The sequence below is a fragment of the Telopea speciosissima genome, chromosome 11 (genome assembly GCF_018873765.1).
Source record: "Telopea speciosissima isolate NSW1024214 ecotype Mountain lineage chromosome 11, Tspe_v1, whole genome shotgun sequence".
Classification (NCBI taxonomy): Eukaryota; Viridiplantae; Streptophyta; class Magnoliopsida; order Proteales; family Proteaceae; genus Telopea; species Telopea speciosissima.
In genome coordinates, this window is record NC_057926.1 from 48,222,636 (window position 1) to 48,327,524 (window position 104,889).

Below are 104,889 nucleotides of genomic sequence, written 5' to 3' on the forward strand. Positions count from 1 at the left end.
GTTGTTTTTGGAACTTAGGGGGAGCGTGGTGCCAACACTCAGGTATAGAGGGGGCAAAATGACCGTCGCACCCTCATGAAAGCAGAAATGCTGCCCATGTTGGAAAAAAAAATCTCACACTGTCTAGTGACTCAGAAATTATAAGTTACACATTGCATCAAGCAAAAAATAAAAAATTCTAGCCGTAGGATCATTTGACCATCATCAGCGAATTCTGAACGTTGTACACCTTTCCACACCCTGGAGCGCCAAGCAGTCTATCAGGAACAAACTGGATATACTGACTCGTTAATCAAAAAACCAAACTCTCTTTCAATATCCACCGCGTCAAAGACGATTCCCTCGACTCGCTCCTCACTCGGTCTCCGCTTCAACCCTCGCTTCTAGAACCAAAAGATCGAACAGAAGCCCCAGGGAAGAAGATCCCTTCAACACAAGTGAACTCCATTGTACGACTTTATGTTCTCCCTTCTCTCTTTCTATGAAACAACTTCTATAATTTTTTTTTTTTTTCGTTTGGATACAATAAATTGTATAAATATTGATCCAAGGCAAGGCCATCATCAATGTAAAGCCTACATGGCCGGTCTACTATTGTAATCAAATTCACTCACTCCTTAATGGTCTATACTCCATGGATCATTATTGTTTCCTGTTCCCTCCCTAGTACAGTGGTCCAGTTCCTCTTATAGGGGGTGGGAAATGATGACCTAACCCCCTGCCCGAACACACTGCCCAAGGGAGGTTAAAACATCATTTCTGCCTCTCTATGAGAGGATTTGGGCCACTGTAGCGGGCAGGGAACAAGACAGAAAAAAAATTTCATACTCCATAACCCTTGGCAATTGGGCGTTGGGTTCCTCTGTAGCGCGACAAGGAGTGTAGCGCACCATCCGACGGCCCACAGTGCTTGGACACACAGCCCAACACCCCGTCTGTGTGTTGGGCTGCATGCCCAAGCACTGTGGGCCGTCGGATGATGCGCTACACTCCCTGTCGCGTTGCAGAGGACCCAAATCCTGGCAATTGATTCTTTTCTTGTGGAGATGGTAGAACTTCGTTGACCAACCAAAGAGGGTTTTCAAGTTTCTACCATTGCCAATGAGCTCATGAAACTCATGATTAGGGTTTCCACACGGTCGGGTTGGATTAGGCTTTTTAAAACCCTACTTAGGATTGGGCTATGCCGCTAGATTGGTGATTGATTAAAAATCGTTAACTCAAATAAAGGATTAATCAATAAGATTTTCCCATATAGGATGCATCTTGTCGTTAGAACATCTTCAATAATTCTTAAAAAAAAAAAAAAAAAAAAAAAACTAAAACCATTAGAACATCTACCTCTATCTCTCTGTTTTTTTTTTTAAAATAATTTTTTGGGTGGCTAATCCATTGGAATATATATTGGACCATTCATTCAAGCATCACTAGTGAAAGACACATTTTACCTTCAATTTATATTTTCTTAATCAAAGGCAGCTTACACGATAAGACATCCAATTCAATGAGACCTTCCTATCACTTATAGAATTTGGCTACTTTTTTCCTTCGTCTTATGAAACAAATTTTATAATTTTTTTTTTCAATAAAAAATTCTATGATTACAATTCTAATTTATTGCCAAAACAAAAAATTATGACGTGTTGGCGTTACTAATGCTCTAATTAAGTAATTAATAAGAGGAAAGACTTGACATATAAGGTCTAGCTAGGTAGCGTTTGGTGGAACGTTACCATTGTTTCCAAGCACTATCTTTTAATTTAAATATGAGATCAAAGATGTACGTTCTTTGCCTGGGAGCCCACCGGGGCGCAAGCTGCACCCAGACACATGGGACAATTATTTCAGCCATTTAGGGGATGGGGCTGGTCAATCCGCCCCCCTCCATTTGTACGGGGCATCTTGCGCCCACATTTCCCCTTTAAATAGGATACTTTTCTCTCAAAACCATCAACATTGAGAGTAGCTAGCTACCTTACAGCAATTCAAAATTGTATGCATCGTTTCTGCATTTGCGTCCCAAAATTTGATTCTGATGGCACTTCTTCAGCTTATTCTGGTTTTCAATATTCTCCTCTTATTTGGGAGCTCATTGAGGATGATCGTAGAAGCAGGGAACAACAAGACAGATCAATTTGCTTTGTTGGAGTTCAAGAAACAAATTGATGTTGATCCGTATGGAGCACTAAGTTCTTGGAACGATTCCATCCATTTTTGCAACTGGGTTGGGATCACTTGTGGCAGCCATTTTCATCAACAACAAAGGGTTATCACCTTGGATTTACAAGGGAAGGGCTTGGGAGATTACATATCTCCTTCCATTGGGAATCTCACTTTTCTTCATTACCTCCACATTGGAAACAATAGCTTCCATGGCAAAATCCCCCAAGCGATCGGTAATCTGATTCGACTAAGAGAAATTCACTTCACCAACAACACTCTCGAATGAGAACTTCCTACCAGCTTGGCCAACTGCACTTGTCTAAGCCTAATCTCCATCTCCAATAACAATCTTGTCGGGAAGATTCCGGTTGAACTATTTACGTCTTTGTCAAAGCTGAAGATATTTTCTATTAATAATAATGGTTTAACAGGAGAAATACCAGCTTCTTTTGGGAACATTTCCTCCGTTGAAATTATCTCTTTGAGTGGAAATGGACTGCGAGGGAGCATTCTAGAATCCTTTGGTCAGCTAACAAACTTATACTTTCTAGCACTTACTAGAAACAAGCTATCTGGTATGTTCCCTGTCTCACTATATAATCTCTCATCTCTTGAATTTATTTATCTCCTAAAAAACCAACTGGTTGGGAGCTGTTACGTGCCTTTATTTTAATAATTAGAATATTTTTAATAATTAAGATTTTAGTTATTAGTAGTTATTTATGTATAATTAATGGGAGGGAGTTAAAAGATAATGGGGGTTGTATTGTACATGGGTGGTTTTGTGGAGGAGTTGTAGGATTTATAACTACTTGTTTTTAAGCCTATTTAATAGGAGCAAGTGAAGTGAATGGATATGAATTGAATCCCTAAAAATTCTCTATTGAGAAAGAGGCATGACTTCCTCCGTAAAGTCAAGAGGATCGGCTTCCTTCTAATTAAGCCAAACTCATCCCCTATTTTTTCTCTCTCCTTCTTTCTCTCCCTATTTTTTCTCTTCTCTTTTCTTATTTTATTTTAGATTATCCGTGCACTTATCATTTGGTCTCAGAGCCAGGTTGATCCTACGGCTATGGGTATGAAGATTGAGATCATTGAGGTCATGCGTTCATCCATTCGGAACATGATGACGATCTCCAACGAGATGGTTAAAGTTTATCAACGCGTTCAACAAAGTTTGGCGGAGTTGAGGAAGGAGAAAGTGAAGAAGAAGAACAAGAAAATGAAGAAAGAGAAAGTGAAGAAGAAGAAGAAGATGATGATGACGAAGGAGAAAGTGAAGAAGAAGAAGATGATGATGAAGAAGGAAAAAGTGAAGAAGAAGAAGAGTCTCAAGCAATGCAATTCATTATCCGTTTCATCGGTGATAACATTCCCTTCAATGAGATCGACGAACCATGAGATAACCAATCATTATTCATTCATTGGGATTTTTCCTATTACGATATGGGATCTTGGCGGATGCTTCCTCAATTTTATTGTCCTTCAGGACAAGGACGATTCAAAGAGGGATGGAATGTTACGTGCCTTTATTTTAATAATTAGAATATTTTTAATAATTAAGATTTTAGTTATTAGTAGTTATTTATGTATAATTAATGGGAGGGAGTTAAAAGATAATGGGGGGTTGTATTGTACGTGGGTGATTTTGTGGAGGAGTTGTAGGATTTATAACTACTTGTTTTTAAGCCTATTTAATAGGAGCAATTGAAGTGAATGGATATGAATTGAATCCCTAAAAATTCTCTATTGAGAAAGAGGCATGACTTCCTCTGTAAAGTCAAGAGGATCGGCTTCCTCCTAATTAAGCCAAACTCATCCCCTATTTTTTCTCTTTCTCTTTCTTTCTCTCCCTATTTTTTCTCTTCTATTTTCTTATTTTATTTTAGATTATCCGTGCACTTATCATTGCCTTCCACGAGACATAGGCCTCACGCTTCCAAATCTCAAAACACTAGCAATTGGAACGAACCTTTTCTCAGGGAGCATTCCGAGTTCCATCTCCAATATTTCAACACTCATAATACTTGATCTCGTTCAAAACAGTTTTGTTGGACCCATCCCTAACAACTTAGGAAATCTTCAAAATCTTCAATTCTTCAGTGTTAGTGGAAATCAATGTGGAACAGGGGAAGCTGACGATTTAAATTTTGTAAATTATTTGGTCAATTGTACACATCTAGAGGTTTTGGACCTACGACGTAATGGTTTTGTGGGTCATATTCCCAACTTTATAGCCAATCTCTCAACACGACTCTCAATGCTTATTTTGCAAGAGAATCATATATCTGGAAGCATTCCTGCTGGGATTGAGAATCTTGTCAACTTAACCGAATTGGACATGAGTCAGAACTTTCTCGAAGGTAATATTCCATTTGGTATAGGGAAACTTCCGAAGATTCAAAGATTATATTTGGGTGGAAATAGACTTTCAGGAAAAATACCTTCCTCTATAGGCAATCTCACTCTTTTGTTTGAACTCCATATCGAATCCAATAGCTTGAATGCAAGCATTCCTTCCAGCATTGGAAATTGTCAACGATTACAACTTCTAGACCTTGATAATAATCGCCTCCAAGGCCTAATACCTAAACAACTCTTTCTTATTTCCTCATCAATATCTCTCAACTTATCTTATAATTCTTTGGTCGGTTTCCTACCAATAGAAATCAGTAATTTGAAGAGTCTTTCTACTATAGATTTCTCCGAAAACAGATTGTTAGGAGAAATACCCTCCTCCATTGGTGGCTGTAATAGTTTGGAACATCTTTATCTGGGGGGTAATTTCTTTGAAGGAACAATTCCTCAATCATTGACTCTTTTGAAGGGGCTTCAAGATTTGGATCTCTCACAAAACAATCTGTTCGGGCAAATCCCGAATGATCTACAAAATCTTTTAGCATTGCGGAGTTTGAATTTATCCTTCAGTAATCTTGAGGGGGAGGTACCAACAAAAGGGATCTTTGCAAATGCAAGTGCAATTTTGGTGAATGGAAATGATAAGCTTTGTGGGGGAATTGAGGAGTTACATTTGCCTACATGCACAAACCATGGATTTACGAAACGAGGAAAGTCTAATGTTTTTAGAATAGTTTTGTTGATAATTGTAGACACCACATTTTGACACCTTGGAAGTGTGTCTAGGCAATGATGGTCAAGGACGTAACTCGTGTGGTGACTGAATGACAAGAATTACCAAATTACCCCTATCCCACTTTTTGTAACCAAACTGTCCCAAATAGAGCCTAAACCCCTAACATAGCTGTATTTAACCATTTTAAGTTCACATTTGAAGTTTCACCCAAATCCAACACCTTTCATGAAAATGACCGTTTTGCCCCTGGCACGGTTCTCGATATCTGGATCACCCGATTTAGTCCGAAATACTTTGGATGACCTCATTTGGTCATATTAAGTTTTCACGTAAAGTTTTGGCCAAATCGGGCAACTTTTGTGAAAATAACCGTTTTGCCCCTGGTATGGTTCTTGGTACCTGAGCCACCCGATGTGATCTGAAATCATTTGGCTAACTTTATTTGGTCATATTGTGCTTACACGTAAAGATTCATGTAATTTTGGTATCATTTGGACCTTGATCGGTGTGACACACCATTTATGTACTTTCCTCGATATCCATGCCATTTTTAGGCAAAATCCGACCATATCTGTCACACGGATGAAAAGTACGGGTTGAGACCTTCGCGGCAATATGTGGCGCGTCAAAATCGGCCACACGGATTGGAAGATGTCAATATTTGAATGTGGGCCTTTAAAATGGAATCTTTAAGAAAGAGGGAAAAATAAAATAAAAAGTTGACCGACACGAGTCAGACCGGATTGACCCGACCGGATCAACCCGGCCTGACCCGACCCACCTGAACTGTCGGCAGGGGACAAAGCCCCACCATTTAGGCTGAGCCACACAAGGCCCATCACCCATGCCCACCTGCCCAGTAGGCCTAGGCACACGCAAGCCCAGGCTGCGCAGCAAGCCTGGCCACACGCAAGCCAGCCCATCACTCCTTATCCTAGCCATTAATGCACTAGGGGTCTTTCAGACCTTTCCTCGAACACTTTTTTCCTATAAATAGGAGGTGTTTTAGAGAGGTTAGGGACGGAGGAAAATTAGTGAAAAATTACCTTCACGTAGTCCTTGATCCCCTATTTCCATCCATGGTTTTCTTATCCATAGCTTATGCTCCATTACTGATATAAAATTCCGTAAATACCCCTTTTTCACCACTCTTGCCATTCGGAGCAACCACACTTGGAGCGGATTTTGGAGGTTTCCGGGGATACTTACGGTCAAAAAAAGGTTACTCAAGCTGAGCCCAGGTACTTCCACGCTTCAAGGGTATTTTTCCATATTTTTTAATTATTTCTAAGTATTTGTTTTGATTTTCTTTACAACAAAGGTTGTTTTTCAGTTATAAAAATGTTAAAAATAATTCAAGAATGAAAAAAATATGAAATTTTCAGGGATGATGCTTGTTACTATGTTTGACATTCATTAATTTTCTCAAGCTCCAAATAATTTGTTTTGTGACATTTTTGCCCCTATAAAGGATTTTGGATTATGTAAAATCTGAACATGTGTGTGGGTATTTGGACAAAAGTGTTATGACCATGTTAAAGATCATATTTTGATTAGTGGTAATGGGCTCTGGTTTGATCCAATTCGGATCTGTGATGGGGATTTTGTATTTTTCTTTGTTTTTCCTTCTTTTTTAGCATTTCAGAAAATATTAAAAATAATATAAATGCATAAAAATTCACAAAAAAATTATGGAATGCATATTTCATCATGCTTGATTTTATGGAATCATTATCTATTGACATGCATGTTTGATAGTTTTTATACATTTCCCACCTCATTTAGGGGTATAAATGTCATTTTTCTAATTATAATGAAAAATTCTGGAAAAATAGGAAAAAATATTTTTTATGCATGACATGCTGTTTTAGAATGGCTTAGGATGTTTTCATATGCATATGTGACCATCATGCTTGATAGATATGCATACAAAGTCATTTGTGCCCTCTAGGGACATTTTGGTAATTTACCAAACGTGGGCCTAGGCTATCATTCTGGAGATATCATTTGATGTGTTCAGTCATTTTAGGATGTTTAACATCACTTTCGATGCCTACAATGATTCTAAGTGTCTTTTGACACTTTTGCCATTTTGCCCTTAGGGGCATTTTGGTCATTTTGTGACCAAACCTTGCTTAGGACCCCGGAAAGGCTCTTGTTACTTTTGTCGCATGTTTTAACATTTAATAAACATGTTTTAAGCATAAGTCAGCATTTTCATAAATTATCATGCATTTTCTACATGTTTGCCATAACAGGGGCATTTTGGTAATTTTTACCACCCCACATTTCCTTGCCATTTCATGTGCTCTTGATGATCCAAATGCATGATGTTAATGTTATTTAATCATGTTTTGCTTATTTACAGCATTTAAATATGATTTCATGCCTTTGTACATATTTTGGCCCTTTAGTGGCATTTTCGTAATTTTGGCTATTTTGGCCTATAAGCTGTTTTGCTTATCAATAAAATTGTCCTTCTCCATGATATAATTAGACTTGGTTTTCTTTTTTACAGTCAACCATGTTTTAGACCATAGAGTTAGGCTTTCTAATTTAGGTAAAATCCATTAATTAGCTTAACTAGGATGCATAATGTACATAACCATCTAGCCTAGTGATAGTAATCAGGATTAAAACATTAATCTTAATTAGCCTAACTACGTTCATAAATTTCAATTAAGATAATCAAAAATCTTCAAAAAAAAATTAGTTTAATTAGGTACATAATATGTGTAAAACAACAGTACACAACAGAGTTTGGTCTAGGAAGACCGGCCGTCGGCCGGACGGTTGCTGGGTGCCTGACACCTTCCCAGCCCGTAACTTGACACTTACCCAGAGATCTGGGGCAGACCATCCATTGAGTCATTGGAGTTAAATTAGTGCCCCTTCTGCGAAGGAGGGGCACCATTCATGGGTCCTAGACCCTAAATCTAGGTGGCGACTCCTATTTTCCATTTTCTTTCTTTCCCCCCGGGTGCACGCCAGCGACCCTCCGTCCACTGCACCTACAATAATTGGTGTGGTTCTTGGTGTTCTTTTGATATCTTTCTTTCTTACTTGTTTTTGGTTAAGAAGATCAAAAAGTAAACCTCCATCCACACCATTAATTGGCGACCAGTTCTTAAAGGTTTCTTACAAAGAGCTCTTCCAAGCAACTGGAGGATTTTCTTCGGCTAATTTCATAAGTTCCGGAAGTTTTGGCTCTGTATACAAATGGATTATTGATCCAGATGAAACCATTGTCGCAGTCAAGGTACTCAATCTTCAAAATCCAAGAGTTTACAAGAGCTTTATGGCTGAATGCAAAGCATTAAGAAACATTCGGCATCGAAATCTTGTCAAGATTATAAGTTCCTGTTCAAGTCTTGATTCAAAAGGCAAAGATTTCAAAGCCCTTGTTTATGAGTTCATGCCTAATGGGAGTCTATATGATTGGTTGCATTTGTCGGTGGAGGCACATAATCATTCAAGGAATTTAAGCCTTCTTCAAAAATTAAACATCGCAATTGATGTGGCTTCTGCATTGGATTACCTTCATTATCACTGCTATGCGACAATTGTTCATTGTGACTTGAAGCCAAGTAATATTCTACTTGATAGTAATATGACTGCACATGTTAGTGATTTTGGTTTGGCAAGGCTACTTTTAGAACTTGACAACAATTCATCCCAGGCTCAAACTAGTACCATTGGGATAAAAGGATCTACTGGCAATGCTTCTCCAGGTAACACAAACTATACAATTTTATTTTGAGTTAGCAATCAATATTTTGATGTTGTAGATTTAATTGTCCTTTACTAAGTTGTTGTTGTTGTCTATTCTAATAAGAATCCTTTGTAGGGTGTTAAGCATGACCCAAAAGTGTTTATTAATTCATGAATGGCTTATACTATGAACGCATTGGACCCTAGTATCTAATTGGACAAAATTTAGTTGATTCTTTTTGACATAATCAAAAGAATCATGGTTCCCAAGTTGATGAAATGACCATCATATTATTCGTCTCTTTGAATAATGTGTTCAACATTTCAAATTCTAGATTGTAATTTCTTGTATTATATGAAAACATATGCAAATCTCTTATTGTTATACTAACAAGTAGAAGTTTCTAAATTTCAGAATATGGCATGGGTGGAAGGGCAACCATACAAGGGGACGTGTTTAGCTATGGGATCCTTTTACTAGAGATGTTGACGGGAAAAAGGCCAACAGATCAGATGTTTACTAATGACTTAAATCCCCATAACTTTGCAAAGGCAGCTTTACCTGTGCACGTCATGCAAATTTTAGATCCAACACTCCTACCTAAGGAAGAACAAAATGAAGAAATTGAAGATGATGCTATTAACAGAACTGAAGGCCCTAATCGTAGGATGGATAAATTGCAAGATTGCATAACGTCAATAATTGAAATTGCTCTCCAGTGCTCTATGGAATCGCCAAGAGAACGTATGAGCATGAATGATATATGTTGTGAGGGGACTACATTTAATTAGACAAAAATTTTCTTGCAGCAAAAATCGATCAATAAAGGGCAACTACGCCTGATTAGAAGGTGATTATGAATTTATTATCTTTGTGTTTATTTTTTTATCTCGCCAGTTTAATGCTCATGAAAAACTAGGGAAAAGAAAGTTCTAGATCACACAACAACGGTAGACTGATCTAGAGTTATTCACAACATTATGTTAAAAATGATATCGATACCGATACTGATACCAATATGGATCGGCCATGTGGGGCCAAATCGGATGGTTTTGCCCTAAATTTTGATTTATTATTTTCTAGATAGATTTACCCCTAATTAGAACGTCATGCAAATTTCAAAATGGAGTCATGGCCCTGAAATTTGGCCGGAGACTCCTCAAGGAGAGGCACTCTCTTTGGATTCAAAGGATGTAAGAAAAACAAATAAAGACTTTCTAAATTCAATTATCTAAGGCCCAATTTCCTTCTAATGCTTCTAAGTCACACCGTAAAGGATCTGCTTCGATTGAAGACATGGTCTTATCTCTTATCTGGAACTCCACATTCCCCTTAACATTCAGATATTTTGATAGGAATCTGTTAGAAATGTTGTTATCTTGTATCTTGTCAGCCGCTCAAGCATTTGATGATTAGGGCTTACTATGGTCCTGGCATTGGCTCAACTCTTGCAATAAATGTTTATGACATTTTGATTGAATATTTGAATGTGATGGGTTAAATTTGTGTGCTCTCTCTTTCTTTTCTTTCAAAACTGAGATGATCGATACTTTGTTGCTCATACATCATTAACTCTCTAAAGTCGAAAAATCTATGATATAAAGAATGCTTAGTTATGTTGCAATTGGTTGTTATTAAAATAGGTTTTCATCGTAAGTGTTTTATAAGCTAGGGATAACTTTTTTTTTTTTAGAAAAATAGGTTTTCATCGTAAGTGTATTATAAGCAACGGGTCTGATAATGTCAGCCCTTGGGAGCCCCTCAAGCATGCTAATTTAAGCTGATCTTCAATGAGGTTTTTTAATCATTATTACAAACTAAGGCTATGTTTGGTATACATTTTCAAAATATATTCTGGGTTTAGAACAAATTTTGAAATGAGAAAAATACTGTTTTTCTCACTTCAAAATGTGTTTTAGACCCATGATCTATTCCGAGAATACATACCAAGCACAACCTAAGGCATCTTAAGCTGGATCACAAGAATTCACTCGAGTTGTTTTGTAGCCGTGCAGTATGTGGAATTTAATGTGGAAGTTCAAGATCAGCTGTAAGAATGGAAATTAAGGCTCTTCAATAAGGATTGCGACAAACCAAAAGCATGAAAGGTGATTGAGCAGCTGTTGGAGTATGATGCAAAGGAAAATGCCTCTACTTTAACCTTGTCATGTAAATGTGTCAAAGATCCTTTTATCATCTTTTCATTTTCTATCTATGAAAATCTACTTATGCCTCCTTGAAAAATTCATAATGCCTAGATCTGGTTCGGCAAACAACCTCCATGCCATCTTTGAAAGCAATGCATTGCTCTACATGGCTAGATCTCTAAAACCGATGCCACCATGATCCTTCCATTGGTATAATTTCCGCCATTACAGCCAATGACTTTTCCCATCTCCTTCCTTCCCTTCCCAAAAGAATCGAACCGCTTCACCCCTAATTTTATCATGAATTGATTAAGGGAGTTTAAAGTAAGAAGCTACAAAATTTGAAAGCGGAAGAGCAATTGATTTCAATAGAACGTCTCTTTGAGCCTGTCCATGTAGCTTCTTACTCGCTTGATCACTGAAGGTGTGGACGAGGTCTGTTTTGGATAACCCAAAAGCAATTGGCATGCCCAGACACTAGGCAACTCCCCACCCCCCCCCATGAAAGGTGAATATGCCCGCCAAGTTGATCATGCTCTTGCTTGTGCTCCAATTGACCCCCACACTCCCCCACCGAGAACTCTTGCCCAAAATTTTATGTCATATCTTCTCTCTATGACTTATCTATTTATATGGCAGTTTGTACATTTCCGAAATATCCTTGTAGAAGTTGAAGTTGGGATTGTTAGTGTTAGAATACATCCTCTTGAATCACCAAAACAAAAGGTAGAAGGTTGTAGAGTCGAGTCATATTGGATATTTTCCTTAAGGTTTTTAAACGCCCCAATTTCTATAATCCGGGTTGACCATGCACTTATATATACCTCCAAGATAAAACAACTCTCTAATCACATTGAGTGCACACCGAAATGTGATTACATAGGGAAATCCAAAGGTTATACCCACTAACTCATTGACACAGACGCATACTAAGATAGAGAGAATAACAAGTTTTAGATTTCTTCAAACAGTGTTAGATTAAATGAGCAAGACCTCCCTTTTATATAGAAGAGGAAGCTCGAGACACCACTAAGAGGTATCTTCAAAAGATATGCCCCAAATCATGTCTTTACCCACAAAACTTGTTTGTTAGCCATTCAGACAAATCTTCCAATAGATATATCCATTGTTTATTTAGGTGTTTATTAGGAAAGGACTCAATCCTCTAACACATCCTTTATTAAATAAAATAATATTTTTGAATCTTTAATTTTAAAATCATTTAAAATTCCAACACGAATTTACTAGTATAGTTTTTTAATAAAGTGGGTGAGCTAAAAGATTTAGGGAAGTATCTTGAAGCTTTGTTCTCTTAGAAGGGTGGGGAGTAATTCCATCTTCGAGGTTAGGTGGATTACCAAGTCTTGTAAGGAAGACTCAATTGGTGATATTTTTATGATTCTATCCTGTGCTACTATTGGTCATGTATGAAAAGAAAGAAATTTCCGTATGTTCAAGAATAAGGCCAAGACCAATCCGGACAAATATTGAAGACCGATGTAGGGTGGTTATCCCTAAAGTCTAATTAAAGAGCTCTTAAAAACTTGTTTCTAGTTGAATAGATTCAAGCATCACAAGTGAAAGACACCTTTTACCTTCCATTTGTATTTTCTCAATCAAACGGAGCCTTCAAGATAAGATATCCAAATCAATGAGACATTCGTATCATTGTTCAATGCCACCGTCCCTCCAATCTCTCTTGTTGAAACAAAATTTTATAATAGGGAGAAAGTTCTCTGTCCGGGAGTGTGGCTTACACCAGCACTCCCATGAGTCTAGCTATCTCTCTCGTCCCCATATGAAAAGACATCTCTGCCCTTTATTTTGGGGAGGAGAGAGATAGACTCATGGGAGTGCTGGCGTAGGCCACACTCCCAGACAGAAAACTGTTTCCCTTTATAATATTTGTTTTTTCAATATGACGTATTGGATATTTGGAACATGCAAAACTCACAAATATTCTCATGGAGTACTGTACTTGTCGTAAATACTGGTCTCTAATTAAGTAATAATTTAAGTGGAAAGACTTTAACTTCTAAGGTCTAGCAATAGTTACCGTTTTTCTCTCAAATAAATTTAACAGATCAGTAGCTAATTCCACAGCAACTCAAAATTGCATTTGCTTCCCAAAATTTGATTCTGATCATAATGGGACTTCTTAAGCTTATTCTAGTTTTCAATATTCTCCTCTTTGCTAGGATGAGCTCATTGTGGCTAGTAGAATCAGTCATTGCAAGTGGAACTAGAAGGATGATGGTAGTAGGGAACAACGAGACAGATCGACTTGCTTTGTTGGACTTCAAGAAACAAATTGATCTTGATCCTTATGGAGCATTAAGTTCTTGGAACGATTACATCCATTTCTGCAAATGGGTTGGGATCACATGTGGATATCGTCATCGACAACGGGTTATCAGCTTGGATTTACAAGGGAATGGCTTGGGAGGTAACATTTCTCCTTCCATTGGGAATCTCACTTTTCTTCATTTCCTTAACATTGGAAACAATAGCTTCCGTGGCAAAATCCCCCAAGAAATTAGTAATCTGATTCGACTACAATCCATTAGTTTTGAAAATAACACTATCGGAGGAGAACTTCCTACCAGCTTGGCCAACTGCACTCGTCTAAGAGAAATTCACTTCTCCTATAACAATCTTGTGGGGAAGATTCCGGTTGAACTATTTAGGTCTTTATCGAAGTTGGAGATCATTTCTATCCATCATAATGGCTTAACAGGAGAAATACCAGCTTCTTTTGGGAACATTTCCTCCGTCCAAGCTATCTCTTTGGGTTGGAATGGATTGCAGGGGAGCATTCCAGAATCTTTTGGTCAGCTAACAAACTTATACTTTCTAGGACTTGGTTCAAACAAACTATCTGGTATGTTCCCTGTCTCACTATATAATCTCTCCTCTCTTCAATTTATTTCTCTTTATCATAATCAAGTCCATGGGCGCCTTCCACAAGACATAGGCCTCACTCTTCCAAATCTCCAAAAAGTAGGATTTGCAATGAACCTCTTCTCAGGGAGCATTCCGAGTTCCATCTCCAATATTTCAACACTCGAAGTAATTGATTTCGGTGAAAACAGTTTTGTTGGGCCCGTCCCTAACAACTTTGGAAATCTTCAAAACCTTCAAATGTTCAATATTGTTGGAAATAAATGTGGAATAGGGGAAGCTGATGATTTAGATTTTGTAAATTCTTTGGTCAATTGTACACATCTAGAGATTTTGGCCCTAAAACGAAATGGTTTTACGGGTCCCATTCCCAACTTCAAAGCCAATCTCTCCACACAACTCTCAATGCTTTATTTAGGAGAGAATCAAATATCTGGAACCATTCCTGCTGGGATTGAGAATCTCGTCAACTTAACCGAATTGTCCATGGAGGCGAACTTTCTCCAAGGTAATATTCCGTTTGTTATAGGGGAACTTCCAAAGCTTCAAAGATTATTCATGGGTGGAAATGGACTTTTAGGACAGATACCTTCCTCTATAGGCAATCTCACTCTTTTGTATGAACTCCATTTAGAATATAACAGCTTGAATGGAACCATTCCTTCCAGTATAGGAAATTGTCAACAGTTACAGTACCTAACCCTTTCAAATAATAGCCTCCAAGGCCCAGTACCTAAACAACTCTTCCTTATTTCCTCTTTTTCAATCTCTCTCGACTTATCTTACAATTCTTTGTTGGGTCCCCTTCCAATAGAAATCGGTAACTTGAAGAGTCTTTCTAAATTAGATATCTCCAATAACAAATTGTCGGGAGAAATTCCATCCTCCATTGGTGACTGTATGAGTTTGGAATATCTTTATATGGGGGATAATTTGTTTGAAGGAACCATTCCTCAATCTTTCAGTCTTTTGAAGGGTCTCCAAGATTTAGATCTCTCACACAACAACTTATCAGGGCAAATTCCAAAAGATCTACAAAATCTATTAGCATTGCAAAGTTTGAATTTATCCTTCAATAATCTTGACGGGGAGGTACCAACAAAAGGAATCTTTGGAAATGCAAGTGCAATTTTCATGAATGGAAATGATAAGTTGTGTGGGGGAATTGTTGAGTTACATCTACTTGCATGCACAAATGATGGATCTATGAAACGAGAGAAGTCCAATGCTTTTAGAATAGTTTTGGTGATAATCAGTGTGGTCCTTGGTTTTCTTTTCATATCTTCCTTTCTTATACTTTGTTGGATAAGAAGATCAAAAAGTAAACCTCCATCCACACCATTAATCGGTGAAAGCTTCTTAAAGGTTTCTTACAAAGAGCTCTTCCAAGCAACTGGAGGATTTTCTTCAGCTAATTTCATAGGTTCCGGAAGTTTTGGTTCTGTATACAAAGGGATTATCGACCAAGATGAAACCATTGTCGCAGTCAAGGTATTCAATCTTCAAAACCCAAGAGTTTACAAGAGTTTTATGGCTGAATGCGAAGCATTAAGAAACATCCGACATCGAAATCTTGTCAAGATTTTAACTTCATGTTCAAGTATTGATTCAAAAGGCAAAGATTTCAAAGCCCTTGTTTATGAGTTCATGCCTAATGGGAGTCTATATGATTGGTTGCATCTATCAGTGGAGGCACATAATCATTCAAGGAATTTAAGCCTTCTTCAAAGATTAAACATCGCAATTGATGTGGCTTCTGCATTGGATTACCTTCATTACCACTGCTATGCGACAATTGTTCATTGTGACTTGAAGCCAAGCAATATTCTACTTGACAGTGATATGACTGCACATGTCAGTGATTTTGGTTTGGCGAGGCTACTTTTAGAACCTGATAACAATTCATCCCAGGCTCAAACTAGTACCATTGGGATAAAAGGATCTATTGGCTATGCTGCTCCAGGTAACACACAAACTATACAATTTTATTTGAGTTAGCAATCAATATTTTGATGTTGTAGATTTAATTGTCCTTTACTAAGTTGTTGTTGTCTATTCTAATAAAAATCCTTTGTAAGGTGTTAAACATGACCCAAATGTGTTTATTAATTCTTGAATGGATTATGCTATGAACGCATTGGACCCTAGTATCTAATTAGACCAAATTTAGATTGATTTTGTTTTTAATATAATCAAAAGAATCATGGTTCCCAAGATGAAGAAATGACCATCATATTTTTTCCTCTTTTGAATAATGTGTTCTGCATTTCCATATTCCAGACTGTAATTTCTTGTATTATATGAAAACATATGCAAATTTCTTATATAATACTAACAAGGAGAAGTTTCTAAATTTCAGAATATGGCATGGGTGGAAGGGCAACCATACAAGGGGACGTGTTTAGCTATGGAATTCTTTTATTAGAGATGTTCACAGGAAAAAGGCCAACAGATCAGATGTTTACTGATGGCTTAAATCTCCATAACTTTGCCAAGGCAGCTTTACCTATACATGTCATGCAAATTTTAGATCCAACACTCCTACCCAAGGAAGAACAAAGTGAAGAAATTCAAGATGATGCTATCAGCAGAACTGAAGGTCCTAGTCATAGGATGGAAAAATTGCAAGATTGCATAACAGCAATAATTGAAATTGCACTCCAGTGCTCCATGGAATCGCCAAGAGAGCGTATGAGCATGAATGATGTTGTGAGGGGACTACATTCAATCAGAGAAAATTTTTCTTGAAGCAAGAATCTATCAATTAGGAGCAACTACGTCTGATTAGAAGGTAATTATGAATTTAGTATCTTAATTTATGTTTATTTTGTTGTCTTGTTAGCTTAATGCTCATGCAAAACCGTGGAGAAAGTTCTAGATCATACAACAAAGGTAGAATGATCTAGAGGTATTCACAACATGGTTTTAAAAAATGGTATCAATACCAATACTGATACTAATATGGATTGGCCATATGGGGCCAAATCGGATGGTTTTGCCCTCAATTTTGATTTATCATTTTGTAGACAGTTTTACCCCCATTTAAAACATCATGCAAATTTCAAAATGGAGATGCACTCTCTTTGGATTCAAAGGGTGTAAAAAAAAAAAGACTTCCTAATTTGAATCCTCTAAGGCTAAATTTCCTTCTAATACCTCTAAATCACATTGTAAAGGATCTGCTTTGAGTGAAGGCATGGTCTTATCTCTTATATGGAACTCCACATTCCTCTTAACATTTAGATATTTTGATAGGAATCTGTTAGAAATGTTGTTATATTGTATCTTGGCTGCCCTTATTTGATGATTAGGGCTTACTATGGCCATGGCATTGGCGCAACTCTTGCAAGAAATGTTTATAACATGTTGATTTAATATTTGAATGTGATGGGTTATAGTTGTGTGCTCTCATTCTTTCTTTGATTTCAAAACTGAGATGATACTTTGATACTCATACATCATTAACTCTCTAAAGTCGAAAAAACTGTGATTTAAAGCATGCTAGTTATGTTGCAATTGGTTGTTATTATATATGGAGAGTTAGGGATAGCATTTTTTTTTTTTAGAAAAATAGGTTTTTCATCCTAAGTGTATTATAAGCAATTGGCCTGATAATGTCAGCCCTTGGGAGCCCCTCAGGCATGCTAGTTTAAGCTGAACTTTGATGAGGCATTTTAATAATTTTTACAAACTAAGGCTATGTTTGGAATGCATTTTCAGAATACATTCTGGGTTTAGAACAAATTCTGAAGCAAGAAAAATATTGTTTTTCTTGCTTCAAAATGTATTTTAGACCCATGATCTATTCTGAGAATACATACCAAGCACAACCTAAAGCATTGTAAGCTGGATCACAAGAATTCACTGGAGTTGTTTTGTAGCTGTGCAGTATGTGGAAGTTCAAGATCAGCTGTAAGAATGGAAATTAGGGCTCTTCAATAAGGATTGCAACAAACCAAAAGTATGAAAGTTGTTTGAGCAGCTGGTGGAGTCTGATACAAAGGAGACATTGACCAATTTGTTTGATGGAAGAAGACAGTTATACAGATTAGCAATGCCTCTACTTTAACCTTGTCATGTAGATGTATCAAAGATCTTTTTATCATCTTTTCATTTACTATATATGAAAATCTACTTAATCATGCCTCCTTGAAAAATTCATAATGTGATTGAGGAGTTGAGACCATTCATTTGTTAATGTTCACATAATTGCTGCTTACAGGAATCATCCTTCACCTTAAGCATCCCAACAAACCATGGGCTTGATGGGTTGCAATAGCCCTGTTTGAATTAAAATAAAATCACAAGCGTACGGGTCAATCGTAGCTACGGGTCGAACACGAGGAGATATACGCCATTCTATTTAACTAACTTAAAAGTAATGCAAAATGAACCAAATTAATTTAAGCATCAAATTAAACTAACGGATCCTAACTCACAAGCATCTAACCTATCAACTAACGCAAATTGGAAGGAATAAAAGAAACCTATCAAACTAATGCAAATTGGAAGCAATAAAAATGCAATCACACATCCACATCCTCGTAAACAAAATAACCACATAAAAAAAAAGAAAAGAAATAGAGGGAGAAGAATAAGAAGAAAGAGAGAATGAGATAGATGAGAGGGAGAATGAGATTGAGAGTTTAGAGAATGCGAACCTAGATGTGCTTGAACCGGATTTAACTTACTTGCAATAATTAATTGAAGGAGCTTGATTACTTTGACAAACCTTGCATAGCCTCCTCTTCCAAATCCCAAGTCTTGTCATCAACTTAGGAACTTAGACTAGAAAGCTTGAAACTAAACTAGAATTATTACAACCATATTGAAGACATAAAAGTAAAGCATGAATCAAAAGCATTACAACCATGGAATTGAAAGCATAAAATCAAACTAGAATTTAGCAAGCCAAAAACTAGAAGAGAAGAAGAAATTTCACTAATGAATTGAACTAAAAATTACACTAAAAACTGAATTAAAATTGAACTAGAAACTAACTAAAAACTGAACTGAAAAACTAACTTTTTACAAGCCAAAGGGCAAGAGGTATTTATAAGGGGAAGGAGAGAAGAGAGAAGAGGGAAGTGTAGGAGAAATATTCCCTAAGAAAAGAGAAAATTCTCTTCTCCTTCCTCTTTTACAATGTCTTGAATCCTAAGAAAAAAGAAAAAAATAAAAACTAAGAGAGATAAAAATCCTAGCTACATAAACCTTCTATTTATTAAAAAGTAACTTTCTAATTCTAACTTGTGCTTCATTTTCTTTGTAAGTGTCTTCTCCAAGCAATGAGATCAAGGCATCTTTGACTTTTCAACTTTCCATAGATGAGAGAATATCTTTCAAAAGAAATCTATCCCAAGTAGAACTCCAAAAGTGCCATTGAAAAGTTGGAGGAGAGAGAGAGTGATGACAAGGATTTCACTCATAATTAATGAAATGTCAAATCTGTCCTTCAAAAAATTGGAGCATGGGGTGCTTATATAGGCCTCACCATTGTGTTCCTTGCGAAAAATCACTTAAAATAGACCCAAATTTCGTCCAATTTGGAGTTCGGGAGCCCAAGATATCTCAAGTTGAAGTTGGGCTGTCCAGAGCCCTCCAAATGGAATCTTTCGGGTACAGGAAATATAACTTCTGGTTATTGCGTTAAGGCCCCTGGAATCCGAACTTTCGCTTTACTTTGTCTCTGGCCAACTGTCAATACTTATAAATAAACCCTTGTAGACCATTTTCGCGCTTCGTTACGGAAACGGCCGTAACTTCTTCGTTTTAACTCGGAATCAAGTACCGTTTGAACCGTTGCGAAGCTGACTCGATGGGCTACGCATCCAAGCCATTAACACCTCTAAACAGCTTAAAAACATTTCCTTAGCATCATCTCCTCCATTTCACAAGAATTCACCTAAACCCTGAAAAGCACAAGAAAGCACCGAATAACTCTGTCCAATGTGGTAAAATATATGCTTTATGCCCTAAGATTTCACACATAAATGTGCTCATCAAGTCCCCTCCTCTGGTCTCCCTACTTTATTACTTACCCATATACTGAAAGCAACTCCAATCACAAATCCATTTTGCAACTGTAGAAGGGACCTCATATGGAACTTCTAAACCACATAACATGTGCAAACGGGCAGTGGAGGATGACATGGTCAATAGATTATGAGGGGGCACCACATCTCAAACAATGGGAATCTTTGGGAACTCTACTCTGATGAAGCCATTCTCCTAGAGTAAGACCTACTGAGCACACCTTCTATAGGAAAGATTTAATCTTCGGAATAGTGTGGCATAGGGTTGCAACAGGGTCAGGTTGGGCCGGGCTAAATAGAACCCTAGCCTAATCCTAAGTCCCTATGGTTGGGCCCAAGCCCGACCTGACCCTGACTCAGGGCCAAAAAAATCCAACCCTAACCCGCCCTCAGGGTTGGGCCGGGCTGACCCTGATTGGCCCTGGTCATGGGGAGGGTGAAGGAAATGCCTGGGCTGGAATGGGCCAGGGAGAAAATTATAAAATTTAAGTAAAATAACATTGTACTAAAATGTATTTTATCACTTATTGTCTTCATATATAACATATTATATAGCAAAATGTAGGTGATGTTTATAGTTTATAATATATATATATATATATATCTTATATCAACATATATTTTATAGTATAACTTAAAAGGGTTGGGCCGGGCCGGGCCAGGCTTAGCCCGAGGCCTCAACCCTAGCCCAACCCGACCCTGACTCAGGGCCAGAAATTTTCACCCTTGACCCGCCCTCAGGACCAAATATCTCAGCCCAGGCCCTGTTCGGGCTCAGGGCTGGCCAGGGAGTGTTCTGGCCGATAGGGCCAAACTTGCACCCCTATCTTGTGGCATATCCAAATATCCCACAACCCTGAGGTTGAAGTTAGATCGACAACGAAATGGGAAAAAGTACTCCATGAGGGGGGGGGGGGAGCATGATGTTTGTGCCTAGACAAGGGGCAAAATGATCGCCCCAACCCCATGAAAAGCAGAAATGCTGTCCATATTATAAATGAAAGCATTGATCCTCTATTGGCGCCTGCCCGTCCTGCCTGTGTGAGAAGCACACAGGCAGGGGCGCAATGACTGCCCTACCCACTGCCTAAGCACCCTCTCCAGGATGAGGTAGGGCGGTCATTGAACCCGTCTATGACTCAAGGACGATGCATCTATGCAAGTGGGCAAGTTGGAATACCTTTTCAAGGGGAAGTAATTGGATCATTTCAAGATTTTTTCTTTTCTCAACTCTTACGTAAGGCATGTAGCCATGTAGACACACAATGCATCATTCGAATAAAATGAAGTAATTAATTTTATTGGTTAAAAAAATATTCTCTTTTTTATATTGATTTCTCCACCCGTTTTAAGACGTTAGTCTCAACATATGAAGTGATTATCTTTTCTTGCCCCTCCCGAGTAGTCATCCATAGAAAATAGGGTCAATGAAAGCACCAATATTACAAAACTTAGGAGAATGTAACCCAAAAGTCAGCTTGAGAGGAAAGAGAGCCCAAAGTCTTATAAGTCCACATCAAGTCACCAAAGCAACCGATATGAGACTGAAGAGTGTAATAGCAAGTCTGATGCGCTCAGATCTCTATTGGTTCAGTCAAAATATATACAGAAAATAGATTTGCGGAATACTTTTTCTTCATATTGATCTATATCGGTGGATTGATACGGATCAAGGGTTAAAAAAAAAAAAAAAATCAAAATTTTTTTTCTAAGGAAAAACAGGAGTTGGACAGCGCTTATTGATTTTAGTCTAAATATTTGACGTAATTTTTACGGATCTTCTGTGAACCACCAATTTCGGAGGATATTTTTGCATACAAAAATCAATCCTTTTCATATATGAATCCAAATTGACTAGACCTGCAGGGGACACTACATGCCATGGCAACAAAGGGACCCTTATTACCTAACCACCACGAATTTTTTTTTTTTTAATCAAGACACCCACCACGTGGTTTTTCATTAACCCGTTACATTTTTGAAAAAAAAATCCTTTGTAATGCATCGATCTTACAGAGCACTGCACTTCAGGTTTGAGAGTTCAACACATGAAAGGGTTGCTACATTCAACCGTGTTGAGCTCGAGAATAAAAAAAAAAGAAATGGGTCAATCGAATTCGGCACTGATGGATGTCATATCTTCTATGTGTTGAGCTTTCAAGCCTGAACTGTAATGCATTGCAAGATTAGTGCACTGTTGAGGCTTTTAATCCTATATCTTCCCACTTTCATTTATAAATCCCAACTCATAAGGAGGCCGTTATTTCTTTTCTCTCATTTATTATTTAATATCACTTTTATTTTTTTATTTTTTTTATTTAATATTGGATAAAAAAATATTGGACCACAACAACTCTAAAACTTTCTGTTCTTTCTTTCTCTTTTTTTTTTTTTTCCTATGAAAAAACAAATTCTAAAATATTTTTTTAATAAAACAAATTCTATAATTTCAACTTTAATTTATCACCAAACAAGAAAAAAAAAACAAAAATTCTATTGACCAACCAAAGAGGGTTTCAACTATCAAGTCTCCTATAATGCCAAATGAGGTCATCATTAACTATAATTTCCATGAAGCCCGTCTCTCATGGATAAGGAAAGACCCTGACCTCTAAGGTCTATCTTTTGCCGGTATATTACTGTCATTGCTTAGCACTATCCATTAACAGAGTATGTAGCTAGCTACCTTTGCCGCAACTCAAAATTTGATTCTCATAATGGCACTTCTTCAGCTTATTCTAGTTTTCATTAATATTCTCCTCTTTGTTGGGTTGAGCTCATTGAGCCTGCTGGAATCAGTCACTGCCAGTGGAAGGATGATGATCCTAGGACAGAACGAGACAGATCGACTTGCTTTGTTGGAGTTCAAGAAACAGATTTATGATCCATACGGAGCATTGAGTTCTTGGAACGATTCCATCCATTTCTGCAACTGGGTTGGGATCACTTGTGGCCATCGTCATCAACAACGGGTTATCAGCTTGAATTTACAAGGGAAGGGCTTGGGAGGTAACATATCTCCTTCCATAGGAAATCTCACTTTTCTTCATTTCCTCGACATTGGAAACAATAGCTTCCATGGAAAAATCCCCCAAGAGATCGGTAATCTGATTCGATTACAGTTCGTCGCTTTTCGAAACAACACTCTCGAAGGAGAAATTCCTACCAGCTTGACCAACTGCACTCGTCTAAGAGTTATCCACTTCTCCCAAAACAATCTTGTCGGAAAGATTTCAGGTGAACTATTTGCGTCTTTGTCAAAGCTGGAGATCATTTATATTTATCGGAACGACTTAAGAGGAGAAATACCAGCTTCTTTTGGGAATATTTCCTCCATCCGAGAAATCTCTTTGGGTGAAAATGAACTTCAGGGGAGCATTCCAAAATCCTTTGGCCAGCTAACAAACTTATTCTTTCTATCACTTTCTCAAAACAACCTATCTGGTATGTTTCCCGTCTCACTATATAATCTCTCATCTCTTCAAGTTATTTCTCTCCTACAAAATCAATTGTATGGGAACTTTCCACGAGACATAGGTGTCACTCTTCCAAATCTCCAATATCTAGAAATTGGACTGAACCTTTTTTCAGGGAGCATTCCGGATTCCATTTCCAATATTTCAATACTCAAAGTACTTGATCTCGGTGAAAACAATTTTGTTGGATCCGTCCCTAAAAGCTTAGGAAATCTTCAAAACCTTCAATGGTTCAGTATTACTGGAAATCAATGTGGAACAGGGGAAGCTGATGATTTAGAATTTGTAAATTCTTTGGTCAATTGTACGCAGCTAGAGCATTTGAACCTACAAACTAATGGTTTTAAGGGTCCCATTCCCAACTTTAAAGCCAATCTCTCAACACAACTTTCAATTCTTTATTTAGGAGGGAATCAAATATTTGGTACCATTCCTACTGGGATTGAGAATCTTGTCAACTTGACTGATGTTGACATGGAGGAAAATTTTCTCACAGGTAATATTCCATCTGCTATAGGGAAACTTTCAAACCTTCAAAGATTATACTTGAGTGTAAATAGACTTTCGGGACAAATACCTTCCTCTATAGGGAATCTCACTTTTTTGTTTGAACGTCATTTAGCGTCCAACAACTTGAATGCAAACATTCCTTCCAGCATTGGAAATTGTCAACGGTTATCAGACCTAAGCCTTTATAATAATAGCCTCCATGGTCCAATACCTATACAACTCTTTCTTATTTCTTCCTTATCAATATCTCTCAACTTATCTTATAATTCTTTGGTGGGTCCCATACCAATAGAAGTTGGTAACTTGAGGAGTCTTTCTACAATAGATATCTCCAAAAACAGATTGTCTGGAGAAATCCCCTCATCCATTGGTGATTGTGAAAGTTTGGAACGTCTTTATATGGCGGGTAATTTCTTTGAAGGAACTATTCCTATATCTTTGACTCTTTTGAAAGGGCTTCAAGATTTAGATCTCTCAAACAATAACTTATCAGGGCAAATCCCGAAAGATCTACAAAATCTTTTAGCATTGCAGAGTTTGAATTTATCCTTCAATAACCTTGAGGGGAAGGTACCAACAAAAGGAATTTTTGAAAATGCAAGTGCAATTTTCGTGAATGGAAATGATAAACTTTGTGGGGGAATTGCGGAATTACATCTACCGGCATGCACAAAACGAGAAAAGTCCAATGCTTTTAAAATAGTTTTGGTGATAATCAGTGTGATTCTTGGTTTTCTTTTGATATCTTCATTTCTTACTCTCTATTGGATAAGAAGATCAAAAAGCAAACCTCCATCCACATCCTTAATAAGTGATCGGTTCTTAAATCTTTCTTACAAAGAGCTCTTCCAAGCAACTGGAGGATTTTCTTCAGCTAATTTCATAGGTTCTGGTAGTTTTGGCTCTGTATACAAAGGGATTATCGACAAAGATGAAACAATTGTCGCAGTCAAGGTACTCAACCTTCAAAATCCAAGAGCTTACAAGAGCTTTATAGCTGAATGCGAAGCATTAAGAAATATTCGACATCGAAATCTTGTCAAGATTTTAACTTCTTGTTCAAGTCTTGATTCAACAGGAAAAGATTTCAAAGCCCTTGTCTATGAGTTCATGCCCAATGGGAGTCTAGATGATTGGTTGCATCTGCCGATGGAGGCAAATAATCATTCAAGGAGTTTAAGCCGTCTTCAAAGATTAAACATTGCAATTGATGTGGCTTCTGCATTGGATTACCTTCATTACCACTGTTATGCAACAATTGTTCACTGTGACTTGAAGCCAAGCAATATTCTACTTGACAGTGATATGACTGCACATGTTAATGATTTCGGGTTGGCAAGGCTACTTTTAGAAACTTACGACAATTCATCCCAGGCTCAAACTAGTACCATTGGGATAAAAGGATCTATTGGCTATGCTGCTCCAGGTAACAAATAAACTATACAATTTTATTTCGAATTATCAGTCTGTATATTAAATTTTGATTCTGTAGATCTAAATTCCCTTTAATAAGTTGTTCATGGCTATTCTAATCAGAATCCATTATAAGGTTAAACATGACCCAAATGATGATTTAGGAAAAAAGGTCTAAATCTAAAGATCATGTTTATCATTTTCAGTTCAATTGGATATTCAAATCTTTTTGGATATTTGTTTGAGTATATTAATATATTTTTCTATCTTAATTTGAGTGGATCATTATTCATATTCATTTCAATTAGGAATTGGCTATATTGTGAACATATTGGACCCTGATATCTAATTGGATCAAATCTAGATTGGATCCTTTTTAAAATAATGAAAAGAATCAAGGTTCCAAGTTTGAAGAAATTACCATGTAACCTTCTACTTTTGAATAGTATGTTTACAATTTTCATATTTCAGACTTTTATTTCTTGCATTGTACATAAAAAAAAATGCAAATCTCTTATTGTTATACTAACAACGAGAAGTTTCTAAATTTCAGAATATTGCATGGGTGGAAGTGCAACTATGCAAGGGGATGTGTTTAGCTATGGGATCCTTTTATTAGAGATGTTCACCGGAAAAAGGCCAACAGATCAGATGTTTATTGATGACTTAAATCTCCATAACTTTGCAAAGGCAGCATTATCTATACATGTGATGCAAATTTTAGATCCAACACTCCTCCTCAAAGAAGAACAAAATGAAGAAACTATAGAGGATGCTATCAATAGAATTAAAGGTCCTAGTCATAGGATAGATAAATTGCAGGATTGCGTAATGTCACTAATTGAAATTGCAGTTCAGTGTTCCATGGAATCACCAAGAGAACGCATGAACATGAACGATGTTGTGAGGGGGCTACATTTAATCAAAAGGAATTTTTCTTGAAGCAAGAATCTATCAAGACAGGAGCAACTACTCCTAATTAGAAGGTGATTATGAATTTATTATCTTTAAATTTATTGTGTTGTCTTGGCTACTTAGTGCTCATGAAAAATAGCGGAAAACAAAGTTCTAGATCATGCATTAGAGATAGACTGAACAAATAATTATATTCCAAGCTCTTTTTTTTTTTTGGGGGGGGGGGGGGAGGGGGTCCTCTTAAAAAGGAAAAAAATTCAAAATGGGCATACAATCTTGAAATTAGGTTGGAGACTCCTTACAAAGGGGCAATCTCTCTGGATTCAAAGGGTCTTACAAAAAAAACAATTTCCAATTTGAATCCTCTTAGGCTAACTTCTTTTCTATTAATTCCTCTTTTTGGTCATTGTAAAGCATCTGCTTCGAGTGAAGGTTAGTTCTCTCTTATCTGGAGCTCCATATTCTTCCTAAGATTTAGATATTTTGATACAAATCTGTTAAAAATATTGTTATTATGTATCTTGGCAACCTTTCAAGCATTTGTTCATAATGGCTAGCTGTTATCTTGACATCTACAACTCTTGCAAGAAACGCCTATAGCATGTTTGTTCAATATTTGAATGTTAATGGAATAAAATTGTATGCTCTTACTCTTTTTTTTTTTTTTCTTCTTTCAAAACAGAGATGATTTCTTGTTTCTCATATATCGTCAACTCTTTAAAGTTGGAAAAACTGTGATTTGAAGCATGCTTAGTTATTCTGTAATTGATTGCTTTTTTCTCCCAATTGATTGTTATTAAATATAGAGAGCTAGGAATAATGCTTGTTTTTACGAAAACGGTTTTCATCTTAAGAATATTATAAGCAACAGGCCTAATATTGTCAGCCCTTCGGAGCCTCTCAAACTGGATGATTTAAGCTGAGCTTCGATGGGGGCTTTTCAAACATTTGGACAAACTAAGGTTGTGTTTAGTAGGTATTCTCAGAATGGATCCTAGGTTTTATAACACATTTTAAAGTGAAAAAAAAATACTATTTTCTCACTTTAGAATGCGATTTAGACCCAAATCTATTGTGAAAATGCATATCAAACACAGCTACGACATCTAGGTTGGATCACAAGAATTCACTTGGGTTGTTTTGTGGTTGTGCAGTTTGTGGATTTTAGGTTCAAGATCAGCTGTAAGGATGTAAATTAGGGTTCTTCAATAAGGATCCTAGCAGGCCAAAAGCATGAAAATCGATGACCAACAGGTGGAAACAATGACCAATTTGTGTGATGGAAGACATTTATATTGATCGGCCATGCCTCTACTTTAATCTCGTCACTTAGATGTTAAAGAGCCTTTGATCATATTTTCATTTTTTTTTTCCGTATATGTATTTACTTTTGGTAAATTTTTTATATGTATTTACCCGATTTTGCTTTCCTCCATTGGCAATAGAATTTGTGATTCGGTTTAGGGGTGTCAATTGTGATGGGTACAACTGACTTTTTGATTGCCGGATTAAAAAATTATATAATACCACTTGCAAGTTTTACTGTGTTCCAAAAAATATCTTAATTAGGGAAAAACAAAGTTTTTCTCCAACCATAAATGACGGTTCACCCACTATCCTAGGATTCACAAACCCTTCATTCACCACTTTGTAGACTATCTTTTAATATGATTTTTCTTGAGACTTTAAAAGCAAGAAACAATAGGATGCTTGACCCACCAAATTGAATTAGGAAGAAAACCATGGCCAATATGATAATAGGAGTGGAGCACTAAGTCCCACAAAGATAGTCTCGTTTGAAATTGTTGAACCCCTTAGATTAGAAAAGACCCATAAAGTTAAACCTTTATTGGTCAATGAATGAGGTGGAGAAAGGCACTTGAGTAGCGTGACTAACAGAGTCAAATAGAACAATTTTCTCTTCCTATGTTCCCACTACTGCTTCTTTACAACTATAACTTATAAGATCGTTGAGTCCCCAATTGGAAGTTTGGAGCAAAAAAAATTTTCAAGGAGCTACGCGAGCATTCCCATGAGTCTATCTCTCTCATCCGTATGTGAAAAGACACCTCTGCCCCTTTATTTTTAAGAGAAGAGAGATAGACACATAGGAGTGCTGGCGTAGGCCACACTCCCGTACAGAAAACTGCTTCTCATTATATATATAGTGTTGGGAGTTAGTTTTTTATTCAGGAGTGTGGCCTACGCTAGCACTCCCATGTGTCTATCTTTCTCATCCTGATCATCAAAGCAAGAGGACATAGATGTCTTTTCATATAAAGAGGAGAGAGACACTCATGGAACTTGATGGCATATTTCCTATTGAGGTACAATTGAAGTCTTTTTTATGTGAATTGTAATGCTTGATGGACCCATAAGTGTGTCCAATGGTCTAATGGGCCACATTTAGGGATATAAAAATTGATCATACATATCAGAATTGATAGAGGCTGATCCCGATCCCATTCAATCCAACTCCAGTCGATTCTATACGAAAACATGGGTTAAGATGTTTTAAGCCGATTATCACGAATTCTAGATTGATTTGAATTCCAATCGTGGACTTTTTTTTTTTTTTTTTGGGAGATAGGAGGGGTATCCGACGACTTTAGGCCGACTAAATCCCCCCTGGACTCGTACATGACCCCCGCGCTACGCATGAACCGGGAGCTTCTGGACCCTAGTGAGCCTCAAGCGGGTGGCCTCAAGAAATTATGCAACGGCGAAGGTTTGATCACGAGACCTCGCTTCTTGAGGCGGAGTCTCATGTCCCCTCCAAGCCAGCTGCGCTAACCCCTTGGGGTTCCAATCGCGGACTTTTATAAGAGCGAAAGGAAAAACCAAACACATTTTGCTTCCAAAAGAAAAGAGAAGATGAAACCATTCAACAACCTTGAAAATTAAAAGGGGGCCGGGTAGGGTAGAGGATCAAGTTGCATGGGTTGCACGCTTTATTGATCTAATCTAAAGAGGAAATTATAGGATACAAAAATCAAATCCATATATGCATCCAAATTGACTAAACCTGCGGGTAGTCAATTAAATGAGTGAGACCACCACCTTATCACTCACAACTGGTAAATGGCAACATGTGATGGAAATGAAACTTGCTAAGCACTACTCAACTTGCTATTTGGATGACATGTGTCAGATTGTGATTGATTAATTCATTTATGATATGTCCATTGTGTCACTTCTTCAGTTTATTCTTGTTTACATTCTCCTCTTTGTTGGGAGCTCACTGATCGTAGACGGGGAACAACGAGACAGATCATTTTGCTTTGCTTGAGTTTAAGAATCAAATTGATCATGATCTTTATGGAGCACTAAGTTCTTGGAACGATTCTATCCATTTTTGCAATTGGGTTGGGATCACTTGTGGCCATCGTCCTCAACAACGGGTTGTCCCCTTGGATTTACAAGGAAAGGGCTTGGGAGGTAACATATCTCCTTCCAAAGGAAATCTCACTTTTCTTCGTTTCCTCAACATTCGAAACAATAGCTTCCATGGCAAAATCCCCCAAGAGATTGGTAATCTGATTCGACTGCAGATCATTGGTTTTGAAAACAGCACTCTCGAAGGAGAACTTCCAACTAGCTTGGCCAGCTGCACTCGTCTCAAAAGAATTTTCTTTGGCAATAACAAACACGGTGGAAAGATTCCAGTTGAACTATTTACATCTCTATTAAAGCTGGAGGTAGTTTCTATTTATTTGAATGGCCTAATTAATAGGAGAAATACCAGACCTAATTAATAGGAGAAATACCAGCTTCTTTTGGGAACATCTCCTCCCTCCGATTTATCGCTATGTCTAAAAATAGACTTCAGGGGAGCATTCCAGAATCCTTTGGTCAGCTAACAAACTTATACATTCTATCACTTGGTACAAGCCACCTATCTGGCATGGTCCCTGCCTCACTATATAGTCTCTCAGCTCTTCAAATTATTTCTCTTATTGGAAACCGACTGCATGGGAGCCTTCCACAAGACATAAGCCTCACTCTTCCAAATATCAGAGCACTATTAATTGGACTGAACCTTTTCTCAGGGAGCATTCCAAGTTCCATCTCCAATATTTCAACGCTTGAAACAATTGATCTCACTCGAAATAGTATTGTTGGACCCGTCCCTAATAACTTAGGAAATCTTCAAAACTTTCAATGGTTCAGTATTAGAGAAAATCAATGTGGAACAGGGGAAACTGACGATTTAGATTTTGTAAGTTCTTTGGTGAATTGTACACACCTAGAGACTTTGGACCTAAACCAAAATGGTTTTAAGGGTCCCATTGTCAACTTCAAATCCAATCTCTCAACACAACTCTCAACGCTTTTCCTAGGAGGGAATCAAATATATGGAACCATTACTACTGGGATTGAGAATCTCGTCAACTTAACCTACTTGGCCATGGAGTTTAACTTTCTCAAAGGTAACATTCCATTTGGTATAGGGAAACTTCCAAAGCTTCAAAGATTATCCTCGGTTGGAAATAGACTTTCAGGACAGATACCTTCCTCTATAGGCAATCTCACTATTTTGTATGAACTCCAATTAGATGCCAACAATTTGGACGGAAGCATTCCTTCCAGCATTGGAAATTGTCAACAATTAAAGTACCTAATCCTTTCTAATAATAGCCTCCAAGGCCTAGTACCTAAACAACTCTTCCTGATTTCTTCCTTATCAATATTTCTTGACATATCTTCTAATTCTCTAGCTGGTTCCCTACCAATTGAAATAGGTAACTTGAAGAACCTTTCTAGAATGGATGTCTCCAAAAACAGATTGTCTGGAGAAATCCCCTCCTCCATTGGTGATTGTAAAAGTTTGGAATATCTTTATTTGGAGGGTAATTTCTTTGAAGGAACCATTCCTCAATCTTTGACTCTTTTGAGGGGCTTCAAGATTTAAATCTTTCACACAACAACTTATCAGGGCAAATCCTGAAAGATCTACAAAATCTTTTAACATTGCAAAGATTGAATCCTTCAACAATCTTGAGGGGGAGGTACCAACAAAAGGAATCTTTAGAAATGCAAGTGCAATTTTGGTGAATGGAAACGATAAGCTTTGTGGGGGAATTGTTGAGTTACATCTACTTGCATGCACAAAACATGGGTCTATGAAACGAGAAAAGTCTAATGCTTTTAGAATAGTTTTGGTGATAATCGGTGTGGTTCTTGGTTTTCATTTGATATCTTCCTTTCTTATATTCTGTTGGATAAGAAGATCAAAAAGTAAACCTCCATCCACACTATTAATCAGTGATCAGTTCACAAAGCTTTCTTACAAAGAGCTCTTCCAAGCTATTGGAGGATTTTCTTTAGCTAATTTCATAGGTTCCAATTGATGTGGCTTCTGCATTGGATTACCTTCATTACAACTGTTATGCGGCAATTGTTCATTGTGACTTGAAGCCTAGCAATATTCTATTTGGTTTGGCGAGGCTACTTTTAGAGCCTGACGACAATTCATCCCAGGCTCAAGCTAGTACCATTGAGATAAAAGGATCTATTGGCTATACTGCTCCAGGTAACAAATAAACATACAATTTTATTTTGAATTCTCAATAAATGTATTAAATTTTGATTCTGTAGATCTGAATTCCCCTTACCAGGTTGTTAATTTTTGTTCTAAGCAGAATATGTTGTAGGGTGTTAAACATGACCCAATGATGATTTAGAAAAGGGTTTAGATTTATAGATCATGTTTATTAGGGTTAGTATTCCAATTTAACTATTGTTGGTTATTCAGATCCTGTTCTAGATAGTTGATTTAGTATATCAACATACTTTTCTATCTTAATTAGAGTGGATCTTGGTTTAATCCATATTCACTTCAATTAGAAATTGGTTATACTATGAATGATTGGACCTAGTATCTAATTGGACCGATTTTAGATTGGATTCCTACTAACATAATGAAATGAATCGTGGTTCCTAAAGTGAAGAAATGGCCATATAACTTGCTACTTTTGAATACTATATTTACAATCTCCATATTTGAGATTGTAATTTCTTTTATTATATGGAAAATTTGCAACTTACTTATTGTTATACTTGTAGCAACAGGTTTCTAAATTTCAGAATGGCATGGGTGGAAAGACAACTATACAAGGGGACGTATTCAGCTATGGGATCCTTTTATTAGAGATGTTTACAGCAAAGAGGCCAACAGATCAGATGTGTACTGATGACTTGAATCTTCATAACTTTGCAAAGGCAACTTTACATGTACACGTGATGCAAATTTTAGATCCAACACTCCTACTCATGGAAGAACACAATGAAGAAAGTGAAGAAGATGCTATCAACATAACAGAAGGTCCTAGTCATAGGACAGATAAATTGCAAGATTGCATAACTTCAATAATTCATATTGCACTCCAATGCTCCATGGAATGTCCAAGAGAACGTATGAACATGAAAAATGTTGTGAGGGACCTACATTTAATCAAGCGAAATTTCTTGAAGTTGTATCAATTCAGAGCAACTACGGATGATTAGAAGGTGATGCTCACTTTATTACTGTTGTAATATGGGTGCAAGGGTACATTTATCCTTTAGGGTTTAGTTAGTGTTGCCCTAAGGGTATATAAATGCATTATGTCTCATCGACATAAGTTCAATTCCCCAAATCCATCATGGTATAAGAGCAAAGATCAATCTTGAGATCCAAACTCTGATGACCTTGCTCATGAAACCCTAGTGTCACCGTTGCCAACACCCAACGCCTCCACCACCTCCACTCTCTCTCCATTTTTCCGCCAAACCCTAGAACCTCCACTCTCTCTCTCTCTCTCTCTCTCTCTCTCTCGGTCTTACCAACTCCACCACCACTCTCTTCCGCCGTCGCTGCTAGCCACCACCACTTCTGCCTTGTCCTCCTTTTTTCCTTGTTGGTGAGTTCTTTCCCACCAAGGTTTTCTTTACCTATTTTGTATTAAATCTCCTTTGTCTATGTTTAGAGATAATTTTAAGTGGTAAGATCTCTCATTGTTCCTTATCTTTGTGATCAACAACTATGTCGAACATATCGACTGCATCTACTGGACAAGAAGGAGTAGCCCTACAGTGCGAGTGCGACTTCCCTTCATTCCCTATGAGCTCCAGTAAATTTGATGGGAGTAACTACTTGATGTTGTCCCGTTTATGTTCTCTTGTTGTGGGTTCCCATGGCCTTTCTAGCTACCTTACAAGGGATTCTATCAAGCCTACTGACCCTGGTCCTTCTTAAATTAAATGGGATACTGACAACTGTTTTGTTATGTCATATTTCATGAACTCTATGGATCCTACCACTGCACGAGGATATCTTCTCCTATACACTTCTACAAAAATCTAGAAGACTGCAAATGAAACTTATTCGCATGTTAGTAATGATGCACAATGTTATGAACTCAAGAAGAAGATCCATGACACCAAGCAGAAAGACCTGTCTTTGTACCAGTAATACTTTGCTTTGCGAGGTATGTGGCAAGAGCTAGATTTCTATGAGAGTTTTTGTTATACCCGCACTCCGGAACATAATTAATTATTATTTCTTCCCGTGACGTGTGGTTATCACGCCACGTCGGTGAGCTGTTCTCACCGGTGGTCAAACCCAGTTACAAATTATTGACCATGATACGGGCTTACCATTGACACACCATGGCAATGGAGAAGTAAGTTTTAGCCCTTGGCTTATTTATTTATCTTTTTCCTCGATGCCCTCGAAGTGCGGGTCAAGATTTAGACCGCCCGGACTATTTTAGTTGAGTTGGGAATATTCTATTTGTGGGTCCCCCTTATTTAAGGGAGCGTGTGATGGGCTTATAATCCCATGGTGGATGGACCCATCCCCAAGTGGATTCTTTTCTATTTGAAACCTATGGACAGGCCCATTTAGTTAAGAGGCCCATTCAACTTGAGGCCCATTTGACTCTATTTGACCCAAAGATGGGTTAACCCATTCCTGTACCCTAAATAAGACCATGGGTCAACCCATTAAGCCCTCTTGACCCATTTAACTTAAACTACCCATTTGGCCTAATAACCCATTTATCTTGGATCCACCCATTTAACTACTTGACCCATTTAACTTAAAGGACCCAAGCCCATTTTCTATAAATAAGACAAAGGGGGGGGGAGGAGAAGCATTCATTTTCATTTCTTCTCCCATCTAACCTAAATCGTGGAGGAGAGAAAGAGGAGAGAAAGGAGAAAGAAGAAAGAAGAAAGAAGGAAAGAAGAAAGAAGGAAGGAGAAAAGGAGAAGGAGGAATGGAAAAGCTTGGTTGAAGGCTTGGAATCTCACCTTGTGGAGCCCTCTACGTGGAGCTTTTCTACATTGGGGAAGGTAAGCCATTGAAACCCACATCTCTTCATCTATTTTGAGTTTTGAGGTTTGGGAAATGGGAGAGATTCGACCAAGGAATTGATGGAACCTCTAAACCTAGACTATAGTGGAGTTATTTCACTCCATTACAAGCCCTAAGCCTAAGTAATCTCTTTCCATTTAAGAAATTTAAGGTTTCTACCCTATTATGTCTTAATTTAGGTTCTCGTTGTTTTCCCTCTTAAATCCATGGGATTACATGGACCTAATGAGGTCTTAGAACCCTAATGTACCTAGGAGGAAGCTTTCTTGAAGCCTCCCTACCTTTAAACCCCTTGGAAAATGAATCCCTAGCAAGAAACCCTTCAATTTTCGATTCGCGGTATGTGGTTTTACATGTGGTTTCGACACGAGAAACCACACCGCAACCACCCTTGGCGAGACCTTCCTAAGCCCCTGGTTAGCTAGGACTTACATGTGGTTTTAGACCCGCAAGAAACCACCACGAAATTACCTTCCCAGAAGGCCCCTGTGAAGGTCGGATTTACACTCGGTTTCGGTTTTACGAAACCACATCCGCATCCGACCTTGACTAAAATTGTCCTCGAGCCCTGTGAAGGTCGGATTTACTCGGTTTCAGTTTTAAACCACATCTCAACCGACCTTGATCAAACTGTCCGAACCCCTGGTTTCCTAGGATTTACACTCGGTTTCGCTTTTCAAAACCACATCGCAACCGACCTTGATCGAAACTGTCCGAGCCCCTGGTTTCCTAGGATTTACATGTGGTTGCAATTTGGGCATGAAACCACTCCTGCAACCACTCTACTTCGAAACCTTATACTTAAATGATTTATGGGAGACCTTTTGGGATCCGTCCCTTTACTTAATTAACCCTATTTTCACTCTTTATTTAGGTTTAAAGTTTTCATCTTGTGACGTGTTACTTGATTTCGGCGACAACTCATAACATCGGGGCATAACACATATTGTGAGTGGGTTTGGTTGTTTGGGCTTTATATTATTATTGCATTGTATATTATGTCATCATTATAAATTATTAAGCATGCTTCGCATATTGCATACTTTTATATATGAATGTTATGATGTTAATTGGAGATGCTTTACTTTGATGGGTCTCGGTGCGGTCCAAACCCCGGATAATATATATATTTATGAAGAAATTATGTTGAATGTCATGTTGAATCAGATGCGCGCGTCCGTCTTGTAACCGGGCACTAAACCAGATGAAAAGTTGATGCGCCCGGATTACCTCTCGGGACGATAGGACTTGCATGTAGTCGTGGCTAGGATTTTACACCCTTATGCTACGACCCTTACCAAGGGGGTTTAGGTGTTGGGTAATCGACACCGGATTCTCGTGGAGGTGGGAGAGGCGATCATGGTAGTATTGGTTATCGAGTGGTCCGCCACCGAGTGGTCTTGGAGGCTTCGATCGGCGTAGGGTCCCAGGTGACAATTGAGGTTTCATTGTGGCGATAAGTTAAGTGACCCACAGTGTCTCCCGAGTTGTCACAGAGAGCATATGCCATTGACTTAGTTGTGATGTTAGGTGGAAAATTTACTTAACATATGCATGCATCATTGGACTATGTGAATTGTGTGTTTGTGCATCCCCATCCCCTCCGGCTCGGTGGAGAGCTAACCCCTCGTGTACACAATTTTTAGATTATGATGCAGTACGGAGGAGCCTAAGTGTGTTAGAGGAACATGGCAACGGTGTCCTTGTGACAATTGTGCCTACGGGCCGTGAGAATTCTAGGGACTTGTTCCCCTTTTGTTTATTTTTAGGCGTAGGCCCATGTATAAACATTTACTTGTTATACCCTTGTTGATCATTATTAGATGGTAATGAAAAATGGATTAACTATAGTATTTATCATCTAGGCTTTGATCATCTTGTAACTATTAATTTTATACGCTTCTAAAACTAGTGATCATTTGGAATGTAATATTTCCCTTTCCGCACGATATTATATTGTTTTAATATTAGTTATGATCAATGCGTTGGGACACGTGTCGTGATCCGCGCTTAGTAGGATGACAAGCGTCGTCCTAGTCACCCCTTATAATGTATTTTATCCCTTGTTGGGATGGGGGCGTGACTTTTCCGCTACTTGTGACATAGATATTGTTGCTTTCAGAAAGTGGGAAGATAAACTTTCGTGTTTATGATTTTCTTGCTGGTCTCAATATAGAGTTTGATCAGATTAGGGTTCATGTCCTAAACCGTGATCTATGGTGCAATTTGAAGACATTCTCCGTACTACTATGCTCCATCCTGTGACAATGGAGCGATCGACCCTTTACACTAGCTCAGACACTTCCTCTCGTGGGAACTCTTCCCATGAGAATGTTCCTTGTGGTACTGCTAATAACTCTGTTTCTGAGAGAGCACTTGTGAAGTGTGATTTTTGTGGGAAAGAACACCATACCAAAGACAAATGTTGGAAGTTATATGGGAGTCCTCCACTTTCTCGCGGTCGTGGGTAGGTTCATCCCATTAGTGTTGCTTCCTACCATTCTACCACTAAGGATGCTTCTATAGATTCTTCTCTCTCTTAAGAAGAGTTACTCACCTTGCGTCATCTGATGTCCCAGCTCGAGACTTCATCTCCATCAGTGCCATCTACTAGTGTTACGTATGCTACATCCCTGCCAATGTCCTCTGACTCATCTCATTCCACTTCAGATATTTCTTTCTGTGGCCATTGCGCCTCAGTCGTTTTCGTTCCTTGGACAATCAACTCAGGTGTCACTGATCATATGACTGGGTCTCTTAATTTTTTCAATATCTCCCTTTGTTAGGTAACAATAGAGTTCGTGTTGCTGATGGATCCCTCTCCTCTGTTCTTCATGTCCCTAATTTTTCTACTCATTTATTGTCTATTAGTAGTTTCACATAGAATTTAAATTGTAAAGTAACATTTTTTTCATCTCATTGTATTTTTTAGGACTTGGAAATGGGATGTATGATTGGGAGTAGTAAAATGGATGGTGGTCTGTACTTGCTTGAGAACTCTCCATCAGCTTTGACTACTATAGCATCTATCCCTGGTTTGACTACTTTTGTGTTATCGGAGTTACATAGATGGCATCGTCATTTGGGTCACCTGCCTCTATGAACTTTATCTAAGCTGTTTTCCTGATTTAGTTAAACAATGTAATCTTAATAGTTACTTTTGTGATGCTTACATTTTTGCAAGACAAACTAGAGTTGTTTACCCTATTTTTGATAATAGAAGTTTGATTCATTTTGGTGTGATACATTTTGATGTGTGGGGCCTTGTCTAGTGTATGTCTACTTCTGGTTAAGGATGATTTGTTGCATTCATTGATTGTTTTAGTCGCACCACTTGGATTTACCTTTTACACCAGAAGAGCGATGTTTTTCCATGTTTTGAGTCATTCTATAGGATGGTCCCCAATCAATTTGATGCCAAGATCAAGATTCTTCACATAGATAATGGCAATGAGTATATGGATGGTGCTTTCTAATTGTATTTGTTTGACCATGGGTTAATTCACAAGACTAGCTGTGTTAACACCCCTGCACAAAATGGTGTTGTTGAACGTAAAAATCACTTTCTCATGGAAGTTGCTTGTTCCTCATGTTTGCCATGACGATTCCTCCTAAATTTTAGGGTGATGCAATTCTCCTAAAATCCGTGGCCTCGTGATCGAAATTGCGATCAGGTGTCTGCACGAAGTATACCAATTATAATATGCACGTAACGAAAATATAATTAATTGATTTAGTCAAATTAAATTAGATTTGACACACACAAATCCAATGCAATAAATCCAACATGTTGGTCTCAACATATGAAGTGATTTTCATTTCTTCATCAGGATAAAACCCATGCACTATAATTTGTTTAAATGTATGGACATTAGACAAAGCTCCTTCATTCCAAATGTATTGTCATTGTTTAAAGCCATTTCATTATGGGCACTGGAGGATAATAGACATGCCATCAACCCTTCATGTTATTTTTACTTGTACTTACAGGTGTGCAAGCGGATCTTTATCCCCTCAATTTACCTGCCCGTCAATTTCCTCAATTCCATCTAATAGGGGGGTGGGGGGGGGGGACGAAAATGACCACCCTATCCCTACTCGAACACACTGCCCGGGTGGGGTCCACCTCCCCCTATTACATGGAATTGAAGAAATTGACGGGCAGACAAATTGAGAAGATAATTTTCCTGAGCAATGTAAAAGTTACATTCTATTGATTAATTTACTTTAAAAAATGGTATAAAATATGCTAAAAGAATTTCAACAAATTTTCAAAATGCATACAAAAAATAGATTTGCAGGATACTTTTTCTTCATATGTTGATCCCATACGTATCGGTGGATTGGTATGGACCAGGGTAGAAATAAGTATAAAAATCCGGTTTTTGAAGAAAAATAAAGATAGATCAGTCTGATCTGGATCATTATAGGCTGATTGGGATCAATATCAAATTGGTAATGGTCGAGACACATACCGATTCCTAAACCTCTTGCTCATAGACGTCTGCAAATAAAACTTAGGTACCAATATGATTCCTTTCGTTGATTTTTTTGCCAAAACATTTAAGCCTTGTTTGTTTGATGGAGAAAAGTGAAAAAAATAAAAAGGGGTGAAAAACTTATACTTGTTTCTCACAAACTATTATAAATGTGACTGTTTGGTTAAATTGGATGAGAAACTTTCAAACAAGCTCATTATGGTGAAGTGACACCTCTCTTTTTTCCACCCCATTCACTTTCAAAGTCGTACCAAATTGATAGGATTTTCTATCTTTCTCCTCTTCCTATTTCCTTTCTTTCCCATGGAATCTCACCCCATGTCCATTTCCCCTCACTCCCACTGAATCCCACCCCATTACAAAATACATATTCCATTAATTTCCTTTTCTTTACTCATCTTTTTTTTTGTCAATCCAATCCACAATATGTGGGGCCCACCCTCACAAATTTCTCACCTCTTTTTATCCGTCAAACCGACGGGCCTTAAAGATTTCTAAAGATTTGATTCAAAGATCGAAATTCATGGATACAAAAATCAAATCCGTATATACATCCAAATTGACTAGTCTTGCAGGGGACACTACATGTCATACAACAAATTGAAGTTGAACGTGACGTGTGTGCATGTATATATCTACAATTGAATGAGACCACCTTTCATTGGTTGCTTTGCCCTTTATTGATTTTAGTCTTCAAAAAATTGATTAAAAAGAGAGGTAATTTTCACCGACTTGCTATCAACTTAATTAGAGGAAATTCTTGGATACAAAAATCAAATCCATATATACATTTCCAAATTGACTAGATCTGTAGGGGACACTACATGCCATGCAACAAATGGAAGGTGGATGTGACTTTGGAATTTATCAATTGGACCCCTTCCGCACGTATCGTCTCTCAGTTTCTTTTAATTTGTATGTATTTTATACCAAAAAAACAGAAATTGAAGTCAGATCGATGTAGAGGTGCGCCTCTGAAGTCTTAAACTGAAAACCCTGCTTCATGGTTTACCAACTCAGTAATATGTTTATCTGGGTTATTTTCTGAATTGGCCAACGAAATCATCAATCTACCTGCAGAAGACAGATGAACTCATGCTTTGATATCACATTTGAATAACTCATTTATTCATTGATTTTAATGTTGTTATTCCTACACTAACGGAATGGGGGGACCGGTCATGTGTTGACTGTTTAGAAAAGTAAAAGGCACATTAAATTTCCCAAAACGGACGGATGTTTTTATAATTACGTGATACCTCAGGGAAGTTACATAGAAATTTCCCAAAAAAAAATTTCATTGATCTTGTCTAAAGATTTACTTACTAAAGAAAAGAGGGAGAAAAAGAAAAACTAACCTTGGGATAAAAGGAGGGGAAAGGGGGAAGGGAAGACAAGCAAAATGAGTCTTTGTAGGCAATACTGGTTTCAATCGTAAATTGTGCACGTTATCGATCTGGTCTAAAGATTTAACTAAAAAGAAAAAAGGGGAAAGGTTTCCTACACGGTTACGAAACCTTTCCCATTATTATAAAAATAAATCAACTTAAATAAAATTTTAATAAATATAACTCTCTTTGATTTCACTTCAAATCAACTCCTCTCCTCCTTGATTGCTTCTCTACTACCTGAAGCTTGATATCTTGAATAAAGAGTGAGATGTTGAGATGAGAAGAACCCCCTTCTTCAACTGCTCTGTTTGCTATCTCCCCAACCTCTCTTGCTTTCTTCCTTACCACTTCTCCTTCCTCTCCACCATCCATTAAAATCCCAATTGTCTTCTCAACCTCTTCTCCCTTCACATAAACCCCAAGCTTTTCACCTTCCCCCATCTGACAAGAGACATCCACACCAACCCTTACTCCAATCCCCAAAATCTGCACAATCAGTTTCTCGTTATAGAATTGATCTGCAAACATGGGCCATGTTATCATAGGCACACCTGCACTCATCCCTTCCAGGGTCGAATTCCACCCACAATGTGTTACGAAAACTCCCACTGCCCTGTGTGACAAGATCAACACTTGTGGTGCCCAGCCTCGAATCAAAAGCCCTCTTCCTTTGGTCCTCTGTTCCAATCTCTCCAATTCTTCTGATGGTTTATTGTTGTTTCCTTGTCTGATCACCCATACAAATGGGCGGTTCGATCTCTCCAAAGCCAACCCAATCTCAATCAATTGTGAAGGAGCCAAGGGACATAGGCTTCCAAGACAAACGTAAACGACAGACTCTGCTTCTCTCGAATCCAACCACTCCAAGCATTGGTCCTCATCAATGGCTGCTTTATTACCTCTCTCAGCCTTATCTGAGGCTTCCTTGTTGTATAGTGAAACAGGGCCAACACACCAAGCTTTCTTCCCCATAAGCTTCTGGTACTCGTCCACATAACAAGTTTCCAATTCGTAAAAACTGTTAATCACCACACCATCCGCCGTTCGCTCAGCTTCTCTGACTTGTTTTCTGATTTCTCTGATAGAGGGTTCATCGTCACGAACACTTCCTGCTAACTGAGCCTTTGTTAGCTCGATTCGATGAGGCATGCCTGGAACCACAAAGGGCTCCGAATCGGATTCGACACTTTCATGCGGCTTGTAACAGAGTAAGTTTTGGTTGCACAAGAGACTGAAGCAAGACATACCATTGAAGAAAAACCTTGGAATTCCAAACTTAAGAGCTATATGAGATGTCCATGGAAGACCCATATGGGAGATTAAGCAGCTCGGGTATGGTTCCATTTCTTGAAGAGATTGCTCCAAGGCTGGTTGAAGCATGCTTGCAGCGTGGAAGAAATTTTTGATCAGTTCTCGTGAGGGGAGATTGTCGAGATTCTCACACCCATCTGGTAATCCAAGTTCTGTAGATGGGAAACGAAGTTGGAGAAGTTGGATTCGAAGGCCAGATTTGGCGGCACGATCGATGATCGATTTGAATCGAAAAGCGTTAAGTGGGGTAGTGACGATGGTGATGGTAACGCCTTGTTGGGCTAGCAATCTCGCTATGTCTGTCATTGGAATCATGTGGCCTTGAGCCATTAGAGGAATCAGAATGAAGTGAAGCTCATGGTTTTCAATGGAAGAAGCCATGGGAGTTGAAAATCTGGAAGAGAAATGAGAGTTATTCAAATTAATGGTTTCAGATCCCCTTTAGTAATATAAAAAGGGGAAAGGTTTCGTACACGATTTACACGACCGTGTACGAAACCTTTCCCCAAGAAAAAAATAAGCAATTTCCACCAACATGCCCGTCAACCACCAAAGAAGAAATGCTTATCCACCAAACCTTTTTTGTTTTTTGTTTCGGAAGAGCATACCCACAAAGTGGTACTTGACAACAATAGTAGGTTTCTCTTCTCCTTCCTTTCTCATGTTAAGTTGACTTGTTGACTGGGGCAAAGAGATGATCAACCCGGCTAATAAGGTCAGGAGACTCAGGACTACCGTTAAGGCCGGCGGGGTCCAATAGAGACTATCCCGAGTTTTCAATCCACTAAGAAATTGTTGGTGTTTGATATATCCAACCATTCAACACGTCCAATTCAACGAGTCCTTATCACTCACAACTCACAAGTCCACAAGACTCACAACTGGCTCTGCTGATGTGTGTTGTTGGAAATATTACTTGCACAGTTTTACTCTGTCTAAATTTTAAATCCCCCCCCCCCTCCCCCAAAAAAGAAAGAAGCATTACTCATTAGACTATTCCGAGTTTTCATGGCCTCAATCTCGAGGTGTCAACTGGTCCTTCTTGTGTGAGGTTGGTCCAACACGTTAGAAACTCACTTTTTCTTCTTCATTGACCCAGAAAAGAGGGTTTTGGATTGCCAATGAAGTGGTCACCTATAACTATGATTGCCATGAATCTAGCCCATCTCATGTACACGGCTTAGCTAATGACCTATGTAATAAGAGGAAAGACTTGACTTCTAAGGTCTATTTCGAGTCTGGTGAATCTTCACGTATGTGAGTGTATGTGAACGATTCACAGCTGTTCAGATAGAATATTTTCATAGATTGAATTTCATCTGAACGGCTGTGAATCGTTCACGTACGCTCACGTAGATGAAGATTCCCCACTCTTGTCTGTCCCTGCGAATCATATTGATTACTAAAGGTGACCCAAATAATCAAATCTATAATGGGTTATGCACTTAATAATGTGGATGAGAGGTATGGAACCCAACCACTCAAGGACAATGCTTCTATGCAAATGAGAAAGATGCAAGATTAGACAAGCTCCTTCCTTCCCTGGGCACTCAAGGATAATAGACATGCCATCAACCCTTCATGTTACTTTTACTTGTACTTATTAGGTGTCCAATCTTGAGAGTAATGTCAAGAACTCAAAATTACATTCTATTGATTCATTTACTTTAAAAAACAGTACAAAATATGTTAAAAGAATTTCAATAAATTTTCAATTTAATAAAAATTTTTCCAATCTTTCTTCATATGTTGATCTCATATCAGTGGAATGGTACAAACCAAGGGTAAAAACGTATAAAGCAGTTAAGGGTTTCTAAGGATTTGACTGAAGAAATCAAATCCATATATACATCCAAATTGACTAGACTTGCAGGGTACACTACATGCCATGCAACAAATGGAAGGTGGACGTGACGTTGGACCCCTTCAGCATGAGTCATCCAATTCAATTTCCATGGTCCTAAAAGCTTGGAAAGGACGTTTCTTGGCATTATCTTTAAGGATTTTCGTCCTCTCAAGTGAAGTGTATCGGACGGTGGGCACTGCATTTGAGAGGATAAAATTTCATAATAAATAGGAAACCTTTCTCTCAAAGACATCAACAGAGTAGCTACCACTACAGCAATTCACACTACTTTGAATATCTAAATTTGATTCTGATCATGGCACTTCTTCATCAGCTTATTATTCTAGTTTTCAATATTCTCCTCTTTGCTGGGAGCTCATTGAGGCTGCTAGAATCAGCTGTCATAGGACGGAATGAGACAGATCGACTTGCTTTGCTCGACTTTAAGAAACAAACTGATGATCCATACGGAGCACTAAGTTCTTGGAATGATTCTATCCATTTCTGCAACTGGGTAGGTATCAAATGTGGCAATCGTCATCAACAACGGGTCATCAGCTTGGATATACAAGGGAAGAGCTTAGGAGGTAACATATCTCCTTCCATAGGGAATCTCACTTTTCTTCATTTCCTCCACATTGGAAACAATAGCTTTCATGGCAAAATCCCCCAAGAGATTGGAAATCTGATTCGACTAAAGACCATTGCTTTTGAGAACAACACTCTCGAAGGAGAAATTCCTACCAAATTGGCCAACTGCACTCGTCTAAGAGGAATTTACTTTGCCAATAACAAGCTCGTTGGTAAAATTTCGGTTGAACTATTTACGTCTTTGTCAAAGCTGGAGATAATTTCTGTTGGTTTTAATGGGTTAACAGGAGAAGTACCAGCTTCTTTTGGGAACATTTCCTCCCTTCGAGTTATTTATTTGAGTGGAAATAAATTGCAGGGGAGCATTCCAGAATCCTTTGGTCAGCTAACAAACTTAAACTATCTAGCACTTGATCAAAACACTCTAGAGGGTGAACTTCCTACCAGCTTGGCCAACTGCACTCTTCTAAGAAATTTTTACTTGGGCAAAAACAATCTTGTTGGGAAGATTCCGGTTGAACTATTTACGTCTTTGTCAAAGCTGGAGTTCATTTTTATTAGTGATAATGGCTTAACAGGAGAAATACCAGCTTCTTTTGGGAACATCTCATCCCTCCGATATATCGATTTGGGTGGAAATAGACTTCAAGGGAGCATTCCAGAATCCTTTGCTCACCTAACAAACTTATTTTTGCTAGCACTTAATCAAAACAACCTATCTGGTATGTTCCCTGTCTCGCTATATAATCTTTCATCTCTTGAATTTATTTATCTCTTAGAAAGCCAACAACATGGGAGCCTTCCACGAGACATAGGCCTCACTCTTCCAAATCTCAAAATACTGGAGTTTGGAGACAATCTTTTCTCAGGGAGCATCCCATATTCCATCTCCAATATTTCAACACTTGAAATAATTGATCTCTTTGGAAACAGTTTTGTTGGACCTGTTCCTAACATCTTAGGAAATCTTCAAAACCTTCAATGGTTCGATATTGGAGAAAATCAGTGTGGAACAGGGGAAGTTGAAGATTTAGATTTTGTAAATTCTTTGGTCAATTGTACACATCTAACGGATTTGTACTTACATCAAAATGATTTTACGGGTCCCATTCCCAACTTCAAAGCCAATTTCTCAACACAGCTCTCAGTACTTTATTTGGGTTACAATCAAATATCTGGAACCATTCCTGTTGGGATTGAGAATCTCGTCAACTTAACCTTCTTGGGCTTGGAGTTTAACTTTCTTGAAGGTAATATTCCATCTTGTATAGGGAAACTTCCAATGCTTCAAAGATTATTCTTGGATGTAAATAGACTTTCCGGACAGATTCCTTCCTCTATAGGCAATCTCACTCTCTTGTATGAATTCCGTTTAAATGACAACAACTTGAATGCAAGCATTCCTTCTAACATTGGAAATTGTCAGAAATTACAGATCCTAATCCTTAGTAATAATAGCCTCCAAGGCCCAATACCTAATCAGCTCTTCCTTATTCCCTCTTTATCGATATATCTTGGCTTATCTTCTAATTCTCTGGTTGGCTCCATACCCATTGAAATCGGTAACTTGAAAAGTCTTTCTACAATAGATATCTCCAAAAACAGATTGTCTGGAGAAATCCCCTCCTCCATTGGTGATTGTAATAGTTTGGAATATCTTTATATGGGGGATAACTTTTTTGAAGGAACCATTCCTCAATCTTTGACTCTTTTGAAGGGACTTCAAGATTTAGATCTTTCACACAACAACTTATCAGGGCAAATCCCAAAAGATCTAGAGAAACTTGCAGCATTGCAAAGTATGAATTTATCCTTCAATAATCTTAATGGGGAGGTACCAACAAAAGGAATCTTTGTAAATGCAAGTGCAATTTCGGTGAATGGAAATGACAAGCTTTGTGGGGGAATTCCGGAGTTACATCTCCCTACATGCACAAACCATGCAACTACGAAACGAGAAAAGTCCATAGTTTGGACGATAATCGGTATGGTTCTTGGTTTTCTTTTGATATCTTCCTCTCTTACTCTCTATTGGATAAGAAGATCAAAAAGTAAAGCTCCATCTGCATTATTAATCAGTGACCAGTTCTTAGAGCTTTCTTACAAAGAGTTGTTCCAAGCTACTGGCGAATTTTCTTCAGTTAATTTCATAGGTTCCGGTAGTTTTGGCTCTGTATACAAAGGAATTATCAACCAAGATGAAACCATTGTCGCAGTCAAAGTACTCAACCTTCAAAATCCAAGAGCTTACAAGAGCTTTACGGCTGAATGTGAAGCATTAAGAAACATTCGGCATCGAAATCTTGTCAAGATTTTAACTTCTTGTTCAAGTCTTGATTCAAAAGGCAAAGATTTCAAGGCCCTTGTTTATGAGTTCATGCCCAACGGGAGTCTAGATGATTGGTTGCATCTGCCGATAGAAGCACATAATCATTCAAGGAATCTAAGCATTCTTCAAAGATTAAACATCGCACTTGATGTGGCTTTTGCATTAGATTACCTTCATTACCACTGTTATGCGCCAATTGTTCATTGTGACTTGAAGCCAAGTAATGTTCTACTTGACAATGATATGACTGCACATGTCAGTGATTTTGGTTTAGCAAGGCTACTTTTAGAATATGATGACAATTCATCCCAGACTCAAACTAGTACCATTGGGATAAAAGGATCTATTGGATATGCTGCTCCAGGTAACAAATAAGCTATACAATTTTGTTTTGATTTATCAATATATTAAGTTTTTTTGTCGATCTAAATTCCCTTACTAAGTTGTTGCTATATATTCTATTCAGAATCCATTGTAGGGTGTTAAACATGACTCAAATTTTAATTTTGTAAAAGGGTCCATGTCTAAAGATCATGTTTATTATGGTTAATATTTCATTACAACAATTATTGGATCTTCAAATCCTTTTTTGAATAGTTGGTTGAGTATATCAACATATTTTCTATCTTAATTAGAATAGATCATGATTTTATCCATATTCATTTCCATTAGGAATTGGTTATACTACAAAATCATTTTACCATGATATATAATTTGATTGAATTTAGAATGAATTATGTATAGCATAAGCAAAAGAAACATGGTTCTCAAATTGAAGAATTGGCCATGTACTTCAATACTTTTGAATAACGTGCTCATAATTTCCATACTTATACCATAATTTCTTGTATTATAAAAATATGCAAATTTCTATTGTTATTCTAACAATGAGATGTTTCTAATTTTAGAATATGGCATGGGTGGAAAAGCAACTATACAAGGGGACGTGTTTAGTTATGGGATTTTGTTATTGGAGATGTTCACAGGAAAAAGGCCCACAGATCAGATGTTTACTGATGACTTAAATCTCCATAACTATTCAAAGGCAGCTTTACCTATACATGTGATGGATATTTTAGATCCAACACTCCTACCCAATGAAGAACAAAGAGAAGAAATTGAAGAGGTTGCTATCAACAAAACTCAAGGTCCTAGTCGTAGGATAGATCACTTCCAAGATTGCATAACGTCAATATTTGAAATTGCACTCCAATGCTCCATGGAATCACCAAGAGAACGAATGAATATGAAAGATGTTGTGAGAGGACTACATTCAATCAAGGGAAATTTTCTTGAAGCAAGAACCTATCAATACAGAGGAACTACGCCTGATTAGAAAGTAATTCTGAATTTATTACCATTTCAGAGGTAGGTTGATCTTGACTTATTCACATATGATAGTTAAGTTTGCAACTGCAATAGTTTAAGACTCAATTTCAATGTTATCTGGCCTCACACCATATCAAGGTTGTATTAATTCCTACACAAATAACTATTTTCCGTAATTTGGGGGGTGGTTAGGCGTAAGAAGGCAAAAATTCAAAAATGGATGAATGGCCCTAAAGTTAGGTTAAGTACTTCTCATAGAGGGACACTCTCTCTAGATTCAAAGTATCTAAAGGAAAAAAAACACTTTTCAATTCAGTAGTCTAAGGTAAATTCCTTTCTAATGCATCTTGGTCACCACAAAGGATCTATTTCAAGTAAAGGAGATGTCTTATCTCTTATTTGGAGCTTCCATATTCCCCATAAGATTCAAATATTTTGATAAGAGGGATCTGTTAGAAATGTTGTTATCCTGTATCTTGGCAGCCTTTCAAGCATTTGATGATAATGGTTAACTACATATGGTTCTAGCATTTGCAACTCTTGCAATGCATATTTCATGTTGATTGAATATCTGAATGCATTAAGATTTTGTGCTGTTAATCTTTTTCAAACTGAAATGATTCCTTGTAAAACCCAAATCTTCTCTATTTTCTCGCTTCAAAATGCATTCTATGCCAAGAATCTATTTTGAAAATGCATACGAAACACAGTCTAATCTTTGATGGGACTTCCAAAGCTTTTGACAGACTAAGGCATAAAAAATTGGATCACAAGAATTCACTTGAACTCTTTTGTGGTTGTGCAGTGTGGGGATTTCAGTGTACAAGTTCAAGATCAGGTGCAAGAATGAAAAGTAGAGCTCTTCAATCCTGATAGAAACAAGCTAAAAGCAGGAAAATTGATGTGGTGGAGTTTGTTTGATGAATAACAGTTATACGGATTGGACATGTCTCTACTTTAACTTCGTCACTTAGATGTTAAAGAGTCTGTTATCATCTTTCAGTTTCTTTTCGTGTGTATTTTACACAAAAAACAGAAATTGAGGCCAGATCGATGTACAGGTGCACCTCTGAAGTCTTAAACTGTAAACCTTGCTTCATGGTTCACCAACTCAATAATATGTGTTGTTGGTGAAGCCTGATTTGATCCAGAAAGTGCAGTTGAGATCTTTGGAGGGCCGTTTCGGCCTCGAAACGACCTCAAAATGCCAAAAAATGGTGGGGCTGCCATAGGCATGGAATTGTGTTGGGCTCGTTGAGATCTTCGAAATGAGTACTTTTGAGTCATGGGTTATGTTTTGGTCCGGCTCAGGTTTTTTTTGACATTTTTGGGCTAGGGGCATTTGTGTACTTTCTGGGGTTAAGGTTTTCTTATATATTGTTCTTATCTCTTTGAGATAGGGTTATGAGAACATTTCTAGAGAAAATAGTGAAACCTGTTCTACTGCTCAGCCGTGGACGTAGCTTCCATCTTGGAGGTGAACCACGTAAATCTCTGTGTTGTGCGTTGTGTGCTCTCTCTTTATGTTCGTTTTTCTTTTGCAAATCCCCATTCTAGGCATTGTTTTCTTAACAATATGTTTATCTGGGTTATTTTTGGAATTGGCCAACGAAATCATCAATCTACTTGCAAAAGACAGACGAACTCATGCTTTGATGCCACATTTGAACAACTCATTTATCCATTGATTTTAACGTTGTTAATCATACACTAACGGAATGGGGTCATGTGTTAATTTTTTTAAAAAGTAAGGGGCACATTAAATTTCCCAAAATTGATGGGTGTTTTTATAATTATGTAATACCTCAGGGGAGTTACATAGAAATTTCCCAAAAAAATAATTTCATAGATCTTGTCTAAAGATTTACTTATTAAAGAAAAGAGGAAGAAAAAGAAAAACTAACCTTAGGATAAAAGAGGGGCCGCGCGGTGGGAAGGGGGAAGGGAAGACAAGCAAAATGAGGGATCTTTATCACCTCCAGTTTGTTGACCGGCCCAGTTCCCCAGTTCCTCTAACAAAGGGGGGCTGAAATGACCTCTCTACCCATGCCCAAACACCCTGCCCTGGTGGGGTCCACCATACCCCTATTAGAGGAACTGGGGAACTGGGCCGGTCAGCAAACTGGAGGTGATAATTTTCCCAAAATGAGCCTTTGTAGGCAATACTGGTTTCAATCGTAAATTGTGCGCGTTATCGATCTGGTCTAAAGATTTAACTAAAAAGAAAAAAATGGGCAATTTCCACCAACATGCCCGTCAACCACCAAAGAAGAAAAGCATATCCTCCTAACTTTTTTTTTTGTTTCGTAAGAGCATACCCACAAAGCGGTACATGACAACAATAGTAGGTTTCTCGGATTCAGATCCTCTACTGCCAACGTCTTGGCTGCCAAGCATCCTAGTCGCGCCACGTGTTATTTTTAGCATCCAACGGTTATGTTTAAAAAAAAATTCAAATCTTTATTTAATTAGAGTGAGAATAACCACTTCAACCAAGATGGGCCGGACCAAACCAAACGGTCGGTTTTAAACTAATTAAAACCTAACCAAAAGACCGAACAAAACCCTAAGAAAACTATTTGTTTTCAAAATCGATTTGAGTCCAACGACCGTTTGGTTTGGTCCAGTCCGGTCCGTCTTGGTTGAAGTGGTTATTCTACCAAGCAAATGTTTTCAAGGCCAATTGATGGATCAGTTGCAATGGGAAATGCAATTGAAGTGGATAAGAAGCTTGGAGCCTGTTAATGATATAACGTAGGGCCTATCTCTTTTTTTCCCTTTCGTTGCTTTACTCTGTTTCTTGAAGGTTCTTGGCCATGGTGATTCTGATGTACATTGGCTGGCTGCAAAGAGGGTGCTTCGTTATTTGAAGGATACCATTCTACATGGGCTACAACAGTGTCGCTCTCCCTCATTATCTTTAATGGGCTATACGGATGCCAATTGGGCGAGCTGTCCAGATGATAGGAAGTCTACAGGCGGATACAAACTGTAGCACGCTCTAGCACAGAGAGTGAATATAGAGCTTTAGCTCTGGCCACCACTGAGATCACTTGGATTCAATCTCTCCTTGGTGAGTTGCGTGTCCATCTATCGTCTCCACCTATTCTTTGGTGTGACAACATTGGTGCTACTTTCCTCATGGTCAACCCTGTGTTTCATGTCCATACTAAACACATTGAGATTGACTATCATTATGTATAGGATTTGGTGGCAAAGAATGCTTTGCGAGTTCAATTTGTGTCTACGGTGGATCAACTGGCTGACATATTGACAAAGTGTCTTTCCTCGGCCCGATTTGCTCAGTTGCGCTCCAAACTAAATCTCCGATCAGGGATCTTGAGTTTGCAGGGGGGGTTGTTAGTGATATAACGTAGGGCCTACCATTGTTTGTTAAATTATAGCCACTTGGCATAACTAATGTAGATAAGCACGTGGGTGCACGTGAATCTTGTTATGTGTAACTGTCTCTGAAGTGATTATAAATAAAAGACAAACCCCAAGACACAAGTCTAGGGATTGATTCTTTCCAATTCTAACTGAGCCCAACCACTTAAGGACAAAGCAATTTTTTTTTTTTTGGTAAGAATCTATGCAAGTGGGAAGATGCAAGATCTTTCCCAGGGGAAGCCATAATTGGATCTGCCACAGCATATGATTGATGCAAAATTACCATTTTGCCCCCATGGAAAGGCAAGGGTGGGGCAATCATTTCACATCCGACTGTATTAAAAAAAAGTATTGCTCATTAGACTATTCCGAGTTATCTTGGCCTCAATCTCAAGGTGTCAATTGGTCCAATTCGGAGCTATCAGTCCATTGTTTAAAGGTTTTGATCCAAAGGGGTCAGGATCATAATCTGACCAATAAGTTTCAGTTCCAAACATGAGATCTAAGACCATTAACTAATGAGTGGGTCGGTTCTGATTCCTATACGGTTTCAAGCAGTTCAATTCAAAATAAAATAAAATAAAATAATTCTCCAACACATGATAAGATATTAATTTCTATCACATGAGATATGCAACTCACTATTATTTTTTTCACAAATCATGGAACTAGTCCATATTATTTGTTTTGTATTCAATTAATAGGTAAGAACACCAACATTCATTTTAGTTAAGATTATTTTAAGGTGTATTCTTAAGTTAGCATTCTCAAATAGTCTTTTAAATTAACAGTCAAATCTTTGGTAAAATAATAGCGCATATGAGATACGTGGTACCTGTCAAAATGAAATGGTAAAAAAATAAATGAATGACCTTAAGTCTTAAAAATTATAATATATAGGATTAGGATGTAAATTTGTTTGGTTTACATTTATTCTGATTCCAACGGTTCTTAATTGATTCCTAATTGGTCTATCGGTTTTGAAACCATTGGGAGATCAATTAACAACTTATTGATAGTTCCATAACTGAAACAATAAGCTATTGGGTGGATCGGTTCCGATCCAATTCCCAATTCTGACCCAAATTGACATCCTTACCTCAATCTTCAAAAAAATTACCCATAAGGCACATTAAACATTATGCGAATTTTAGATCCAACACTCTTACCCAATGAAGAACACAGTGAAGAGGATGGTATCAATAGAGTAGAAGGTCCTAGTCATAGGACAGATAAATTGCATGATTACATAACTTCAATAATTGAAATTGCACTCCAGTGCTCTATGGAATCGCCAAGAGAACGTATGAACATGAAAGATGTTGTGAGGGAACTACATTTAATCAAGGGAAATTTCTTGAAACTCTATCGATACAGAGCAACTACGCATGATTAGAAGGTGATTCTAACTTTATTACCTTTTTATTTCTTGTGTTGTCTTGGATGCTTAATGCTCATGAAAAAACTGGTGAAAAGAAATTAAAGTTCTAGATCATGATGCAGTAGAGGTAAGTTGATGTAGAGTTATTCGATACCAATAAGGATCAATTGTATTGGGCCAAATTGGGTGGTTTTGCCTTCAATTTTGATTAAAAAAATTACTTTTTGAACAGATTTACCCATAGTTAGAACCGTTCAACCGATTTAGGATCGGGCAGGTATCGGTATCAAGCATGCCCAATACCAATACAGATCGGCTGTATTGGGCTGAATCAGACAGTTCTTCCCTTAATTCTCATTAAACAAATAATTTTTTGGACAAATTTTGCCTTAATTAGAACCATTCCATTGATACAAGACAGGACAAGTATCGGTATTAGATCGATATCGATACGAATTTGCCGATACACTTGATCTGATGTCGTTTTTTAAAACCATGATTCAAATATGATAGATAAGTTGGCACTTGGAAGAGTTTAAGACTCAATTTCAACCTTACTCTAGCCCAATCTGTATAAAGGTTGGATTAGTTACTAGAAAAATAACTATATTCCAAACTTTTTTTTTTTTTTTTTGGGGGGGGGGGTACTTAAGAAGGCAAAATTCAAATGGGAGGCATTATCTCTTATCTGTAGCTCCATATTCCCCCTTTAGATTCAGATATTTTGATAGTATTATTTTAAAAATGTTATCTAATCTTATCATAGCCTTCCAATCATTTGATGATAATGGCTAATTATGGTCCTGGCATTTGCAGCTGTTGCGAAAAATTCCTATGACATGTTTATTGAATATTTGAATGTGAATAGAATAAAATTGTGTGTTCTTATGGCTTTCTTTGGTTTCAAAACTAAAATGATTCCTTGTTAATCATACATCATCAACTCTCTAAAGTTTATAAAAAAAAAAAAAAGTGTGATTTAAAGCATGCTTAGCTATGTTGCAGTTTGTGATTTTGTTGGAGGATGGGTTTTGGTTATTTAATTTGTTTTTATGATTCACATGGTGTCTTACCTTAAAACATGTTGAGGCTGATTATTGCTCATACCATTAGCTGTCTCATTTGCTGGAAGGCTGATTAGCTATTGTTCAATGTGTAGTTCCAAATTTGCCAGTGAAATTTTTTTATGCCAATTTAGCATTTAATTTTTAATGGTTAATTTACCAATTAAAAAAGAAAAAGAAAAAGAGTAACTCTTATAAAAGCAGGTTTTCATCCTAAGAGTTATTATAAGCAACATGCTTGATATTTTCAGTCCATGGGAGCCCCTTAAATAAGATGATTAAGTTGAGGATATGTTTAGTATGCATTCTCGGAATAGATTATGGGTCTAGAGTTCATTCTAAACCCCAATTCTTTTCTATTTTCTTATTTCAAAATTCATTCTTGACCGAGAATCTATTCAAAGAATGCAGACCAAACACAATGTAAATTTCAATGGGAGCTTTCGAAGGTTTTGACAAACTAAGGCATCATAAATTGGATCACAAGAATTCACTAGAGTTATTTTTGTTGTTGTGGAGTGTGGATTTCAATGTGCAGGTTCAAGATCAGTTGTAAGAATGGAAGTTAGGGCTTTTCAATAAAGATTGCAGCAAGACAAAAGCATGAAAATTGATGTGCAATAGGTGGAGTTTGATACAAAAGATAGACTTTTGTCATCTTTTCAATTTATTTAACCTCGTCACTTAGATGTTATAGTCTTTTATCATCTTTTCAATTTCGTTTTGTCAGTGTTCACAAAACAACTACCATGGGTAGTTCGCTTGCAGAGAACGTATGCAGATGAACGATGTTGTGAGGGAACTACATTTAATCAAGGAAAATTTTCTTGAAGCATGAATCAATCAATACAAAAGAACTACGTATGATTAGAAGGTGATTATGATTTCTTTTCTTTGTAGTTATTGTGTTGTCTTGGCCGTTTAATGCTCATGAAAAAACTGGAAAACAGAAAGTTTTAGATCATATAGCAGATGTAGGTTCTTACAAATGTTGTTATCCTATATATTGGCAGACTTTAAAGCATTTATGAGAGTGGCTAACTATGGTCTTGGCATCAGCAAATCTTGCAAGAAATGCCTATGACATGTTGATTGAATATATATTCAAATGAGTTAAAATTGTATGTTCTTACTCTTTTCTTTGATTTCAAAACTAAGGCTATTCATTTAACCAAAAAAAAAAAAAAACTGATGTTCATTCCAATGCCAATAGAATTTGTCGTTCAAGTTAGGGGTGTCAATTGGACGGTTTCAGTTAATTGGGGTGGGTGTTATTTTGTTCAACCTTTTTGGAGTCGGGACAAAAAATGTCCCACTTAACTAATTAGTTTCAGACCATGGAACCAGTACCGATTAATAATAGGATGCTCTAGTTCCGAGTCCTAATCGGTCCGAAGACCAAAATGTCAACCAATAGAGCCTAAAGGAAATAGTAGGATGGTCTAGTTCCGGGTCCTAATCGGTCCGAAGGCCAAAACATCAACCAATAGAGCCTAAAGGAAATAGTACGATGGTCTAGATCTGGGTCCTAATCGGTCCGAAGACCAAAAGGCCAACCAATAGAGCCTAAAGGAAATATTTTTTAGCATATTGCGTCCATACACAATTTTATGACAAAATTAGACCAAAATTTCCAATGAGCTGGTCACCATTCTATTCTTCTAACAGTGCCTGGAATCAGCCCACCCATTAATTAACTGTTTTAGATCTCAAGCTTGAAACCGATTAGTTTATTGGTTTAGTTTCGGTCCTTAAGGAATTGAATCGACTATACGTCCAAAAAATTATGATGCATTTGACTAAACTCAAGTTTTAAAAAAAATATTGGAGCATTATGTCCCACAAAGATATAGTCTCGTTTGAAATTGATGAAAATCTTGAAACTTTCTATCTTAAATTTCTATCTTAATTAAATCTTGATTTGTCAAGAAAACAATCGATTCCTCATCCACCACATCAAACTTTCTATCTTAAATTTTCATGAATGGAGCATGCGGGTAGCATTTGCTAGTCATCGCAGATGGTTCTGCAGAGACACGGTGGGTCCTTTGTGAGAGTTTTGGTCTAACACGTCAGAATGTCACGGGTTTATATTTCACTTCACTTAGTGGTCGATCCATAGTAAGTAATAAGTGGAAAGACTTGACTTATAAGGGTCTAATAAGTCAAGTTTGGTGGAATATTGAGGTTGTTTAGCTTTAGTACTATCTATCTATCCTCCTTTAAATAGGATTAACAGATTAGCTACCCTGTAATTGTAGGGGTGCCTCGTAATTGTATTACCCACAACCTCAAATTAAAAGTTACTCTTTCTGCATTTGGGTCCCAAAATTTGATTCTGATCATGGCACTTCTTCAGCTTATTTTAGTTTTCAAATTTCTCCTATTGAGGCAGATCGTAGTAGGGAACAACGAGACAGATCGACTTGCTTTGTTGGAGTTCAAGAAACAAATTGATCTTGATCTGTATGGAGCACTAAGTTCTTGGAACGATTCCATCCCTTTCTGCAGCTGGGTTGGGATCACTTGTGGCGGTCATCGTCATCCACAACGAGTTATTAGCTTGGATTTACAAGGGAAGGGATTGGTAGATAACATATCTCCTTCCATTGGGAATCTCACTTTTCTTCGTTTCCTCGACATTGGAAACAATAGCTTCCATGGCAAAATCCCCCAAGAGATCGGTAATTTGATTCGATTACAGTTCATTGCTTTTCGAAACAACACTCTAGGAGGAGAAATTCCTACCAGCTTGGCCAACTGCACTGATCTAACAGAAATTCGTTTCAGCTATAACAATCTTGTTGGGAAGATTCCGGTTGAACTATTTACGCCTTGGTCAAAGTTGGAGATCATTTCTATTAATTATAATGGCTTAACAGGAAAAATACCAGCTTCATTTGGGAACGTTTCTTCTCTCCAAATCATCTCTTTGGGTGGAAATGAACTCCATGGGAGCATTCCAGAATCCTTTGGTCAACTAACAAACTTATACTATCTATCACTTCTTCAAAACAAGCTATATGGTATGTTCCCTGTCTCACTATATAATCTCTCATCTCTTGAAACCATTTCTCTTTATCATAACCAACTGCATGGGAGCCTTCCACGAGACATATGCCTCACTCTTCCAAATCTCAAAGCACTAGCAATTGGAATGAACCTTTTCTCAGGGAACATTCTGACTTCCATCTCCAATATTTCAACACTTGAAATAATTGATCTCGGTGGAAACAGTTTTGTTGGACCCGTCCATAACATCTTAGGAAATCTTCAAAACCTTCACTTGTTCAGTATTGCAAAAAATCAATGTGGAGGTGATTTAGATTTTGTAAATTCTTTGGTCAATTGTACACATCTAGAGATTTTGGACCTACATTCAAATGTTTTTAAGGGTCCCATTCCCAACTTCAAAGCCAATCTCTCAACACACCTCTCAATGCTTTTTCTGGGAGGGAATCAACTATCTGGAACCATTCCTATTGGGATTGAGAATCTCGTCAACTTAACCTTCTTGGCCATGGAGGTCAACTTTCTCGAGGGTAATATTCCATTTTGTATAGGGAAACTTTCAAAGCGTCAAAGATTATCCTTGGGTGCAAATAGACTTTCAGGACAGATACCTTCCTCTATAGGTAATTTCACTATTTTGTACGAACTCCATTTAGATGCCAACAATTTGAATGGAACCATTCCTTCCAGCATTGAAAATTGTCAACAATTACAGTACCTAACCCTTGCTAATAATAGCCTCCAAGGCCCCGTACCTAAACAAATCTTCCTTATTTCCTCCTTATCAATATCTCTTGACTTATCTTCTAATTCTCTGGCTGGTTCCCTACCAATTGAAATCGGTAACTTGAAGAGTCTTTCCACAATAGATATCTCCAAAATCAGATTCTCTGGACAAATCCCCTCCTCCATTGGTGAGTGTAATAGTTTGGAACATCTTTATATGGGGGGTAATTTCTTTGAAGGAACCATTCCTCAATCTTTGACTCTTTTGAAGGGGCTTCAAGATTTAGATCTCTCACTCAACAACTTATCAGGGCAAATCCCAAAAGATCTAGAGAAACTTGCAGCATTGCAATGTTTGAATTTATCCTTCAATAATCTTGAGGGGGAGGTACCAACAAAAGGAATTTTTAGAAATGCAAGTGCAATTTTGGTGAATGGAAATGATATGCTTTGTGGGAGAAATGTTGAGTTACATTTACGTACATGCACAAACCCTGGATCTATGAAACGAGAAAAGTCCAATGCTTTTAGAATAGTTCTGGCGATAATCAGTGCGGTTCTTGGTGCTCTTTTGATATCTTCCTTTCTTATTCATTTTTGGATAAGAAGATCAAAAAGTAAACCTCCATCCACACCATTGATCGGCGACCAATTCTTAAAGCTATCTTACAAAGAGCTCTTCCAAGCTACTGGTGGATTTTCTTCAGCTAATTTCATAGGTTCTGGTAGTTTTGGCTCTATATACAAAGGGATTATCGACCAAGATGAAACTATTGTTGCAGTAAAGGTACTCAACCTTCAAAATCCAAGAGTTTACAAGAGCTTTATGGCTGAATGTGAAGCATTAAGAAACATTCGACATCGAAATCTTGTCAAGATTTTAACTTCATGTTCAAGTCTTGATTCAAAAGGCAAAGATTTTAAAGCCCTTGTTTATGAGTTCATGCCTAATGGGAGTCTAGATGAATGGTTGCATCAGTCGGCGGGGGCACAAAATCATTCAAGGAATTTAAGCCTTCTTCAAAGATTAAACATTGCAATTGATGTGGCTTCTGCATTAGATTACCTTCATTACCACTGCTATGCGGTAATTGTTCATTGTGACTTGAAACCAAGTAATATTCTACTTGACAGTGATATGACAGCACATGTCAGTGATTTTGGTTTGGCGAGGCTACTTTTAGAACCTGATGACAGTTCATCCCAGGCTCAAACTAGTACCATTGGGATAAAAGGATCTATTGGCTATGCTGCTCCAGGTAACAAATAAACTATACAATTTTAATTTGAGGTATCAATATATTAAATTCTGATTATATACATCTAAATGTCCTTTAGCAAATTGTTTTTATCTATTCTAATCAGAATCCGTCGTAGGTTGTTCAACATGACTCAAATGATGGTTTTGAAAAAGCATCCTGATCTAAAGATCTTGTTTATTTGGTTAATATTTCAATCCAACTATTATTGGATATTGAGATCCTATTCTTAATAGTTGATTGCATATATCAACATATTTTTCTATCTTAATTAGAGTGGATCATGGTTTTATCCATTTTCATTTCAATTAGAAATGCTCTATACTATGAATGCATTTGACCTTATAGTTATACTAACAATGAGAGGTATCTAAATTTCAGAATATGGCATGGGTGGAAGGGCAACTATACAAGGGGATGTGTTTAGCTATGGGATCCTTTTATTGGAGATGTTCACGGGAAAAAAGCCAACGGATCAAATGTTTACTGATGACTTAAATCTCCATAACTTTGCAAAGACAACTTTACCTGTATACGTGATGCACATTATAGATCCCATACTCCTACCCAAGGAAGAACACAAAGAACAAATTGAAGAGGGTTCTATCACCAAAGCTGAAGGTTCAAGTCATATGAAAGATAAATTGCAAAATTGCATAAAGTCAATAATTGAAATTGCACTTCAATGCTCAATGGAATCGCCAAGAGAACGTATGCTGATGAACGATGTTGTGAGGGAACTACATTTAATCAGGAAAATTTTTCTCAAAGCATAAATCAATCAATACAGAAGAAATATGCTTGATTAGAAGGTAATTATGATTTATTACCTTTGTAGTTATTTTTTTGTCTTGACCACTTAATGCTCATGAAAAAATTGGGAAGAATAAAGTTTTAGATCATACATCAGATGTAGGTTATTACAAATGTTGTTATCATTTATCTCGGCATCCTATCAAGCATTTATGATAATGGCTAACTATTGTCTTGGTATCACTAACTCTTGCGAGAAATGCCGATGACATGTTGATTGAATATATTTTCAAATGAGTTAAAATTGTGTGCTCTTTTGCTTGCTTTGATTTCAAAACTAAGGTCATTCCTTGTTACTTATACACCATCAACTCTCTAAAGTTGCAATTGTATACTATTAAAATTTGAGAGATATGAATATCGTTTGTTTTAGAAAAGCGGATTTTGATCCTAAGAGTATTATAAGTAACTTGAGTTGTTTTGTGGCTATGCAGTATGTGGATTTCAATGAGTGGGTCCAAGATCAACAGTAACATTGAAAATTGATGAACAACTGGTGGAGTTTTTTACAAAGAAGACAATGACCAATTGTTAAAGAGTCTTTTATCCTCTTTCGGTTTCTTTTGTATATGAATTTGCACTGAAAAACTAATATTGGTGGCTCTCTTGTTAACTTCCATTAATCATTGGGATAACATATAACATATTCCTAGTTTCTTATGGTTTGGGTTTTCTTGCTCAGATTTTTTGTGTTATTGTATAATATGAGTGCTTACTTAATGAGCTCTTACTTTCTGTAGTCATAATAAAATTCGTCATTTTCACATGAATATGAAATGAGGAAAAAAAAAATCCATATATGTCATTAATAGAATTTGTGGTTTAGGTTAAGGGTATCAATTGGGATGGTTTCAGTTGATTGGGACGAGTGTTAATTGGTTCTACCTTTTTGGAGTCAAGACCAAAAACGTCTCACTTAATTAATTAGTTCAAAACTTTGGAACAAGTACCGATTAATAATAGGATGGTCTGGTTCCGGTTCCTAATCGGTATCAGTTCTTAATCGGTCCGAATACCAAAACGCCAATCAATAGAGCTCAAACGAAATATAGTTTTTAATATATTGGGTCCATACACAGTTTTATGATAAAATTTATGAAATCAAAATCCGGTGTACTCAATGGCCCATTTTAATATGAGACATGCTTGGCTTAAGAGAGTGATTAGTGAGTAAAAAACCTAAAGCACTCATATAAACTTCTATAGTTAGTACCTAATTGGTTCTTGATTTTTTTTTTTTTTGGCTAAAGATCAGCAAAGTATGTATTGATGTAATGAATAGATGTTACAAGTCTTTCAGAGTATTAAACTGCTCCCAATGGGATTACAAAAACCTGTAGTGAGGTCGCCCCATAGCTTCCCATGTGATTTGATTTCCAATCCATCTTGGCGTCGTGCTCATAGACCATGACGTTTTGGAGTTGGCCGCATGGTTTGCAAGGGAATCAGCTGGACCATTTCCCTCTCTGAAACAGTGCATTATCCTCCAAGTTATTGTGTTTAGATAATCTATTGCTGTCCACCATTCTTGTAAAAACTCTTCCTGGAGGATTAGCAGAAAGCACTGTTGTTACCATTGCTGTTGAATCACTTTCCACCCACAGCTTCTTGATGTCTAGTTTTTTAGCCTCTTTGATTCCAATAAAAAATGCCTCCATCTCTACATAGAAATTGGTTTTAATGCCATGGAAAGTGTCAAAGCATTTGACTACAGCTCCATAATGATTTCTAAACACTCCTCCCGATCCTGCTGGCCCTGGGTTTCCCAGTGAGGAACCATCAATATTTAATTTGCACCAACCTTCTCGGGGCTGCTTCCACCTTACCTCAATTATCCTTCTCGGTTTGGGGCTGTCTATTTTGGCATTCACCGTCCTTGCTCGCATCAGTTCTTGAACTATTTTAATCCTCACGTCACTGATACGGGTGCCATCTAAAACATCTCTCAAGCAATTATTCACCACATATCTTGGTACTTGCTTAGAGCCTTCATATCTCCTTCGATTCCTTTCTAACCAGATTTGGCGACAGGTGATTGTTATTAAATTTCTCCAAAAATCTGTAGTGAGTTCTTGATTGATTCTAACTAGTTAATCGATTCAATTTGATTCTAATTTTAAAATATGAATCACTCTAATGGCTAGGCCATAATCAACCTATTAATAATTGTTTCCAATAGATTTCGATTTTTAATTAATCGATCGATTTTGGTCTTGTTCCGATGCCTGTCCTACATTCACAATTTCACACCCCTAGTTTTGATGGAACTTGTGAATTTTATATTGGAATGTTCAAATAAGCTGAAATGTTTATCACATTCAACCCAAAGCCATGATCAATCGGGACTGATATATCCTGCATCCCATACCAATTCCTATTAATAATTTTCACAGACTTGCTATCAACCACCAATTTCGGAGGAAATTAATGGATACAAAAATCAAAATCCATATATACATCCAAATTGACTTAGAAGACCAGCTGTAGGGAACAATGCCCATTATGTGTCAGCTTCTGATTGGTTAACTAGATTCTGATGGACAATGCCCATTATGTGTGGTAATGCATTAAATAAATGGAACCCAACTACTCAAGAACCATGCATCTATGCAAGTGGTAGGGCAAGTTGCAAGAGCTTTTCAAGGGAAAAAAAATGAACAAACTGTACTGGCCACAAAATATTCTCTTTTTTGATATCGTAGAAACTAATGGTGACTTTGATTATCTTAGAGAGTGACCACTTGAAATGTTTATTTCAACCATATGGTCCATCATGTATTGGATTCTATCTTCTGCGCTTTGACTATTGAAGTATATATATTATACTAAAACATCTAATTTTTCCTTGATCTTCATTTCTTCATTGGGATCGATAAAACCTCATGTACTATAATTTGTTAAAATGTTTGAACATTAATAGACAAGCTCCTTCATTCCAAAAATGTAGTGTTGTTGTTTAAAGCCAATTATTCATGATGGACAGTCATATAAACCTTTCATACTACTTTTACTTTTACTTTTACTCATAGGTGTGCAATCTAGAGAGCAATATTAAAGTTACATTCTACTGATTTATTTACTTAAAAGAAGATAGGTACAAAATATTCTAAAAGAATTTCAACAAATTTTAAAGTTAATTTTAGAACATAAATCCTATACCACCACCAATATTATCTGCAATGTGAGAGGTCAAGTGGCTCAAATTTAGCTAGATCGATACGGGCTGATATCAGGATTGATAAAGTCGAGATCAATTCCACATCTGAAACCAATTCCTAAATCCTGACACATAGACGATATCTGCAAATAAAACATAGGTACCACCATACAAAATGTGTTTCTTCCTGCTGGTTTTAAGATTTTCATCATCTCAAGTGCGATACACTGTTCAGTGCTCCACATTTAAGAGTCCAACCATAAAAACATAGACAGTGACATCTTTGTGTGGTACACAAGGCAATGCACTACACTTGGGAGGATAAATTTCTCTTATTTAATGACGAAAGCATTCAAATTATTGTGTGGCACCTCATTGATTTTAGTCTAAAGATTTGACTGAAAATAGAGGTAATCTTCACCGACTTGCTATCCACCACTAATTTAGGAAATTTGTGCATACAAAAATCAAATCCATATATGCATCCAAATTGACTTATTAGACCATCCAAATTGACTTATTAGACCAACAGCAGGGGACACTACAAGCCAAGCAACTACTTCAAAGCCCTTGTGTATGAGTTCATGCCCAATGGGAGTCTAGATGATTGGTTGTATCCGCCGATGGAGACAAATACTAATTCAAGGAGTTTAGGCCTTCTTCAAAGATTAAACATCACTGCTATGTGGTAATTGTTCATTGTGACTTGAAGCCAAGTAATATTCGACTTGATAGTGATATGACTGCACATTTCAGTGATTTTGGTTTGGCGAGGCTACTTTTAGAACCTGACGACATTTCATCCCAGGCTCAAACTAGTACCATTGGGATAAAAGGATCTATTGACTATGCTGCTCCAGGTAACAAATAAACTATAAAATTTATTTTTAGTTAACAATCAATATTTTGATGTTGTAGATCAAATTGTCGTTTACTATATTGTTGTTATCTATCCGTTGTAGGGTGTTAAAGATGACTCAAATGCATCTATTAATTCTTGAATGAATTATACTATGAATGCATTGGACCTTGGTATCTAATTGGACCGAATTTAGATTGATTTCTTTTAACATAATCAAAAGAATCATAGTTCCCAAATTGAAGAAATGACCATGTTATTCGCTACTTTTGAATAATGTATTCACAATTTTCATATTCCAGACTGTAATATCTTGTATTATATGAAAAAAATATGCAAATCTCTTAATATTACACTAACAATGAGAAGTTTTTAAATTTCAGAGTTGGCATGGGTGGAAGGGCAACAATACAAGGGGACATGTTTAGTTTTGGGATCCTTTTATTAGAGATGTTCACAGGAAAAAGGCCAATTGTAGGTACAGCGGACGGAGGGTCGCTGGCGTGCACCCGGGGGGAAAGAAAGAAAATGGAAAATGGGAGTCGCCACCTAGATTTAGGGTCTAGGACCCATGAATGGTGCCCCTCCTTCGCAGGAGAGGCGTTAAATTAACTCCAATGACTCAATGGATGGTCTGCCCTAGATCTCTGGGTAAGTATCAAGTTATGGGCTGGGAAGGTGTTAGGCACCCAGCAACCGCCCGACCAATGACCGGTCTTCCTAGACCAAACTCTGTTGTGTACTGTTGTGTTATACATATTATGCACCTAATTAAACTATTTTTTTTTGAATATTTTTTTATTAACTTAATTGAAATTTATGAACCTAATTAGGCTAATTAAGATTAATGTTTTAATCCTAATTATTACTTCTAAATTTGGTGATTATGTACATTATACATCATAATTAAGCTAATTAATGGATTTTACCTAAATTAGAAAGCCTAACTCTATGGTAAAAAACATGATTGACTGTAAAAAAGAAAATCAAGTTTAATTATATTATGGAAAAGGACAATCATTGATAAGCAAAACAGCTCATAGGCCAAAATAGCCAAAATTACGAAAATGCCACTGAAGGGCCAAAATATGTACAAAGGCATGAAATCATATTTAACTGCTGTAAATAAGTAAAACATTATTAAATAACATTAACATCATGCATTTGGATCATCAGGAGCACATGAAATGGCAAGGAAATGTGGGGTGGTAAGAATTACCAAAATGCCCCAATGATGGCAAACATGTAGAAAATGCATGATAATTCATGAAAATGCTGACTTATGCTTAAAACATGTTTATTAAATGTTAAAACATGCGGCAAAAGTAACAGGAGCCTTTTCGGGGTCCTAAACAAGGTTTGGTCACAAAATGACCAAAATGCCCCTAAGGGCAAAGTGGCAAAAGTGTCAAAAGACACTTAGAATCATTGTAGGCATCGAAAGTGATGTTAAACATCCTAAAATGACTGAACACACCAAATGATATTTCCAGAATGATAGCCTAGGCCCACGTTTGATAAAATACCAAAATGCCTCTAGAGGGCGCAAATGACTTTGTATGCATATCTATCAAGCATGATGGTCACGTATGCATATCAAAACATCCTAAACCATTCTAAAACAGCATGTCATGCATAGAAACATTTTTTTCTATTTTTCTAGAATTTTTCATTATAATTAGAAAAATGACATTTATACCCCTAAATGAGGTGGGAAATGTATAAAAACTATCAAACATGCATGTCAGTGGATAATGATTCCATAAAATCAAGCATGATGAAATATGCATTCCATAATTTTTTTGTGAATTTTTATGCATTTATATTATTTTTAATATTTTCTGAAATAGTAAAAAAGAAGGGAAAACAAAGAAAAATACAAAATCCCCATCACAGATCCGAATTGGATCAAACAAGAGCCCATTCCCAGTAATCAAAACATGATCTTTAACATGGTCATAACACTTTTGTCCAAATACCCACCTACATGTTTAGATTTTACATAATCCGAAATCCTTTATAGGGGCAAAAATATCACAAAAAAAATGATTTGGAGATTGAAAAAATTAAATAATGTCAAACATAATGACAAGCATCATCCCTGAAAATTTCATATTTTTATCACTCTTGAATTATTTTTAACATTTTTATAACTGAAAAAAAACCTTTGTTGTAAAGAAAATCAAAACAAATACTTAGAAATAAGTAAAAAATATGGAAAAATACCTTTGAAGCGTGGAAGTGCCTGGGCTCAGCTTTAGTAACCTTTTTTTGACCGTAAGTATCGCCGGAAACCTCCAAAAGCCGCTCTAACTGTGGTTGCTCCGAATGGCAAGAGTGGTGAAGAAGGGGTATTTACGGAATTTTATATCAGTAATGGAGCATAACCTATGGATAAGAAAGCCATGGATGGAAAGAGGGGATCAAGGGCTACGTGAAGGTAATTTTTCACTAATTTTCTCCGTTCCTAACCTCTCTAAAACACCTCCTATTTATAGGAAAAAAGTGTTCGAGGAAAGGTCTCAAAGACCCCTGGTGCATTAATGGCTAGGATAAGGAGTGATGGGCTGGCTTGCGTGTGGTCAGGCTTGCTGCGCAGCCTGGGCTTGCGTGTGCCTAGGCTTGCTGTGCAGCCTGGGCTTGCGTGTGCGGGCCTCCTGAGCAGGTGGGCATGGGTGATGGGCCTTGTGTGGCTCAGCCTAAATGGTGGGGCTTTGTCCCCTGCCGACAGTCCAGCTGGGCCGGGTCAGACTGGGTTGACCCGGTTGGGGTCAACTCAGTTTGCCCCACTTTTTCTTTTTTTTAAATTTATTTTTTAATAAACCTTTTAAAGATTCTATTTTAAAGGTCCATGTTCAAATGCTAATATCTTTAAAACCGAACGGCCGATTTTGATGCACTACATATCGCCGCGAAGGTCTCAACACTTACTTTCGATCCGTATAGCAGATATGGCCGGATTTTGCCTTAAAATGACACAGATATCGATGGAAAGAGGGGATCAAGGACTACGTGAAGGTAATTTTTCACTAATTTTTCTCCGTTCCTAACCTCTCTAAAACACCTCCTATTTATAGGAAAAAAGTGTTCGAGGAAAGGTCTCAAAGACCCCTGGTGCATTAATGGCTAGGATAAATAGTGATGGGCTGGCTTGCGTGTGGCCAGGCTTGCTGCGCAGCCTGGGCTTGCTGCGCAGCCTGGGCTTGCGTGTGCCTAGGCTTGCTGTGCAGCCTGGGCTTGCGTGTGCCTAGGCCTGCTGAGCAGGTGGGCATGGGTGATGGGCCTTGTGTGGCTCAGCCTAAATGGTGGGGCTTTGTCCCCTGTCGACAGTCCAGCTGGGCCGGGTCAGACTGGGTTGACCCGGTTTGGGTCAACTCAGTTTGCCCCACTTTTTCTTTTTTTTTTTTTTAATTTATTTTTTAATAAACCTTTTAAAGATTCCATTTTAAAGGTCCACGTTCAAATGCTAATATCTTTAAAACCGAACGGCTGATTTTGATGCACTACATATCGCCGCGAAGGTCTCAACACGTACTTTCCATCCGTATAGAAGATATGGCCGGATTTTGCCTTAAAATGACACAGATATCGAGGAAAGCACATAAATGGTGTTTCACGCCAATCAAGGTCCAAATGATACCAGAATTACATGAAACTTTATGTGTGAGCACAACATGACCAAATAAAGTTATCGAAATGGTTTCAGGTCACATCGGGTGGCTCGGGTACCAATAGCCATGCCAGGGGCAAAACGGTCATTTTCATAAAAATTATTTGATTTGGCCGAAACTTTCTGTGAAGGCTTAATATAACCAAATGAGGTCATCCAAAGTGTTTCAGGCTAAATCGGGTGATCTAGATACCGAGAACCGTGCTAGGGGCAAAACGATCATTTTCACAAAAGGTGTCTGATTTGGCCAAAACTTCAAATGTGGACTTAAAATGGTTAAATATGGCTATGTTAGGGGTTTAAGCTCTATTTGGGACAGTTGGTTACAAAAAGTGGGGTAGGGGTAATTTGGTAATTCTTGTCATTCAGTCACCACACGAGATACAAACTTTACCATCATTGCCAAGACACACTTCCAAGGTGTCAAAATGTGATGTCTACACCAACAGATTAGATGTTTACTGATGATTTAAATCTCCATAACTATGCATAGGCAGCTTTACCTGTATAGGTCATGCAAATTTTAGATCCACCACTTATATCCAAGGAAGAACAAAGTGAAGAAATTGCAGAGGATGGTATCAAGAAAACTGAAGATCCTAGTCATTGGATGGATAAATTGCAAGATTGCATAACGTCAATAATTGAAATTGCACTCCAATGCTCCATGGAATCGCTAAGAAAACGTATGAGCATGAATGATGCTGTGAGGAGACTACATTTAAACAGAGAGAAATTTTCTTGAAGCAAGAATCTATCAATATAGAGCAACTACACCCGATTAGAAGGTAATAATGAATTTTTTCTCTTTGTATTTATTTATTTTTATCTCGGCAGCTTAATACTCATTAAAAACTAAGGAAAAGAAAGCTTTAGATCATACAACAACGATAGAATGATCTACAGTTATTCACATCATGGTTTTAAAAAATGGCATCGATACTGATATTGATACCAATACGGATAGGCCATTTGGTGTCAAATTGAATGGTTATTCCTCAATTTGATTTATAATTTCTAGACAAATTTACCTCCAAATTGGACAGTTGCACCGATACAGGATCAAGTAGGTATCGGTGTCAGTATTGGGCATGACCGATATTGGTATGTATTGGCCATATTGGCCTAGATCAGATGGTCATGTGCTCAATTTTGATTAAAAAAACATTTTCTGGGAGATTTACACCATTTTTTATTCGTTCCATCGATACAAGATGGGGTACGTATCGATGTCGGGATACAGCGATCCAATACCAGTTTTTAAGACCATGATTCACATATAATACTTAAGTTGGCAACTGGAAGAGTTTAAGACTCAATTTGAACTGTACCTGAGTCCAATCTGTATAAAGGTTGGATCAGTTCTAGATAAAAATTAAAATGAAGGCATGGCCCTGAAAGTAGGCTGGAGACTCCTCAACGAGGGCACTTTCTTTGGATTCAAAGGATCTACAAAAAATCATACTTTCTAATTTCAATCTTCTAAGGCCAAATTTCTTTCTAATGCCTCTTGGTCACTATAAAGGATCTGCTTTGATTGAAGGTGTGGCCTTATCTCTTATGTCTTATCTTAACATTTAGATATTTTGATAGAAATCTGTTAGAAATGTTGTTAACTTGTATCTTTGCAGCCTTTCAAGCATTTGATAACAATGGCTAACTATGGTCCTGGCATCAGCGACATGTTTATGACATGTTAATTAATTTGAATGTGATAGGTTAAAATTGTGTGCTCTTACTCTTCTTTTTTTTTTGTGTCAAAACTCAAAACTCAGATGATATTTTGTTACTCATACATCATCAACTTTCTAAAGTTGAAAAAATAGTGATTTGAAGCATGATTAGTTATGCTGCAATTGGTTGTTATTAATACGAAGAGCTAGGGATAGTGTGTGTTTTTAGAAAAACAGGTTTTCATCCTAAGAGTATCTTAAGTAACAGGCTTGATATGGTCAGTCCTTGGGAGCCCCTCGAACGGACTGATTTAAGTTGAACTTTGATGGGGCTTTTTAAGCATTTAGACAAACATTTTAGGTTTACAATACATTCTGAAGTGAGAAAAATATTGTGTAATATTTTTCTCGCTTTAGAATGCGTTTTAGACCCATGATCTATTCCAATAATACATACCAAACACAGACTAAGGCATCATAAACTGGATCACAAGAATTTACTTGAGTTGTTTCATAGCTATGCAATACGTGGAATTTAATGTTCAAGTTCAAGATCAGCTGTAAGAATGGAAATTAGGAATCTTCAATAAGGATTGCAGCAAGCCAAAAACATGAAAATCGATTGAGCGACTGGTGGAGTTTGATACAAAGGAGACAATTACCAATTTGTTTGGTGGAAGACAATAATATAGACTGGCCATGCCTCCTTGAAAAATTCTACGATTTCATTCGACCATGGTTCAATTGTGACTCATACTGATCTTATTTGAATCGGAATCGATGGTGGACGATCCTTTGTCCGATTCATGTAATTGATCATTTGATTCGAAAATAAACCCAATTGTTTATCTATTGCAAAAATACTCTACTCTCCTTAGGGCTGCCCACACAAGGTTCCATGATTATCATGGGCTTTGGGCTTTCCTAGTCCATGTGCATTGTAATGTCTTACTTGGGCCTGGAGTTTTGCTGATATTGTCAAAAAGTGGAATTGAAAAATGGAAAAATCTTATTGTAACCAAGTTAGGTGGAAAAAAAAAAAAAAACACTAATCTTAACTTTACCTCTTTACCCTTTATTTGGTTAAAGGTGGCCCAAATAATCAAATCGACCGAACAAATATTTCCCGGGCCAGTTGATGAATCAGCTGCAATGGGATATGTACTTTAAGTGGATGAGAGTTATGGAACCCAATAGGTAACATACTTCTCAGACCCCCTTTCATGTCCTCCCTCGCTTCAATTTTTACAGAGAAAAACGGATCAGCATGGAAGGAAGCTTCGAGAGTTTATGCCGTTCTCTAAATCAAGGTCAAACCCAGCAACAATCGGAAGAGATGGGGCTGAAACAAGAACCATTTTTCTCTCTAATCTTGTAAAGTACACGTACGTCCCTATAATGCATCTAATATTCTTTGTACCTCCCTAAACGGCTCAATATTCCACGTATCATCCTTGCTTTACACCCCAAATGTCAGATAGGTGCACACCAGGTATTAAATACTATAAAATGATCAAACTACCTTTTTTCTATCCTTTTTAGAATTTAAAAAGACCTAATTGCCCTGACCTATTTGTTAAAATTTGAAAGATCAAAATGACCTCATCTTCCCCAAATCATCATCTTCTTTTACACCACCATCACCACCACCACCTACCCACCATTAAAACTATCACCAGAGATGGAAGAATAAAATGTGTAAAAATAAAACTAAAATTGACCAAAAGCAACTGAAAGGGTGGATAGATCTCTAATCCAATAAATACATGGACGGAAGGTATATCAGTACTTACCTCCATCGAAAATGCTCCAGATTGGGACTCTTGGAATCGCCCTTGAATTTCAAGATTGAAATTGCATTACACGGAAGGATTGTTCGAGACCCATCTCCATCGACGGAAGGTATCTTTTATTTATTTATTTTTTAAAATAAACAAACAATAATGAAGAATTTATTTCCTTAAAAATGGAATAAGGAAGGGGGCAACTCCTCCCGGCCGGAGGATTAGAGGATAATGCAAGAAAGCCTCTCATTGAGACATGGCCCGATCCATTCCAGTACAAAGATTAATAAAGAGAAAGCGCAGAGTTTCAATTTTGCTGCTACCTACATGGGCCCAATAGGATACAGCTGGGAGGGGTTCTTGCCAGGGTCTGAAAAATCAGATCCATTTTTTTGTTTTATTTTTTTAACAGATATTAATGTGGTTAATTTATTGGGTATTTCTTTAGTCGTCGATTCCCACTGATCAGTGGGAAGATCTGGGAAATCCATGATCTTGGCACAGCTGCTGGGACGAAGAACATCTCTTATTCTGTCTATGGCTTGGATCCATATTCAGCGACGCTGTGGCAGCGGCTCCGGCTCCCAACTCAACGTGAGGTGGAGGAAGTAGAGAAGGGGAGGAGAGATAGTGAGGTGGGGCTTCACGGTGGGATGGTGGCGGCGCCGATGGTGGTGGTGGTGGAGGATATGTAAAAGAAGATGATGATTTGGGGAAGATGAGGGCATTTTGGTCTTTTAAATTTTAGTAAATAGGTCAGGGCAATTAGGTCTTTTCAAATTTTAGAAAAGATAGAAGAAAGGGTAGTTTGGTCATTTTTTAGCAATTAATACCTGGTGTGGACCTATCTGGCATTTGGGGTGTAAAGCAGGGGTGGTACGTGGAATATTGAGCTGCTTAGGGGGGTACGAAGAATATTGGGTGCATTATAGGGGGGTACGTGTACTTTACCCTAAAAGAAATGAGTAAATCTGAGTTCGCCGTCTCCGTCGGAAGGGGTGGTGGCGGTGGTGGTGGTGATTGTTACTTAAGCTAGAGAAATTAGGGTATCTAGAGATGTTTTTAGGGTTTTGATATGGTTAGGGGTATTATTGGAATATCACAAACATAAGAGCATTTTAAGGTTTAATTGAATATATTTAGGGTGATGTCATTACTTATCAGCTATTTAATGAGTTCAATTCCTCAGCACGTATATGTGAGATGTTAAGGAATACTGTCGTGGAGTTCAAGTTAAAAAAAATTCATTGATCTGGTCTAAGGAGGAGCAGGAAAAACTATTCATGAACCTTGAAAAGAGGGATGGGGGAAGGTACCAATTAAGAGACTCAAACTCGAGACTTCTTAGTGAGCATGGGCATGAGACGCACCACAACTCACCCAACTGTACTAGGCAGTTGTTGGTGATGGAAGGCAGTTTTTTTTTTTCTTTTCTTTCTTCTCGAGCTCGACACCGTTGGATGCCACATCTTCCATGTGTCGAGCTCTCAGGCCCACACGGCAATGCACCGCTAGATTAGGGCACTACAGAGGATATTTTCCAAGGAAAATAAGGGGCCCCTTACAACAGAAGTCGGGGAAAGCAAAAAAGAAAATATAAGAAAAAAAAAGTATACAAGCAAGAACAAACCATCGTCATCCAACCAAAGCAACGGACTCAACAAACCGAGTAGGTAAACCCCAAGAAGCAACCAATTAATAACCTAGGGGGAAAAGAGCAAACGTCAAATAATCCTGTTTTAAACACATTTAAAACACGTTTCCATTTTTTTGGCGGTTTTTAAAACCTTATACTTGTTGAACAAGAGCTTATTTAAGTGACCATATCTCTCTCTCTCTTTCTCTCTCTCTCTCTCTTTCCAATCAACATGATTCTTTCACCATCATAAAGATGATTCAAAGAACTACATTTTTCATTATATCACCTTCAACTCAAGGTCAATGCAAAAACACCAAAATTAGAAACATGTATTTCAAATAAAAATTCCTCAATTTATATGAGAATAGTATTTTTTTTTTGCTCTATTTTTTTTTTTAATATAAAAATTTTAAACCCGTACCGATTGTTTTTCTTCTTTTTCCATTCTCTGTTTTTTTTTTTGTTAAGTTTTATTTGACCATCTGTTTATAAATTTTTACCGCCTAAAATCCGTATCATAAGACTCCGATTTTTTACAGTTCCCGTTTTACTAACTATATTCGAGACTGTTACCAATATGTTTCTTCCCATTGATTTTATGCCAAAAGCATTTAAGGGCTTGCACGGCCAATTAATTTCCACCGACCTGCAATCAACCACCAATTTCAAAGGAAATTAATGCATACAAGAATCAAATCATATGAATGTACATCCAATTAATTGAATGTCACTTTCTTATCACACTCAGCTGGGTAAATGGCGACGCAGGTCTAAGTCTAGTACAGCTTTGAACTGTCCTAGTTTTTTAATCTACTAAAAAATTGTTGACACTATATATTGCACCCCGTTCGACACATCCAATTCAATGACCATGGTTTGAGAAACGGGTATCCGATCAGTGGGATTGGCCGATTTGTATCGATGCCGGTAGAGACTGATATTGATTCTTGGTCAATCCTGTACAGGTAAATCAATATAGATCAAGAATAAAAATATAAAAAAAAAATTTAATCATTTGAAGAAAATGTGTAAATTTATTTGATCCAGATCGATACAGACTGATACAGATTGGTATCAGATCAGTATCATCCGAGATCGATAAAAATTTCTAAAACCCTGCTCACAATTGGTAAATGGCAACATGTGATGGTGGTGGTGGAAGCGTAAAACCCTGCTTATAGATCGATACTGATATAGATATCAGGGCAGAACATTTGTTTCGGTATCTGTGAAGATCAATACCGATTCCTAGCTGAACCCGTATCAATGGATCGGTACGGAAAGGAGTAAAAAGGTTAAAAAAAAAAAAAATTTAAGTTTTTATGAAAAAGTCATGACTGATTCAAACCGTTGCCGATATCAATTATTAAAACCTGAGAAAAAAAACATAGACATAACATATGATGAGATACAAGTTGCCCCGACTTTAACTAAAATCTCTTTGCCCTGGATAAAGTAGAATTTTTTCACCCCACAATTTTAGATTGGACCATTTCAACAATGCTACAAAAAAGGTGTTTATTGAACGGTCCAAAATCTGTTGGTAATTTTGTGTGAATTCTGTGTGATAAGGATTCATTAAATTGAATACGTTCAATTCAATGAGTCCTTATCACTCACAAGCATAGTTAGTAAGTTTGGGAACGGCAACAATATGGGAACAGATACGTATGGCAGTCAAATGGACTGTATGACAATAATACTTTTCAAAAAAGTCAACGCAATAAAACGCTACGGCAATAATATGGTACGTGGTTAATACGTGTATAATATGGTACGTGATTAATATGTGTATAATACGATTGCTCTGTAAAAATCCGAGAGCAAAAGTACGGGCATATATTCACGATGCAATAGACATGTACACCTAAGAAGCACAATAATAGCATTTACTCATGTGCCTAAATATATAGTTTGATTGGTTAACAAGCCTAGAATCGTTACATTCTTTATTGTAGGGATTAGAATAGCCAATCAAAAAGGATGATTGAAATGAATATTGCTTATATCCCTATTAAAGTCCGAAAAATAACAGTATTTCGACAAAAAAAAAAACAAAAAAAAAAACCCAAATAAAAATATGAAAAAATATAACCAACAAAGGTCATTGAAAGGGCATGAAACTACTGAAATACAAACACTACAAGACCGACCAATTTCATCAACATACAATTTTAAATCATCTAATAAATGGGAATCTCTAAAATAAGATAAAAAAATATGTAAAACAGAACAAACAAAAACAAAAACAAAAACAAAAGTGGACAATCAGATCCAGCCTAAATTATTCTCAACAAGAATTTCAAAGGAATTGAAAAGAGATCTCTGCAATTCAATTATTTTGAATACTGAATTGACAAATTGCTTCCACCTTATATACAATCCATCTCAAATAAATAGATGAGAAGCAATTTTTGAGGGGATAGGAGAAACTGCAGCATTCCTGCTGTAGCCTAAAAGTAAGAACCCCATTCTTTCCCAAGTACACAGAAGAGATGCTAAAATAATCTAATCGGATTTTAGTAGAGACACAATAGAGGAAATAGAGGAGAGGGATAAGAGGGGAATTGGTTCTGTTATTTACTGTAAATAGATGGTTTTTTTGAACTCATTAATGGTGTGTGTATGTAAAGAGGGATGAGAGGGAAGATGATGATTACGTATGCAAGTATGTTTGATGTAATCATCTCATCACAAATAAAGAAGAAGCAAGGAGGAGTACGGCTGCAAGCAAAAGCAACAGCAACAGCAACCAAGCCCTGCTTGATAACATTCCCAGAAACTGTTTCTGGTGTTCTTTTATGCTGAGAAACACACCAGAGCACAAAAACTGTTTGATAATCACTGCTCTTTATAAATTGTTTTCTAGAGCATAAATCAGAATTTCTACTCTCCAGAAGACATTTTACAGAACATGTAAGACATGTTCTGCTTGCTCAACACAAATTAAACACAAACTGTTCCCGATAATTTTAACCCCAATCCCACCCCAAAACCTAAAACATAACGAAGAAAGAACTCTTCTCTCGCTCTCTCGGCTCTCTCGATCTCTCGCTCTACTCTCTCGATCGATCTCGCTCTTTGGATCTGTTGATCTCTCATTCGCTGTGGGTTCTCCTACAGATTTGTCGATTTCTCTTGGTATTTCGCTCAGAGGGGGCTCTCCTACGGTGGATCTGAAGAGGCTGGTCTTCTTCCTACGACAGAAGTACTCCGCAACCCATAGGTTTGTGAATCTTCTTCTTCTTTTTCTTCCTCTGCTCATTTTCTTCTTCTTCCTCTGCTCATCGTCTTCTTCTTCTTCTTCCTCTGCTCATCTTCTTCTTGTTCCTCTGCTCATCATTTTCTCATCGTTTTCTTCGTTTTCTTCCTCTGATCTACCTTCAGTTCTACCCCTTCCTCTGATCTAATGTTGTATTTTACATTTTATAGAAACCCTAAATCCAAAGGAGAGGATTAATCCCACAAATCCCAAGGTATTTCACTAATGGTGTTCATTTGTGTTCTGAAAATGTTTCCAGAACAGGTTTACCAAGCAGATAAAAAACAATTTCTCAACAAAGAAAATGAAATAAAATGTGCTACACAACAAAACCTTCTTCTTTTTTAGACTTTTTATTTATTTCGTCAATTTAGGTTAGAGGGTTTAGAAAGGTAGGGTCTTTTGTGTTTGGTTTCCACTCTGTTTTTGTTTCTATTTCTATTCTCCCCTTTTCTTTTTGTAATGTAAAAAAAAAAAAAAAGATGAGGGCAGGCCCCAAGGGGGGGGGGGGGAGATGAGTTATTTTGGCTAATGTGGGGTTTTGATTTTACCTTTGCGGCTTTTGGAGAAGAAAATGTGTAAAAAGAAGGGGAATTGGGAACCAGCCGTTGCAATAGCAAGCAAAAGTCGCAAAACCAGCCGCTGGAGAAGAGGCAAAAGAATCGCCGGCAAAAGAACCGCTGCAATCGCCGGCAGAAGTCGCAGAGCGCAAGAAGAGGAAGAAGAGATAGAGAGAAATGGAGAAGGGGAACCGGGAACCGGGAACCAGCCACTGCAATCGAAGAGGAAGAAGAGATAGAGTTAGGTTTTTTTTATCTAACAGTTATTATTAGATTTTAAGTTTTTTTAATCTAACGGTTAGGATAGATTTTAGTTTTTTTTTTTTTTAATATATGTAAGCGTATGATACGTTCTTTTATTCAACTATCATTTGGCAACCCTTAAAATACACGAATTTATCTGACTCTAAAGTATTATATGCAATACGGCATTTTTTTCATCCAAATGTTCGGGTATGCATATAATACACGTATTTACTAACTATGCTCACAAGTCACAACTTGGTAAATGGTAATCACTCACAACTGGCAAAATGGTAACCGTATGGTGAGGGTTTTTTTTTTTGTTTTTTGTTACATACGTGTTTGTTGTTGTTGTTTTTTTGTTTTTTTTATGAGAAAAAAAATTAATAAACTATAAGGAGGAATTTACAAAAGAGTTAGAGTCCAGGGCCTTTATGGTCAAATTAGAAGTTATTGCAGAACACAAAAGATCCCCTATCATGCTAAACCTTAAGTCCAAGTCCTGAGATGTGTTTGTTGTTGGAAATATATATACGTAGGTTTGAAATTTGTTTTACATTCATTAGTTTTAAATTTGTAAAGAGTTACTTAATCCCCATAGTTAGTTACTGATCATGCCTCCTAAGAAGAAAACGAATCATATCGTTGTCCCTTCCAATTCTACTGCCCCCTTCGATTCTTCCAATTCCTCACATGGGGACGGAAATCACAACCCTACCCCTACCCAAAAACACTGCCCAAAGTAGGATCCACTCCCCCCTATTAGAGGAATTGGAGGACTTAAAGTTGCCTGCAAATTGGAGGTGATAATTATTCGAAGAAAACACCCCAACATCAATCCTCTCCAATTCCCTAAACTGTGTGCAGTGCGGCAGTTTGGGGTGGAGATTTTGACACATGGCAGCTCGGACTTCCAACGGTCCGAGCTCATTGACTTCCATTTATTTTTCTTTCTTTTTTGTTGAGCTCAGCACCGTTGGATGTCCGAGCTGCCACATATCAACATCTCTACCCTGAACTGCCGCACATCACAGTTTTAAGGTATTGGAGAGGATTATTTTCTATCTCACTTTTGGTTTATAACTTTTGAGGTGGATTCTCACATTAATATCATGTTTGGGAAATCTAAGTAATTCAAATCCACCATTTCATTCTAAAAAAAAAAAAATATAACAGATTTAATTCACAATGGAAAAAATAAGTAGGACCCTCTATATCCCAACTCAAATTAAAGCGTATGGCTTGGCATTTTTTGGGCTAGGGGCATTTGTATACTTTCTGGAGTTAGGGTTTTCCTATATATTGTTCTTATTTCTTTGAGATAGGGTTATGAGGGTTTGTAACATATCAGAGAAATAGTGAAACCTGTTCTACTGCTCAGCCATTGACGTAGCTTCCATTTTGGAGGTGAACCAGGTAAATCTCTGTGTTGTGCGCTGTGTGCTCTCTGTTAGAATTTTAATCCTATAGGGATTAATGTTCTAATATTATATGGATTAATATTAAATAACTTAAACCAGGCTAATTAGAGTTTTGGTCTAATAAAGTGGGGGGTTATTAAGTTGTATTAGAAGTCTAATGTGGACTGGCTTAGTATGGGCCAGATAGATTCCTACTGGGATTGTGATGAGTCAGACCCTATAGGAATTACTATCTAAGGAGAGCTAGGTTCCCCCTCTACCCATAACAACTATTGGTTCTCAATTGTTATTGAGGAGTGCATTCTTGAAAGAGATGGAGATATTCAGTGTTCATCGTCTCTGCGCATTCGATATTCTCATCAAGCCAGTGACTTGTGGAATAGAGGGGAAGCACCTAGATCTTATTCTTTATTTTTCGCTGCTACCATCATCATCATGGATGCGAAGTAAGGTTGATGGTTCTATCCCTATTTTCTATTATTTATTTGATTGTGTTCTTGAACGCCCTATGAAAATCCTTGCTTTTGGGATTTTGTCCCTATTCGGATTGATTTAATCTAACACTCTCTCTCCATTTTCGTTCTTCTTTCTGCCAATCACCATTCTGGGCGTTGTTTTTCATAACAACCCCTAGTTTTGATGGAACTTGTGAATTTTATATTGGAATGTTCAAATGAACTGAAAATGTTTATCACATTCAATCCAAAGCCATGATCAATCGGGACTGATCCTGCATCCCATACTAATTCCTAAATCCTTGACCTGACTCATTGATGCCTTTTTAGATAATCTGTTTATATATGCAATAGTCGCCATAAGTGTCTATGATATTAAAAAAAAAAACAGAGAGGATAAATTACATGGGAGGTATCTATTATTTGAGAAAAGTACACCACAAATACCTCATTTTTGAAAATAGACGTTTGGGATATCTAAACAAGTTTAAAGCTAGTTTGGCTTAATTAATCAATTGAATTTTACATTATTATCCTTTATCCATCACGATGACTGTTCCACTTCCAATTTCATTCTAATTCCATAACCCACAGCAAAACCCAGGGTTTGGCAAAGAATCGCCATTAGTTCTTGCTATTCAAATGATGCATATCTGTCTACATGGCTACATCCGTGATGAAAGAGTTGATAAAAGAAAGAAAAAAATAATCTTGAAATAATCCAATGTATGGTCCTTGACTACTTGGGTTCCATACCTCACATGCACTTCCTTGATTATCTCTTCTAACACTACCACACAAACTGGTTAACCAATTAAAATCTGACACATGGCATTTTAATTATATTGCAAGACAAGTAGTACTTAGCAAGTTATGTTTCCATCACAGGTTGCTATATATGTCAACGGAAAAAGTTCTTTGTCCTATCTCTCTCCTCTCTATGTGAAAAGACACTCCTATCCCCTTGTTTTAAAGAAGAGAGAGCTAGACACATAGGAGTATTGATTAAGGGTGTCAATTGGGATGGTTCCCGGTAGTTGGGACGGGATGGTACCGGTATCGGTACCAAAAGTGCCAATCCCAGTACCGTTCCATTTAGTTAACGGGACCAAACCTAGATCCCAGTCCCGATTACTAGCTTAACTAATGGACCCCAAGAAGTAATAAGACTAAAGACTTGACTTCTAAGGTCTAGCGTTTGATGGAAAATTGCCGTTGTTAGCTTTAGCACCATCCTTCTTTAAATACGACTAACAGATTAGCTACCCTGTAATCTTATTACCCATCCAACTCAAATTAAAATTCGTTTATGGTTTCTGCAATATTTGCTCTCCAGAATTTGAATCTGATCATGGCACTTCTTCATCTTATTCTAGTTTTCAATATTCTTCTATTTGGGAGCACATTGAGGCTGCTAGAATCAGTCACCACCAGTTCTAGAAGGATGATGATCGTAGGAGGGAACAACAATGAGACAGATCGATTTGCTTTGTTAGAGTTCAAGAACAAATTGATCTTGATACGTTTGGAGCACTAAGTTCTTGGAACGATTCCATCCATTTCTGCAATTGGGTTGGGATCACTTGTGGTCATCGTCATCGACAACGGGTTATCAGCTTGGATTTACAAGGGAGCGGCTTGGTAGGTAACATTTCTCCTTCCATTGGAAATCTCACTTTTCTTCATTTTCTCAACATTGGAAACAATAGCTTCCATGGTGAAATCCCTCAAGAGATTGGTAATCTGATTGGACTAAAAGATATTCTCTTCAACAACAACAATCTCGAAGGAGAACTTCCTACCAGCTTGGCCCACTGTACTCATCTAAGAGAAATCCACATCACCCGTAACAATCTTGTCGGAAAGATTCCGATTGAACTGTTTACGTCTTTGTCAAAGCTGGAGATAATTGCTATTAATTTTAATGGCTTAACAGGAGAAATACCAGCTTCGTTTGGGAACAGGTCATCTGTTCGAGTTATCCCTTTGAGTGGGAATGGATTGCATGGGAGCATTCCAAAATCCTTTGGTCAGCTAACAAACTTATACTTTCTATCATATCACTTTCTCAAAACAAGCTATCTGGTATGTTCCCTGTCTCACTATGTAATCTTTCATCTCTTGAAACGATTAGTCTTCCAAATAACCAACTGCATGGGAGCCTTCCTCGAGACATAGGCCTGACTCTTCCAAATCTCAAATTCTTAGAAATTGCAATAAACCTTTTCTCAGGGAGCATTCCAGCTTCCATCTCCAATATTTCATCACTCAAAATTATTGATCTTGGTGAAAACAATTTTGTTGGCCTCGTCCCTAACAACTTAGGAAATCTTCAAAATCTTCTCGGGTTCATTATTGGAGAAAATCAAATTGGAGGTGATTTAGATTTTGTAAATTCTTTGGTCAATTGTACACATCTAAAGAGATTAGGTCTACACCATAATGGTTTTAAGGGTCCCATTCCCAACTTCAAAGCCAATCTCTCAACACAACTCTCAATGCTTTTTCTTGGAGGGAATCAAATATCTGGAACCATTACTAGTGGGATTGAGAATCTCGTCAACTTAACCTTATTGGCCATGGAGGGTAACTTTCTTGAAGGTAATATTCCATCTGGTATAGGGAAACTTTCAAAGCTTCAAAGAATAAACCTGCCAGGAAATAGAATTTCAGGAGAGATTCCTTCCTCTATAGGCAATCTCACTATTTTGTATGAACTCCACTTGGATTTCAATAACTTGAACGGAAGCATTCCTTCCAGCATTGGAAATTGTCAGAAATTACAATACTTAACCCTTGATAATAATCGCCTCCAAGGCCCAATACCTAAACAACTCTTCCTTATTTCCTCCTTTTTACTATCTCTCGACTTATCTTCTAATTTTCTGGTCGGTTCCCTCCCAATTGAAATCGGCAATTTGAAGAGTCTTTCTACAATAAATATCTCCAAAAATAGATTGTTTGGAGAAATCCCTTCCTCCATTGGTGATTGTAATAGTTTGGAACATCTTTATATCGGGGGTAATTTCTTTGAAGGAACCATTCCTCAATCTTTACGTCTTTTGAAGGGGCTTCAAAATTTAGATCTCTCACACAACTAGTTATCGGGGCAAATCCCGAAGGATTTACAAAATCTTTTGGCATTGCAGAGTTTGAATTTATCCTTCAATAATCTTGAGGGGGAGGTCCCAACAAAAGGAATTTTTAGAAATGCAAGTGCAATTTTGGTGAATGGAAATGATAAGCTATGTGGGGGAAATGTTGAGTTACATCTACCTGCTTGCAAAAACCCTGGATCTACAAAACGAGAAAAGTCCAATGTTTTTAGAATAGTTCTGGTGATAATCGGTGTGGTTCTTGGTGTTCTTTTGATATCTTCCCTTCTTATTTATTTTTGGATAAGAAGATCAAGAAGTAAACCTCCATCCACACCATTAATCGGTGACCAGTTCTTAAAGCTATCTTACAAAGAGCTCTTCCAAGCTACTGGTGGCTTTTCTTCAGCTAATTTCATAGGTTCTGGTAGTTTTGGCTCTGTATACAAAGGGATTATTGACCAAGATGACACTATTGTTGCAGTAAAGGTACTCAACCTTCAAAATCCAAGAGGTTACAAGAGCTTTATGGCCGAATGTGAAGCATTAAGAAACATTCGACATCGAAATCTTGTCAAGATTTTAACTTCATGTTCAAGCCTTGATTCAAAAGGCGAAGATTTCAAAGCCCTTGTTTATGAGTTCGTGCCCAATGGGAGTCTAGATGATTGGTTGCATCTGTCGGTGGATGTACATAATCATTCAAGGAATTTAAGTCTTCTTCAAAGATTAAACATTGCAATTGATGTGGCTTTTACAATGGATTACCTTCATTACCACTGCTATGCGGCAATTGTTCATTGTGACTTGAAGCCAAGCAATATTCTACTTGACAACGATATGACTGCACATGTCAGTGATTTTGGTTTGGCGAGACTACTTTTAGAACCTGGCGACAATTCATCCCTGACTCAAACTAGTACCATTGGGATAAAAGGATCTATTGGCTATACTGCTCCAGGTAACAAATAAACTATACAATTTTAATTTGAGTTGTCAATATATTAAATTTTGATTATATAGATCTAAATGCCCATTACCAAATTGTTTTTATCTAGTCTAATCAGAATCCGTCGTACTTTGTTAAACATGACTCGAATGATGGTTTTGAAAAGGTGTCCTGATCTAAAGATCTTGTTTATTTGTTCAATATTTCAATTCAACTATTATTGGATATTGAGATCCTATTCTTAATAGTTGATGGCATATATCAACACACTTTTCTATCTTAATTAGAGTGGATCATGGTTTTATCCATATTCATTTCAATTAGAAATTTTCTATACTATGAATGCATTTGACCTTATTATCTAACTAGACTGAATTTAGAGTAGATTCATTTTAACATAATCAAAAGAATTGCAGTTCCCAAATTGAAGAAATGACCATGTAAAATGCTACTTTTGAATAATGTGATGACAATTTCCATATTTCAGACTGTAGTTTTTTGTATTATATGAAATATATGCAAAACTCTTATTGTTATACTAACAACGAGAAGTTTCTAAATTTCAGAATATGGCTTGGGTGGAAGGGCAACTATACAGGGGGATGTGTTTAGCTATGAGATCCTTTTATTGGAGATGTTCACGGGAAAAAAGCCAACGGATCAGATGTTTACTGATGACTTAATTCTCTATAACTTTGCAAAGGCGGCTTTACCTGTTTACGTGATGCACAGTTTAGATCCCATACTCCTACCCGAGGAAGAACATAGAGAAGAAATTCAAGAGGGTGCTATCAATAGAACTGAAGGTTCAAGTCATATGATAAATAAATTGCAAGATTGCATAACGTCAATAATTGAAATCGCACTTCAATGCTCAATGGAATCGCCAAGAGAACATATGCAGATGAACGATGTTGTGAGGGAACTACATTTAATCAAGAAAAATTTTCTTAAAGCATAAATCAATCAATACTGAAGAACTATGCCTGATTAGAAGGTGATTCTGATTTATTACTTTTTTAGTTATTCTGTTGTCTTGGCCACTTAATGCTCATGAAAAAACTAGGAAGAAGAAAGTTTTAGATCTTACAACAGATGTAGGTTGTTACAAATGTTGTTATCCTATATCTTGGTAGGCTCTTAAGCATTTATGATAATGGCTAACTATTGTCTTGGTATCACAATTCTTGCGAGATATGCCGATGACATGTTGATTGAATATATTTTCAAATGGGTTAAAATTTTGTGTTCTTATTCTTGCTTTGATTTCAAAACCGATGTCATTCCTTTTTACTTATACACCATCAATTCTCTAGAGTTTTTTTTTTTTTCTTTTTCTTGTTGAATATTCTCTAGAGTTGAATAAACTATGATTTGATGCATGGTTAGTGTTACAATTGCATACTATTAAAAATTGAGAGATATGAATAGTGTCTGTTTTAGAAAAGTGGATTTTCATCCTAAGAGTATTATAAGTAACTTGAGTTGTTTTTTGGCTATGCAGTATGTGAATTTCAATGAGCAGGTTAAAGATCAACAGTAACAATGGAAATCGATGAACAACTGGTGGAGTCTTTTACAAAGGAGATCGACTACGACCAATTGTTAAAGAGTCTTTTATCCTCTTTCGGTTTCTTTTAGCATATGAATTTGCACTGAAAAACTAATATTGGTAGCTCTCTTGTTAGCTTCCATTAATCATAGGGATAACATATAACATATTCCAGGTTTCTGATGGTTTAGATTTTCTTGCTCAGCTTTTTGATGTGTTATTTTATAGTGTGAGTGCTTACTTAATGAGCTCTTACTATCTGTAGTCATAATAAAATTCACCATTTTCACATGAATATGAAATGAGCAAAAAATAGAGTATGGATTTTATTATGGGATTTTGCTTCACTCCAACGTCAATAGAATTGCAAACAACTGCTAGCTCGATTGGCTGGAGGCATTGCAAGTTGAGTGCATGCCCCCCCCAGGAGGTCAAGGGACCGACTCTCCTGGATTGCATATTGTGCCAAAAAGACACTCCTCTCCCTTCCTCTTCACCCCCCCTTACTTGTAGATTGTGGGCTTGTCTTAGCCTTCCCCCTTAACTTGTAGTTGGCCGGCCTGTGGGCCCTTGAGTAGGATAGACCAAAAGAAAATAAATAATGTCAACAGAATTTGTGGTTTAGATTAAGGGTATCAATTGGGATTAGCTTGTAGTTGGTCGGCCTGTGGGCCCTTGAGTAGGATAGACCAAAAATAAATAAATAATGTCAATAGAATTTGTGGTTTAGGTTAAGGGTATCAATTGGGAAGAGTGTTAATTGGTTCCGCCTTTTTGGAGTCAAGACCAAAAACGTCTCACTTAATTAATTAGTTCAAAACTTTGGAACCAGTACCGATTAATAATAGGGAAAATTTCCTGGATCTACTTAACAACAAAATGATTTATAAAACTGGAATATATAAATTATATTTTACACTTATAAATTACGATGTTGAAAAGATTTACTTAACCCCGTCAAATTAAAAAAACTAAAATAAACAACCTAAAATACCCCCACAACCCACCTTCTTCTTCTTCTTCTCACGAATTTTTTATTCAACCGCTTCACAACTCCCACCTTCCTTCTCTTTGATCTTTTATTTCAATCAGAATTGCTTTCGAGTTAAGCATTGTGCCTCTCTCTCCCCTTCTCTTCTTCGTGCTCGATTGCTCCTTGGGTTAAATCCGTCGGAACGATGTGCTCGATTTTTTTGAATTGGGTTGGCTTGGGAGATGAAAGCTTCAAACCGAGTTCTTCTATTGGGGTGGAAGGTCTTGCGTGACGTTGGTTTGGAGTTGAACTGTGGGAAGAGTAATCGGTTTAGGTGAGGATGCTTTTGTGGTATTGGAGTTGGGACAACTTTGCTGTCAACAGTGGCTTAGAGGTCTTCCAAAGCTTTGCTACTCTGCACTTATTCTTTTTCTAATTTACGTATGACCAAATATTTCAGAGACCTCAGAAATAAAAAGAAGAGATGGGACGAAGAACAAGAATATTAAATGAGAATTGTAACTTCTCAAAGCAGTATCAAATAAGGCTGAGATTTTACCAACAGAATCGTCTGGCTCTCTTGATGACTTCCTGGCCAGAAAATAATATTTTAATAGAGTTGAAAATGGTGCAATGTGTTGGTTGCAGAAAAAACTCAGAAACAAAGTATGGAAAATGGTTCTTTTGTATTTTCATATTTGAAAAACTAGAATCGATTTTAAAATTTCAGAGAGATTAGTCTTTTAGTATCTAGGATGAGGAAGATAAACAGTTCAAGCGAACTGAAACTTGACCAAAAACCAGAGGTTTCGACCGGCTTAAAAAGCAAGGGAAAACTGAGGGAAGAAAAGAAGAGAAACAGAGAGAATAATAAGAGGAGATTTGACTTGAGATGGAGTAGGAATAAAACTGAAACAATTGGACCCAGAACACTATACGATAACTCTAGTAGTAGAAGAATGCAGAAATGTTCCTTAGTCATCGAAGAATTTGTCAAGGATGAAAGATTCCAACAGAAGTCGAAAGCGAGAGAGTGAGTGAGACTAGATAAATTACAAAGATGTTGGGGGTATTTTAAGAAATTCACTCAACTTTTTCTAATGGGTTGGGGCTTTTGTAAATCTTTTCTACCTTAAAACTAATTCGTGTAAAATAAATTTAGAGTGTGCCGATCGAGTAAATCTTTTTTTAATCATGTAGATCTAAGCAATTGTCCCTTAATAATACGATGGTCTGGTCCCGGTTCTTAATCGGTCCGAAGACCAAAACGCCAATCAATAGAGCTCAAAGGAAATAGTTTTTAATATATTGGACCCATACACAGTTTTATGATAAAATTAGACAAAGTTTTTTAAATCAAAATCCCGTGTACTCAATGGCCCATTTTAATATGAGACATGCTTGGCTCAAGAGAGTGATTAGTGAGTGAAAAAACCTAAAACGCCCATATAATTAAACTCCTATAGTTGGTACCTAATCGGTTCTTGATTGATTCTAACTGGTTAATCTTTTTTGGTTTGGTTCTAATTTTAAAATATGAATCACTCTAATGGCTAGGCCAGAATCAACCTATTAATAATTGTTTCCAATAGATTTTGGTCTGGCTCCAATTCCTGTCCTACATTGACACCCCTAGTTTTGATGGAACTTGTGAATTTTATATTGGAACGTTCAAATAAGCTGAAATATTTATCACATTCAGATTCAACCCAAAGCCATGATCAATCAGGACTGGTCCTGCATCCCATACCAATTCCTAAATTCTGACCTGACTCATCACTCATGGATGCCGTTTTAGTCTAAAAAATTTGACTTAAAAGAGAGGTAATTTTCACCGACTTGCTATCAGCCACCAATTTTGGAGGAAATTAATGGATACCAAAATCAAAATCCAACTATACATCCAAATTGACTTAGAAGACCAGCTGTAGGGGATATGCACTTTAAGTGGATGAGAGTTATGGAACCCAATAGGTAACATACTTCTCGGACCCCCTTTCATGTCCTCCCTCGCTTCAGTTTTTACAGAGAAAAACGTATCAGCATGGAAGGAAGCTTCGAGATTTTATGCCGTTCTCTAAATCAAGGTCAAACCCAACAACAATCGGAAAAGATGGGGCTCAAACAAGAACCACTCTCCTCCCTAATCTTGAAAAAACACCCCAAACCCATATGAAAGAAATGAGTAAATCTGAGTTCGCCGTCTCCATCGGAAGGGGTGGTGGCGGTGGTTGTGGACTTGTGGTGACTGTTACTCAAGCTGGAGAAACTAGGGTATCTACAGATGTTTTTAGGGTTTTGATATGGTTAGGGGTATTATTGGAATATTACAAACATGAGAACATTTTGGGGGTTTTTTTTTTTTTTTTTTTTTTTTTTTTGGTAGAAAGCATTTTGGGGTTTAATTGAATATATTTAATGAGTTCAATTCCTCTACACGGGCATGTGAGATGTTAAGGAATACTGTGGTGGAGTTCAAGTTGAAAAAACAATTCATTGATCTGGTCTAAAGAGGAGTAGGAAAAACCATTCATGAACCTTGAAAATTAAAGGGGGCTGAGGGGAAAGAATGGATGCATGTGGAAGAAGCTTTATCCAACGGTGCGTGCTCGATGGAAGCTTTTATATATAATTTACATTTTTATGGGGGGGGGGGGGGGGTGTCCAGCCAGGAGACTCGAACTCGAGACCTCCTAGTGAGCATGGGCATGAGACGCACCACAACTCACTAACTGTACCAGGCAACTGTTGGCGATAGAAGGCAGTTTTGTTTTTCTTTTCTTTCTTCTTGAACTCGACACTGTTGAATGTCTTATCTTCCATGTGTTGAGCTCTCAGGCCCACACTATAATGCACCACTAGATTAGGACACTAATGAGGTTTTTTTTCCAAGGAAAATTAGGGGCCCCTTACTAGAGGTCGGGGAAAGCAAAAAAGAAAATATAAGAAAAAAAATTATACAAGCAAGAACAAACCATCCTCATCTAGGCGAAGCAACGAACTCAACAAGCCGAGTACTATTCTCATATACATTGACCTTGAGTTGAAGGTAATATAAATTGATGAATTTTTATATAAGAATAGTAATTTTTTTTGCTCCGTTTATAAACGTTTAAAACCCATACTGTCTATTTTCCTTCTTTTTCCGTTGTCTGTTTATTTTTTTTTATAATTTTATTTGACCAACTGTTTATAAGTTTTTATTGTTTAAACTTCGTAGAGCATAAGACTCCGATTTTTTACCGTTCCCCCTTTTTTAACTGTGATCGAGACTGATACCGATGTGTTTTTTCCTACTGATTTTATGCCAAAAGCATTTAAGGGTTTGCACGGCCAATTAATTTCCACCGACCTGCAATCAACGACCAATTTCAGAGGAAATAAATGCATACAAAAATAAAATCACATCCATAAATACATCCAAATTGACTTAGACCTTCAGCATGTACATCCAATTCAATGACCATGGTTTGAGAAACAGGTATCGGATCAGTCAGATTGGTTGATTTGTATCGATGTCGGTAGTGACTGATATTGATTCTTGATCAATCCTGTACAGGTAATTCAATATGGACCTATAAAAAAAATTCCAATCTTTTGAAGAAAATGTGTAAATTTGTCTGATCCAGACCGATACAGACTGATACGGATTCGTATCAGATGGATGTGACTTTGGTATATATCAGTTGGACCCCTTAAGCACGTATCATCTTTCAGTTTCTTTTTGTATGTATTTTACACAGAAAACCAGAAATTGAAGTCAGATCGATGTAGAGGCGCGCCTCTGAAGTCTTAAACTGAAAACCCTGCTTCGTGGTTTACCAACTCAGTAATATGTGTTATCTGGGTTATTTTTGGAATTGGCCAACGAAATCATCAATCTACTTGCAGAAGACAGACGAACTCATGCTTTGATACCACATTTGAACAACTCATTTATCTATTGATTTTAACGTTGTTAGTCACTAATGGAATGTGGTCATGTATTAACTTTTTAGAAAAGTAAGGGGTATACTAAATTTCCCAAAACTGACAGGTGTTTTTATAATTTCGTGATACCTCTGGGGAATTACATGGGAATTTCCTAAGAAAACAAATTTCATTGATCTTGTCTAAAGATTTACTTATTAAAGAAAAGAGGAGGAAAAATAAAAATTAACCTTAGGATAAAAGGAGGGGAAAGGGGTGGGGGGGGGGGGGGGGAGACCAGCAAAATGAGTCTTTGTAGGCAATACTGGTTTCAATCGTAAATTGCGCACGTTATTGATCTGGTCTAAAGATTTAACTAAAAAGAAAAAATAGGCAATTTCCACCAACATGCCATCAACCACCAAAGAAGAAATGCATATCCACCAAACTTTTTTTTTGGTTTCCTAAGAGCATACCCACACAAAGCGGTACATGACAACAATAGTAGATTTCTCACCCCCTTCCTTTCTATTTTGCACACTTAATAGACTTGTTGACTTGGACAAAGAGATCATCAACATGGCTAGCTAATAAAGTCAGGAGACTCACGACTATCGATAACGTCGGGGATCCGGCTCCTCTCCAAGGAGCTCAGCGCCAGAGAGTGCCCAAGGGGCATCCAAGGATTGGGCTGTACCACACATATCTCCATGCACTTCTACGAATGTGTGCGGTACAGCCCAATGGCTGAATACTCCCTAGGCGTGCTAGGCTTCATGGAGAGGAGCTCAATCCTAAGGTCGGTGTCCAATACAGACTGTCCCACCCTTTCAACCAATTCAACGAGTCCTTATCACTCCACAAGTCACAACTTGGAAAATGGTAATCACTCACAACTGGCAATGGTAACCGATGTTGATGTGTGTTATTGAAAATATTACTTGTAAAGTATTACTCGTCTAAATTTTAACACCATCCTCCCCTCCTCGAAAAAAAACTATTTCGAGTTATCATGGCCTCAATTTAGGGGTGTCAATAAGTTAATCGGTTCTAAACGTGAGATCTAAGACCATTAACTAATGGGAGGACTGGTTTCTGTTTCTAAACGGTTCCAAGCAGTCCAAAATAAATAAATAAAATTTATCAGGCCTCATATGCTAGGTATGGTCCCGTTTATAAATGGTCGGTCGGGTACCGATCCTTAGTCAGGCCAAACGGGCCTTCAATAGGGCCTTAAATGGGCTAATGACATTTTTATCTCTAAAGGAGTCATAAATGGGGCATAAACGAGCTTTAAACATGTTGGGCTGAGCAAAATGGACTTTAAACAGCCAAATCTTCAATTAGGATTATTTTAAGGTATATTTTTAAGTTAGCACTCTCAAATGGACTTTTAGATTAACAGTCAAATCTTCGGTAAAATAGCATATGAGACAAGTGGTACTTGTCAAAATAAAAGACTTAAAATATAAATGGTTTGACCTTAAGTCTTAAGAGTTATAATATATAGGATTAGGATGTGAATTTGTTTGGGTTCCACCGGTTCCAACCAACAACTCCTGATTGGTCTATCGGTTCTGGAACCGTTGGGAGACCAATAACTTAATTGGAAAATCTGGAATCGGACCAATAACTTATTGATAGTTCCAAAACCGAACCAATAAACTATTGACGGGTGGATCGGTTCCAATCCGGTTCCCAGTTGATGCCTAAAATTGACACCCTTACCTCAATCTTCAAAAATTTACCCATAAGGCACATTAATTTTCAAAATTCATAAGATGATAATTAACATACAAAATTAAAAACTTCTTGTCAATAAAGTAGTTGTAAGATTTTTTGCTTTATACATTACATAGTATGGTATATATGGGTATCAACGCAAGGAGATGTGTTCAGCTACGGAATGCTCTTGCTGGAGATATTGAAAGGAAAGAGGCCCACAAAATAAAGGCTTAAAGATTGGGTAAATAGAATTTGGATAGAAAATGCACCACATTGTAAAACGTTCTGTTCTTACTAGTTCTTCGTATGAAACAAATTCTATAATAACAACTGTAATTTATCAGCAAATCAAATTATATTATTTTTGGGAATCGGTTGGGCACGCACTGATACATCGTAAGCCATAAGGGTGTCAATCGGTTCGGTTTCGATTATTCGGTTCGGTTTTGGTTCGGTTCCATGAAGTGATAGTGTGATCCAAATCCGAACCGAGAAGCGATTCGGTTCTAGAATTGGATCCAAATCCAAACTTGCTCTGTTTGGTTCGGTTTCGATTCCAATTCGATTATAGAATACAGTTCCAATTTGGGTCTTGATACGATTTTAATTTGGTTATGGACAAAAGAAAGGAATGGTGAAGGTTGTAATAGAGAAAAATATATTCATAATTAAAAGACAAAAATTTATTGTATGTGACATGTGATAGGAATCTCTCCCTCAACAATGGTGAGTAAGGCAAAGATCTGGCTGGTGTTCACTCCGAGGAATATAAAGTCTGGTTAAGCTTCCTCTACCCAAAAGGGTATATCTTTGAGCGAAATTGTCGTGGGTTTTCTTGAATCTAGCTAGTTTTCAGGGAATTATGGTACAGCACACGTGACATTTTTTTCATGAACATTATATGTTGGATCCGAATGTTTTGTGCTTCTCTGTTGCATGTGTTACTCTGTAAGTTTGTAGTTTACAGACTGCAAATTGAATTAAGAGCTGGAGCTTGTGACTTGGGAGTTGGGAGAGACGAAGAGTCATAGAGAATAGAGATAGTATAAGGTTGGAACTTGGAACTTTGGAAGATAAAGAGTCTCGTCAAATGAATGAAGGAATAAACTAATAAAACCTAAAGCTAAAAGTCAACTGTCAAACGTAAAAAAAAAAAAAACAAAGGGATTTAGCCATTTAGGTTCGGTCATTCGGTTCGGTTTCAATTAGAACCGACGGTTCTTGCATTGAAACTGTATTAGAACAAAATTGAATAAAAAACTTACTTGGCCGATCCAAATTCGAACCAAATTAATTCAGTTCGATTTGATTCGGTTAATTCGGCTCGATTTTGGATTTGGTATTCGGTTCTAGTTACATTTTGACACTCTTAGTAAGCTAGCACTTTATGTGTGTATCTCTCTCTTTCCCTCTTTGAAATGATCCCCTCGCCCCTCCTATATGATGCTCCATCCTATGGGCCGCCTAGTAGCCTATTGCACACGAAATGTGTGCCTACTCCTTTCCCATTTTTTTAAGGGCAAGAGATTGTTGCTTGTTCATTGGCCTACATCAGCACAAAGCCAGTGATAACGTATACAGATGCATCAACATGGATGGAATTTTTTTATTTTATGAAGAGTGGAATGATAATTTTGCATATTCCTATTGTTGGACGCGAGCTCCACAAGACCAGGCAGCCTTCTTTCCCCTTTTTTTTTTAAAAAAATAAAAAAACTCTATAATTTAAATGCAAACCAAAAATCATAACGTGTTTGACCAAACTCAGGATTTACCCAAATATAGTCCCAAGGCCATCAATTGTTAAGCCTATGGCCTATTCAGTCAATTCAGTCTCCCCTTAGTGGTCCATAGTAAATCCATAGCCCTTGGCAAACTGGTCCTTATTGTGTGAGTTTGGTCCAACACGTTAGAAACTCACTTTTCTTCATTGACCGAGAAAAGAGGGTTTTGGAGTCTCCTACGATTGCAAATGAGGTGGTCACCAATAACTATGATTTCCATGAAGTAGGCCCATCTCATGTCCTCGGCTTAACTAATGACCTATGTGATAAGAGGAAAGACTTGACTTCTAAGGTCTAATACGTCAGAGTATTCTACTAAAGACAGATTGGTATTATCCCTGCGAATCAGATTGGTTATTAAAACGACCCAAATAATCAAATCTACCGAGCAAATATTTCCAAGGCCAGTTGATGCATCAGCTTCAATGGGATATGCACTTAATGTGGAAGAGAGATATGGAGCCCAACCACTCAAGGACAATGCATCTATGCAAGAGACAAAGATGCAAGATTTTTCCCAGAGGAAGTCATAACGGGATCTGGTACATTGGACATATTTATGAGTCCATTTAAGGGTGTCAAAACCTAAACCGAACCGGTAAAATGGCCTAACCCGACCCTCTTGAGCCCGATCCAAACCGAACCAAAGTCTTATCGGTTTACAGGTTAGAGCACAATTTGGTTTCGGCTTGGTTCGGGTTACACTGATGAGTCACTTGTTATTGGTGAAGCCAGATTTTAGTCCAGAATGTGCGGTTGAGATCTTCGGAGGACCATTTAGATCTCGAAACGATCTCGAATTGCCAAAAAATGGCGTAAATCACCACCACTAGCTGTGAGTTATGTTGAGCTTGTCGAGATCTTCGAAACGGTATATTTTGGGATATATGTTATGTTTTGGTCCGACCCTGTCTGGTTTGGCAATTTTTGAATCTAAGGGTATTTTTGTATTTCTTCGGGTTAGGGTTTCTCTATATAATATTCTTATCTCTGAAAGGGCTGTAAGAGAGGTTTTGTAACATTTTCAGAGAATAGTGAAATTCGTTTTATTGCTCGGTCATGGATGTAGCTTTCATTTTGGGGGTGAACCACGTAAATCTTGTGTGTTTGTGTGTACTTGTTTTTCTCTGTTTTTCGTATTTCTTCTGCAAATCGCCACTTCTAGGCATTGTTTTCTTAACACCACCGATTGACCCACCTGATAGGACCGAACTTGAACCAAATACTAAAACCAACCCCAAACCCTAAAAACTTTACTAATCCCTACCCAAAACCAGCCTTTACCTGAGTTTCAAATTGAACCGAATTGAAACCGATATCACAAATCGAACCGAACCCAAGTACAACCCAAAAACAAAACCAAAAATCCTTATTGGTTCGGTTTCGATTTCCAAGAAACCCACACCGAAACTGAAAAATCCAAATCAAACCCAAACCGAACCGCTCCATTAATCTCCTCTAGTGGGTTTTTTCCTTCTCAATTCTTAGGTCTGGCTTGTAGTCATGTAGACAAATATTGCATCATGCTTTATTTCAAAGATACATGAATTAATAATTAATGAGTTCAGTTCCTCTGCATGTACATGCAGATGCACACATACATGAATTAATAATTAAATAGTAACCGTATGGTGATTGATGTGTGATCTTTTGGGGGGGGGGGGGGGGCGGGGTGGGGACCTTTTGAATTTACCGGCTGATATGGAATCTTCATTCCCCTCTTGAACGGTTTCTGCCCTCAAAAAAATAAAAAATAAAAAAATCTAAGTTTTACCTCCCCCCAAAAATAAATGATTAAAACAAGTTCTATAGTTAATTTATGGGCAAATAGTGGAGTGGTCCATACTCCATACATCATAGTAAGTCCATAGCCCTTGTTTGTTTGAAACGGGTATTTGTGTGAGTTTTGGTCTAACACGTCAGAATCTCACTGTTCTTCATTGACCGACAAAAATGGAAAATGGGTTTTCAAATCAAAGTCTCAGCCACCTCAAGTACTTCTTGGCCTAATGGCCTCCAAGTAATTTGTGGAAAGACTTGACTTCTAAGGTCTGTCTAGCGTTAATTTGGTGGAATATTGCTGTTGTTAGCTTAGAACTATATCCTAGCTCGTCCTTTAAATAGGACTAACAGATTATTAGCTACCCCCAACTCAAATTGAAAGTATTTTTTATGGTTTCTGCATTTGTTTCCCTAAAAATTTAATTCTGATCGATCATGGCACTTCTTCAGCTTATTCTAGTTTTCAATTTTCTCCTATTTACTGGGAGCTCATCGAAGCTGGGGAACGAGACGGATCGACTTGCTCTATTGGAATTGAAGAAACAAATCGATGATCCATACGGAACACTAAGTTCTTGGAATGATTCCATCCATTTCTGCAATTGGGTTGGGATCACATGTGGCCATCGCCATCAACAACGGGTTATAAGCTTGGATTTACAAGGGAAGGGCTTGGGAGGTAACATTTCACCTTCCATAGGTAATCTCACTTTTCTTCATGTCCTCAACATTATGAACAATAGCTTCCATGGCAAAATCCCCCACGAGATTGGTAATTTGATTCGACTACAGTACATTATGTCTGTCAACAACACTCTCGAGGGAGAACTTCCTTCTAGCTTGGCCAATTGCACTAGTTTAAGACAAATTTCCTTGTCGAATAACAATCTTGTCGGGAAGATTCCAGCTGAACTATTTATGTCTTTGTCAAAGCTGGAGATATTTTCAATTAATCAGAATGGTTTAACAGGGGAAATACCAGCTTCTTTTGGGAACATATCTTCTGTTCAAGTTATCTCTTTGGCTGGAAACAAACTGCAGGGGAGCATTCCAGAATCCTTTGGTCGGCTAACAAACTTATTCCTTCTAGCACTTCCTCTAAACAAGCTATCTGATATGTTGCCTGTCTCACTATACAATCTCTCATCTCTTGAAATGATTTCTCTTACATCTAACCAACTCCATGGGAGCCTTCCACGAGACATGGGCCTCACTCTTCCAAATCTCATAGCACTAGAGATAGGATCGAATCTTTTCTTAGGGAGCATTCCGGATTCCATCTCCAATATTTCAACACTTGAAATGGTTGATCTCGTTGAAAACAGTTTTGTTGGGCCCATCCCTAACAACTTAAGAAATCTTCAAAACCTTAAATGGTTCAGTATTGCTAAAAATCAATTTGGAACAGGGGAAGTTAATGATTTAGATTTTGTGATTTCTTTGATCAATTGTACACATCTAGAGAATTTGGACCTACGAATAAATGGTTTTAAGGGTCCCATTCCCAACTTCAAAGCCAATCTTTCAACACAACTCTCAATGTTTTATTTAGGAGGGAATCAAATATCTGGAACCATTCCTTCTGAGATTGAGAATCTCGTCAACTTAACCTCATTGTCCTTGCAGCGTAACTTTCTTGAAGGCAATATTCCATCGGGTATAGGAAAACTTCCAAAGCTTCAAGAATTATTCTTGGGTGGAAATAGACTTTCAGGACAAATACCTTCTTTTATAGGCAGTCTCACTCTTTTGTATCGACTCCATTTAGAAGAAAACAACTTGAATGGAAGCATTCCTTTCAGCATTGGAAATTGTCAACAGTTACAGTACCTAACCCTTAATAATAATAGCCTCCAAGGCTCAATACCTAAACAACTCTTCCTTATTTCCTCCATGTCAATATCTCTTGATTTATCTTCTAATTCTCTGGTCGGTTCCCTACCAGTTGAAATTGGTAATTTGAAGAGTCTTTCCACAATAGATATCTCCAAAAACAAATTGTCTGGAGAAATCCCCTATTCCATTGGTGATTGTAATAGTTTGGAACATCTTTATATGGGTGGTAATTTCTTTGAAGGAACCATTCCTCAATCTTTGACTCTTTTGAAGGGGCTTCTAGATTTAGATCTCTCACACAACAACTTATCAGGGAATATCCCGAAAGATCTACAGAATCTTTTAGCATTGCGAAGTTTGAATTTATCTTTCAATAATCTTGAGGGGGAGGTACCAACAAAAAGAATCTTTGGAAATGCAAGTGCAGTTTTGGTGAATGGAAATGATAAGCTTTGTGGGGGAGTTGCGGAGTTACATCTGCCTACATGCACAAACCATGGATTTACGAAACAAGGAAAGTCCAATGCTTTTAGAATAGTTTTGGCGATAGTCGGTGTGGTTCTTGGTTTTATTTTGATATTTTCCTTTCTTACTCTCTATTGGATAAGAAGATCAAAAAGTAAACCTCCATCCACACCATTAATCGGTGATCAATTCTTAAAGCTTTCTTACAAAGAGCTCTTCCAAGCTACTGGAGGATTTTCTTCAGCAAATTTCATAGGTTCCGGTGGTTTTGGCTCTGTATACAAAGGTATTATCGACCAAGATACAACCATTGTTGCAATCAAGGTACTCAACCTTCAAAATCCAAGAGCTTACAAGAGCTTTACGGCTGAATGCGAAGCATTAAGAAACATTCGGCATCGAAATCTTGTCAAGATTTTAACTTCATGTTCAAGTCTTGATTCAAAAGGCAAAGATTTCAAAGCCCTTGTTTATGAGTTCATGCCCAATGGGAGTCTAGATGATTGGTTGCATCCGCCGATGGCGGCAAATAATAATTCAAGGAGTTTAAGCCTTCTTCAAAGATTAAACATCGCAATTGATGTGGCTTCTGCATTGGATTACCTTCATTACCACTGCTATACGAAAATTGTTCATTGTGACTTGAAGCCAAGTAATATTCTGCTTGACAGTGATATGACTGCACATGTCAGTGATTTTGGTTTGGCGAGGCTACTTTTAGAACTTGACGACAATTCATCTCAGGGTCAAACTAGTACCATTGGGATAAAAGGATCTATTGGCTATGCTGCTCCAGGTAACAAATAAACTGTACAATTTTGTTTTGAGTTAACAATCAATATTTTGTTGTTGTAGATCTAATTGTTCTTTACTAAGTTGTTGTTGTCTATTCTAATAAGAACCCTTAGGGAGTTAAAGCTGACCCCAATGCGTATATTAATTCTTAAATGAAATATACTATGAACGCATTGGATCCTAGTATCTAATTGGACCGAATTTAGATTGATTCTTTTAACATAATCAAAAGAATCATGGTTCCCAAATTGAAAAAAATGACCATGTTATTCACTACTTTTGAATGATGTGTTCACAATTTCCATATTCCTGATTGTAATTTCTTTAATTGATTATATGAAATATATGCAAAGCTCTTACTATTATACTAACAGGGAGAAGTTTCTAAATTTCAGAATATGGCATGGGTGGAAGGGCAACTACACAAGGGGACATGTTTAGCTATGGGATCCTTTTATTAGAGATGTTCACAGGAAAAAGGCCAACTGATCAGATGTTTACTGATGATTTAAATCTCCATAACTTTGCAAAGACAACTTTACTTGTACACTTCATGCAAATTTTAGATCCAACACTCATACCCAATGAAGAACAAAGTGAAGAAATTGAAGAGGATGCTATCAACAGAACTGAAGGTCCTATTCATAGGCTAGATAGATTGCAAGATTGCATAACGTCAATAATTGAAATTGCACTCCAATGCTCCATGGAATCGCCAAGAGAACGTATGAGCATGAATGATGTTGTGAGAAGACTACATTTAATCAGAGGAAAATTTTCTTGAAGCAAGGATCTATCAATTCAGAGCAACTACGCCCGATTAGAAGGTAGATAATGAATTTACTATCTTTGTATTTATTTTATTGTCTCGGCATCTTAATACTCATGAAAATCTAGGGAAAAGATAGCTCTAGATCACACAACAATGGTAGATTGATCTAGAGTTATTCACATCATAGTTTTAAAAAATGTCAGTGATATCGATACTGATACCAATACGGATAGGCCGCATGGTGCCAAATCGGATGGTTTTTCCTCAATTTTGATTTATCATTTTCTAGACAGATTTACCCCCAATTTGAACATCAAGCAAGTTTCAATATGGAGGCATGACCCTGAAATTAGGCTGGAGACTCCTCAAGGAGAAGCACTCTCTTTGGATTCAAAGGATGTAAAAAAAAAAAAGGACTTTCTAATTTCAATACTCTGATGCCAAATTTCCTTCTAATGCCTCTTGAGTCTGACTATGAAGGATCTGCTTTGAGTGAAGGCAGGGTCTTATGTCTTATTCAACTTCACATTCCCCTTAACATCCAGATATTTTGATAGGAATTTGTTAGAAATATTGTTATCTTGTATCTTGGCAGCCTTTCAAGCATTTGATGATAATGGCTAACTATGGTCCTGGCATTGGCACAACTCTTGCGAGAAATGTTAATGACATGTTGATTTAATATTTTTTGAATGTGATGGGTTAAAATTGTGTGCTCTCACTCTTTCTTTGATTTCAAAACTGAGATGATACTTTGTTACTCATACATCATCAACTCTCTAAAGTCAAAAAATATGTGATTTAAAGCATGCTTAGTTATGCTGCAATTGGTTGTGATTAAATATGGAGAGTAAGAGATAAATTTTTTTTTAAGAAAAACAGGTTTTCATCCTAAGAGTATTATAAGCAACAGACCTGATAATATCAGCCCTTGGGAGCCCCTCAAACATGCTAATTTAAGTTGAACTTTGTTGGGGCTTTTTAAGAATTTTGACAAACTAAGGCTATGTTTGGTATGCATTTTCAGAATACATTCTGGATTTAGAACACATTCTGAAGTGAGAAAAATACTTCTCTTCAAAATGTGTTTTAGACTCGTGATCTATTCCGAGAATACATACAAAGGACAACCTAAGGCATGTAAGCTGATCACAAGATTTCACTTGAGTTGTTTTGTAGTCGTGGGGTACGTGGAATTTAATGTGGAAGTTCAAGATCAGTTGTAAGAATGGAAATTAGGGCTGTTCAATAAGGATTGCAGCAAACCAAAAACATGAAAATTGATTGAGCAGCTGGTGGAGTCTGATACAAAAGATACATTGATCAATTTGTTTGATGGAAGAAGACAGTTACGCGGACTCTCTTAATGCCTCTACTTTAACCTTGTCATGTAGATGTATCAAAGATCCTTTTATCATCTTTTCATTTTCCATCTATGAAAATCTACTTAATTATGCCTCCTTAGAAAAATTCATAATGTGATTGAGTACTTATTAAGACCATTTGTTTTTTTGCAATGATAACCCCCATTTAACTTGTGCTCCTAGCCTCATGGTCAAATAAGGTTGCTCAAAAACTTTCCTGGCCTACTGTTAATGTTCACATAATTGCTGCTTAAAGGAATCATCCTTCACCTTACACATCCCCAACTTTATCAATTACACACATTGGCTGTAGCAAATTTGCAAATAAAGGTTTCTACCGAAACCCAAACCCTTGTACATAAATAGGTTAATTACTATGAAACTGGTGCGAGGTATGGGTGTACTGAGAGTGGCACTTCTTTTTGTTTTCTGTAACTGGACCTTTCCGGTTAGAAAATTAAATAGTGGTAATTTGCTGGATGTGATAGAGATCGAGCTAGGGAGGAATTAATCATTTGATTCCAAAATTGATAAACCCAATTTATTATCTATGGAAAAATACTCCATTCCCCTTTACAAAGTGCCATGATTATCATGGCACAATAAAATTGTGCAGGGGAGTCTTAGTCGACATTTTCCATACAATAAAGTTGTGTCTAGGGATATGATTCTTGAACCAAATCACATCAAATTAGGGTATTGATTCAACCGAGGATCTTACCAAATTTCAGGCGGAGCTTGAGGAGGAATGCCCACATGTGCAAGCATTCCATTCCACCAGATCCTCAAAACCTCTAGGCCTCCTACTAATCCTCTCACAATCTATGCGATCCTCAATCATACGGATTCGACTCCTCTACTTCCGACGGTTGTACTTAAATTCTAATTCCGTGCTTTCTCTAAGTGCCACTTGTCCTCAAGACCATCCAACGGCTCCTGTTGAGAAAATTCAAAATTTTTATTTTGAATTTCACCCATGTTTTAATGAACCACCTTAAACCCCAACACATCACCCAAATCGGTTCGAACATACTCAAACCAAACCCATCAACCATTAAACCAATCTAGGGTTCAAAACATTTAGGAGAAGAAAAATCCCTAAATCTGGTAACCTCTCCATGATCGTTTTTCTCAGCAAGGCCTTCCACCTTTGTCGAGTTCAACACCGTCAGCCTTCAACACCGTCGGCTTTCCGGCCACCTTCGTCAAGCTTCTTCCTGCTGCAAGCTGCCGGACTCCTAATGTAAGGAGTCCTCTTGTTTTCTTTAATTTCTTCATTTTGTTCATTTTTCTTCAATGTCTTGTTAATTTTTCTTCAATTTTCCTTCATTTTGTTCATTTTGTTCTTGCTGCGTTTGGTTCATAGGTTTGCCGTTTAGGGCTTTTGTGTTCATGTTATTGAAGTTTCTAATGTTCTGGTGATTGACTTACTATTCAGTAACTTATTTTGAACAGCCTATTGAATAATAACTAAGTAAAGATATGCCTATGCATGAATCTTGGTTGCACATCTATAATTTATAAGAAGAGTTGTTCTTGAGGACATTGATTGTAAACGGATCGGATTTGGCTTGGATAGTGCTATATCTGTATCTGTATTTACATTCAATTAACTATCAAACAAATTCAAATAATGCTAAATAGATACGGACACGGATGCGGATGAGATATTTTATTTGTTTACATATAAATAAAGCTTTTTGAATACCTATGGTCAATCCATATTCGCATAAGGACACATATACAAAAATGGATCGATTATTCATTTACATCCGTACCTAAGATTTACCGTTTTTGTTAACTATGATAGGTACGGATACCAATGTGTTTCTTCCCACTGGTTTGATGTCAAAAGCATTTAAGGATTTGTACGGCCAATTAATTTCCACCGACCTGCTATCAACCACCAATTTCAGAGGAAATTAATGCGTACAAAAATCAAATCAAATCAAATCCATATACACATCCAAATTGACTAGACCTAGAGGGACAACAAGTGGACCCCTTCAGCATGTACATCCAATTAATTGATTGTCACTTTCTTATCACTCACAGCTGAGCAAATCGCGGGAAAATTATCGCCCTTGTATGCACAGTGCCGCACGATGGTACTTGACCGCCCCAGTACTGGGGGTGATAAAGATCCATAAATCGCGATGCAGGTCTAAGTCTAATACAAATGTGAACTATTCTAGTTTTTTAATCTACTAAAAAATTGTTATATTGCACCCGTTCAAGTAAGGGTGTCAAAATCTAGTCCCAACCGTTCAGATTGATCGAAATTGATAGAAAAAATTCGGATCGAATCGAATCGATCCTTATTGGATTGGTTTTAGGGTTGGAGTATTGCAAGATCAATTGAAAACTGGATCGCACCGGATCGATCGATAACAAACAAAAACCGAACCTAATGAAATCGATAAAAAAACATAGAGTATAAGGTTATGAATAGGTGGATTCATTACCCATTAATTTTAATATTAGTGAGTAATTTTCTGGTTGCAAGGGGAATTGTTATAAATTTATGAGCTTGAGGTTGAAAAAAAAGAAATTGATTTATAACTATGCTACTTCCATTGATCTCTTTATTTACTATACAAAATTAGTTGGTTATCCAAACTGATTTGATAGTAGGGTTCTTTTTGTGATTTCAATATTAATTATCTTCTCGGTGATTATTCATTGATTTCAATTTTAATTACCTTCTCCTTACAATTAATGATAAATAACTATATGATTTGTAACAATGATTTCGCTACAAACTCTATTTATCAATTGATTTGAATATTATCTTCTATTCTTCCCTAAATAATTTATTCTTTTTTGTTTGAATTACAACATGAACTAATGAACATATCAAATCATTTTTCTTATTTGTGATTATATACTTTTTTTTTTATTTGGGAAGGTGAATTGAAGTATTTTTATTGAATCTTTCTTCACTACAAATTATGAATTTAAGTTTTCATTGTGGCTCAAACCCGAAAGCAAACCGATCAAAACCGGTATTAACCCGATATTGAAAACCCGAAATAAATCGAAACCAAAATCGACCGAAAATCAAAGTTTCTTAACGGTTTGGTTTTGGTTTCACCATTCCGAGACTGAAACCCGATTCAGCCCGATCGAAACCGAGTCGAACAGACCGTTTGACACCCCTACGTTCAACACATCCAATTCAATGACCATGGTTTGAGAAATAGGTATCGGATCAGTCCGATTGGTCAATTTGTATAGTAAAATGTGTTTATTGAACCGTCCAAAGTCTGTTGGTAATTCTCGTTAAATTGAATACGTCCAATAATCACTCACAACTGGCAAAATGGTAACCGGATGGTGATGATTTTTTTTGGGGGTTACAGATGTGTTTGTTGTTTTGTTTTTCCTTTAATGAGAAAAAAAAAAAAAACTGATAAACTGAAAAAAAGAATATATATAAGAGAGTTAGAATCCAAGGCTTTAATGGTTAAATTAGAAGCCATTGCAGAATACAAAGGACCCTCTATCATGCTAAACTTTAAGTCCAAATCCTGAGATGTGTTTGATGTTGGAAATATATATACACATAGGTTTTAAATTTGTTTTACATTCATTAGTTTTAAATTTGTAAAGAGTTACTTAATCCCTATAGTTAATTACTGGTCATGCCACCTAAGAAGAAAACGAATTGGTGTCCCCTCCAATTCTGCTGCCCCCTTTGATTCTTCCAATTCCTCACATGGGGGCGGAAATGACAACCCTACTACCTACCAAAAAACACTGCCCAAGGTGGGATCCACTCCCCCCTATTAGAGGAATTGGAGGAATTAAAGTTGCCCGCGAATTGGATGAAGATGATAATTATTCGAAGAAAACACCCCAACATCAATCCTCTCCAATTCCTTAAACTATGCAGTGCGGTAGTTTTGGGTAGAGATTTTGACACATAGCAGCTCGGACTTCCAATGGTCCAAGCTCATTGACTTCCATTTTTTTTTAATCTTTTGTTGAGCTTGGCGGCATCGTTGGATGTCTAAGCTGCCACTTGTCGACGTCTCCACCCCGAACTGCCGCACTGCATAGTTTTAAGGTATTGGAGATGATTATTTTTTACCTCACTTTTGGTTTATAACTTTTGAGTTGGATTCTCACATTAATATCGTGTTTGGGAAATCTAAGTAATCCAAATCCACTGTTCCATTCTAAAAAAAAAATAACAGTTTTAATTCACAATGGGAAAAATAAGTAGGACCCTCTGTATCCCAACTCAAATTAAAGGTTATGGCCTATTGTCACCTAACTCAGTCACCTCGTGGTCCTTTTACTTCATTGACCAACAAAGATGGTTTTCTTTTAAAGTCTCCAGTGAAATAGTGCCGTTGTTGCTTAGCACTATCCACCTTTAAATAGGATTAACAGATTAGCTACTCTCCCATGGTAATACCCCAACTCAAATTAAATTATTATTGCATCCATGGTTTCTGCATTTGCGTCCCAAAATTTGATTCTGATGTCAATTCAACTGCTTCTAGTTTTAATCCTCCTCTTTGGGAGCTCCTTGAGGAGGCTGATCGTAGTAGCGAACAACGAGACAGATCATCTTGCTTTGCTGGAGTTTAAAAAACAAATTTATTATCATGATCCCTATGGAGTACTAAGTTCTTGGAACGATTCCATCCATTTTTGCAACTGGGTAGGGGTCACATGTAGCCATCGTCATCAACAACGGGTCATCAGCTTGGATTTAAATGAGAATGGCTTGCGAGGTAATATATCTCCTTCCATAGGGAATCTCACTTTTCTTCATTCCCTCAAAGTTGGAAGCAATAGCTTCCATGGCAAAATCCCCCAAGAGATTGGAAAATTGATTCGACTACAGTCCATTGATTTTGAAAACAACACTCTCGAAGGAGAACTTCCAACCAGTTTGGCCAACTGCACTCGTCTTAGAGAATTTTATTTTGGCAATAACAAGCTCGTCGGGAAGATTCCTGTTGAACTACTTGCTACATCTATGTCAAAGCTGGAGGTCATTTCTATTTTTTATAATGAGTTAACAGGAGAAATACCAGCTTCTTTTGGGAACATTTCCTCCTTCCGAGCTATCATTTTGAGTGGAAATAAACTGCAGGGGAGCATTTCAGAATCCTTTGGTCAGCTAACAAACTTATATTTGCTAGAAGTTTCTGGATACAAGCTATCTAGTATGTTTCCTGTCTCGCTCTATAATCACTCATCACTTGAATCTATTTATCTCACACTAAACCAAGTGCATGGGAGCCTTCCATGAGACATAGGCCTTACTCTTCCAAATCTCAAAGTATTAGCAATTGGATACAACCTTTTCTCAAGAAGAATTTCGATTTCCATCTCCAATATTTCAACGCTCGAAGATATTGATCTTGGTGGAAACAGTTTTGTTGGACCCGTCCCTAACAACTTAGGAAATCTTCAAAATCTTCAATGGTTCACTATTGGAAGTAATCCATGTGCAACAGGGGAAGCTGATGATTTAGATTT

The 104,889-nt window shown here is 37.3% G+C and overlaps 6 protein-coding genes across 6 annotated transcripts; 5 read left to right on the forward strand and 1 right to left on the reverse strand.

Moving 5' to 3' along the window:
- Positions 1-2,035: 2,035 nt before the first annotated feature.
- LOC122645255 (probable LRR receptor-like serine/threonine-protein kinase At3g47570) lies at positions 2,036-9,760 on the forward strand. Its single transcript, XM_043838581.1, has 6 exons — positions 2,036-2,396; positions 2,595-2,738; positions 4,347-4,526; positions 4,959-5,235; positions 8,249-8,988; positions 9,384-9,760. Exons 1-6 carry the CDS (start codon positions 2,036-2,038, stop codon positions 9,758-9,760), a joined length of 2,079 nt encoding a protein of 692 aa, XP_043694516.1.
- Positions 9,761-13,264: 3,504 nt separating this feature from the next.
- On the forward strand, positions 13,265-60,117 carry LOC122645256 (probable LRR receptor-like serine/threonine-protein kinase At3g47570). Its single transcript, XM_043838582.1, has 4 exons — positions 13,265-15,109; positions 24,609-25,464; positions 47,601-48,031; positions 60,101-60,117. The coding sequence occupies exons 1-3, from the start codon at positions 13,265-13,267 to the stop codon at positions 48,026-48,028; spliced, it is 3,129 nt and encodes a 1,042-aa protein (XP_043694517.1). The 3' UTR covers positions 48,029-48,031; positions 60,101-60,117.
- LOC122645981 (UDP-glycosyltransferase 73C12-like) lies at positions 40,791-56,029 on the reverse strand. The gene is made up of 3 exons (XM_043839424.1): positions 56,022-56,029; positions 50,972-50,975; positions 40,791-42,335 (listed from the first exon to the last, which is right to left on the reverse strand). The coding sequence occupies exon 3, from the start codon at positions 42,305-42,307 to the stop codon at positions 40,808-40,810; it is 1,500 nt and encodes a 499-aa protein (XP_043695359.1). The 5' UTR covers positions 42,308-42,335; positions 50,972-50,975; positions 56,022-56,029; the 3' UTR covers positions 40,791-40,807.
- Positions 56,201-59,629, forward strand: LOC122645257 (probable LRR receptor-like serine/threonine-protein kinase At3g47570). The gene is made up of 2 exons (XM_043838583.1): positions 56,201-58,853; positions 59,235-59,629. The coding sequence occupies exons 1-2, from the start codon at positions 56,201-56,203 to the stop codon at positions 59,627-59,629; spliced, it is 3,048 nt and encodes a 1,015-aa protein (XP_043694518.1).
- Positions 60,118-63,562: 3,445 nt separating the features above from the next.
- On the forward strand, positions 63,563-83,394 carry LOC122645258 (probable LRR receptor-like serine/threonine-protein kinase At3g47570). Its single transcript, XM_043838584.1, has 5 exons — positions 63,563-63,683; positions 75,572-75,674; positions 80,099-80,474; positions 81,539-82,445; positions 83,000-83,394. Exons 1-5 carry the CDS (start codon positions 63,563-63,565, stop codon positions 83,392-83,394), a joined length of 1,902 nt encoding a protein of 633 aa, XP_043694519.1.
- Positions 83,395-95,814: 12,420 nt separating this feature from the next.
- Positions 95,815-98,039, forward strand: LOC122645980 (probable LRR receptor-like serine/threonine-protein kinase At3g47570). Its single transcript, XM_043839423.1, has 2 exons — positions 95,815-97,255; positions 97,650-98,039. The coding sequence occupies exons 1-2, from the start codon at positions 96,052-96,054 to the stop codon at positions 98,036-98,038; spliced, it is 1,593 nt and encodes a 530-aa protein (XP_043695358.1). The 5' UTR covers positions 95,815-96,051; the 3' UTR covers position 98,039.
- Positions 98,040-104,889: the final 6,850 nt, after the last annotated feature.

Coding starts and splice junctions, on each gene's coding strand:
- LOC122645258 (XM_043838584.1), top strand. CDS start 63,563: ATGACTGCACATTTCAGTGATTTTGGTTTGGCGAGGCTACTTTTAGAA. Junction 75,675..80,098: donor AAGTACTCCGCAACCCATAG/GTTTGTGAATCT, acceptor TGGAAACAATAG/CTTCCATGGTGAAATCCCTC. Junction 80,475..81,538: donor TTCTCAAAACAAGCTATCTG/GTATGTTCCCTG, acceptor TTGGCATTGCAG/AGTTTGAATTTATCCTTCAA.
- LOC122645981 (XM_043839424.1), bottom strand. CDS start 42,307: ATGGCTTCTTCCATTGAAAACCATGAGCTTCACTTCATTCTGATTCCT.
- LOC122645256 (XM_043838582.1), top strand. CDS start 13,265: ATGGGACTTCTTAAGCTTATTCTAGTTTTCAATATTCTCCTCTTTGCT. Junction 15,110..24,608: donor TCAATAATCTTGACGGGGAG/GTACCAACAAAA, acceptor CTTGAGGGGAAG/GTACCAACAAAAGGAATTTT. Junction 25,465..47,600: donor TATTGGCTATGCTGCTCCAG/GTAACAAATAAA, acceptor TTCTAATTTTAG/AATATGGCATGGGTGGAAAA.
- LOC122645980 (XM_043839423.1), top strand. CDS start 96,052: ATGTCAATATCTCTTGATTTATCTTCTAATTCTCTGGTCGGTTCCCTA. Junction 97,256..97,649: donor TATTGGCTATGCTGCTCCAG/GTAACAAATAAA, acceptor TCTAAATTTCAG/AATATGGCATGGGTGGAAGG.
- LOC122645255 (XM_043838581.1), top strand. CDS start 2,036: ATGGCACTTCTTCAGCTTATTCTGGTTTTCAATATTCTCCTCTTATTT. Junction 2,397..2,594: donor CAAAATCCCCCAAGCGATCG/GTAATCTGATTC, acceptor ATGGTTTAACAG/GAGAAATACCAGCTTCTTTT. Junction 2,739..4,346: donor TACTAGAAACAAGCTATCTG/GTATGTTCCCTG, acceptor GTACACATCTAG/AGGTTTTGGACCTACGACGT.
- LOC122645257 (XM_043838583.1), top strand. CDS start 56,201: ATGGCACTTCTTCAGCTTATTTTAGTTTTCAAATTTCTCCTATTGAGG. Junction 58,854..59,234: donor TATTGGCTATGCTGCTCCAG/GTAACAAATAAA, acceptor TCTAAATTTCAG/AATATGGCATGGGTGGAAGG.